The sequence below is a fragment of the Ranitomeya imitator genome, chromosome 7 (genome assembly GCF_032444005.1).
Source record: "Ranitomeya imitator isolate aRanImi1 chromosome 7, aRanImi1.pri, whole genome shotgun sequence".
NCBI lineage: Eukaryota > Metazoa > Chordata > Amphibia > Anura > Dendrobatidae > Ranitomeya > Ranitomeya imitator.
The window spans coordinates 42,225,192-42,361,925 of record NC_091288.1 but is presented as its reverse complement, the minus strand read 5'-3'; the positions used below and the strand labels follow the sequence as shown (position 1 = coordinate 42,361,925).

At 44.5% G+C, this 136,734-nt stretch overlaps 2 protein-coding genes across 2 annotated transcripts; both read right to left on the bottom strand.

Annotated features, from left to right (window-relative positions):
• Positions 1-45,253: 45,253 nt before the first annotated feature.
• Positions 45,254-65,091, bottom strand: CYBRD1 (cytochrome b reductase 1). Its single transcript, XM_069733131.1, has 4 exons — positions 64,858-65,091; positions 49,130-49,338; positions 46,599-46,753; positions 45,254-45,984 (listed from the first exon to the last, which is right to left on the bottom strand). Exons 1-4 carry the CDS (start codon positions 65,042-65,044, stop codon positions 45,702-45,704), a joined length of 834 nt encoding a protein of 277 aa, XP_069589232.1. The 5' UTR covers positions 65,045-65,091; the 3' UTR covers positions 45,254-45,701.
• An 18,076-nt stretch (positions 65,092-83,167) lies between these two features.
• Positions 83,168-135,988, bottom strand: DCAF17 (DDB1 and CUL4 associated factor 17). Its single transcript, XM_069733130.1, has 15 exons — positions 135,900-135,988; positions 133,460-133,653; positions 115,418-115,521; positions 114,919-115,009; positions 112,778-112,914; positions 112,496-112,574; positions 110,456-110,533; positions 94,663-94,770; positions 94,051-94,156; positions 91,716-91,858; positions 90,043-90,152; positions 89,641-89,728; positions 86,080-86,160; positions 85,802-85,957; positions 83,168-83,791 (listed from the first exon to the last, which is right to left on the bottom strand). Exons 1-15 carry the CDS (start codon positions 135,907-135,909, stop codon positions 83,678-83,680), a joined length of 1,599 nt encoding a protein of 532 aa, XP_069589231.1. The 5' UTR covers positions 135,910-135,988; the 3' UTR covers positions 83,168-83,677.
• Between the last annotated feature and the right edge of the window lie 746 nt (positions 135,989-136,734).

Sequence of the window (136,734 nt, the reverse complement as noted above, 5' to 3'; positions counted from 1 at the left end):
ATGGGCGTCGCGGTCCGGTCCGGAGCCTCCCATCTTCTTACGATGACGTCCTCTTCTTGCATTCATGCTGTGGCTTCCGCGCAGGCGTACTTTGTCTTTCCTGTTGAGGGCAGAGCAAAGTACTGCAGTGTGCAGGCGCCGGGCCTCTCTGACCTTTCCCGCCTTTTCTGGGGTGGCTGGGGAAAGATGTTTTTAGCCGGGGGGGCAGGGGCAATAACCATGGTCCCTCTCTAGGCTATTAATATCTGCCCTCAGTCTCTGGCCTTCCCTCTCTGGCGAAGAAAATTGCGCAGGAGCCAACGCCAGTTTTTCCCGTGAATTAACCCTTTAAATTAACACCTACAGTTCCCAAATTTTGCACACATACACACACACACTACTAACATTATTAATGAGGAATATGTAAAAACATAAGTGATATGAAATGGTTTACTGTATGTAAACCATGTCTCATATCCTGTCAGGTTCGGTAAGGACTTAGCAAAAGCCGGTAATTGAATTACTGGCTTTTCTACTATCTACACACCTTCTCATTTAAAGATTTTTCTGTATTTTCATGACTATAAAAATTGTAAATTCACACTGAAGGCATCAAAACTATGAATTAACACATGTGGAATTATATACTTAACAACCAAAGTGTGAAACAACTGAAATTATGTCTTATATTGTAGGTTCTTCAAAGTAGCCACCTTTTGCTTTGATGACTGCTTTGCACACTCTTGGCATTCTCTTGATGAGCTTCAAAAGGTAGTCACCGGGAATCGTTTTCACCTCACAGGTGTGCCCTGTCTGGTTTAATAAGTGGGATTCCTTGCCTTATAAATGGGGTTGGGACAATCAGTTGTGTTGTGCCGAAGTCTGGTGGATACACAGCTGATAGTCCTACTGAATACACTGTTAGAATTTGTATTGTGGCAAGAAAAAAGCAGTTCAGTAAAGAAAAACAAGTGGCCATCATTACTTTAAGAAATGAAGGTCAGTCAGTCCGAAAAATTGGGAAAACTTTGAAAGTGTCTTCAAGTGCAGTTGCAAAAACCATCAAGCGCTACAAAGAAACTGGCTCACATGAGGACCGCTGTTGTGAATTCTGTGGCTGAGTTCACTTCTGTGGTCACAAGTGGTATTGCAGTCTCTGGGCTTCCTCCCTCAGGTGTTTTGGTGAGCTCGTTGGCTGCCTTGCTATTTAGCTCCACCTGAGTCTGTCTTCCTTGCTCCTTGTCAATGTTCCAGTGTTGGATCTGAGCTACTGCATCTTTCCTTGGGCCTGCTGCTCTGCTAGATAAGTGCTTCTAGTTTGTTTTCTGTTTTTTCTGTCCAGCTTGCTATTAACTTTTGCTGGAAGCTCTGAGAAGCAAAGGGGTGCACCGCCGTGCTGTTAGTTCGGCACGGTGGGTCTTTTTGCCCCTTTGCGTGGTTTTCGTTTTAGGGTTTTTTGTAGACTGCATAGTTCTCTTTGCTATCCTCGCTCTGTCTAGAATATCGGGCCTCACTTTGCTGAATCTATTTCATTCCTACGTTTGTCTTTTCATCTTGCTAACAGTCATTATATGTGGGGGCTGCCTATTCCTTTGGGGTATTTCTCTGAGGTAAGTCAGGCTTGTATTTCTATCTTCAGGCTAGTCAGCTCCTCAGGCAGTGCCGAGTTGCATAGGTAGTTGATAGGCGCAATCCACTGCTGCTTACAGTTGTGTGAGGATAGATCAGGTACTGCAGTCTACAGAGATTCCACGTCTCAGAGCTCGTCCTATTGTTTTTGGTTATTGCCAGATCTCTGTATGTGCGCTGATTACTGCACGCTGTGTTGCCTGATTGCCAGCCATAACAGACCGCCCCAGGAAAGGAAGACCAAGAGTCACCTCTGCTTCTGAGGATAAGTTTATCCGAGTCACCAGCCTGAGAAATCGCAGGTTAACAGCAGCTCAGATTAGAGACCAGGTCAATGCCACACAGAGTTCTAGCAGCAGACACATCTCTACAGCAACTATTAAGAGGAGACTTTGTGCAGCAGGCCTTCATGGTAAAATAGCTGCTAGGAAACCACTGCTAAGGACAGGCAACAAGCAGAAGAGACTTTTTTGGGCTAAAGAACACAAGGAATGGACATTGGACAAGTGGAAATCTGTGATTTGGTCTGACGAGTCAAAATTTGAGATCTTTGGTTCCAACCACCGTGTCTTTGTGCGACGCAGAAAAGGTGAATGGATGGACTCTACATGCCTGGTTCCCACCGTGAAGCATGGAGGAGGAGGTGTGATGGTGTGGGGGTGCTTTGCTTGTGACACCAGCAAAATTGAAGGCAAAATTGAAGGCATACTGAACCAGCATGGCTACCACAGCATCTTGCAGCGGCATGCTATTCCATCCGGTTTGTGTTTAGTTGGACCATCATTTATTTTTCAACAGGAAAATGACCCTAAACATACCTCCAGGCTGTGTAAGAGCTATTTGACCAAGAAAGAGAGTGATGGGGTGCTACGCCAGATGACCTGGCCTCCACAGTCACCAGACTTGAACCCAATCGAGATGGTTTGGGGTGAGCTGGACCGCAGAGTGAAGGCAAAAGGGCCAATAAGTGCTAAGCACTTCAAAGATTGTTGGAAGACCATTACCAGTGACTACCTCTTGAAGCTCATCAAGAGAATGCCAAAAGTATGCAAAGCAGTCATCAAAGCAAAAGGTGGCTACTTTGAAGAACCTAGAATATAAGACATATGTTCAGTTGTTTCACACTTTTTTGTTAAGTATATACACTTGTGTTAATTCATAGTTTTGATGCTTTCAGTGTGAGTATACAATTTTTATAGTCATGAAAATACAGGAAAATCTTCAAATGAGAAGGTGTGTCCAAACTTTTGGTCTGTACTGTATATTTACCTATACTATGTGTAGACATTTATTTTATCTATTCTAATTTTAACCTGTCAGTGTGATTTTACTGTACACCGCACTGAATTATCAGCTTTTCTATAGGACACCGGTGCGTATTTCTCGCAAGTCAGATGTGTGGTTCTCGCCCCCGTATTTTTCTCGCCCCCATAGTATTGCATTGGCGTATTTTCGGAGGAATACGATGAGAATCGCAGCATGCTGCGATTTTCTCAGCCCGTAAAATACGGCCAAGAAATATACGGCTGATGGAAGCTGCCACATAGAGAAACATTGGTCTGAGTGCAATGCGTTGTTTTGCGCCTCTCACTCATCCATATTTCTCTCTAGTGTGACACCGGCCTAAGAGAGGATTGGCATTAGGTCCTGGCAACCAGAATCGCCTTATCGTGGCTGCTGGGTACACATGAATTGGCCAATTTATGCTCTAAACGTTCTCAGTTTTTCATATTTCTAGTGCAGTAATGCAATCCAATTTTCATATTTCATGTTTTAACATTACAGTGTGCTGCTCTTTGTTTGAATCATCCTTAACTTTAGGCCTTTTAGAGATCTTTTCATCTTCAACTTGCTTAACTGTTCACAATAACAGTAATTTTGACAAGGGGTGAACAAACTTTTACATGCCACTGTATGTATAATTCTTATATCTGGGTTAACATTACTGCTACAATTAAAGACTATATATTTCAAATCCCCTACATGTAGTATAAGATATATACCGTAGTAAAGACTGTTGCAAATTACTCTTTTTGACCTCTCCCCTCCTTAAGAATTCCCAAATTTGTCCAGCAGAGGGCAACTTATTTCCATTATTAGCTGCGCTGTGGCCAGCTCTCCATCATAGGAATCATAGAAAAGATGATGATATAATCTGGAAAATATACTGGTTTTTGCATGATCTCTTTCCTATGAAGACCAAGCAGTAGATATGGGGGCCTTCAGTAAGTCTTCTGCTGCCATTACAATGCAGGGCCCTGATATACGCGATTAAAGTCCGTCTTGACATTTGCCAATATCCATTTAAACATTTCAAAATGGATCTCGTTTCGCTGTTCATTCACCGTTTATAGCTGTAAGTGATGCCGCTAGAATAGAGTCTTAAAAGCCGCTGTTACCTTCATTGATATATCTTATGCCTTGTAATAAATGATTACCGTATTCCCACCCGTTTAAAACAAATCTGAAAGTTTGCTCATGCTGCCAGAACTAAGCAGCATATCCGGTAACACATACTCTGGCTCCAATTCATCAAGACTGGTAATGTTAGCATCACTATTGATGAGATGTCCTGAACTCAGACACTCCTCATTCATTAAAAAGCACAACTAGCCATGAATTAGACAAGCTGTGGCGCCTCACCCGAGATCCAGCCATTTTGGCATGCAAGGATAGATTTACTCCAGAATATTGGCATAATTGTGTTGATGAATTGGCACCTAAGTGTCTCATCGGACCAGTTGAAATTGCTCCCTACATGGTTCTCTCTTCCCAGGTCCTCTAGACCAGGGATGTCAAACTGCATTCCTCGAGGGCTGCAAACAGGTCATGTTTTCAGGATTTCCTTGTACTGCACAGGTGATAATTTAATCACCTACACAAATAATGAGTTGGTGATTAAATTATCACCTGTGCAGTACAAGGAAATCCTGAAAACATGACCTGTTTGCAGCCCTCGAGGAATGCAGTTTGACACCCCTGCTCTACACTGACTGCACTCTTTCTATTTTCATACTACGGGTGCAGTCAGACGACCGTATAACACGGACGATGATTGCATCTCAATGCTCGGACTGCCCGGCAGCTCTCTTGACCCAAGGCGTGAAAGCATGTATTTCTATGCAGCTGTCAGGCTCAGGTCTGGAGAGCCGCTGTCCAGTCCGTGCACTGTGATGCGATTGTTGCCCGTGTTATATGGGCGTCTGACTGTGCCCATAGGGTGAGTCCTATCAGTCATGGAAAACAGGATGGGAAGAGCCAGCAAAAATCTACCTCAGATTAGATACTAGATAAAAGGGTGGTGAAATAAGGAGGTGAATATAATTGCCCTAAGACAGACTGGACGTCTCCAGTACAAACCAGGGACATCAAATGGCACAATGAACATGCAATGAACATGCAATATTTCTATGTCATATTGATAATAATTAGTGATGAGCGAATATACTCGTTACTCGAGATTTCTCGAGCACGCTCAGGTGTCCTCTGAGTATTTTTTTAGTGCTCGGAGATTTAGTTTTCATCGACGCAGCTGAATGATTTGCATCTGATAGCCAGCATAAGTAAATGTGGAGATTCCCTAGCAACCAGGCAACCCCCACATGTACTCAGCCTGGCTAACAGATGTAAATCATTTAGCTGTGGCGATGAAAACTAAATCTCCGAGCACCAAAAAATAGTCGGAGGACACCCAAGCATGCTCGGGAAATCTCGAGTAACGAGTATATTCGCTCATCACTAATAATAATCTACTGTCAACACAATCCATGGATATATCTATGATCCGGGAACATGATCTCTTCTGTGGGTTCAAACGCCAGGATTTTCAACCTTGGGAAATCACAGAAATGTAACACCTACACGAATTATGGATATATCATAGTCATGTGTGTCTAAGATGGTGAATGAATGCTTGGAAATACAGTATGTTGGTCATATTATTCCACTAGGAGGTTCCTTTGGGAAAATATGACAAATTAGAACTATGTCTTGCGCCCATCTTTCCTTGCATCCGATTAGCCATACTCCTCTCTCACCTGATCACAAGGAGGGGTGAAGGGTGTGAATGAGACCCTTTATTATATCTCATCCTTAAAAACTCATTGTCTGATCCAAGGAGAACAACTAGGATTGTAGATCTGTCTAGACCCCTTTGCAAAGAATGGCTCATGGATCTAATTGTAAGAGTTTTCTTTAATTATACCTTTTAGTTTTATGCTGTTTTTGCCTCATGTGTATTTCTTTTTATTATTTCATCTTTTGTACCTTTGTGAGCACTGTACCATTTGTTGTATATTAAATCTGAAATCTAAAAAGTTATTTCTTTGCTGCTCTAAATGTACTCACAAACTCAAAGAAGGAAAGTTTGGCCGAGTTATTGTGTTACTCTATAGATGTCAGAATGCAAGCAGTGTACTTGTCTGGTGCTTGGGGAAGTTGTGTTTGTGTTTCTGCTGTTGTAAACCAAGGGGTAACGCTCCTCCTTGTTGAGAGTGATATGCTGAGATGATGAGACTTTTAAGCTGCAATGTTCCTCCTGGAAATATGCAAATTGTCTTGTCACAGAGGAAGAGGGCTAGAACTCTATTGCCACCTATAGGAAGCAGCAATCCTAAAAGTCAATATCGATTCTCTAACGAACCTTGTCCCATGACTTAAGATTAAAGCCAAGAGAGTTGATATTGACTATTAGGATTGCAACTTCCTATAGGTGGCACTAGAGTTCTAGCCCTCTTCCTCTCTGACGAGACAATTTGCATATTTCCTAGAGGAGCATTGCAGCTTAAAAGTCTCCTCACCTCGGTATGTTAAGCTTGATGAGTCGCTCTCCATAAGGAGGAGCATTACACCTTGGATCCCAGCCAGACGCCTCTCACCCAGCCAAACCAGATCTCACACTTTGCACTGACGAGGAGCAGTACCCCGAAACACAGTGTCTGCAAATTGAGATTTTGGTTTTAGCAGGGACAGCAGACACAGTGATCATCTTACTCCCTCTCCAGCCTGCAGGTTTCTTGGCCTCTGGAGTCCTGTTGGTGGAGTACTTGTCGGCAAGTGTCACTGTTGCAGAGGCCCCCTTTTGCTTCTGGTCATGGATATACTGCTGGAAATCCTCCGGGCAGTTCCACAAAAACTGCTTAGTTACTATGATCTCCTTCAGCTGCTGGACTTTAAGTCCATCTAGTTCAACCCATAGCCTAACCTAACATGCCCTAATATGTTGATCTAGAGGAAGGCAAAAAAAAAAAAACATGTGGCAAATAGTAAGCTCCACTTTGGGGAAAAAATTCCTTCACGACTCCACATACGGCAATCAGACTAGTTCCCTGGATCAACGCCTTATCAAGGAACCTAGAAAATATATCCTGCAACATTATACTTTTCAAGAAAGGAATCCAATCCCCTCTTAAATTTAAGTAATGAATCACTCATTACAACATCATACGGCAGAGAGTTCCATAGTCTCACTGCTCTTACAGTAAAGAATCCGCGTCTGTTATTATGCCTAAACCTTCTTTCCTCCAGATGTAGAGGATGCCCCCTTGCCCCTGTCTCAGGATTTAAAAGATCATCAGAAAGGTCTTTGTACTGTCCCCTCATATATTTACACATTAAAATAAGATCACCCCTTAGTCTTCGTTTTTCCAAACCAAATAGCCCCAAGTGTAATAACCTATCTTGGTATTGCAGACCCCCCCCCCCCCCCCCAGTCCTCTAATAACCTTGGTCGCTCTTCTCTGCACCCGCTCTAGTTCAGCTATGTCTTTCTTATACACCGGAGACCAGAACTGTGCACAGTATTCTAAGTGTGGTCCAACTAGTGATTTGTATAGAGGTAAAATTATGTTCTCCTCATGAGCATCTATGCCTCTTTTAATGCATCCCATTATTTTATTTGCCTTTGTGGCAGCTGCCTGACACTGGCCACTGAACATGAGTTTGTCATCCACCCATACACCCAGGTCTTTTTCATGACGGTTTTGCCCAGAGTTTTAGAATTAAGTGCATAGTTATACATCTTATTACTTCTCCCCAAGTGCATGACCTTACATTTATCCCCATTAAAGCTCATTTGCCATTTATCAGCCCAAGCTTCTAGTTTACATAAATTATCCTGTAATATAAATTTGTCCTCCTCTGTATTGATTACCCTGCAGAGTTTAGTGTCATCTGCAAATATTGATACATTTGTCGATTGCTCTCAGTTGGGCCCGCATGTGATTGACCCAGCTGTCTACAGGACCCCGCTGCATACTCCGGAGCTTCTTCTGGTTCATCTCAGGGGTCAAGTTATGCTGCCGTACCAGAGCCTGCCTGATAGCCTTATAACTTAGGATGATCACGCTGGGCAGGTACCCAAAGATTTCCAGGGCCTTACCCCTGAGGCGACGGGTTAAGAACTGGACCCACTGGTCTTCAGGCAGATGGAATGAATGGAATACAAATTTTTTCAAATTTCAGCAAGAATGTGTCCAAGTTCCCTCCTTTATCAAGCAGGTGGAAGTCCTCCGGCAGCTGGAGTTGGAGCTTGAAGAATTGTCACTGGCGCTCTCACTCAGCTTCCTCACAACATTCTGATGCTGCCATGAGGATCTCGTAGAAGGCCTTGTCTCCAGCCTTGAGACTGGCCAGGGCCGCTTGCAGGAGGGTATCTGAGCCTGACTGGCTGGGGAAAAGGGAAGGTAGTGAGCGACCCATTGTGGGACTGACTGTTGGCGACTGAGTCCTTGGGGAGCCTGGACTGGATTCTCTCTCTGCTTGGGCAAAATCATCTTCTACCTCCTCCTGACCATCTTTAGCATTTGCAACCTCCCTGGCTCCGCCCCTGGTGCCACCGGCCATCTTTGGTTTCTGACACAGAGCTGCAACCTGAGGCACCCACACACCTTACAGTATTTGCACTCGGATTGTCTAGTACAGAGTTGATCTTAAGACCCCAGTGGCAAAAGCTACTGCTGGTAATCTTTAGCCTCAGAAAAAATACATGCCTAGGAAAGGCAGCTTTTGTAATAGATAAATACATCCAAACAGAGAACAAGAGAAAGCTATAGCCTTAAAATGATATACATACTTTATTTCAATCAATTAAGAATAAACAAAAGAAAACAACATAATAACGGTAAAAAGGCTGTGTGGAAACAAAGTGCAACTGATGCAATCGTTCCAAGCTGGAAACAGGTAGTGTCATGGGTCATCAAATAAGGGTATATATAAAGTGCAAAATGCAGCCAAAAGCGTATAAGTGCCAATGTTAGTTAGTAAAAGTGCTAATGTGCTATAGTGCAAAGTACCTATGCGGCAGAGGGAGGCTGGTAGGGGAAGGACTATGGGGCTTCACATAAATGGAAGTTATCTGAGTAGGATATATGGCCTAAATAGGCTCCAAGAGAGTGAGCGAGTCCTAATGCAACAACCAAGGGTGATGACCCTGAAACAGTAACGCACAGTGGCAAAGACACATTTACCTGCTAGCAGTGGAGCGATTCCCCCATATATCCTACTCAGATAACTTCCATTTATGTGAAGCCCCATAGTCCTTCCCCTACCAGCCTCCCTCTGCCGCATAGGTACTTTGCACTATAGCACATTAGCACTTTTACTAACTAACATTGGCACTTATACGCTTTTGGCTGCATTTTGCACTTTATATATACCCTTATTTGATGACCCATGACACTGCCTGTTTCCAGCTTGGAACGATTGCATCAGTTGCACTTTGTTTCCACACAGCCTTTTTACCGTTATTATGTTGTTTTCTTTTGTTTATTCTTAATTGATTGAAATAAAGTATGTATATCATTTTAAGGCTATAGCTTTCTCTTGTTCTCTGTTTGGATGTATTTATGGTAATCTTTAGTGTCTGGGAGTATGGGTCTCACACTCACATACATTATTATTTCGAATCTACCGTGCTGCCACCACATGTGACTACCCCCGCACCTCGCCACCGCGCATGACATCACTATCACCCCTGACGAAGCCGTACGTGTTACGGCGATACGCGTTGGGTCGCACCCCGCTCTTATCTTCATCTGGGGACGCCCTCCTGGTTGGTATCTCCCTCTCTGTTGGCCTATTTTTGCCATTTTCATTTGGTCTTGGGCATCTGGCTCTGTGCCACCTCTAGTGCACTTATGATCGGGGCGCTATGATGTTTTCACCTGTGCTGGCCTGATTATTTGTGTTTTTTGGGCTATGGTGGCTCGCCTCTTGGATTATTGCAGAGTATGAATTTTTTTCTCTGTTATAGGTGCATATAGGTTGGAGCAGGTTGCACTTCAGCCATTTTACTAGTCGAGGCTGAGCGTTATGTTTGTTACATGGTTACTATAGGGGGTTTTTATATATTTGCCATTCCAGATGCATTTGTATTAGCCTATATGTTTTTGATAGCTACTGTATATTCATATTTATATTCTTACAATTTTGTATTTATTGTTATTACATCATTTATCTTGCATTTCATGGTTGTCATGCTTATAGGGGGTCCATGAGTGGGGTGCTATTTTGCTGGTTTTACTTATGTTTTAGATGTATTTTTTTGCTGTGTTTGTGTATCCAATAAAATATTTTCATATACTATTTGGTGTAGTGTGCGGGCTTTACGGTAGCTCTTTTTTCTTTCTTTTGTTCATGTGGTCTTTTACTACCGGCCTTTTGGCACCTCCCTGTTATCTTTTTTTATGGTTGTGTGCCCTGTTTCTTCTTTATTGACATCACTATTATGTCAGAGAGATCACGTTGTAAGGTTTCCCCACTTGCACCAATGTGACATTCTGTACCACTAGGGACACATAAGGTAAGCTTGCCACAGTTTTAAGCAGACACCCCCTGTCCACATGGGCCCAGAGAGGCACGTGGAGGAATGTGGCCAACGCAGCCGCTGCTGTGGCACGACACTCGCTCACAACCCTGACAGGCTGAGAGGCCCCTTTCGCTAGCACCAGTGAAACAGAGCCTTATCAGCCTGGTCGCATGGACTTACGGTGGAGGCCGCGTCCCTTCAGACCACACACACAGGCTCCAGATTCTCCCTAAGGGCACCTGCCGGATACTTATACAAGCCCTGAGACTCTGTCTGTGTCCACCATCCCCCATGAATCTACTGAGATCTCACAATCCTGGGGTCTGCCTGGTGTCAACCATATCTTATTACTGTGACTGAGGAAGGTCCGAATATTAGGACCGAAACGTTTCTGTTGTTTAACGTGGACACAATTAAACCACTGACTAAAAGCTAAGTTAGAGTGCTGGTTTTTTTTACTACTATTTATGTTATCAGCCTGGTAAGACTGTCCCCAGTTTCTCGATAGATATAAACCCTGCTGGTAATGTCATTACATTGCACCAGAAACCATCCCCGGTAGCATGTGAAGTTAAAACTGATAACACAGATGTGTGGATTTGTGGATCAAGACACAAGGGGAGCCAAAGGTTAAATTTTTTATTTAATCACCTTAAGGGCACACTAGACAAAACACTATATACACGATGGATATACATATACAATGGTCAGAAATGTAAATACAGTAGGTAGGACAACAGTGTAAGCAGGTGAAACATGTCAATTACCAGTTTAATATTTGACCATTTCCTGGGCTGCATGGGGGCCAACTGGTTCCAAGTCCTTGCAGAACATTACTCAATGTGGCCCCCTTTAGAAGTGAACAGCAAGCATGGCAAAGAGAGCGTGAGAGCACATGGCCTTGCACAAGCCTTTAACCCCTTGGTCAGTCAAACCATTTTCCACCCCCAGGATGGTCCTTATCACTGTCACCTGGGGTTTGTAGCTAAAATTCCCAAAACCTATGAAAGATCATAGGTCATAGGGTGGCATTTCTGAAGCCATCGGATCCGCCCCCCCCACCCCCCCTTATGCTTGGAGACCAAACACGGCTTTGCAGCCTGGCTTCTACTAGCTGTTTTGCGTATCTCCCCATCCTGGGGTGCTGGAACAGATCGAGACCCTAGAAGCGTTCTGCCTGTTCCAGAGATCTCGAAAAGATCTCTGTGGGAAGCAGTTACAGGCTGCCATCACACTAGCAGTATTTGGTCAGTATTTTACATCAGCATTTGTAAGCCAAAACCAGGAGTGGGTGATAAATGCAGAAGTTGTGTATATGCTTTTATTATACTTTTCCTCTATTTGTTCCACTCCTGGTTTTGGCTTACAAATACTGATGTAAAATACTGACCAAATACTGTTAGTGTGATGGCAGCCACACAGTGTGGACTCCACAGGGGGTAATCCTGCATGAGCTTGATACTAGCTGGGGTGGCTGAACCATCTGCTGAGTCAGGTGTCCTGTTACAGCTACACATGCTGAAGGAGAATTGTAAGCTACTGTTAAATCCCCAAATATTCTTCACATATATATTACCTATTAATGCTAAATATAAAAAAATTATAAAATTATAAGCTCTGTATTTCTGCTACTTTACAAGGACAGTAAAAAATAAAAAACACCGGTATTACTGATTGTGTGCCAGGCTGTTTGTCTTAGTCCAGTGGCTGTGTTTTTCTCCTTAGTAAAGGCAGTATGGTCAGCAATACTTGATTAAAATCTCCTGCTCAAATCATGTGCTGTAAGCTGTAACTGGGAATTTGCTTTACTACCAGAAGCAGGAGCAAAGGAATGTAAGAAGTCTTGTGAATATGACTCTTTGTTCACCAGGTATAAAAGCAGCATTGATGGGCAGGAAATAAGTTTCACCACCGATGTCCATAAATTCACTAAAGCTAGCTGGTAGCAACTAACGAAAATATTAAAAAGACATATTAATAAACCCTCTATAAATTATGCAATTTTTTATGTTTGAAAGATCATAATAAACAACCTGCAGCATTCAGAATCCCTTTTCATAAGCCCATTGGGAAGCTTCAGAGCTAGACGGAGCAGATCCAGTTGGTTTTTACATTGATTTCAAAGAAACTAGTTAAAGGGATTGCCGTATCAAGACAAGTTGAACCACCAGCAAATAAATACTCAGTGTTCTTGTTTCAAGATGTCTCCCCTCCATCCTGTAGAATGTAAGCCCCCAATGGCAGGGTCCTCGCCCCTCTGTATCAGTCTGTCATTGTTAGTTTCGCTAACTGTAAGTGATATCTGTAATTTGTATGTAACCCCTTCTCATGTACAGCACCGTGGAATCAATGGTGCAATATCAAATAATAATAATAATAATAATAAATAACACTAAAGGTGAAATCAGACTGGTGTTATGGGCAATTGCTAAAGTTTTGTTAATAGTTTTGGAAATGAGGTCTTTGTTCCTATGGTAAGAGTGTAATGCTGTAAAAAGGGGGAAGTGTTGTCATAGGGCCTAGAATTTAATTACGTTTGAGGTAAATTATTATAAAGTCCTTTATTTTTTTCAGACGCAATAAATGCTTTTTACTTTTGGGAACTTTTCCTCAATTGCCCAGCTCCCCCAGCCTTGATGGTAGCCAATGTGATCTGCCATATTATTACTACTTGTGGTCAATATTAATTAATATCTGTGGAGATTTCACTCATGGTCATATGTGACATCATCAAATACAGGCAGCCATTATTACCTCACAGCATGATGTCACAATGACTGTGGGTCTATACAAACAGGTGTTCTGGGGCAGAAGCTCATTTCAGAAGATGAAGACGAGGAGAGCGGAGGATCCAGGATCGAGGACACGGATTCTCATTTCAGGAGATGAAGACGAGGAGAGCGGAGGATCCAGGATCGAGGACACAGATTCTCATTTCAGGAGATGAAGATGAGGAGAGCGGAGGATCCAGGATTGAGGATACAGGTAAATAAGAAAACTTACAGGGATTTTAGTTAGTGAACTTAACGGCAACATGGACCCTCCAAGTCTACAGATTGTGGCTGTAAGGTTCTAGATTTCTTCAGTCCTTGCTGGTAGAATCTCTAGACTTGGGTGATGAAGGTTCTTTGTGAGGTCACACAGCGGAATGTTGGACACTGAGAGTGGTGGTTCTGTCATTTCAATTTAAGATTATTGGGGCAAAAAAGGTACCATCATTCCACCACATGGGAGAGAGGTTGGTGTGCATACATTGGGGGAAAATATATTTATTTGTTTACTTTACTTTCTTTTGATTTATTTAGTTTACCATTTTAATTTCCTATTTTATTTTATTTATTTTACTTATATATAACTGCATTTACAACATTAAAAAAAAAAAAACAAATTTAGTACACCATTTTTAAGAGTTTACATCAAAACTTAAAAATGCAGAGAAAAGGTGGCTTGTTTATCTGCATAAAGTGCAATATATTTATGACGCTTTCTACAGGTTTTATAATGATACTCCCCCTCATATTATTTTTTTTTTTCTTACCAGGGAGAGAATCTGGATCCTGGAAGGAAGATTGAAGAATCTAAAGAGAGCCACGCGATTATTTAGTGTTAATCATTTAATATGTCTGTACATTATATTTGTTGTCTTGTGATGTCATTATATGCTGATTATATGGATCTAATCCTGGAATCAGTGCATCATGACATCATATTGTTTAGGTGTCTGCTGTCTTATCCAACGGTATAAGGAGTAGAACATACATATTTACATGCTTTAGCACTACAGAGTGCAACTTTATTTGTTTGTCAACTGTATAATGGTCCTGATATGATGCAACAATCCTATGTCTGTATATTAAGGGGTAGCGTTTGTAGTGGGGTAGTGTTCTGTGTGGGGGGTATTGTTCTGTTTTTTTTTTTTTTCAGGGGAGATGAACATGGCCAAGCTATGAGCTTCAGGGTCTGATCTGATGAGGAAAGGTGAGGCGACTTACCAGGACAAAGAAGATCTGCTATCCAGAAACGAGTCTCCATATTTAATGTCATTGCTGTATATATATCAGTTAGTTAGTTGTAGTATGGCCTTGATCCAGGGTTCTCGAACTGATCGCCTTTTCCCGGGGTCAAGAAGGAATTTTTTCCCTGTAACACACATTGGCTGAACGTGTCCAGTTTTTTTGCCTTCTTTTGGATCATTGGCTTTAGGTACAGGTAAAGATTGTATTTAATAAAATATGTTTAAAATCAGTGATCGGTCTCATTATGTCTATATTTTTATACAGCACTCAGGTAGTTGTATATGTTATTTCTCATTTTTATGATCCATGGCTGCCACAAAATGAAGGCAAACAGAAATATAAGGGCGGTAATTATGTGTCTGCTAATGCAATGTCTGTATTTGCCCTTCCTAATACCACTACTAATGGCACATCCCTCCTAATAACATTCCTAGTGGCACATCCCTCCTAATAACACTCCTAGTGACACGTCCCCCCTAATAACACTTCTAGTGGCATGCCCCTATGCCCCTCCTAATTGGGTATAAATTGCTGACTGCCGGTGGTCTGACTGCTGAGACCACCAGTGATATCAAGACTGGAGCTTTGGAACCCCCAATATTGGGGCTCTGTAATCCTGTTCTGACTTGAGAGGAGGTTCATTTTCTATGGGACAGCCAAGTACAGCACTCTGCTATTTTCATCAGTCTTATAAACAATGAATGGAGTGAAGACCGAGCATGACCACTGTCACATACACACTTCTCAACACATGACGTGGGGTGCACCTGCAAGAGGTGACCCTGGTGCGTCCAGCCATGATAACCCCTGCCGATATCATACCAGGAAAGACTATGTCTATAACCGAGATTGGAGGGGTCAGCCCTGCCGTGCCCATGGCCCGTGTGTACCTGGACTGGGGAGCAGGGAAAGGACTGAGAGAAATGGGAGAATCAGAGGCTACTCCCACCAATGTGTTGCTAGGCACAGACCTGGGGAGGATGGTGTCCCATTATGTTCCTGCCTTGCAAGTAAATGCTATAGACAAGGTGGAAGCAAGTGACCCACCTGAGATCCCGTGCGAGGAGGGAAAATGTCCCAATGCACAGTACTGTAAATAAGTGGCAGCTGTGACCCGGAGTCGGGCTGCGGCTCAGACTCAGGCCCAGAGATTAGAGGGTGAGTCTCAGACAGAACTGCCAGAGCAGGAGGCCCATGCTGTGGTCCTGGAGCCTCCTCACATGGCAGACCCAACAAGGTCTCTGATAACAGACACTGAAGACTCAGCTTCAGACCAGGGCCTGGCAGTCACACTAGGCCTGGGCCTGCAGGCTTAGTCTACGTTCACATTGGCGTTCCGCCAATGTGCGTCGCTATTGCGCCGGCGACGCAGCGGCGACGAAGTGGCGACGCGCCCCTATGTTTAACATAGGGGACGCGTGCGTTTTTTGTGTGTCGTTTTTCGACACTTGCGTCGTTTCCGACGCTAGCGTCGGACGCAAGAAAATGCAACAAGTTGCATTTTCTGTGCGTCCGATTTTGGTCAAAAAACGACGCACGCGTCGCAAAACGCGCGCGTTTTTCCGTGCGTCGCGCGTTGCGTTGCCGACGCAGGGCGGCGCAACGCTAGTGTGAACGTAGCCTTACAGAGCTTCCAGGAGGCCTTGTGGACAGATGTCAGTCTGGAAGAGCTCAGATGTCTTGCAGACCAACTCCCTGCTGCTTCTGGCAAAGAGAGTATACTGGGACCAGGGCAGACTGTATAAAGAGACACTCCCCACGGATACTACAGAATCTTGGGACTATGAAAGGCGGCTGATCGTCCCTTATCCATTTAGGGAACAATTATTGAGAATTGCCCATGAAATTCCTTTGGCCGGACACCTTCTACTTCTACTGGCCCAATATGGGGACAGATTGTTGTGAGTTCTGTTTTTGGGCTCCCTCTGGTGGTTACTGATGGTACTGGGTGACTTGTCTTTCCTGGGTTTCTGGGTTCCACCTGTTCCATCAGCATATGGGAGTTTCCTATTTAACCTGGCCTTGCTGGCATTTCCTCGCCGGTTATCAATGTATCCAGTGTGTCTTGTTACCTCTGCTCCCTGCTCCTAGAACCTTCTGGTCAAGCTAAGTTTGGATTTTCCTGTTTTGGTGTTTTGCTTTATTTGGTTTTTAGTCCAGCCTGCAGATATGTGATTCTTGCTGCTGGTTGCTCTAGTGGGCTGAAATTGCTCCTCATGTACCATGAGTTGGCACATGAGTTCAAGTAATTTCAGGATGGGTTTTTGAAGGGTTTTTCGCTGACCGCGCAGTTCACTTTTGTATCCTCTGCTATCTAGCTTTAGCGGGCCTCATTTTGCTGAAACTGTTTTCATACTGCGTATGTGCTTTCCTCTCATTTCACCGTCATTATATGTGGGGGGCTGCTATTTCTGTGGGGGATTTCTCTGGAGGCAAGAGAGGTCTGTGTTTCTACTAATAGGGGAAGTTAGATCTTCGGCTGGAGCGAGACGTCTAGGATCATCGTAGGCACGTTCCCCGGCTACTTTTATTTGTGTGTTAGGTTCAGGGTCGCGGTCAGCTCAGGTTCCATCGCCCTAGAGCTTGTTTGTATCTGTGCTTGTCCTTTGGTGATCCCCTGCCATTGGGATCATGACAGTATAACCGGCCCACAAAGTGTTAATTGTATTGGCTGAAGTAGGAGGATAAGTAGTCTGAGGAAGTTTTTTTTTTTTTTTCCTTCTCTTTCCCTCAGAGTTTGCTGCCTAGCCTTATTGCAGCCTGGCTACTTCCTCCTCCTCTTAATCTTTGAATGGCTCTGATCCCAGCTGTTTATCATGGACGTCCAGAGTTTGGCTTCCAGCCTGAATAATCTTGCCACTAAGGTTCAAAATATACAGGATTTTGTTGTACATGCTCCTATGTCTGAACCTAGAATTCCTGTCCCAGAGTTTTTTTCTGGAGATAGATCTCGTTTTCTGAATTTTAGGAACAATTGCAAGTTGTTTCTTTCTCTGAAATCTCGCTCCTCTGGAGACCCTGCTCAGCAAGTCAAGATAATTATATCTTTCCTGCGGGGTGACCCTCAGGATTGGGCATTTGCATTGGCACCAGGGGACCCTGCGTTGCTTAATGCGGATGCGTTTTTTCTGGCATTGGGTTTGCTCTATGAGGAACCTAACCAAGAGATTCAGGCTGAAAAAGCTTTGTTGGCCCTCTCTCAGGGGCAAGATGAAGCAGAAATTTATTGTCAAAAATTTCGGAAGTGGTCGGTGCTTACTCAGTGGAATGAGTGCGCTCTGGCTGCAAAGTTCAGAGATGGCCTTTCTGAGGCCATTAAAGATGTTATGGTGGGGTTCCCTGCGCCTGCTGGTCTGAATGAGTCTATGACTATGGCTGTTCAGATTGATCGGCGTTTACGGGAGCGCAAACCTGTGCATCATTTGGCGGTGTCGTCTGAACCGTCACCTGAGATAATGCTATGTGATAGAATTCAGTCCAGAAGTGAACGGCAAAAGTATAGGCGGAAAAAAGGGTTGTGCTTTTATTGTGGTAATTCAGCTCATGTTATATCAGCATGCTCTAAACGCACAAAAAAGGTTGATAAGTCTGTTGCCATTAGTACTTTACAGTCTAAGTTCATTCTGTCTGTGACTCTGATTTGTTCATTATCATCCATTTCCGTCGATGCCTATGTGGATTCAGGCGCTGCCCTGAGTCTTATGGATTGGTCATTTGCCAATCGCTGTGGGTTTAGTCTGGAGCCTCTGGAAGTCCCTATTCCTTTGAAGGGAATTGACTCTACACCTTTGGCTATGAATAAACCTCAGTACTGGACACAAGTGACCATGCGTATGACTCCCGTTCATCAGGAGGTGATTCGCTTCCTGGTACTGTATAATTTGCATGATGTTCTAGTACTTGGTCTGCCATGGTTACAAACTCATAATCCAGTCCTTGACTGGAAAAAAATGTCTGTGTTAAGCTGGGGTTGTCAGGGGGTTCATGATGATGCACCTCCGATTTCTATCGCTTCATCTACTCCTTCTGAGATTCCTGTGTTTTTGTCTGACTATCGGGATGTTTTTGAGGAGCCTAAGCTCAGTTCGCTTCCTCCTCACAGGGATTGCGATTGTGCTATAAATTTAATTCCAGGCAGTAAATTTCCTAAAGGTCGTTTGTTCAATCTGTCAGTGCCAGAGCATACTGCTATGCGGGATTATGTTAAGGAGTCCTTGGAAAAGGGACATATTCGTCCATCTTTGTCCCCTTTGGGAGCAGGTTTTTTTTTCGTGGCCAAAAAAGATGGTTCCTTGAGGCCTTGTATAGATTATCGTCTTTTGAATAAGATTACCGTAAAATATCAGTATCCTTTGCCATTGTTGACTGATTTGTTTGCTCGCATTAAGGGGGCTAAATGGTTCACTAAGATTGATCTTCGGGGTGCGTATAATCTTATACGAATAAAGCAAGGTGATGAGTGGAAAACCGCATTTAATACGCCTGAGGGCCATTTTGAGTATTTGGTAATGCCTTTTGGACTTTCTAATGCTCCTTCAGTCTTCCAGTCCTTTATGCACGATATTTTCCGTGAATATCTGGATAAATTTATGATTGTGTATTTGGATGATATTTTGGTTTTTTCTGATGACTGGGAGTCTCATGTTCAGCAGGTCAGGAAGGTGTTTCAGGTCCTGCGGGCCAATTCCTTGTTTGTAAAAGGCTCAAAGTGTCTCTTTGGAGTCCAGAAGATTTCTTTCTTGGGGTATATTTTTTCCCCTTCTACTATTGAGATGGATCCCGTCAAGGTTCAGGCTATTTGTGACTGGACGCAGCCTACATCTCTTAAGAGTCTACAGAAGTTCTTGGGCTTTGCTAATTTCTATCGTCGTTTTATAACTAATTTTTCTAGTGTTGTTAAGCCTTTGACGGATTTGACTAAGAAGGGTGCTGATGTTGCTAATTGGTCTCCTGCGGCTGTGGAGGCCTTTCAGGAACTTAAGCGCCGGTTTTCTTCTGCTCCTGTGTTGCGTCAGCCAGATGTTTCGCTCCCTTTTCAGGTTGAGGTTGATGCTTCCGAGATTGGAGCGGGGGCGGTTTTGTCACAGAGAAGCTCCGATGGCTCAGTGATAAAGCCATGCGCGTTTTTTTCTAGAAAGTTTTCGTCGGCTGAGCGGAATTATGATGTTGGTAATCGGGAACTTTTGGCCATGAAGTGGGCATTTGAGGAGTGGCGTCATTGGCTAGAGGGTGCTAGACATCGTGTGGTGGTCTTGACTGATCACAAAAATTTGATTTACCTTGAGTCTCCCAGGCGTCTGAATCCTAGACAGGCTCGTTGGTCACTGTTTTTCTCTCGTTTCAATTTTGTGGTTTCATACCTGCCAGGTTCAAAGAATGTGAAGGCGGATGCTCTTTCTAGGAGTTTTGTGCCTAACTCCCTTGGAAATTCTGAGCCCTCTGGTATCCTTAGGGATGGGGTGATTTTGTCTGCTGTCTCCCCAGACTTGCGACGTGCTTTGCAGGAGTTTCAGGCGGGTAAACCTGATCGTTGTCCGCCTGAGAGACTGTTTGTTCCGGATAATTGGACCAGTAGAGTCATCTCCGAGGTCCATTCTTCTGCGTTGGCAGGTCATCCTGGAATATTTGGTACTAGAGACTTGGTGGCCAGGTCTTTTTGGTGGCCTTCCTTGTCGAGGGATGTGCGTTCTTTTGTGCAGTCTTGTGAGGTTTGTGCTCGGGCTAAGCCTTGCTGTTCTCGGGCCAGTGGATTGTTGTCACCTTTGCCTATCCCGAAGAGGCCTTGGACGCACATTTCCATGGACTTTATTTTGGATCTCCCTGTCTCTCAAAAAATGTCCGTCATCTGGGTTGTGTGTGATCGCTTTTCTAAAATGGTTCATCTGGTACCCTTGCCTAAGTTGCCTTCCTCCTCTGAGTTGGTTCCTCAGTTTTTTCAGAATGTGGTTCGCTTGCATGGGATTCCTGAGAACATCGTTTCTGACAGGGGATCCCAGTTTGTGTCTAGATTTTGGCGGACGTTCTGTGCTAAGATGGGCATTGATTTGTCCTTTTCGTCTGCATTCCATCCTCAGACGAATGGCCAGACTGAACGAACTAATCAGACCTTGGAAACTTATTTAAGGTGTTTTGTTTCTGCTGATCAGGATGACTGGGTTACCTTTTTGCCGCTGGCCGAGTTTGCCCTTAATAATCGGGCTAGTTCTGCTACCTTGGTTTCTCCTTTCTTTTGTAATTCGGGGTTTCATCCTCGTTTTTCCTCTGGTCAGGTGGAACCTTCTGATTGTCCTGGAGTGGACATGGTGGTGGATAGGTTGCACCGGATTTGGAGTCATGTGGTGGACAATTTGAAGTTGTCCCAGGAGAAGGCTCAGCAGTTTGCTAATCGCCGTCGCCGCGTGGGTCCTCGACTTCTTGTTGGTGACTTGGTGTGGTTGTCTTCTCGTTTTGTTCCTATGAAGGTCTCTTCTCCTAAGTTCAAGCCTCGGTTCATCGGTCCCTATAGGATCTTGGAAATTCTTAACCCTGTGTCGTTTCGTTTGGATCTCCCGGCATCGTTTGCTATTCATAATGTGTTCCATCAGTCGTTGTTGCGGAAGTATGAGGTACCTGTTGTTCCTTCGCTTGAGTCTCCTGCTCCAGTGCTGGTGGAGGGAGAATTGGAGTATGTTGTGGAGAAGATCTTGGATTCTCGTGATTCCAGACGGAAACTCCAGTATTTTGTCAAGTGGAAGGGTTATGGTCAGGAGGATAATTCTTGGGTGGTTGCCTCGGATGTTCATGCTGATGATTTGGTTCGCGCTTTTCATAGGGCTCATCCTGGTCGCCCTGGTGGTTCTCGTGAGGGTTCGGTGACCCCTCCTCAAGGGGGGGGTACTGTTGTGAGTTCTGTTTTTGGGCTCCCTCTGGTGGTTACTGATGGTACTGGGTGACTTGTCTTTCCTGGGTTTCTGGGTTCCACCTGTTCCATCAGCATATGGGAGTTTCCTATTTAACCTGGCCTTGCTGGCATTTCCTCGCCGGTTATCAATGTATCCAGTGTGTCTTGTTACCTCTGCTCCCTGCTCCTAGAACCTTCTGGTCAAGCTAAGTTTGGATTTTCCTGTTTTGGTGTTTTGCTTTATTTGGTTTTTAGTCCAGCCTGCAGATATGTGATTCTTGCTGCTGGTTGCTCTAGTGGGCTGAAATTGCTCCTCATGTACCATGAGTTGGCACATGAGTTCAAGTAATTTCAGGATGGGTTTTTGAAGGGTTTTTCGCTGACCGCGCAGTTCACTTTTGTATCCTCTGCTATCTAGCTTTAGCGGGCCTCATTTTGCTGAAACTGTTTTCATACTGCGTATGTGCTTTCCTCTCATTTCACCGTCATTATATGTGGGGGGCTGCTATTTCTGTGGGGGATTTCTCTGGAGGCAAGAGAGGTCTGTGTTTCTACTAATAGGGGAAGTTAGATCTTCGGCTGGAGCGAGACGTCTAGGATCATCGTAGGCACGTTCCCCGGCTACTTTTATTTGTGTGTTAGGTTCAGGGTCGCGGTCAGCTCAGGTTCCATCGCCCTAGAGCTTGTTTGTATCTGTGCTTGTCCTTTGGTGATCCCCTGCCATTGGGATCATGACAACAGATATTGCCAATTACTGTCAATCCTGCGTAGTTTGTCAGAAAGTTGGAAAGTCCAGGAATATACAGAAAGCTCCATTGATACCACTGCCTGTGATCGATGAGCCTTTCCAGCGAGTGGCTGTAGATATCATAGGGCCACTTGCAATCCCTAGCAGCTCTGGCAAAAAGTACATCCTCACAGTGGTGGACTATGCTACACGATACCCGGAAGCTGTGGCACTGTCCTCCATTCGAGCTGACAAAGTGGCGGATGCTATACTGACTGGTTATGGGGGACTTTAACTACCCGGATATTAACTGGGAAACAGAAACCTGTGAAACCCATAAAGGCAACAGGTTTCTGCTAATAACCAAGAAAAATTATCTTTCACAATTGGTGCAGAATCCAACCAGAGGAGCAGCACTTTTAGACCTAATACTATCTAATAGACCTGACAGAATAACAAATCTGCAGGTGGTTGGGCATTTAGGAAATAGCGACCACAATATTGTGCAGTTTCACCTGTCTTTCACTAGGGGGACTTGTCAGGGAGTCACAAAAACATTGAACTTTAGGAAGGCAAAGTTTGAACAGCTTAGAGATGCCCTTAATCTGGTAGACTGGGACAATATCCTCAGAAATGAGAATACAGATAATAAATGGGAAATGTTTAAGAACATCCTAAATAGGCAGTGTAAGCGGTTTATACCTTGTGGGAATAAAAGGACTAGAAATAGGAAAAACCCAATGTGGCTAAACAAAGAAGTAAGACAGGCAATTAACAGTAAAAAGAAAGCATTTGCACTACTAAAGCAGGATGGCACCATTGAAGCTCTAAAAAACTATAGGGAGAAAAATACTTTATCTAAAAAACTAATTAAAGCTGCCAAAAAGGAAACAGAGAAGCACATTGCTAAGGAGAGTAAAACTAATCCCAAACTGTTCTTCAACTATATCAATAGTAAAAGAATAAAAACTGAAAATGTAGGCCCCTTAAAAAATAGTGAGGAAAGAATGGTTGTAGATGACGAGGAAAAAGCTAACATATTAAATACCTTCTTCTCCACGGTATTCACGGTGGAAAATGAAATGCTAGGTGAAATCCCAAGAAACAATGAAAACCCTATATTAAGGGTCACCAATCTAACCCAAGAAGAGGTGCGAAACCAGCTAAATAAGATTAAAATAGATAAATCTCCGGGTCCGGATGGCATACACCCACGAGTACTAAGAGAACTAAGTAATGTAATAGATAAACCATTATTTCTTATTTTTAGTGACTCTATAGCGACAGGGTCTGTTCCGCAGGACTGGCGCATAGCAAATGTGGTGCCAATATTCAAAAAGGGCTCTAAAAGTGAACCTGGAAATTATAGGCCAGTAAGTCTAACCTCTATTGTTGGTAAAATATTTGAAGGGTTTCTGAGGGATGTTATTCTGGATTATCTCAATGAGAATAACTGTTTAACTCCATATCAGCATGGGTTTATGAGAAATCGCTCCTGTCAAACCAATCTAATCAGTTTTTATGAAGAGGTAAGCTATAGACTGGACCACGGTGAGTCATTGGACGTGGTATATCTCGATTTTTCCAAAGCGTTTGATACCGTGCCGCACAAGAGGTTGGTACACAAAATGAGAATGCTTGGTCTGGGGGAAAATGTGTGTAAATGGGTTAGTAACTGGCTTAGTGATAGAAAGCAGAGGGTGGTTATAAATGGTATAGTCTCTAACTGGGTCGCTGTGACCAGTGGGGTACCGCAGGGGTCAGTATTGGGACCTGTTCTCTTCAACATATTCATTAATGATCTGGTAGAAGGTTTACACAGTAAAATATCGATATTTGCAGATGATACAAAACTATGTAAAGCAGTTAATACAAGAGAAGATAGTATTCTGCTACAGATGGATCTGGATAAGTTGGAAACTTGGGCTGAAAGGTGGCAGATGAGGTTTAACAATGATAAATGTAAGGTTATACACATGGGAAGAGGGAATCAATATCACCATTACACACTGAACGGGAAACCACTGGGTAAATCTGACAGGGAGAAGGACTTGGGGATCCTAGTTAATGATAAACTTACCTGGAGCAGCCAGTGCCAGGCAGCAGCTGCCAAGGCAAACAGGATCATGGGGTGCATTAAAAGAGGTCTGGATACACATGATGAGAGCATTATACTGCCTCTGTACAAATCCCTAGTTAGACCGCACATGGAGTACTGTGTCCAGTTTTGGGCACCGGTGCTCAGGAAGGATATAATGGAACTAGAGAGAGTACAAAGGAGGGCAACAAAATTAATAAAGGGGATGGGAGAACTACAATACCCAGATAGATTAGCGAAATTAGGATTATTTAGTCTAGAAAAAAGACGACTGAGGGGCGATCTAATAACCATGTATAAGTATATAAGGGGACAATACAAATATCTCGCTGAGGATCTGTTTATACCAAGGAAGGTGACGGGCACAAGGGGGCATTCTTTGCGTCTGGAGGAGAGAAGGTTTTTCCACCAACATAGAAGAGGATTCTTTACTGTTAGGGCAGTGAGAATCTGGAATTGCTTACCTGAGGAGGTGGTGATGGCGAACTCAGTCGAGGGGTTCAAGAGAGGCCTGGATGTCTTCCTGGAGCAGAACAATATTGTATCATACAATTATTAGGTTCTGTAGAAGGACGTAGATCTGGGTATTTATTATGATGGAATATAGGCTGAACTGGATGGACAAATGTCTTTTTTCGGCCTTACTAACTATGTTACTATGTTACTATGACTGTGTTCTCTCGTGTGGGTTTCCCCAGGGAAATGTTAACCGATCAGGGAACCCAGTTCATCTCCTATCTGATGGAAAGCCTCTGCGAAAAAATACAAATACAGCATTTTGTGGTCAACGCCTATCATCCCCAAACCAACGGACTCTGCGAGCGTTTTAATGGAACATTAAAGCAAATTCTCAAAATGCTGGTGGAGAAGGGAGTGGATCAAGGCAATGCTGATGGCCTATCTCGCCAAGGTGGGGTGGAACCAGATACGTGCTCGGGAGCTGACCTGTAAGTCAACCCCCATGCACGTTCACAAGGAGGGTGGTGTGGTGAAATATGTGTGTGTGTGTATATATATATATACAGTGGGGCAAAAAAGTATTTAGTCAGTCAGCAATAGTGCAAGTTCCACCACTTAAAAAGATGAGAGGTGTCTGTAATTTACATCATAGGTAGACCTCAACTATGGGAGACAAACTGAGAAAAAAAAATCCAGAAAATCACATTGTCTGTTTTTTTAACATTTTATTTGCATATTATGGTGGAAAATAAGTATTTGGTCAGAAACAAAATTTCATCTCAATACTTTGTAATATATCCTTTGTTGGCAATGACAGAGGTCAAACGTTTTCTGTAAGTCTTCACAAGGTTGCCACACACTGTTGTTGGTATGTTGGCCCATTACTCCATGCAGATCTCCTCTAGAGCAGTGATGTTTTTGGCTTTTCGCTTGGCAACACGGACTTTCAACTCCCTCCAAAGGTTTTCTATAGGGTTGAGATCTGGAGACTGGCTAGGCCACTCCAGGACCTTGAAATGCTTCTTACGAAGCCACTCCTTCGTTGCCCTGGCGGTGTGCTTTGGATCATTGTCATGTTGAAAGACCCAGCCACGTTTCATCTTCAATGCCCTTGCTGATGGAAGGAGGTTTGCACTCAAAATCTCACGATACATGGCCCCATTCATTCTTTCATGTACCCGGATCAGTCGTCCTGGCCCCTTTGCAGAGAAACAGCCCCAAAGCATGATGTTTCCACCACCATGCTTTACAGTAGGTATGGTGTTTGATGGATGCAACTCAGTATTCTTTTTCCTCCAAACACGACAAGTTGTGTTTCTACCAAACAGTTCCAGTTTGGTTTCATCAGACCATAGGACATTCTCCCAAAACTCCTCTGGATCATCCAAATGCTCTCTAGCAAACTTCAGACGGGCCTGGACATGTACTGGCTTAAGCAGTGGGACACGTCTGGCACTGCAGGATCTGAGTCCATGGTGGCGTAGTGTGTTACTTATGGTAGGCCTTGTTACATTGGTCCCAGCTCTCTGCAGTTCATTCACTAGGTCCCCCCGCGTGGTTCTGGGATTTTTGCTCACCGTTCTTGTGATCATTCTGACCCCACGGGGTGGGATTTTGCAAGGAGCCCCAGATCGAGGGAGATTATCAGTGGTCTTGTATGTCTTCCATTTTCTAATTATTGCTCCCACTGTTGATTTCTTCACTCCAAGCTGGTTGGCTATTGCAGATTCAGTCTTCCCAGCCTGGTGCAGGGCTACAATTTTGTTTCTGGTGTCCTTTGACAGCTCTTTGGTCTTCACCATAGTGGAGTTTGGAGTCAGACTGTTTGAGGGTGTGCACAGGTGTCTTTTTATACTGATAACAAGTTTAAACAGGTGCCATTACTACAGGTAATGAGTGGAGGAAAGAGGAGACTCTTAAAGAAGAAGTTACAGGTCTGTGAGAGCCAGAAATCTTGATTGTTTGTTTCTGACCAAATACTTATTTTCCACCATAATATGCAAAAAAAATGATAAAAAAACAGACAATGTGATTTTCTGGATTTTTTTTTCTCAGTTTGTCTCCCATAGTTGAGGTCTACCTATGATGTAAATTACAGACGCCTCTCATCTTTTTATGTGGTGGAACTTGCACTATTGCTGACTGACTAAATACTTTTTTGCCCCACTGTATATATATATATATATATGTGCAGTGACCTATGTATAGGCATTGTGTGACTAGTAACATCTGTCCTGAAGGCTGCATGTCTCATCCAGGTGTTAATATGTATTTTCCTGAGACAAGCAGACATCTGTCTCCAAATCTCACCAGGGGGTCGAGCTAGGACCATGAAGAAAGGGTAACACTTGACACCTCCTAGCTCTTGGAAGAGAGATGTAAATTACAGCCTGATAGTATCTCTGTGAGAACGTTTACACTAAGGATCTGAAGAGAAAATAATATATTCATTGGTAGCGCGGCCATGGGCCAATCAAAAACAAGCAATTATGATATTAACCTGAGGGGCTGATCTAGAGATCTGACCTCGAGACCAAAGCTATAAATTAGACCTGTATACCTAGAATCGTGTTCACATGTGAGGGCAGCCGAAGCTGATGTGTTCCACCAACTCCATATTCACCTCCCCTAAGGGAGCAGAAGCAGACTACAAGTTAACTATTTCTGTAAGTTTTTCTCCTGTTATTTTGCACTGTTTTGCATAAGTTGTATGTCTTTTTATTATCATATTTTTATACCTTTTTTCTTACTGTAAGCACTGAGCCTTTTTGTATTATAGTATAAACTTTAACAAGTTGAACCTTGAATGTTCTAATGAATCCATAGCCTAAAGTATGTGCAGGGGCGGGCTGGGTCGGGTGGCAGGAATGCATATGTCCCCCGGGCCGGTGCCTGAGCAGCTGCACAGGGCCGCTGGAAGACCGGCAGCGATTTTACTTCATAGCGCACCTGTAGTGCGCGGTCGCGTCAACCCACCAGCCAGCGCTTTAAATGGTCCTGTATGCGTGCGTTTAGTTGCCCGCACTGACAAGGACCTCGGCGGTCAGCGTCAGTGTGGGAGCAATGAGCATGTCCCTTGTCCTCATTCCTGCCCTGCGTGTGGTGTGTTCGTCTGCTGCCCATGCCACACACACACGGAGATATTTGAAAAGGCCGCCTCCATCTGACTGTGTCTGATGCTGGCCATCCTGTACCAGCGTCTGAGAATACTGCTCTCCTCACCAATGCCTGGGATCCTCTGCTCATCACCGCCGACGCTGGGACCCGACCCACCTCAGCTTTTCATCCTCCCGACATTTCCCCCTTTCAGGGACCTGGGTGAGTCCCAAGATGATTTTTTAAAAATGTATAGACAGCAGTTGCACCTATATAATGTGTATAGACTGCTATATATACATTATATAGGTGCTACTGCTGTATAAAATCACTGTATCACCTATATAATGTATGTATAGCAGTCTATACACATTATATAGGGAATACTGCTACTGATGTATATACATTAGATATGTGACACTGCGGTGTGTGTATATATATATATATATATATATATATATATACACACATACATATATACAAAGCAGTATAACCTATATAATGCACATACACATCAGTAGCAGTATTCCCTTTATAATGTATATAGACTGCTATACATACATTATATAGGTGATACAGTGATTACATACAGCAGTATCACCTATATCATGTACATATAGCAGTCTATATACATTATATAGGCAATACTGCTACTGATGTGTATATTCGTTATATAGGCGATATTGGTGTGTGTATGTGTACAGTACAGACCAAAAGTTTGCATACACCTTCTCATTTAAAGATTTTTCTGTATTTTCTTGACTATGAAAATTGTAAATTAACACTGAAGGCATCAAAACTATGAATTAACACATGTGGAATTATATACTTAACAAAAAAGTGTGAAACAACTGAAAATATGTCTAATATTCTAGGTTCTTCAAAGTAGCCACCTTTTGCTTTGATGACTGCTTTGCACACTCTTGGCATTCTCTTGATGAGCTTCAAGAGGTAGTCACTGGGAATGGTCTTCCAACAATCTTGAAGGAGTTCCCCGAGATGCTTAGCACTTGTTGGCCCTTTTGCCTTTACTCTGCAGTCCAGCTCACCCCAAACCATCTCTATTGGGTTCAGGTCTGGTGACTGTGGAGGCCAGGTCATCTGGCGTAGCACCCAGGGGTGGATTAAGGGTAGCCAGGGCCCCGGGCTATTCAGACACTGCGGGCCCCCAGTTCATGTGATGGCGTCATGTGACAGGGTCATGCGACAGGGTCATGCGACGGGGTCATCATATACCTGAACCAGATTATTTCAGAAAAATAGTTGCTGTGTGAAACTATAACCTGTCAAACATGCATTGATCTAGTCAATTTACCATTCAGTTAGGAAGAAAAAAAATCCCACAATACTATCACCATAAGTGCCAGTATTCGCAGGAGATCTGTACTTAGCATGCAGTGTCTGTGTGGAGGTAATACAGTGATCACTGGTGACATTGCATGCAGGACCTCTGTATATAGTATACAGTGTATAGTGTCAGTGTATGGGTAACACTGACGCACCAGTGACGTCTCTAGGTGAAGTCTTTCATCCAGCACAGGCCGCTATCACTTCATCCAGCCAGATCTGTCTCCAATCCTGCCCCATGTCTTTCATTCTGCCCCGAGTTTCCAATCATGACACGTATCTATATTTTACCCATGTCTCCAGTCCTGCCCCCAGTGTGTCCAGCATCTCTGCCCCAGTGTGTCCAGCATCTCTGCCCCCAATGTGTCCAGCATCTCTGCCCCCAGTGTCCACCATCTCTGCCTCCAGTGTCCAGCATCTCTGCCCCCAGTGTCTAGCATCTCTACCCCCAGTGTCCAGCTTCTCTGCCCCATGTCCAGCATCTCTGCCCCAGTGTCCAGCATCTCTGCCCCCAGTGTCCAGCATCCTGCCCCCAGTGTGTCCAGCATCTCTGCCCCCAATGTCCAGCATTTCTGCCCCCAATGTCCAGCCTCTCTGCCCCCAATGTGTCCAGCATCCTGCCCCCAGTGTGTCCAGCATCCTGCCTCAGTGTGTCCAGCATATTGCCCCAGTGTGTCCAGCAATCTGCCCCAGTGTCTCCAGCATATTGCCCCCAGTGTGTCCAGCAATCTACCCCAGTGACTCCAGCACATTGCCCCCAGTGTGTCCAGCAATCTGCCCCTGTGTCTCCAGCATATTGCCCTCAGTGTGTCCAGCATTCTGCCGTAGTGTGTTCTGCATCCTGCCCCCAGTGTGTCCAGCATCCTGCCTGTTGTGAATTCCGCTCTTGGGCTCCCTCCGGTGGTTGTAAGTGGCACTTTTGTGAGTTCTGCTCTTGGGCTCCCTCTTCTGGTTTCTAGTGGTATGGCTGCTCCTTGGAGTTAGCTGTCATCAACTGCCTCCACTTATCGTCTCTTCTGCTCGGCTATATAGGTCTGGCTCTTTCTTCAGCCAGTGCCACTTGTAAATGGTTCCTGGTTGGATTCACATCTCTTTGCCTGTTATCCTGACCAGTTCAGCTAAGCTAAGTTTTTGCTTGCTCTTTTCTGTCCATAGATTGTGGACTTACCCATTCTGTGCTTTCTATGTTTGTCCAGCTTATCAGTGTGAATTAATTCTGTCTTGCTGGAAGCTCTGGGAGGCAGATTTGCCCTCCACACCTTTAGTCAGGTGTGGAGATTTTTTGTAAACTCTGCGTGGGTTTTTGTAGTGTTTTATACTGACCACACAGTATTCCATCCTGTCCTATCTATTTAGCTAGACTGGCCTCCTGTGCTCATCCTGGTTTCATTCTGTGTATGTCTTTTCCCTCTCCACTCACAGTCATTATTTGTGGGGGGCTAATCTATCCTTTGGGGATTTTCTCTGAGGCAAGATAGTTTTCCTGCTTCTTTCTTTAGGGGCAGTTAGCTCTTAGGCTGTAACGAGATGCCTAGGGAGAGTTAGGAGCATTCCACGGCTACTTCTAGTGTTGTGTTGAGCTTAGGGACTGCGGTCAGTACAGTTACCACTTCCTTCAGAGCTCGTTCCATGTTGCTCCTAGACCACCGTATCATAACACCTGCCCCCAGTATGTCCAGCTTATTGCCCCCCAGTGTGTCCAGCATATTGCCCCCCGGTGTGTCCAGCATATTGCCCCTAGTGTGTCCAGCAATCTGCCCCAGTGTCTCCGGCATATTGCCCCCAGTGTGTCCAGCATTCTGCCCCAGTGTGTCCAGAATATTTCCTCCAGTTTGTCCAGCATCCTGCCCCCAGTGTGTCCAGCATCCTGCCCCAGTGTGTCCAGCATTCTGCCCCCAGTGTGTCCAGCATTCAGCCCCCAGTGTGTCCAGCATATTGCCCCAGTGTCTCCAGCATATTGCCCCCAGTGTGTCCAGCATATTGCCCCCAGTGTGTCTAGCATTCTGCCCCAGTGTGTCCAGCATCCTGCCCCAGTGTGTCCAGCATCCTGCCCCCAGTGTGTCCAGCATTCTGCCCCCAGTGTGTCCAGCATTCAGCCCCCAGTGTGTCCAGCATTCTGCCCAAGTGTGTCCAGCATATTGCCCCCAGTGTGTCCAGCATATTGCCCCCAGTGTGTCTAGCATTCTGCCCCAGTGTGTCCAGCATCTCTGTCCCCAGTGTGTCCAGCATATTGCTCCCAGTGTGTCCAGCATTCTCCCCCAGTGTGTCCAGCATTCTGCCCCAGTGTGTCCAGCATCCTGTCCCCAGTGTGTCCAGCACATTGCCCCCAGTGTGTCCAGCAAATTGCCCCCAGTGTGTCCAGCAATCTGCCCCAGTGTCTCCAGCATATTGCTCACAGTGTGTCCAGCATTCTGCCCCAGTGTGTCCAGCATATTGCCCCCAGTTTGTCCTGCATCCTGCCCCAAGTGTGTCCAGCATTCAGCCCCCAGTGTGTCCAGCATATTGCCCCCAGTGTGTCCAGCATATTGCCCCCAGTGCCTCCAGCATATTACCCCCAGTGTGTCCAGTATTCTGCCCCAATGTGTCCAGCATATTGCCCCAGTGTGTCCAGCATTCTGCCCCAGTGTGTCCAGCATTCATCCCTCAGTGTGTCCAGCATATTGCCCCCAGTGTGTCCAGCATATTGCCCCCAGTGTGTCCAGCATATCTGCCCCAAGTGTGTCCAGCATCTCTGCTCCTAGTGTGCCCAGCATCTCTGCCCCTAGTGTGCCCAGCATATTGCCCCAGTGTGTCCAGCATCTCTGCCCCTAGTGTGCCCAGCATATTGCCCTCAGTGTGTCCAGCATCCTGCCCCCAGTGTGTCCAGCATATTGCCCTCAGTTTGTCCAGCATATTGCCCCCAGTGTGTCCAGCATCTCTGCCCCCAGTGTGTCCAGCATTCTGGCCCGGGCCCCCTGGATTGCCATTTGCAATTTAAAAAAAAAAAAAAACGAGTTCTCCTCACCTGTCCGTGCTCCTTCGGCGAAGCTCCCTCCAGCAGCGCGCACTCGCCAGCGACTGACAATGACATCATACGCCGGTGACGTGCGAGCTGCGGCTGACATCAGTTGCCAGCCTCCAATTGGCTGGCGGCTGTTAACTTCAATAGCGTTAAACTGCCGCAGCGCCGGTAGGGGCCCGAAGCGTGCCCCCTCTGCCCACCGGGCCCATACGCCAGTCAGGGCAGTAATGCCTTGATGGCGGTGGTCAATCTGGGCGGTAGCCCAGGGCCCAGTGGTGTGGGGGGGCCCTGGGCTACCTGGGCTCATTATAATCCGCCAGTGGTAGCACCCCATCACTCTCCTTCTTGGTCAAATAGCCCTTACACAGCCTGGAGGTGTGTTTGGGGTCATTGTCCTGTTGAAAAATAAATGATGGTCCAACTAAAAGCAAACCGGATGGAATAGCATGCCGCTGAAAGATGCTGTGGTAGCCATGCTGGTTCAGTATGCCTTCAGTTTTGAATAAATCCCCAACAGTGTCACCAGCAATGCACCCCCACACCATCACACCTCCTCCTCCATACTTCACGGTGGGAACCAGGCATGTAGAGTCCATCCGTTCAACTTTTCTGCGTCGTACAAAGACACGGTGGTTGGAACCAAAGATCTCAAATTTGGACTCATCAGACCAAAGCACAGATTCCCACTACTCTAATGTTTATTCCTTGTGTTCTTTAGCCCAAACAAGTCTCTTCTGCTTGTTGCCTGTCCTTAGCAGTGGTTTCCTAGCAGCTATTTTTACCATGAAGGCCTGCTGCACAAAGTCTCCTCTTAACAGAAGTTGTAGAGATGTGTCTGCTGCTAGAACTCTGTGTGGCATTGACCTGGTCTCTAATCTGAGCTGCTGTTAACCTGCGATTTCTGAGGCTGGTGACTTGGATAAACTTATCCTCAGAAGCAGAGGTGACTCTTGGTCTTCCTTTCCTTTCTCATGTGAGCCAGTTTCTTTGTAGCGCTTGATGGTTTTTGGAACTGCACTTGGGGACACTTTCAAAGTTTTCCCAATTTTTCGGACCGACTAACCTTCATTTCTTAAAGTAATGATAGCCACTCGTTTTTCTTTACTTAGCTGCATTTTTTCTTGCCATAATACAAATTCTAACATTCTATTTAGTAGGATTATCAGCTGTGCATCCACCAGACTTCTGCACAACACAACTGATGGGCCCCACCCCATTTATAAGGCAAGAAATCCCACTTATTAAACCTGACAGGGCACACCTGTGAAGTGAAAACCATTTCCGGTGACTACCTCTTGAAGCTCATCAAGAGAATGCCGAGAGTGTGCAAAGCAGTCATCAAAGCAAAAGGTGGCTACTTTGAAGAACCTAGAATATAAGACATAATTTCAGTTGTTTCACACTTTTTTGTTAAGTATATAATTCCACATGTGTTAATTCATAGTCTTGATGCCTTCAGTGTGAATGTACAATTTTCATAGTCAAGAAAAATCTTTAAATGAGAAAGTGTGTCCAAACGTTTAGTCTGTACTGTATATACACAGACACACACACACACCGGTATTACCTATATATAGCATGTATACACATCAGTAGCAGTATTGCCTATGTAATGTATATAGCCTGCTGTATATCCAATATATAAGTGATAGTGGCTGCTTCTGCTGTATATAATCACTATATCACATAAATATATATATACCGTATATCTTGTCCTGTATATATACACTGCACAGTACCACTCCTCCTGTATTTATGCACTGCACAGTACCACTCCTCCTGTATATATACACTGCACAGCATCACTCCTCCTGTCCTGTATATATACACTGCACAGTACCACTCTCCTGTCCTGTATATATACACTGCACAGTACCACTCCTGTCCTGTATATACACGCTGCACAGTACCGCTCCTCCTGTCCTGTATATATACACTTCACAGTAACACTCCTCCTATCCTGTATGTATACACTGCACAGTAACACTCCTCCTGTCTTGTATATATACACTGCACAGTACCGCTTCTCCTGTCCTGTATATATACACTGCACAGTACCGCTCCTCCTGTCCTGTATATATACACTGCACAGTACCGCTCCTCCTATCCTGTATATATACACTGCACATTACCACTCCTCCTGTCCTGTATGTATTCACTACACAGTACCACTCCTCGTGTCCTGTATATATACACTGCACAATACCCCTCCTCCTGTCCTGTATATATACACTGCACAGTACCACTTCTCCTGTCCTGTATATATACACTGCACAGTACCACTCCTCGTGTCCTGTATATATACACTGCACAATACCCCTCCTCCTGTCCTGTATATATACACTGCACAGTACCACTTCTCCTGTCCTGTATATATACACTGCACAGTACCACTCCTCGTGTCCTGTATATATACACTGCACAATACCCCTCCTCCTGTCCTGTATATATACACTGAACAGTACCACTCCTCCTATCCTGTATGTATACACTGCACAGTAACACTCCTCCTGTCTTGTATATATACACTGCACAGTACCAGTTCTCCTGTCCTGTATATATACACTGCACAATACCCCTCCTCCTGTCCTGTATATATACACTGAACAGTACCACTCCTCCTGTCCTGTATATATACACTGCACAGTACCGCTCCTCCTGTCCTGTATATATACACTGCACAGTACCACTGCTCCTGTCCTGTATATATACGTCCTGTATATATACAGTGCACAGTACCACTCCTCCTGTCCTGTATGTATACACTGCACAGTACCACTCCTCCTGTCCTGTATTTATACACTGCGCAGTACCACTCCTCCTGTTCTGTATATATACACTGCATAGTACCCCCCACCCCTCCTGTATTTATGCACTGCACAGTACCACTCCTCCTGTCCTGTATATATACACTGCACAGTACCACTCTCCTGTCCTGTATATATACACTGCACAGTAATAATAATAATAATAATAATCTTTATTTTTATATAGCGCTAACATATTCCGCAGCGCTTTACATTTTTTGCACACATTATCATCGCTGTCCCAGATGGGGCTCACAATCTAAATTCCCTATCAGTATGTCTTTGGAATGTGGGAGGAAACCGGAGTGCCCGGAGGAAACCCACGCAAACACGGAGAGAACATACAAACTCTTTGCAGATGTTGTCCTTGGTGGGGTTCGAACCCAGGACTCCAGCGCTGCAAGGCTGCTGTGCTAACCACTGCGCCAATCACTCCTGTCCTGTATATACACGCTGCACAGTACCGCTCCTCCTAGCCTGTATGTATACACTGCACAGTAACACTCCTCCTGTCTTGTATATATACACTGCACAGTACCATTCCTCCTGTCCTGTATATATACACTGCACAGTACCGCTCCTCCTGTCCTGTATGTATGCACTGCACAGTAACACTCCTCCTGTCTTGTATATATACACTGCACAGTACCGCTCCTCCTATCCTGTATGTATACACTGCAGCACACGTTCCGGATTTTTTGTGTTTTTTTCCACTATAAAAACGCAATAAAAACACTTAAAATACGCATACATATGCATCCCATCATTTAGAATGCATTCCGCAATTTTTGTGCATAGGTTGCGTTTTTTTCTACGAAAAAAACTCATCAAGGAAAAAGACACAGCATGTTCATTAATTTTGCGGATTTCCCACTATATTATTGCATCCCAGAATCTCTAGAAAAATACGCAAAAAAATCCTCAAAAAACTTGAGATATACGTGAAAAAAAAAAACGCGAAAAATCCGCATGTGGATTTCTTGCAGAAAATGTTCGGTTTTGTTAAGGAAATTTCTGCAAGAAGTCCTGACGTGTGCACAAAGCCTGTGGGCTGGTGGGGTTTATGTGGCAGGGCTGCTTTTTGTCCCAGTCCGTTTCTGTGTTTGTGTCATGAACAACCCCTGCCCTATGGGCATTATAAAGGGTGGTCTCAGCTTGGAATCTTCTATGAGATAGAACAGAAAGTTTTCCATATATTATTACATGGCCATTCATCTTTATGGCTGCCACACCTATGGGAGGTGGAGCCGCATATTCATCACTGTAATGTGCTGCACCACGTGACCGCTCATACAGAAAGAGCTGCGATGCTGAGAGGAAGCATTGGGGGAGCTGGGTAAGTATTTTAATGCCAGCGGGCGGGCGCAAAGGGGGAGGGAGGGGGTAGATTACCGGGAACTTTATTTGAACAACAACAAAAAACTTTAAAAAAATGATTTTCCATTCCTTCTCTCCAGCGAACGCTGCTGGAGAGAAGAAATGAATGGGGCTTCAGCACCACAAGCTGGGGGGACAGCGCTTACTGTAGCACTGTCTCCTCCACGGCATACGGACTGCACACGGACAGCATCCGTGTGCGGTACGTGTTTTACACGGACCCATTGACTTTAATGGGTCCGTGTGATCCGTGCGCTCCCACGAACACTGACATGTCTCCGTGTTTTTCAAACGGACACACGGTCCGTGAAAACACGCTGACATGTGCAGAGACACATTGATTTTAATGTGTCTACGTGTGTCAGTGTCTCCGGTACGTGAGGAAACTGACACCTCACGTACCGGAGCCACCGACGTGTGAAACCGGCCTTAGGATACATTTACACTGAGCAATAGTGAGGAATGAGCTTTCCTAGGAATAGGGATGGTGCCTGACCCAAACTTTAGTCCAAAGTTTGAATTGCGCACCAGAACTGTACCCGAACTTGAACCCCTTTGAAAACAATGGAGATCCGAACTTTGGATCTCAAAAAAAATTCTCTCTCTCTCAGACTTCCCCCCAATACTCCGAAACTCGAATCAGACATCCGTGATAACTCCATGTTTGGTATTTAGCACGGAACACTGTCTGGTACAAACCCCAAACTTTTAAGTTTGCTCATCTCTACCTAGGAACTTTTTTTCCCCCCCAATTATCGGCCTTACTAACCAGGGCCCCACTTACCTGACAAATGATCAAACTGATTATGCAACTGGTGAAATGATATTAAATTATTTTGAAGCTTGCTTACTTTGATTATCAATTACACAATTCTGTACAGTTTTATTGTTTGTTATAAATTGATACTGCAAAGAACATTATAAGGAAAACGTCATTATGGTAAACAACGAAGAGGCTTTATTTATAGTAAAATTAAAATATACTAGACACTGCTATCTACAACTCAACGTTGTCCAGTAGATCTTCCCAAGCAAATAAGCACACATCATTGAATCCAATGTTTGTATTATCATTCCAAGGTTATCAGTGTGTGCAGAGTTATGGCGGCATGCAGTGCAACAACATATAACCTTGGTCGAGGAAATCAGGTCATGCGAAAGATTACAAAGTAAAAAGCTGCACGGTATATGCAAGCAAAAAGTGGCAAAGATATACAAGTGCTTCTCACAAAATTAGAATATCATCAAAAAGTTTATTTCAGTTCTTCAATACAAAAAGTGAAACTCATTATATAGAGTCATTACAAACAGAGTGATCTATTTCAAGTGTTTATTTCTGTTAATGTTGATTATGGCTTACAGCCAATGAAAACCCAAAAGTCATTATCTCAGTAAATTAGAATACTTTATAAACAGCAGCTTGAAAAATGATATAAATGATGGAACACTTTGTTACTATTTGTATCAGATTATGACTTAAGGTAGGTGCAGACAACTGTATTTTCGGCCCCAGTGTGATCAGACAAAACATTGAATTTTACTCAGACTAATGTTATTCCATTGGGGTGTGCAAAAAAAAAAATTGCAGCATACAAGATTTTCATCCGATATTCGGATCACACTTGGCCATGCAAGTCAAAGATTCCATGGAAAAAAAAAAATCACATCTGAGTATGGACTGATTTTCATGGACTGACAGAATGGCCAAAAATATGGAATTTTTGTTTCCCCTCCATCTTCTCCTCATCCGAGAAAATCGGATCACACTGTGATCAAACTCCTATTATTACCACATGCATTTTTCTCGGATGACAGAAAATACAGTCATGTGACCCTAGACTTACTATTACTACTGCAGGCACTATGGATGGCAGTAATAAGGGCATTATCACTGCTATGGAGGCACATTTTGATTTATCTAAAAAGGATTCCATTATGTGACACATAATACTGTGTTTCCACATATTGGGGCACATTTATCAATGCTGTCTAACATTAGCGCTGCATCCAAAATGCTGCTATTCCTGATCATGGGCACGTAACCTTACTCAAAACGAGCATGAGAGTATTAGAAATTGCTTAGTTTAACCAACGAGCTCCTGAGCATTTTTAGTGCCCACTCATCTCTACTTAAAAAGGGACTGTCACCTGAATTTGGCGGGCTATGTAAATGCCCTGTGTCTGGTCCGATGGGCGATGTTTCCTCTTCTTTCATTCACCCCTTCCTTTCCCGCTGGCCGCAATATTTTCTTGAATTTGAGTAGGTTTCCTCCGTAGCTCTCGCGTGCGCAATGCAATCTTGCCTTGCGCACACGCAGTATGCTTTGCCCAACTGCGGGCAAAGCCGAAAAGCATTAGTGCGCATGCGCTGCTGCACTATGTCCCGGAACACAGCGAAATACTTTCGGGACATAGTGCGCCGCCGCATGCGCACTAATGCTTTTCGGCTTTGCCTGCAGTTGGGCAAAGCATGCTGCGCGTGCGCAAGGCAAGATTGCATTGCACAAGCGTGAACTACGGATGAAACCTACTCAAATTCAAGAAAATATTGCGGCCAGCAGGAAAGGAAGGGGTGAATGAAAGAAGAGGAAACATTGCCCATCGGACCGGACACAGGGCATTTACACCTGAATTTAGCGGGCTGAGTCCCTTTAACACTCATTTTCAATTAAGTCATATCTCGTTGTTGCACAAGGTGCTGAAAATGTCTAAAAAAATAAAATTTGTAAATCATATTATCTTCTATACTTTGAGGATTACAATACTAGTAAATTAAATGATAAGCGCTCACTTAGCAGACGTTTCATAACATGCATAATGAGTCATTAAAAATGTGCAATTTAATCATTTTCTGATATCAGCGGTAAACCAAGGTGTATAATCACAATAAGGCCTGGAAAATATTTTGTTCATGTCGTTAACTTATTTATTCTGATCCTAAATTCCTATAATTACTCTTTTTATAATACTAATGGTGCATTATGATAATGTGCACTGGATATGACTGGAGTCATTGTTCAGTAATTTTCTAAACCTCTTTATTCGGTGACACTCATATTTCTGCACAATTCAGATGACTTTTAAGGTTTGGTTTTCCTCTGTGGTCTGTTCTAAGAAGGCAAATCCTTGATCATTTATCTGTGCATATCAATTACACAACATTAACCCCTTAATGACCATTTCTTTCAGAACAATAATCGTTTATTAATTAAATACATGTCCCATAATTTGCACACACACTGTACTAATTGTATTTGTCATAGACATCTGTATATCTACCTATTCTATGTGTATTTACTGTATGCAGTCCATCTCTTCTATCCTCTCGGCTCCTGCAGTGATTTTACTCTACACAGCAGATGAATTACCGTCTTTTCTTCTATTTATTTATGTATATAATATGTGCTGTGTGTGTCACTGACATCCCTATATGTGTATTATATGTGTATATATTCTATTCTATATTTTCTATTCTAACCTGTCACACTGTGATTTCACTGAACGCGGCACATTAATTACCGGCTTTTATTCTATCTTTTACCAAATGTTACCGACTTTTTCTGATTTAAAAAAAATAAATAAAATGCTCGTGTTACAGATCACAAAACCGAATGTACCATACTCGTGCCGAATTTATGTTTGCCGATCATTTTCCGAACATATTCGCTCATCTGTAATCCTGAGATGAACGCCAGGGTTCACTGTCACTGGTATTTCCTCTATGAAGTTGTAGGGGAAATCTTGTATTACATGATGGCCAAATAAATGATCTGAGCCCTCCGGAGTGAGAGGTGCTATGTTTTAGCAGCTCACAGTGTGGGTTCCAAGCACCAGGTTCCTCATGTTTGGCTCTTGTATGCCCTAAAACGTTGTTCCCCAACTCCGGTCCTCAAGAGCCACAAACAAGTCATGTTTCCAGGATTTCCTTAGTATTAACACAGGTGATAATTGCATCACCTGAACAGACAATAATTCCATCACTTGGCCAATACTAAGAAAATCCTGAAAACATGACCTGTTGGTGGCTCTTTTCGGACCCCATAGGCTCCAGAGCACTGGTGCAATTGCAACCCCTGCACCCACTAGAGTTACACGCCTGAGCATCAGCCTTATCTATTGGCAGTGTAGCTTAAAGGGAATCTGTCACCTCAAAAAACAATATTTGTCTGCAGATATAGGGTTAATCTGCAGACAAACGGTGTTACAATGCTGCCTGGCCACCGTACTGGAAATACGTTTTTTAGTTTTGGCGGTGTGCACGGAGCGATTACAGTCACCGCTCACAGCACCACTCGTTATCCTGTGAATGGCGGATGTACGCACTCCCCGGCACTTGGATTGACAGCCAGCTCTGCAGCACATCAGTACAGAGTGAGCTGTTAATCATAGTGTCGGGGAGTGCGTATAGCGGCAGCTCATAGTATAGTGAGGTATGACTTAAGATGCTCTGTGTACACCGCCATGACCAAAAACCGGCAGCTCGTGGGTGGAAATATCTTCATTTTCTCCTGGTAGCCGCACTTTAAGTACAATGCTACCCAGCTATCTTAATGCTATTACCCTACAGATTAACTCTATATCCGCAGGTAAATAGTGTTTTTCCAAGGTTAAGCAAAATCACTTTGATGGAGCTGACTGTAATACCAGATATAGCTTTTTAAATCCAATTTTTTTTATTGAAAAAGGTTTTTTTTTTTTTCCTCAATTTTTTTTTATAACATATCACCAAAATCAAAACTTCTCTTTTTATAAGCAAGTATAAACAAAACACAACAAAAGAACCTTACATAGGGTTACAAACATGCATCATTCCAGAACATCGGTCAGGCTAGCTCTGTACCATCCAATAATTTGCAGGCATTGCATCATACAATCATAAATCTATGATCTTGACATCCCTTAGAGAACAATATTATAATAAACATTTTGATCCTATATATATATACAGGTCCTTCTCAAAAAATTAGCATATAGTGTTAAATTTCATTATTTACCATAATGTAATGATTACAATTAAACTTTCATATATTATAGATTCATTATCCACCAACTGAAATTTGTCAGGTCTTTTATTGTTTTAATACTGATGATTTTGGCATACAACTCCTGATAACCCAAAAAACCTGTCTCAATAAATTAGCATATTTCACCCATCCAATCAAATAAAAGTGTTTTTTAATAACAAACAAAAAAAACATCAAATAATAATGTTCAGTTATGCACTCAATACTTGGTCGGGAATCCTTTGGCAGAAATGACTGCTTCAATGCGGCGTGGCATGGAGGCAATCAGCCTGTGACACTGCTGAGATGTTATGGAGGCCCAGGATGCTTCAATAGCGGCCTTAAGCTCATCCAGAGTGTTGGGTCTTGCGTCTCTCAACTTTCTCTTCACAATATCCCACAGATTCTCTATGGGGTTCAGGTCAGGAGAGTTGGCAGGCCAATTGAGCACAGTAATACCATGGTCAGTAAACCATTTACCAGTGGTTTTGGCACTGTGAGCAGGTGCCAGGTCGTGCTGAAAAATGAAATCTTCATCTCCATAAAGCATTTCAGCCGATGGAAGCATGAAGTGCTCCAAAATCTCCTGATAGCTAGCTGCATTGACCCTGCCCTTGATGAAACACAGTGGACCAACACCAGCAGCTGACATGGCACCCCACACCATCACTGACTGTGGGTACTTGACACTGGACTTCAGGCATTTTGGCATTTCCTTCTCCCCAGTCTTCCTCCAGACTCTGGCACCTTGATTTCCGAATGACATGCAAAATTTGCTTTCATCAGAAAAAAGTACTTGGGACCACTTAGCAACAGTCCAGTGCTGCTTCTCTGTAGCTCAAAAGTGGCTTTACCTGGGGAATGCGGCACCTGTAGCCCATTTCCTGCACACGCCTGTGCACGGTGGCTCTGGATGTTTCCACACCAGACTCAGTCCACTGCTTCCTCAGGTTCCCCAAGGTCTGGAATCGGTCCTTCTCCACAATCTTCCTCAGGGTCCGGTCTCCTCTTCTCGTTGTACAGCGTTTTCTGCCACATTGTTTCCTTCCAACAGACTTACCATTGAGGTGCCTTGAAACAGCACTCTGGGAACAGCCTATTTGTTGAGAAATTTCTTTCTGGGTCTTACCCTCTTGCTTGAGGGTGTCAATGATGGCCTTCTTGACATCTGTCAGGTCGCTAGTCTTAAGGCCCCTTCACATTAAGCGACGCTGCAGCGATACCGACAACGATCCGGATCGCTGCAGCGTCGCTGTTTGGTCGCTGGAGAGCTGTCACACAGACCGCTCTCCAGCGACCAACGATGCCGGTAACCAGGGTAAACATCGGGTAACTAAGCGCAGGGCCGCGCTTAGTAACCCGATGTTTACCCTGGTTACCATGCTAAAAGTAAAAAAAAACAAACAGTACATACTTACCTACAGCCGTCCGTCCTCCAGCGCTGCGCTCTGCTTCTCTGCTCTCCTCCTGTACTGTCTGGGAGCCGGAAAGCAGAGCGGTGACGTCACCGCTCTGCTTTCCGGCTCACAGACAGTACAGGAGGAGTGCAGAGCGCAGCGCTGGAGGACGGACGGCTGTAGGTAAGTATGTACTGTTTGTTTTTTTTTACTTTTAGCATGGTAACCAGGGTAAACATCGGGTTACTAAGCGCGGCCCTGCGCTTAGTTACCCGATGTTTACCCTGGTTACCAGTGAAGACATCGCTGGATCGGTGTCACACACGCCGATCCAGCGATGTCCGCGGGAGATCCAGCGACGAAATAAAGTTCTGGACTTTCTTCAGCGACCAACGATCTCCCAGCAGGGGCCTGATCGTTGGTCGCTGTCACACATAACGATTTCATTAACGATATCGTTGCTACGTCACAAATAGCAACGATATCGTTAACAATATCGTTGTGTGTGAAGGTACCTTTACCCATGATGGGGGTTTTGAGTAATGAACCAGGCAGGGAGTTTATAAAAGCCTCAGGTATCTTTTGCATGTGTTTAAAGTTAATTAGTTGATTCAGAAGATTAGGGTAATAGGTCGTTTAGAGAACCTTTTCTTGATATGCTAATTTATTGAGACAGGTTTTTTGGGTTATCAGGAGTTGTATGCCAAAATCATCAGTATTAAAACAATAAAAGACCTGACAAATTTCAGTTGGTGGATAATGAATCTATAATATATGAAAGTTTAATTGTAATCATTACATTATGGTAAATAATGAAATTTAACACTATGTGCTAATTTTTTGAGAAGGACCTGTATATATATGTATATATATATATATGTATGTATATATGTATATATGTATATATGTATATATGTATATATATGTGTGTATATATATATATATATATATATATATATATATATGTGTGTGTGTGTGTGTATGTATATATGTATATATATATATGTATATATGTATATATATATATATGTGTATGTATGTGTGTATGTATGTGTGTGTGTGTGTGTGTGTGTGTGTGTGTGTGTGTGTGTGTGTGTGTGTGTGTATGTATGTATGTATGTATGTATGTATGTATGTATGTATGTGTGTATGTATGTGTGTATGTATGTGTGTATGTATATATATATATATATATATATATATATATATATATATATATATATATATATATATATATATATATATATATATATATATATATGTATATGTATTATAACACCCATAACAAATATTGAAGAATTCTATCCACATTACAGTGACCCCCATCCTCTGGAATTCTTTGCCCCAACATGTCTGACTATCAACCACATTGGGAACCTGAAAACCCATCTCTTCAGGAAAGCCTACAGCCTGCGCTGTCCCTGCTGCCTCCTCGCCACTACCGGAGCTACCGCCTCACCATCACCGGAGCTGCTGCAACCCTCAACCTATTGTCTCCATCCCCACCATCCTGTAGAATGTCAGCCCGCAAGGGCAGGGTCGTCACCCCTCTGTGCCAGTCTGTCATTGTTAGTTTGCTTACTGTAAGTGATATCTGTAATTTGTATGTAACCCCTTCTCATGTACAGCACCATGGAATCAATGGTGCTATATAAATAAATAATAATAAAATTGGCCTCAACATGGATCTCTCCCCTCCCTGTAACTCAAATTGCCTCTCCAGCAACAACCCTCTTTATGCCATTACTGGTGTATTCACCCATGGACCCCATATTATCTCAAATGTATTCATTGGGTTTTGCTTTTTGTATATACCCTTTTCCAATCTAATAATGTTATTTATTCTATTTTTCAATCACTAATTGATGGAGGTGAGGGATTAATTTGGATGCAATATGTTTCCTGGCTTGGAAAAAAATACGTTAAATCCCTATTGTAACAGGGTCAAATTCCATATCATCATCTAATATTCCCAGGAAGCATTTTTTTGCGATCTGGTTGTATATCAATTTTATATCCTTTTTTTTTTTTACGATAGCCCGCACTCCCTTCCAGTATTTTCCCAACTCTCTGCACTCCCATATCATATGTAGTAGACCTGAATCATCCATTTTACATCTTGGACACTTGGTATCAGCTCTATATCTTATATTACATAGGAACCTAGGAGTCTACTATTTCCTATGGATTAATATAATCTGGGAAAATCTCTGTGCCTCATTTAACGATAATTGGGGTTCTAACTCTAATACTGATTTCCATTGATTCCCTGTGATCGGCCCCACATCCTCCTCCCATTTTTGTTTGGCTGGCGAAGGGAATGTCGTTAAATAAGTATTGAGAATTAGTTTCCAAATACCAGAAATATGACCGTCGGTGTTCAGATACAGCTTTTAGACAAGAATGGAGCTTTTTCTAATAAAAACAGATGTTTCTCCAGACTCTTATTTTATCACAATTTTAATGCCAATTTGTTAATCTTTTTTTTCAGATTTGTGATGTCAAAAATTTGCAAACCAATTTGCGCCATGGATTCCAATGGTAGTTGGCTTGCAAATCAATTTTTGAACATTAAGTGGATGAATCTCTATTCTGTATACATCATGAAAACACTATACATCTTACCGTAGATAGTCATCAGGTATACATTTTATTCACAAAATACACTTACAGAAGAAATCCATCCAACACTATCTAGATATGCGTCAACGTTGTCCATGAGTTTAGTACCACAAAAAGAACAAAGGTACTGAATTTTAGCCTTTCGTTGACGGATTTCCAGGCTATATCTTCAATATGTAGAGAGGTAACAAGCTTCTGGAGTACACATTTGTGTTTTTATAGCTCCTCTATTTACCTGATGGAGGTCAAATGAGTTTCCTTCCGGCCTCCATCTGGCCAGTACGTGCCTGCAAACCATTTCTTCCCATGTGTAGAGCAACGTTTCTAAGGAAAGCGTATACAGTGCGGTATATTCTCTTACAAAGGAGCGATATGGTGGACGGATCTCACAAAAATTTGATGGGATCCAGTTGAAACTCATCCAGCAATTACATTACATATTTTCTCTTGACCGTCGTCACATGGTTGATCTTTGCCCGGCTTCATCTAATTTCAGGTTCCTCTTTCTGGCTTCACTATTTAAATCCTCATCAGATTTTTCTTTGCTGTAGTCAGCGGTGCTGGCTTCGTCAGCAGCACTTCCAAATGGATGTTGGTCTTTCAGGACGTGCTCAGGTGGCCTCTTCCAACCTGGTCGTGTGGTAATCCAAATAATTAATCCACCAAAAACAGTAATCATGAGCCCCAAAGTGTTCACGAAGACTCCATGTGGTGGCAAATTACTGTAGGGCGGATTTTTCCTTTAAACAGAGAATAATGTATTTGGTTACTACAGGAGTACTCTGATGGTAAGAGTTGACACCAATTTTTATTTCTCTATATAGGCAATAACTGGTAGATCGATACGGTTCTGACCTCTGGGATTTAAACCAGGCAATTGTATGCCACACTTTACTTTCTTCATTCACCTGTGAGGTGGGCTATTATCGTAGATGAGCCAACGATTTTGCTCTACCCTTGTTCGGCATCCACTTTGGTGCACCGTGGCAGCCGGATCAGGCCAGCAGCATAAGCTTCTTTGGCTAGCACTTGATTGTTGGCATACTGGGCGACTTTCTCCTTCCGATTACTAAACCACCCCCGCGACATCATGGCAGGACTCACATCATAACTTGAGTATTAGCAACTCACATGACATTGCGAGGACCTAGCAGTCAAGAGAGGAACCCAGGATGCCGACATTCAATTGCTGAGATAGGAAGTTTGACGTTCACCGGTCTGGCTGCCACTGTGGGGGTCCATAAGTGGATGCTGAACCAGGGTGGTCCAAATCCTTTTGCTCATCTCTATTTAATATAGATCCAAAACAAAAACTTGTTAATAGTAGAATCAATTTTGCTGTGATGACACTTACAATGAAAATATGAGTTTCTCCGTGATTCCCATAAGTGACGTCGCAATAATACCACCAAACAGAAGAAGACCAGAGTAGATGTGGATCGGCATAAGGGCAGCTCGCATTGAAACAGGGGCGAACGGAAGTAGGTAGACAAAAATACTGACAACGAGCTGAAAAGACAAAATTAAGAATGCATTGAGGATTTGGGGACATTGTTTAACATCAATAAATAACTATAATTTTTTATTAAATAAAACCACATACTGACGGTTTTTTTTCAGCCATCTTTTCTGAGCTACAGCCGCTAAATGGACCATAGAACACAATAGCCTGGAGATGTTCATTGACCTCTATGGGACAGTGTTCTAGGCATGAGCTTTGATCTGTGCAGAGGACATAGTGCAGGAAAGGAGAAGAGGTGTGCTGTGACCATCAAGTATTGGGAGTGGTGGACCGGATATTGACGGGGATGTATGTATGCAGGATTTCACCCCACAAAACTATTTCAATGTGTATGTAGCTCTGTCAAAGATTAAGTCCAGCAATACCTTTATATGGACAGATATCCGTGCTTGAATTAATACACAAATGAAGCTGAAAAGTTGCGTGTAGATGTGAAGCCTCTGTCACCCCAGCTCTATTCCCTACCCAATGCTGCCACCTCCTGCTTGATAGCCTCTATAATGTGGCAAAGGAGACATCACTCAAGCAGGAGGAGGGGGCACTGGGTGGGGAATAGAGCTGGAGTGGCAGAGGCTTCAGATCTACCATAGCTATTAAGCCTCGTTTGCATATAGTTTGGGGTGTGAAATCCTGCTGATAAATATAAATTCCATTTGAATAGAAATTTGCATACAGCATGTTAAAATTCTGAAAGATAAATAGATAAACCAGCGCTCAGAGGCAGAATAAACTATGGTGCCTAGAATATAGGTAATTTCAAGGGTGACTTACTCCACTGTAAGGGGTAGAAGAAACATTGATTTATTCTCTTCCTGGACTGTTTATCACACTCAGGGTAAAAAGTCTCATTGGAGGTGGGAACATCATGGTGTGGGGCTGTTATTTTAGCATTACGGCATTGGTAAACTTCATGTGATTGAAGGATGAATGGACAAATGTAACGAGACATTCTGATTAAAATCTGCCATCTACCAGGATGATGAAGAAGAAACGAGGGTGGACATTTCAGAAAGACAATGATCCCAAACACAGAGACAAGGAAACTCTTAATTGGTTTCAGAGAAAGAAAATAAAGCTGCTAGAATGGCCGAGCCAATCACCTGACCTGAATACAATAGAAAATTTATGGAAACAACTAAAGCTCAAAATTCATAGAAGGAGCCTACTGTAACTTCAGGATGTGAAGAAAGTGGAAGAATGTGCCAAAAATCACACTTGAGCAATGCCTGAGACTAGTTTCTCCATACAAGAGGAGTCTTGAAGCGGTCATCACCAACAAAGGCTTTTATACGAAGGATTAAATACATTTCAGTAAAAATGTTCAATACTTTTGTATAATTTCTCATTATTATTTCTAACAATTTATGGACAGCTATGGTTTATTTTATTTGCGTATGGGGATTGGATGGGTCGTTACCGGCATCTAGTGACAATTATGTCAATAGCACCTTCAGTAATATATTTACTTAGAAAATTGATGACGTGTTCAATACTTACGGTATTTTACCTGCTGTGGAGGAGACTATTTGACTTTGAGAGTGATAAACAAGATAAATCAATGTGTCTCTACTAACCCCTACAGTGGACCTAAGCCGGCCGTACACTTTACCACATTTGTACCAAAAGAGCAATTTTGACAGCATCGATTGTTCACTGTATGTTTTTTAATTGGCAAGCAACTAAATTTTGTGCAATCAACAATCGAACAAGTCGGCCTTGCATTTACTTATATTCTATGACACCTTAGTTGTATTCTCTGAGGGACGGATTATGTAATTTATTTATTTTCTCCCTTCACATATTTAAGTTGCTATTCACCCCCAAAAAGCATCTTTTGGGACTGCGCCGACACCGACGATCTCCAGTCCGGAAGTTTCGTGAACACAGACAGGTTGTGCCCAATTGGTTTAAAGCTACTATGGCCCCTTGGTGTTATGCCAGGCGGGTCTGTGATTTTACCTGTTTGGGTTAGGGTCTGGGCACGCGTTCTAATTTTGTCGCTTTTTATTCTGTGCAGATTCTCCTAGTTTTATTTGCAATTGTTTGAATGTGACTCCTGCAGTCAATCATTGGCCCTAGTCGCACCATGCTGTTACTTCTGCCATTACAGCCTGGCCATAGGACCCATGATATCTACACTACAGCACGTGCCCACCGAGGCCACTAATTGGCGGGCAGCAGACATGTGTCGGTCAGAGTATTAATCTATTTCTTCAGTACGGAAAAAACATGCACTCGGTTCAGTTTCTGCATCGATCTAGACAAGATGTAGGGCATAAGGCGAGTTCTTCATCCCTCCAAAATGGTGGGGACACATATAGATCAGTTATATACTCTATGTCGCAAACATTAAGAAGTCTCACCTGCAGAACAAAAAGTATGACCACAGTCAGCCCAACCCAGCTGTGCAGACTGTACATGTTGGGAATGCTTTTGGCATTGTGGAAATCGAATACGGCCACCAAAGCCACCACCGCGAGAACGGTTGCTGTAAGGTGGAGGCCGGCGTGTATGCACTTCATGAGCAGCTTGCTACATTTCCAGGTCCAAGGTAATCGGTAAACTATAATAGCTGGAAAAAGGAAAAGAAACATTCAGAAGGTTAATATTGTATAAAAGGTACTCAAGACACCCTCACATTTCTTAAAGGGATTTTCTACTGTAATGATATTTTGTCTGGTGATGATGAGTGAACGTGCTCGGATAAGGAGTTATCTGAGTACGCTCAGGTCTTATTCTAGTATCTTGGGCGCGCTCGGATAATATGTTCTAGTCCCTGCGACATGGATTGCCTGTTTGTTCTGCATGTGTCAGCTCTCGAACAGTCGCAAGATATGCAGCCGCAGGGACTCGAACATAATATACGAGCACACCCAAGATACTCGGATAACCCTTTATCCAAGCACGTTCACTCATCACTATTGAGGACCTATCTTCAGGAGGTGAGGGTCTTAAACAAGGCACCTAGCCATTACTGTATCTGCTCCACCAGCATGCAGGATGCAAACAATATGCACCTCCATAACAGAGTTTTGTGGCTGTCCCCCGGATACTGCATTTCTACTCCTATTCATTTTAATAGACGCTGATCTACATCTCCTTTTCCTATGCATCAGTAAAGCCAATGAGCCTAGTGATTAGCTGCAGCGGTTAGGTGCGCTGTATTGGTCACGTTAGTACTGCAGCCTGTAAACAATGATTAGGAGCAGCAACAAAGAGCCGGTGCTGGAGAAGGGATTGGTAAGTAAAGCTCTGATATTTTAAAAACAAGGCAAACCCCTTTCTAAACATATAAATCTTTGTAGTAATTTTTCTGTTCCCTAAAACACAGCTCCGAATCCCCTGCATGAAGATAAATTGTAAAATCCATACATCCTGCAGCCACCAGTAGGGGGAGCTTAAGCGCTTACTGCATACTGTTTGTAAGCGGAGCTCAATAATAAAACAATATTCAGTGAGCTTCACCCGAAGGTGACCAAGTCTATGTTTACATGCAGAGTTTTTGCAGCATTTGTTTTCTGCAGAAAAACCTCCTCCGACGGCAGTAAAAAAAAATCTGTGTTCAATACGCTATTCTGCGGCATTTATTAATGCAGGTTACAGGTGTGGTTTGTTAACAGTAAATGTTTAATAAAGTTAGTTTTGTTCACCAAAAAACGCAGTGATAAACATTTTTTTTCTCACTTTTTCCATTGCTTTCTATGGGAGAAAATACGCTGCAAAAGCACTAAAAGACTTGATATGGTGCAGATTTAAAAAAAGTTGTACTTCTGAAACTCAAGTCAGAATTTTATTTATTTTTTACTGACCGTCATTGGTTTTGATGGTACTGGCAAAAAGCAGATTTTTATTTTTAAAAATAATGTAGAAGAAAAAAAAAAATTAAAAAAAACAAAACACTACAAAACCGATGCATATGAATATAGGCTAAGGCTGTGTGCCCAAGTTGCAGAATAAAAGCAGATTTGTCCTCATCAAAACCGCACACCCTTGCCAGGGAATACGCATGCGGATTTTGATGCGTTTTTGACATGTTCTTTCTAGGTGTTTTTTTTTTTTTTTTTAAATAAAAATTTAAATTGGGAGAAAAAAAAAAAAAAAAAAAAAATCACACCAGTCCATACGAGCCATCATCCAGGAAGATGTGAATGAACTGCATTATGAGATGGCATGATGGGATGCCCATGATGCCACTTCATATTTGCTGTGGTTTTGATTTACAAAACCGCAGCAAATGCCCTAGCAATTCGCAAACATTTTTAATATTTGCGGATTTCAAGCGTTTCAATACAAGTCTATGGCGGCGGAATTGCCGCGATTCCGCAAAAAAAAAACAAAAACATACTGCGTATTTTACCGCGATGTGATTCCGCTGCGGAAAAATACGCAGCATGGGCACAGCAATTGCGGAATGCAATTAAAATTAATGGGGTGCGTTTGGTTAGCGTTTTTAAGCGTTTCAGGAGCGGAACACAGACTAAAAGCTGCCAGGAGTGTATCATCTCATCTCTGAGTATCTGCAGAGTATTTGCAGCTCTGTATCAGTAAAATTAGGCTTTGGTCTAAGATATTTTTTTTAGAAATTATCATAAAATAAATATTCTATTTAGATTAAAAAGAAGAAGAAGAAAAAAAAGTTAAAAGGTGGCTATTCATGAAGGCAAACATGTCCTGTATAGAGCTGTATGTATGTATGTATAGACATATGGGGTTTGTTGTTTTGGAAAGTAAACATAAGACAATTATACAAATATGTGTGCAAGTGATATTAACCTTATGTGCAAAGAAGCACAAAATTAAAGTGGCAAAAACACTAGAAATGCCGACACCTAATATAACGTCAAGAATTGGCGTTTAAAACCACAAAACAAACAATTTAATTTTATTAGCTATGCATTAAAAATATCAGAGACATAAAAAAAATTACATCTGTAAAAATATACTAGGGCCCAGTATGATGTACAGTATATACCTGAAATGTAGCATACAGAACAGACCAAAAGTTTGGACACACCTTCTCATTTAAAGATTTTTCTGTATTTTCATGACTATGAAAATTGTAAATTCACACTGAAGGCATCAAAACTATGAATTAACACATGTGGAATTATATACTTAACAAAAAAGTGTGAAACAACTGAAAATTTGTCTTATATTCTAGGTTCTTCAAAGTAACCACCTTTTGCTTTGATGACTGCTTTGATGACCGCGCATGCTTGTGTGCGAACAGAGTGTCTTCGGCATGCTCGGATACTACGTTCGAGTCCCACGGCTGCATATCTCGCGGCTGTTCGACAGCTGCAACACATGCAGGTCTGTTTGTTAGACAATCTCTTCATCTGTTGCATCTGCCGAACAGCCGCGAGATATGCAGCCGTGGGACTCGAACGTAGTATCCGAGCATGCCGAAGACACTCTGTTCGCACACAAGCATGCGCGGATAACACCTTATCCCAGCACATTCGCTAATCACTAATACTTAATTCTGAAAGCCATAAAAAGGCGTATTGATGTTCATTAAAGGGACACCGTCACCTGAATTTGGAGGGAACAATCTTCAGCCATGGAGGCGGGGTTTTTGGGTGTTTGATTCACCCTTTCCTTACCCGCTGGCTGCATGCTGGCTGCTATATTGGATTGAAGTTCATTTTCTGTCCTCCATAGTACACGCCTGCACAAGGCAATATTGCCTTGCGCAGGCGTGTACTATGGAGGACAGAGAATGAACTTCAATCCAATATAGCAGCCAGCATGCAGCCAGCGGGTAAGGAAAGGGTGAATCAAACACCCAAAAACCCCGCCTCCATGGCTGAAGATTGTTCCCTCCAAATTTAGGTGACAGTGTCCCTTTAAGGGTTTGTCAGAATAACACGCCTGCCTTCTACCTGAAGCGGCACCACTTGCCTATGAGTTGCATCTGGTACTTGCAAGTCATCTTCATTTTCATTTAAATAACTGCTGCAATACCACAAAATAAAAGTGGCCATGTGCAGCACTGTTATTTATTTATTTTCTAATCCTGGAAAACCCTTTTAGGGTACATTCCCACGATGAGCTTTTGATGTTGCAAATTTTCCGTTTAATCTCTGCACTTATTAAGAAATGTATGTTACTTGCGTTTTTTACCTGCATTTTTATTGAGTTTTTCACGCTGCGGTTTTGTCTCTTTTTGGTACATCATGTTTTAAATAAAGCTGCTTTGCTATTGATATTCGCTAGTATGTATTGATGCAGTTAAATGCAGACTACATTTGTTTTTTCTATGCGTTTCCACTGTGCAAATGGAGTAAAAAACACAGCTGCGGTGTTTACCTGCGGATTTTCCGCATCTAATGCAACTCTATGGGAAAAGTCTGTATGTAAGGCTGGGGTCACATTAGTGTATAGCATCAGATGCGATATGCTATATGCCAGTCTGAGCGAGCCCTAATTCTCAGGACGCCCGCAAGAGAAAGTGACATGTCACGGATTTCAAACCCGCACCGCAGGTCAATTTACACTGCGTAAAAGAAAGCAAAGAGGGCCGGAGATTTATATAAATCCCAGTCACTTTGCTGGAACTGTAAGACGCTGCGGTTTTTATGCAGCAAAATATCCAGTGCCAAAAGCTCATCGTGGGCACCGAGCCTTAAATAACATATATGTGAAGAATCTGTGTAATGTTAACATTTATATATTCCTTATCTGTAGCCAACACCCTCGGGATCTTCCATCCATAAATAACACAGGACAGGCGATTCTAAGAGCCTGTACTCACTGTAGGTACGATCCTCCCACTAGAGAGGCTCCCTCAGATTTTAGTGATGAAACATTTGTTCGTGCGGTCCCAGATTTTGCTATTGCACATGTTTTTCCATATCCTGTGCTCCAAGCATGAAACAATAAGATCATCACTTTTTTTTACCAAAACAACCAAAGAAACTAAATTAGAAGTGTCAGCGTCCTATTGCTTGGCCAAAACTAGGACACGATTTTTAAAAAGTGCAGGGATTTTAGCCAGCGTAATGGCAGCAATGTATGAAACAAGGCAAGTACTGAGATATTAAGGGGCTGTCCATTCCTCAGACAACCCTTTTTCAATATGTGTGTTTGTCCCAGTAAAATAATAACATACAGCGCCTACAAGTAGTATTCAATATTCAACCCCCTGCAGATTTAGCAGGTTTAATAAGATGCAAATAAGTTAGAGCCTTCAAACTTCAAACAAGAGCAGGATTTATTAACAGATGCATAAATCTTACAAACCAAAAAGTTTTGTTGCTCAGTTACATTTTTATAGATTGTAAACATAAAAGTGTGGGTCAATTATTATTCAACCCCTAGGTTTAATATTTTGTGGAATAACCTTTGTTTGCAATTTCAGCTAATAATCGTCTTTTATAAGACCTGATCAGGCCGGCACAGGTCTCTGGAGTTATCTTGGCCCACTCCTCCATGCAGATCTTCTCCAAGTTATCTAGGTTCTTTGGGTGTCTCATGTGGACTTTAATCTTGAGCTCCTTCCACAAGTTTTCAATTGGGTTAAGGTCAGGAGACTGACTAGGCCACTGCAACACCTTGATTTTTTGCCTCTTGAACCAGGCCTTGGTTTTCTTGGCTGTGTGCTTTGGGTCGTTGTCTTGTTGGAAGATGAAATGATGACCCATCTTAAGATCCTTGATGGAGGAGCGGAGGTTCTTGGCCAAAATCTCCAGGTAGGCCGTGCTATCCATCTTCCCATGGATGCGGACCAGATGGCCAGGCCCCTTGGCTGAGAAACAGCCCCACAGCATGATGCTGCCACCACCATGCTTGACTGTAGGGATGGTATTCTTGGGGTCGTATGCAGTGCCATCCAGTCTCCAAACGTCACGTGTGTGGTTGGCACCAAAGATCTCGATCTTGGTCTCATCAGACCAGAGAACCTTGAACCAGTCAGTCTCATAGTCCTCCAAGTGATCATGAGCAAACTGTAGACGAGCCTTGACATGACGCTTTGAAAGTAAAGGTACCTTACGGGCTCATCTGGAACGGAGAGCATTGCGGTGGAGTACGTTACTTATGGTATTGACTGAAACCAATGTCCCCACTGCCATGAGATCTTCCCGGAGCTCCTTCCTTGTTGTCCTTGGGTTAGCCTTGACTCTTCGGACAAGCCTGGCCTAGGCACGGGAGGAAACTTTCAAAGGCTGTCCAGGCCGTGGAAGGCTAACAGTAGTTCCATAACCCTTCCACTTCCGGATGATGCTCCCAACAGTGGAGACAGGTAGGCCCAACTCCTTGGAAAGGGTTTTGTACCCCTTGCCAGCCTTGTGACCCTCCACGATCTTGTCTCTGATGGCCTTGGAATGCTCCTTTGTCTTTCCCATGTTGACCATGTTTGAGTGCTGTTCACAAGTTTGGGGAGGGTCTGAAATAGTCAGAAAAGGCTGGAAAAAGAGATAATTAATCCAAACATGTGAAGCTCATTGTTCTTTGTGCCTGAACTACTTCTTAATACTTTAGGGGAACCAAACAGAATTCTGGTGGGTTGAGGGGTTGAATAATAAATGACCCTCTGAAAAGACTTTTCACAATTTAAAAAAAAACAAAGAAATAACTTTCTTTTTTGCTGCAGTGCATTTCACAATTCCAGGCTGATCTACAGTCCAAATGTCACAATGCCAAGTTAATTCCAAATGTGTAAACCTGCTAAATCTGCAGGGGGTTGAATACTACTTGTAGGCACTGTATACTCACCTCTGGGTTTATACTCACCTCTGGGCCCAGCGCAGTTCCGGTAGTGTAGGAGTCATCTCTCCCAGGACTGGCGTGACGTTGTTACGTCACACAATCCCTTCAGCCAGTCAGCGGCCACTTCACTCTCCCCACCCTCAAATAAATCACAACAGCCACTGCCCTCTAACTTCTTCTGGATCTGTCTGATTTGTCCGAAGGAGAGGAGAGTGATCGGCCACAGGGATCGCATGACGTAGCAACGTGACGCGAGCCCCGGGAGAGAGAACGCTGACACTGCTGTAACGGTGCTAGAATGGGAGGTGAGGATAAGGCCACGTTCACACGTTAAGTATTCGGTCAGTATTTTACATCAGTATTGGTAAGCCAAAATCAGGAGTGGAGAAACGCGTCACCACTTCGGCATTTTTCACCCACTATCTGTTTTGTTTTACAAAAACACTGATGTAAAATACTGTCCAAATCCCGAATGTATGAACGTGGCCTTAAGCTATGTGCACACGTACAGGTTTTTTCGCGTTTTTTCGCGCTAAAAACGCTATAAAAACTCATTAAAAATGCATACATTATGCATTCTATCATTTAGAATGCATTCCGCATGTTTTGTGCGCAGAAAAAAACGCATCGCGGTAAAAAAAATGAGCATGTTCATTATTTTTGCGGATTTTCTGCGTTTTTCCCGCAATTCTATGCATTTGGGAAAAAAAACGCACAAAAAACGCACCAAAACGCGTCAAAATCACGGTAAAAACGCATGCGGATTTCTGGCAGAAATGTCCGGATTTTGTCAGGAAAATTTCTGCAAGAAATCCTGACGTGTGCACATACCCTGAATGTTATTTTACTGGGGGCAAGCTTGCAGATTGAGAAGGCCTTTATCTTTGGCTGATGTCTCATGCAGACGTCCATGTTGCACATACGTTTTCTACTTGAATATAACAATTAGTAAGTGACAGGAGCCTTTTTTGAGCTTTGCCAAAAATGCTACTCCAGTCGGGGTCGGAGTAGCATTTCTGGTGTACACATTTTTTATGAATCTGAAGGACAGGCAGAGCCACGCCACCACTCTGTCCATTTAGGCAGAGTTAAGTCAAACTGGCGGGAAAAAAAAGGCAAAATGAGTGCAAAAATATTGTGACTTTACAAATCTTTTTTTTGCTAGTTTTCTGTTGTAAAAGCTTTGCTGAATTGGCCCCAATATCTCTCTCACAATTGATAGAGCGACAGGGAAGGGGCTGCCTTGGCTAATTATTGCCTGCACCCATCATTCACATCAGGTGCAAACAGAGAGGTATTCTCACTGTTCAAACTGTAAAGGTATGTAAGGAAGATATCAAAATTAAAGAAACTATCCAATTTATTTTATTTTTTAACATTTCAAATGTATTTTAAAAAACAAAGATAAAACTTCCTACTCACTATCTGTCACCCAGTAATTTACTGTTCACTTTGCAAAAATTGGCAAAAATGGTCACAGGGATTTTAAATAGTTCAGAAGACTATGAGCCAAAGAAGTCTCACATTAGCTTGGGTGCGTCCAGGCAGGCTTAACAAAAATACCTTCTAACTATTACATCACAACGAATCAGGAGGAACTATCATAGCCTGTAAAAAAGCCTAGGCAGGGAATGCAGCAGCCAATTTCTGGTGTAAGGAAACAGCAAAAGGATGTCATAGCTTACAGCTTAGACATAGAGATAGTGAGAGAAAGCTATAAATGCAAAAATGTTTTGCTGCGATTTCCAAAATGTCTGCGAAAATGTTGCATTTCTACAGTAATAGCAGGAAAAAAAATGCAACACAGTTCAGCTTTAAGGAACAAACAAATGGGTCCATTGCATAACTGATGGAAACAGAAGCAGAGAGTCCCCATTGATTCAATATTGTGGGGGTAGGTCTCATTTCCGTTATGTGTTCATTTTTAAACTGGAAAAAAAAGTTCTGCATTTTTCTTCTTATTCTTCTGTTCTAAACATGGACACCTAACAGAACCCAGACTTACCCGATAAAACAGTTTCCGTCAGTTATGCAATCCATTTTGTACATTTATTCCATTTGTCTGTTCCTCAAAACAGAATGTCTGGACGGAAGTGTGAATAAAGACTAAAATATGTTAATTAGTTTAAACAATTTGCATTTAGAAAACATTAAAACAATTTTTTTTATTTGGCGGGACTCTCTCTTTAATACATTGTATCTCTAATATTTTTAACAACTACTACAACATATCTAATCCAGGCAATCATCTGCGAAAATACATCAACAGCACAAATCTGGACTGCTCCCATATGGGATTAGACCGCTTTTCTTTGGTTGACTGAGCTCACATGTGACAAGCTCAGTGGCATCTTGGCTCTGGAAATGATTTCTGGTGTTTCACAACTATTTCAAAGTAACCCTTTCAGTCCTTGAGTTTTGAAGTGTTATTTTTGCAATATCATTGTGGATCAGCAGCAAAACTTGACGTATATCAGGAGCTAGTGAAGGAGTACTGGGCGTAATGGAGATCAGGTCAGCTGCTGTCTGCAGCTTGGACATGAGATCAAGTATTTAAGCGACTGCTTAGCAAACGACAAGTGTAAATAATTATGGAATCCAACAGACATTAAAAATTAAACCCTCAAGCTTATCCCTCTGTAAAGAGCTGTGGAAAAGGGGGAACCCCTGCGAAGAGCTGTGGAAAAGGGGGAACCCCTGCAAAGAGCTGTGGAAAAGGGGGAACCCCTGCAAAGAGCTGTGGAAAAGGGGGAACCCCTGCAAAGAGCTGTGGAAAAGGGGGAACCCCTGCAAAGAGCTGTGGAAAAGGGGGAACCCCTGCAAAGAGCTGTGGAAAAGGGGGAACCCCTGCAAAGAGCTGTGGAAAAGGGGGAACCCCTGCAAAGAGCTGTGGAAAAGGGGGAACCCCTGCAAAGAGCTGTGGAAAAGGGGGAACCCCTGCAAAGAGCTGTGGAAAAGGGGGAACCCCTGCAAAGAGCTGTGGAAAAGGGGGAACCCCTGCAAAGAGCTGTGGAAAAGGGGGAACCCCTGCAAAGAGCTGTGGAAAAGGGGGAACCCCTGCAAAGAGCTGTGGAAAAGGGGGAACCCCTGCAAAGAGCTGTGGAAAAGGGGGAACCCCTGCAAAGAGCTGTGGAAAAGGGGGAACCCCTGCAAAGAGCTGTGGAAAAGGGGGAACCCCTGCAAAGAGCTGGAATGGATCAGCGGTCAAGTCGCACATGAGCTCCATTCTAATGGGTATAAGAGTTCTACATTCTGCCGATTGGCAGGGATCTAACTGCTGGGAACTGCACCAATCAATAACTTGTCACTTATCCTTAGGTCACGTTCACACGTTCAGTATTTTACATCACTTATTTGTAAGCCAAAACCAGGAGTAGAACAATGAGAAGAAAGTATTTATCACCCACTCCTGGTTTTGGCTAACAAATACTGATCATGTGAGCGTGGCCTTATTATAGGCGATTACTTGTTTTCACTGGAGAACCTCTCCAAGTACATAATTGCTACTGTCTAAATAGTCACAGAACAGGGAGGGGTTAATTATGCTCTTTTGCAAGTAAATAATTTTCCCCTTATTGATATCAAAGGGAACAAGGGACCTCTATACACAGCACCATCCACTATACCAAGACCAATAATACCGCATACAAAAGAAATATCGCCACACCATGACCAGAGCACATATTACCACATAGAACCTAATAATACCACATAGTAACCTAATAATACCACATACAAGGGGTATACCGGTCACACATGGACCGTATGCTAGTGACACACAGACCCTACACTGATGGTAAAATCGGACTCACTGACGACACGGTACCATTTTCTTCACGTACTTGTTTAAACACGAACGTGTGAATGAGGCTTAACAGACAGATGCAACATAAATAGTCACCCTGTTCTGTCTTTTTTTTTTCCACCTCATAAACATGTTCATGTAAATCAAATTAAACATGGACAAGTCACTAACTCTTTGTTTTTTTTAAAGCATTGATTGTGTGTATGCAACCCTAAGCTATAATAAGTCCATGTGCCATCTGCTAAAAAACGGACAACACATGTACAAGAAAATGTGAATGGGGCCTGAGGTAAACAGAAGCATAAAACCAAACCTCCTACCCTCCAAAATTTTTTAGCAGATTGAAAAGCAAAAAAGCAACAAACTGATTAACCCCTTCACTCTGCTGCCAATTTTCATTTTAACATTTCCATTTTTTCCTCCTCTCCTTCCCAGAACCATAACTCTTATTTTTCTATTCACAAACATATGAGGGCTTGTTTTTTTTCAGGACAAGTTGGCACTTTTGAATGACGTCATTCATTTTACCACAAGTGCAATTTGTTGTAAAAACTACCTAGTAATAGGACTCTCCTCATCAATATGATTACGGTGATACCAAACATGTCCAGATTTTTTTTTTTAGATGTGAAAAAATTTTGTGTTCTTGATTTTTTTTTATGTTTACCGATTGTGTTAATTGTTTTTAGATTTTGTCGTAGATTGGACTTTTATGAATATGGAAATACCACATTTTATATACAGCTCTGGCAAAAATTAAGAGATGACCACATCAAAACCCTGTCATGGGCAGCCCAATCTCCAGACCTGAACCCCACTGAAAAGAGGATGATGGATAGTCACAAGCCGTCAAACAAAAAACTGCTTACATTTTTGCGCCAGAAGAAGTGTGAAACACTGGTGGGAAGCATGCCAAGACGCATGAAAGCGGTGATTAAAAATCATGGTTATTCCACAAAATATTGATTTCTGATCTCTTCCTGAGATAAAACATTAGTATTGTTGTTTCTAAATGATTATGAACTTGTTTTCTTTGCAAAATTTGAGGTCTGAAACACTGTTTTTGGTTTTTTTTATTTGACTTTTTTTTGTCAGAAAAAAAATACACAATTTATTGCTTGGAACTTTGGAGATATGTTGTCAGAAGTTTATAGAATAAAAGAACAATTTACATTTTACTCAAAATAACCTATAAAGAGAAAAAAATCAGACAAACTGAACATTTTGCAGTGGCCTCTTCATTTTAGCCAGCGCTGTATCTTTGTTTTCAATGTCGGTAAAGGGGGTCATTTGAACTTTTACGTTTATATTTTAATTTTTTTTTTTTTACTTTTTACTGTACTTCATAGTCCCTTTAGGAGTTTGAAGATGCGATTGTCCGATTGCTTGTGATATATACAGCAATGCCACTCGTATATAGCAGAAATCACAGTCTCATTTGATTCCCGGCCACAAGCAGGGTTTAAAAGGAATTTCGTAATGACAAGCATGGGGGTCATCAGCTGACCCCCGGCTGTCATAGCAACCAATCACCAACCCGTGATGACTTCACGGGCGCACTGATGGGCCCATGGCGGCGCATGTTAAATGCCGCTGTCCGAGATGGACAGTGGCATTTGACAGGTTAACATTCATGACAGGTAGTGACTGTAATACACAGCCATGACGTGCTGGGTATGGGACAGACTCTCTGATTTTACCCTATTTGCCCTCCGTGGTGTATAACCGTGTACACACAATCAGTTCTGTGCATGGAGTAGATGACAGTCATCTTCTGTTCATAACTGGCTATGGACCATCATACTTCCACCTTCCATCTTTTTTCTTTCTGTGTGACAATCGCTTTCAGTACAGTATAGGTTTTTGTTTTTTACTTGTGTAGGAAGGTCAACAATGTGGCGTTACCGAGTTTGGAAGCTATTCCTTAATCATTGCTGGGGGTCCGACTGCTTGGACCCTCATAGTTTCCAAGAACCCCATGAGAATAGAGGACGGCGCGGCAATAATGCTCACCTTTGCTCATTTGATGCGTATACAAATGCTCATTATAGACTACTGCTCCATTCACACTGAGGACCCTCTGTTCTCGGGATTGGTGGGGGTTCCCAGCTAAAAGAAAGTTATCCTCCATCTCATTGACAGTGGATAACGTGCAAACTTGAGAACTCTCCTTTAAGGCCGTGTTGACGTGTCCATTTGTTTAAAACAAACAGAACCAACACATGGAATTCAGATCATGTTCATTCCCGCTTTGAAATGAAGAAAATGGACCCTATTGATCTATATGGGGGTCTGTATGGTTTCCGTTTGGTGGGAGATTTTATTTAGAATGCAAGAAAAATGTCCTGCATGAAGATGGAAACCAGACAGACTCCAGATTAATCAACGGCTCCCGTCTGCTTCCATTAGTGATAGGAATGAATAGGATCCAAATTATGTTTATCTGTTCCATTTTTATTTTTTTATTTTTTTTTCGGGGGGGGGGGAGGGGGAGGATCATACTGTGTATGGGTACTGTGTGGGGCATCATACTGTGCGTGTGTGGAGGGGCTATAAGATACAGGTGAATATAATGGTGAAGCAGAGAAGTTAGCTCCCTCTTCCAACTTTGAGCCTGTGCATCTGAGGACTGCTGTATAGACCTTCAATATGCAGTGCAGACCGGAGTAGTGGGGTTAGGCAGGTAGTTTTATTTATTTACTAGCTGAAGAGCCCGGCGTTGCCTGGGCATAGTAAATATCTGTGGTTAGTTATAGCACCTCACTCCTCTCACTTTCCCCCCTCACTCCTCTCATTTTCCCCCCTCACACTTGTCATTGCAACCTCACATCTGTCATTTTCCGATCACTCCACTATTTTCCCTCACTCCTCTCATTTTGCACTCACACCTTTTCATTTTCACCTCACACCTCTCATTTTCCCCTCAGTATATACATGTGTTTGTCATCTCCCTTATATATAGTATACACCTGTATGTCATCTCCTGTATATAGTATATAACTGTATGTCATCTCCCCTGTAAATAGTATATACCTGCTGTATGTCATCTCCTCCTGTATATTGTATATACCTATGTGTCATCTCCTCCTGTATATTGTATATACCTATGTGTCATCTCCCCTGTATATAGTATATACCTCTGTGTCATCTCCCCTGTATATAGTATGTACCTGTATGTCATCTCCCCTGTATATAGTATATACCAGTGTGTCATCTCCTCCTGTATATACCTGTGTTTCACCTCCACTGTATATAGTATGTACCTGTATGTCATCTCCCCTGTATATAGTATATATGTGTGTCATTTCTCCTGTATATAGTATATATGTGTGTCATCTCCCCTGTACATAGTATATATCTGTATGTCATCTCCTCCTGTATTAGACCTCGTTAACACGTTATTTGCTCAGTATTTTTACCTCAGTATTTGTAAGATAAATTGGCAGCCTGATAAATCCCCAGCCAACAGGAAGCCCTCCCCCTGGCAGTATATATTAGCTCACACATACACATAATAGACAGGTCATGTGACTGACAGCTGGCGTATTTCCTATATGGTACAGTTGTTGCTCTTGTAGTTTGTCTGCTTATTAATCAGATTTTTAATTTTTGAAGGATAATACCCGACTTGTGTGTGTTTTAGGGCGAGTTTCGTGTGTCAAGTTGTGTGTGTTGAGTTGTGTGTGGCTACATGCATGTAGCGACTTTTGTGAGATGAGTTTTGTGTGGCGACATGCATGTAGCAACTTTTTGTGTGTCGGGTTGCATGTGACAGGTTAGTGTAGCAAGTTGTGTGTAGCAAGTTTTGCGCATGGTGAGTTTTGCGCGTGGCGAGTTTTATGTGTGGTGCGTTTTGAGTATGTGCAAGTTTTGTGTGAGGCAACTTTTGCATGTGTTGCAACTTTTGTGCATGTGGCAATTTTTCCGCGTGTGCAAGTTTTGCGTGTGGCGAGTTTTCCATGTGGTGAGTTTTGCACGTGTGGCGAGTTTTGCGTGAGCCTAGTTTTGCATGTGGCGAGTTTTGCGCTTGGCGAGTTTTGAGCGGCGACTTTTGTGTTTCGACTTTTATGTGGCGAGGTTGGTGTATGCGTGGTGAAATGTGTGCTGAGGGTGGTATATGTGTTCAAGCATGTGGTAGTGTGTGGCACATTTTCTGTATGTGTTCATATACACGTGTGTGGTGAGTAACCCATGTCGGGGCCCCACCTTAGCAACTGTACGGTATATACTCTTTGGCGCCATCGCTCTCACTCTTTAAGTCCCCCTTGTTCACATCTGGCAGCTGTCAATTTGCCTCCAACACTTTTCCTTTCACTTTTTCCCCATTATGTAGATAGGGGCAAAATTGTTTGGTGAATTGGAATGCGCGGGGTTAAAATTTCGCCTCACAACATAGCCTATGACGCTCTCGGGGTCCAGACGTGTGACTGTGCAAAATTTTGTGGCTGTAGCTGCGACGGTGCAGATGCCAATCCCGGAAATACACACATACATACATACACACACATTCAGCTTTATATATTAGATTTTAAATGTCCGTACTTGTGGGTAAATTATACTGTGTGAGGAGACTTTATGGCAACATCACGCTGTGTAGCTGGACTGTGGGGGCATCATATTGTGTTGGAGCGGTTTATGAAGGTACAACGACTGAACAACAGGAGCATTAGGATTTACTATTTTGTTTTGTTTTTTTTTATAATAAACTCTAGTAAAAGACGTAAGACGTATGGGTTTGATTGGCTAAGAATACAGATTACAATAAGCCCTGTTGTAACATTTCATAGCAGCAGCAGCAGCAGCAGCAGCGAGTCACCAGACTTAATTCTGCTCAATGTTAAATGTTAAAATATTACAAAACAATAGTAATAATGAGCAAAATTAAATTCAGCCCTCCCCCACAGTCAGTCTCTCATGTGGCTCCTTGGAAAAATTAAATTACCCACCCCTGCCATAGTGTGTGTACTGTTGCTACATACTAGAAAGGATAACAGTGCTCCATTCTGGCACTGAGATAATTTATTTTGACTGAACAACCCCTTTAAAAAAGGAGATAAAGCCATTAGCTTCACAGTAGTCAAGCCTAACTTAAATTTGGAATTTAAAATTTTGCATGAAATCATGTTATTTATTATTATGGAAAATAAAATATTTAAACAATCACACACACACCATTACATATCCAAAATCAAACATTTCAGCATACGCTTATGTAAGGATACCTGACTCTGCTGGACTCCCTGGGGTGCGGGTTTCCTGCCAGATGTTGCATGTGGCGAGTAATTACAAAATGTTATTAGTTTACAATTACCGACTTCATCATTTTTTAGCATTCCGCATCACGTGCCATTAGTTTTTGTGGAATACATGTTGCATCCTATTTTATACACAGCGATAAACTCCAAGCAACTTTTAAAGTACAAAAAGTAAAAAAAAAAATAAAGTTGTGGCAGAGCATCTGTAGTAGTCTAAAACATCAAGATGTCAAATGTAAAACTCAGCCTGCATCAATACTCATAAAGGTCTTCTAAACAGATCATATGAGATAAGTAATAACCGCAACCAAACACATACCAATCCCTTCGATGAAGATGAAGCCTGTGATGATCAATACCGGATGCCAGTTAAATTCTGCACTGCCCCCATCCCATGCCAGTCCGTCACTGTAGTGTAAAACCCAGATCAAAACAAAAATGACCAACGTGAATCCTAAAATAAGAGATGACGCAAGGAAAAACAGAAAACTTTTGTAACCTTCCATCTTCAGCAGCTCATACTCTGCTACTGAACTGACTTTGTGGAATGGATAGAATGAGCCAGTGAAAGGGCCCACCCCGAAATGATGGAAGGAAGGAGGAGAGAGGATGGAGGAGGGTCACTCCCAGGGAGAGTTTACTCAGTACTAGGTTTCTGGTGACATAACAGAGCTTTAAGATTTTGTTTGGCAACTTTATTTTCTGGCTGTAATCACAAGATGCATGCTGGTTTCAGTGTGAGTGCCAGCTACCTTGTACGTAAAGTGCAGGAGAAACGAGAGATCAAGTCAGTCAATATATGATCAGTGGAGAGATATTATTATTATCATTGTATATAGTAATTCTGCCTCCTACTAGAGAATTAACGATCACCAAAACAAAAGAACAGCTAAGATATCGTTTTCATTTGTTCCTATAAGGCTTTGTGCACACAGAATTCTTTGGGTGTTTTCGAAGTAGAAACTGACCAGAGTTTCCGCTTAGTTTCTGGTCCAAAAAACTTAGCAACAAACTCTGTGCGTACATACCCTAAAGCCATGTGCACACGTCTTTAAGATGCCAAGTTTTACAAGGTTTTGCCATCATTTTTGCGGTGGCTCCACTGTCGGTGTCTTTACTGCGTACTTTCAGGTATATAGACTGGGTGGCTTCCAAGCAAAGCTGCCCAAAGAATTAACGTTACTTCTTTCAAGGTTTCATCAAGGTTTCCGAACTGAAGACATGCACAGAAATGTCATTCTCACATTGCTGTGCATCATGTTTATTTTTTTGCGGACTCCGGGCAGAATGTGCCAAAAAAAATACATGATGTGTACATTCCCTAAAGATGCTTAAAAAACTCTTCCTATTCATTTCTGTTGTAAAACCAATTAGCGATTCATATTTTCAGTGCTTGGAGAGGTTTTTGGTTTTTTTCACTTCAGGTTTTGAAAGAAGTCTGATGGAAAAATTTTAAAGTCAGTGGCAGATTCCACCTGAAAAAGCTCTGCAAAATCACTGCAAGAAATGAGCATAGTGCACAGCATTGTCAAGGCAATTTGCTGTGCACAAATTTGTAAACATTTCTGTTTGTAGAGCATAAGAAAACCTGTTAGGCTACTTTCACACTAGCGTTAACTGCAATCCGTCACAATGCGTCGTTTTGTAGAAAAAACGCATCCTGCAAAAGTGCTTGCAGGATGCGTTTTTTCCCCACAGACTTGTATTGACGACGCATTGCGACGGATTGCCACACGTCGCATCCGTCATGCGACGGATGCGTCGTGCTTTGGCGGACCGTCGGGAGCAAAAAACGCTACATGTAACGTTTTTTGCTCCTGACAGACTGCTTTTTCCGACCGCGCATGCGCGGCTGGAACTCCGCCCCCACCTCCCCGCACCTCACAATGGGGCAGCGGATGCGCCGGAGAAATGCATCCGCTGTCTCCGTTGTGCAGTGCGTTAAACGCTAGCGTCGGAATCTCTGCCCGACGCATTGCGACGGGGAGATTCCGACGCTAGTGTGAAAGTAGCCTAAGTCCTCCTGCCATACCCATTTTTTAGTAGAGACTTGTATTCCCCAGTAACCCTCCGTCAGGGGCAATATGTTTCATAATAACGAGTTTAGGGGCAATGCGCATGTCCGGCACAGGCTAGAAAATTGTCTATATTTTCCTTTTTTCAAAATTTCAATGCTCTAAAAGTGATCAGTTACCTTAACAGGAATGTAATAAATGAGAATACACATAATCAGGTGTAAAAAAAAAAATGTTTAATAACCAGAAAAGTAATATGTTTCTATGTCTTGAGCATCCTCCTCACTCTCTCCATCTTGATCTGTATCAGACACATCTGGACATTCTTCCACATCATCTTCTGAATCAATGTCACTTTCTTCCCCTAAATCTTCTAGCTGTAAGGGGTCTGTCTCATCATCAAGCAGTATATTTTGCACTTGCTCAACATGAAGGGCATTGGACAAGTCAAATATTCTCCTCGCCATTTCAGGAGAAAAGCAGAAGCAAGAGAGAGAATATGTGTTAGGGCGCAATGTGCCTGAGAAGCACACTCTTATTTCTAACAAAACCTATGACAAATCCACAAATTTAGCACTAGCTATTCATAAAACAAGCTAAAAAAACAATTGGGATGAATAAAAACAGCAAATTCTAATCGTCAAAGGTGTGACGCATTCAGGGGCAATGAGCCTGAGAAGCCAAAACACTGATATCTGATCTCCTGCGGCTCTGCAGCACAAGAGGCTTCTCAGGTTTCACACAAGGTACTGGGAGGATGGTGTTTCCCAGACAAACCACTGAAAATAGAGAAAAGAAACTACGGTAAGTGAGCTGCGCTTGTCAGATCAGTTGCCCCTGACGGAGGCTTAAAACAACATGTCCAATTCTGGAGCATCTTTTCTTAAAACTCTGTTTTAGTCATTGTTCACATGATCAGTATTTGTAAGCCAAAACCAGGAATGGGAGAAAACTGCAGAAATGGTGACGTGTTTCTAGTTTCTATTATACTTTTCCTCTGATTGTTCCACTCCTGGTTTTTGCCTTAGGCTAGGTTCAGATTGCGTTAGTGCAATCCGTTTAGCGCCTAGCGCTAGCGGATTGCGCTAACGCAATGTGTTGTAAAGGGGTCGCGTTAAACGTCGGACCGCGGCGCGCCACAAAACACCGGCACATCGCTAGCGCGTGCCGAAAATGGCACGCGCTAGTGATGCGCGTCCCCATTGCTGTTAATGGGCGCGCTAACGTTAATTTCGCCGTGCAACGCTGTCCGTTAGCGCGGTCCCATTAACGCAATGAGAACCTAGCCTTACAAATACTGATGTAAAATACTGACCAAATACTGAACGTGTGAACGTGGCCTAAGTGTCGCTCTGTTATTCCTTCTAAAAACGCTTACATAAAATGACAACTGGGTTGTTACCGTGTGCTTTCTGTCCAATGGGATGACCATTTTTAATAGTAGAGATCTCTTCATAGTGGCTAAGGAAACCTTTTGGTTGTTCTAGACTTTAGTACTGGGGTGAAAACACTTGTCACCTGCTCAGGGCGCTACCTTCTGCTTTCTCGATGGGTTTTTTTTTTTGGGGTGGTGGAACCTGTCACTGCTGTATGCCTCTGGCCGCAGGCATACAGCATATTGACTGCTGGGACACAGGCACACAGGTCAGTCACTGACACCGCCCGGTCACTCCTCTCTCTGCATGCACCCGGCCATCGCTCACTCCCTTTATTCGATTGTACTCACGTCTGTCAGATGCGAATACAATTGATAGTAGCGCCGCCCGGGACAGGAGCACAGGAGATTAATCGTCTCTCTGCTCCCCCGGGAATTCCAGAAGATCACAGACTATTTCCAGCCAACGACCTGATGGAGATGGTGTAGTGCAGTGATAACAAAGAGGATAGGGAGCCTGGATTAGGCGAGTATAATTTTTTTCTCTTGATTTACTTAATAAATGGTGGGTATAAGAAAAGGGGCTGATTGTGGCGAGAGTATCGGGAAAAGGGGTGTAACTACAACAGGTGTGGGGGTTGCAATCGCACCCGGGCCCTGGAGCCTAGAGGGCCCCAAAAGTCCCTTTGGCCTATAGAAAAAGACTATTTCTATTGAAGATTTAAAATATTTGGGGGCCCCGTTTTGAGCTTTCGCATCGGGGCCCATGAGTTTCAAGTTACACCACTGATCAGGAAGATGACTGTGGGGACATTGAGGGGCTGGAAGTCGGACAATTATGGGAGAGCTGGAGGTGGGGACATTGAGGGGCTGAATGTGGGTGCATTTAGGCACTTGTTGTGGGGACAATATGAAGGACAGGCTGTGGGAACCTTGAGGAACTGAATGTGAGGACAATATGGGGGAGCTGGCTGTGTGGTCATTGAGGGGCTGACTGTGGGGACAATATGGGGAAGCTGGCTATGAGAACATTGAGGGGACATTAAGGGGCTTAATGTGGGGATAATATGGGGGAGCTGGCTGTCGGGACATTGAGGAGCTGAATCTGGGGACAATATATGGGAGCCAGCTGTATATAGAGGACTGTGGTGGACATTAAGGGGCTGTGGTGGTGACCATACTATATAATGGGGGCAGTGGTGGACTTCATACTGCATAAGGGGCTATAGTAGACATTGTAGTGTATATTTGGGGGCTGTTGTGGATACACTGTTTGGGCAGCTGTGGTGACAATCGTACCATGTAGGGGACAGTGTGAAGAAGGGGTTCAATTTGGAGAATACAACATGGTGGGTAGTGTAAGGCCATAGTGTGAAGAAGCTCAGAATGGATTTGGGGAGGGGGCAGCTTGCAATGTGGGCACTGTATGGAGAGATGTTAGCATGGCAGGAGACAGTGTGGAGATATAGAGAATTCAAGGGAAAACAATGTAGAGGGGACAGCCATGGTATAGGTGGTAGTTCATAAGGGCAGATGGTGTAGTGGTTATAGATCAATAAACGGACAGTGTGAAGGTCATTTCATGGCTTATTTAGGGCATGATATGGACAAATATTTTATGAAGAGGGCAGTTTAATAGCACTTATTTTTAAGGGCACCATTTTGGGATTTACTGCAGAAGAGCAAAGAAGTCTGCGGAGTAGAGCTGTGGATGTGAAACGGCATCAGGGCATCAGGACCAGATGGAGACAAAAAGAAACAACTCAATCAGAAAAGATGTCTCATGTAAAGGTTCTTGGAGGTAAAGGTTTTTGTTGATACTGACCACATTTCATCAGTACTATGGTTACTGTATAATCCGCAGTCTGATAATGGCTGATGACATCAACTCTCAGCATCTCGTTCATATTGTTAAGGACATACTGGACGTTGTTTCATGAGATACAAATGTATATGGGACGGACATTACAACTGCTGAACTAAGCTTGGTGATGTCATCATGTAATTATTGTGGTTCTGGTGACAAACATATACTGGTTATAGTTCTGGTAATGTATTAATGCACTGATGGTGGTTCCAGTGCTGTATTCGTGTACTGATGGTGATTTCTAGTTACCTATTTATTTACTGATGATGGTTTTGGTCCAGGATTTATATATTAATGATCACTATGGAGTACCACTTATGTACTCATCATAATTTTGGTGTTCTATTCATGTACTTATAATTTCTGTGATGAATACATCACCCGAACAACCATCACTATATGAATACATCAACAGAACCACCATCCAGACATGAATAAGTCACCAGGACCACTATTCGTGCAGGAATATAGCACCAGAACTAGTTTTGTTGCATGATGTCCTTTATTCAAAAAGTTCGGCTGAAGGATGGTTGTGCAAACTAATGTAGTTTAAGTACAGTATAATTAGTGCTGTTTGGTATCAATTAAGGTATCCAGCATTTGGTGTATATCGTAATGGAAACTAAACAGACCCCATTATAGACAAAGGGATACGTCTGATGGTTTTATGTCTGTCAGGGATATCTCTACAGTATACAGTCCCTCATATTGTGTAAATCAGGGGTCTCAAGCTGCATTCCTCGAGGGCTGCAAACAGGTCATGTTTTCCGGATTTCCTTGTATTGCACAGGTGATAATGTAATCACCTGCAGAGAATGATTCCAGCACCTTGTGCAATGCTAAGGAAATCTTGAAAACACGCACGTTTTGCGGCCCTCGAGGAATGCAGTTTGAGGCCCCTGGTGTAAATGGTCCTCAAACAATGAGTAATTCTATACCGAACTTTGAAAAACAGCCCCTTTTGAGCTTCACCCCTAAAATACACTCTTTTTTTTTCACATTTACTGGTATTTTTGTGAGAAAAAGGTAACAATTCTAGTGAAAGTGGTCGTCGGAGCAGGAGGATGGAGGCCTTAGGGAACCTGTTACTTTAGTCTCTGACCCATTCCTTTACTTGAGGGCTGAGGATTCATCGGTGGGGAGGCACCATCGGCTTGATCAGCCTATGCCACCAAAATACCTTGTCCAGGCCCAGGCTACATCCCTGTTTAAACAGATGCTCTACAGTGGATTTAGAATGCTTTATATAAAAATGACTTTTTAATTGAATTTTATGTCAAATGTTTGAAATAAAAAAAATGTTCTGTCATATGTCACCCAGATGTTTGTAACAAAAACTGATTTTTGCTTTTTGCCTTGTTTTCTAACCTCAGTATTACAATATTTAGAAACGTGCAATGATAGGAGTTCGTCATGGCAGACAGATGCAGCGCTGGCATAAACTTCAAGAAAACTTTGTCTGACGCTGTCTCCCCATTGATGCTTTTGCCATCTTCATCACAATTCCCTGGTTTTATTTTCTTTTTTTTGTTGTGTGTTTGAGCGGGTGGGGGGAGGCAAAACAAAAAAAAATTGTTATCCTAAATAGTGGGGCATAAATTATATGTATTTAAAATCTTGAAGACCGTTTCATTATACAGTGGTCAAAGAGGAACTTGCAGCAAATTTTTTACATTTCAGCCAAGTCCCTCCTCTAATTGATGATTCTGGAACACTTAATTCTTATGACTTTTTGTTCTAAAGCTATGTGCCCCGTTAATGCTATTTTTCCCCTTCAACCAACGTCGCTGTCATAAATGTTGAGTGATAATATAATATGTATTTTAATATTTTGAATCTAACCCAGTTCGAGACAACACACGGCAACATCCAGTTTTGAGTTTATTTATGCATTTTCAGGAGGAATAACAGAGGAAGCGTTCTAAGAAAAGATGCTCCAGAATTGGAAATGTATTGATGTCGGTAGGTGATATTGTATATTATAGTCCTCTTTCGAAGTTGCACTAGTGCTAGTTGAAAATCATGCAAAGAATACAGGCAGAGTAGAGGCTGGCAGACCTGGCACGGAGACCGGGCAGGAAGTCCAGCTCACTGCGTGCATATTGAACACACAGAGGACTCGGCCAATTTCCACAATAAATGCATTTACCACAAATTCCAAGTGAAGCTGACAGCACGAGACTGAGTTTAGTCATAAAAGAATAAATATCTGATTTTGCAACATATATATGTTATAGTAGAAATAATATGTCACAATTTAGGCAAGAAACAATGTAAAAATAACCATGGCACTACTGTTTAGTGGTGCACAAGTATGATCCACTCCCTTTAGAATCAAAAAAATTTGGCACTCAGTAAGAAGATGATGCCTATAATCCAATGTATGAAAAAAAAAAAAAATCGTTGGATTGCGATTATCATCCCTGTCCGAGTTATACGGCCGTCTGACTCTTCCCTTTCACATTGCGTTTTGCACCCGTTCAATCGGTCCCGTCGGGCTTATGTCTGAGTCCCCCACAAAACAAGACTTGGGCGTTTGCGCCATAGACTGTAGTGTTGCCGACAAAGCCGACGTGTGCTCTGCCGTGCATTATTTTAAAGTGTGTATGCCTACTGGAGGCGCACACTCAGATGGAGTAGACTGCAGCTGTGTGTCAGCCTCCAGTAGACGTACATGCTCGAATATGACGCACACCTTCGCTTTATCGGCACCATTATAGTCTATGGCCCCCTCGGCGCATACACCCGAATCCCGCTTTGTGGGGGATTCGGATGTAAGCCCAAACAAAACCAATGAACGGGTGCCTAAACGCAGTGTAATAGATCCCTTCAACAGTGCCATTATCTCTTTTCTTGTCTAAAATGTATTCTCTTCCTCAGTAGCTTAATTAATTAAAAAATTTATAGCATAAAAGGAAAGCCGAGATTCAGCTTCTACATTATTTTTTTAATTCGTTTTTTTGTCTCGTGCAAGTGAACACATAAAGTGTAAATCGAAATATGGCAAAAAATGGTGCAAAATACTGAAAACTTACTAAAAAAAAAAATAATCTCCCAACCACAGCAATGCTTTTTTGGCCCTACTCCAAGTCTGGTCCCAGTGCTGACCAGAAACAACTGGTCCCAAACCTGTACTATCGGCTGTGTGTGAGAAAATCACTGGGGGTTCCGCAGCTACTTTGCTGCTCAGTAACTAATCAGCGCTTTCCTTCTTTGCAAAGGAAAGCTTTCATTGGTTATTATAGGCTCCTCAGGGGCAGAGAATGTGTGACGGGCCTGAATTAACCAATCAGGGTTCTCCCTGGTACGAACGCAAAGCACTTATTGGATACAGAGAGGCTCCCATCAGTCACATCACTGTTCTGTGTGACAGGAGCTTCTGTAGTTTCCATCCATTGCAGGCGCTCACCTGCTGCTGTAGAGGAAGGATGTTCTTTATCATCTTGGGCACAATGACTTTTCTTTTTGTGCCTCACCACGGTTCTGAAAAGGTGCTGACTATAAGGAACAATGGGGTGGAACTTAGCGATTATATGGACTTACAACTACACAAGGGAAGATGTATGTGCCCGACCTGCAAGACAAAGCAGGTAAGTACTACATAGTGACCGTGGCTGCTAAAGGACCACCAATTGGCTTTCATTTATTGGTCTGTTTGACCCCTTCTTGACCAGGTGTGTTTCTTTGTGTTTGAGCAATATTAAACACTAGCTGTTTCCAGCCAACGCTCGGCACTCTCATTGCTATCTAATTAACGTTGCTGGTGATTAAACTAAAGTAAATAATGACAACATTTAATAGCGCTCATGCAGGTGGTAAACTAACTTAAAATGAAGTTAATAACAATACTCATTAACAATCTGAATAATACTAATACATTTTATTCACAGTGTAAACTCAAACAAACTGGATTCAGTAAGATGTGCATTTTTTTTTTCATTCTAGCATCTAACAAATTTCATAACAAAAACAGGATTTTTGGTTGCTTACCGTAAAATCTGTTTCTTGGAGCCTCCATTGGGGGACACAGGAACCATGGGTGTATGCTGCTGCCACTAGGAGGCTGACACTATGCAAATAAAAAGTTAGCTCCTCCTCTGCAGTGTACACCCCACCGACTGGCATTATACTCTTCAGTTAGTGAGAAAGCAGTAGGAGATAAATAACAAGGTTGAAAACCATAACCACAAACTTGAGAACTGTAAACGTGAGAACAGTCATAGAACATAAAATAGAGAACTGAGAAACATTGGGAGGGTGCTGTGTCCCCCAATGGAGGCTCCAAGAAACAGATTTTACGGTAAGCAACCAAAAATCCTGTTTTCTTTATCGCCTCTCATTGGGGGACACAGGAACCATGGGACATCCCAAAGCAGTCCCTAGGGCGGGAAAAACAGACTTCCATCAGGTCCGAGGACTCACCACTGCCGCCTGCCAGATCCTTCTGCCTAGGCTGGCATCCGCCAAAGCGTAGATATGGACCTTGTAAAATTTGGCGAACGTGTGGATGGAAGACCAAGTTGCCGCTTTGCAAAGCTGTAGGGCGGAAGCCATGTGGTGCACCGCCCAGGAGGCGCCGACTGCCCGAGTAGAGTGAGCCTTGATCCCAGGAGGGGGCACTCTGTTCTTGACCCGGTAAGCCTCCAGAATTGCCGTTCTGATCCAGCGAGCAATAGTCGCCTAAGAAGCCTGTTGGTCTCTGCGCGGGCCATCAGGAATGACAAAAGGAGAATCAGTCTCCCGGAAAGCGGACGTTCTATCCAGGTAGATCCTCACTGCCTTGACGAGGTCCAGCTTGTTCAACGATCGCTCCAAAGGATGAGTCGGAGCTGGACAAAAGGAAGGAAGAACGATGACCTCGTTGAGGTGGAAACCACCTTGGGAAGAAAGGAAGGCGGAGGCCTGAAGAGCACCTTGTCCTGGTGGATGACCAAGAACGGCAAGACAGGGCCGCCAACTCGGAAACGCGGCGGATAGAAGTGATGGCCACAAGAAGGGCCACCTTCCAAGATAGGACTGACAGGGGAATCTCCCTGAGGGGCTCAAAGGGGGAAACTCTCAGAACGTCCAGTACCAGGTTTAAATCCCATGAATCCACAGGGGCCCTGTACGGAGGAACAGTGTGGGCCCCTCCTGAAGAGAGGTCTTAACCTGTGGTCGGGAAGCTAAAGTCTTCTGAAAAAGGATGGAAAGCGCAGAGACCTGGCCCTTCAGGGAACTAAGAGCCAGGCCCGAATCCAGTCCTGCCTGAAGGAAGTCCAAAATGGAAGGCAGGGAAAAGGACATAGATGCCTTCCAGGTACGATAGTAGATCCTGGAAGACGAAGGCTTCCGAGCCTGAATCATTGTGTGAATAACCCGGTCCGAAAGGCCGGACGCTCTTATAACTGCGGTCTCAACAGCCACCGATTGGAATGACCGGCACCCCTTCCGCTTTGATCTTCTTTAACAGTTTGGGAAGTAATGGAAGGGGTGGGAACAGGTAGGGCAGCACGAACTGTGACCAAGGAATGGCCAGAGCATCGACACCCACTGCGAGAGGATCGCGAGACCTGGAGATGAACTGTGGAACCTTCCTGTTCATTCGAGACGCCGTGAGATCCACATCCGGAGTCCCCCATCGAAGACAAAACTGATGGAAGGCCTCCAGATGCAAGGACCATTCCCCTGCCGCGAGGCCCTCGCGTTTGAGGAAGTCAGCGGCCCAACTGCCCACGCTGGGGATATGCACCGCGGATATCACTGTAACCGTTGCCTCTGCCCAATGGAGGATCTTGGATACCTCGGCCAAGGAGCTCCGAGTCCCCCCTTGATGGTTGACATATGCCACCGCCGTGGCATTGTCCGTCTGGATTCGGATTGGAAGACCCCTGAAAATCCTTTCCCAGAGACGAAGGGACACAAAATGGCCCGGATCACGAGGACATTGATCGACAAGGTTGCCTCCTGCGTCGACCAGCGGCTCTGTACAGTCAGGTGGCGAAACACCGCACCCCAGTCGAGCAGGCTGGCGTCCGTCATCACCACCTGCCAGGGAACTGGAAGGAAGGACCGGCCCTGGGAGACGAGAGGTGACGTGAGCCACCAGTTGAGAGACTGTTTGGCCTGGGGAGAGAGTCGGATCGGGCGGTCCAGGGAGAAGATGGACCTGTTCCACTGAGACAGGATGGCTTGCTGAAGAGGTCGCGAGTGAAATTGGGCGAATGGGATCGCTTCCAATGTTGCTAGCATCTTCCCCAAAACCTTCATGGCCGACCGGAAGGAGGGATACCGAGGGCCCTGGAGTACGCGTATGTCCCGACGATGGATGGATCTAGTCTTCGGGAAGATCTTCGTCTGACGAGTGTCGAAGCGCATGCCCAGAAAGATGATGCGCCGAGAAGGAATAAGGCAGGACTTCTTCCGGTTGACCCGCCACCCGAAACGGACTAGGGTGTCGAGAACGATGGACAGGCTTTCGTGGGCCTGAGAAAAGCAGGGAGCCTTGATGAGGAGGTCGTCGAGGTATGGAAACAGAACCAGGCTTCTGACCCTCAAGATGGCCATCAGCGCAGCCATGATCTTCGTGAAAACTCTTGGGGCGGTTGCAAGACCGAATGGCAGGGCGACGAACTGAAAATGTTCCTGAAGCACTGCAAAGCACAGGGATCGGTGATGTCCCGGGAATATCGGAACGTGGAGGTAGGCGTTCCTGAAAATCTATGGAACACAGAAATTCCTGAGCCTCCATGGAAGCAATTACTGAACGAAGGGATTCCATCCTGAAGTGTTTCAGATGAACTCTCCTGCTCAGCAATTTGAGGAGAGAAGTGATGGCTGCGAAGAAACCCGGAACTAGGAGCGGGATCTCTTGGAGGTCGGGATTCGAAAAAAACGATCCCGGGGCCGTGAAACGAACTCTAGTTTGTATCCCGAGGATACAACATCCCTGACCCATGCGTCCTCTACTGAGGAGATCCAGACGTCCCTGAAGAAGAGGAGACGGCCGCCCAGTCGGGGAGGTGGGTTGTCGACTGGCCGAGAGTCTGGCCGAGGTGGTTCTTCCAGTCCTGGAGGACCTACCCTGGGAGTGGCGAGGACGCCAGGAAGGAGTGGGCCTAAAGGATACCGCCTTCTTCTCTTGACGTGCCTGTGGCCTCTGTTGCTGCTGGGAGAAGGAGATTGATGCCGTGAAGCAACAAAAAGGCCGAAAAGACCAAAATTGACGTCTAGGAGGGGGGCGACGAAGCTTGGTCTGGGAAAGAAGGGAGCTTGTGCCCCCAGTAGCGTCCTTAATGAATTGGTCCAGCTTAGAACCAAAAGGACGAGACCCCTGAAAAAGGCAGGCTGGTAAGGGACTTTTTAGAGGACAAGTCCGCCTGCCAGGCCTTAAGCCAAACGGACCGGCGGATGGCAATCGCGTTGCTGGACGCCTGAGCCGCACAAGACGCGGCGTCCAGGGAGGCTGAGACCAGATATTCCCCGCATGAGAAATCTGGTTGGCAAGTTCCGCCAGCTGTCCGGAAGGAACCCCGTCCAGAATGCCCTGACGGAGCTGATTGGCCCATTTGGATATGGATTTTGAAACCCCAGTGGAAGCAAAGACTGGGCAAAGACTGGCTGAGGCCACTTCAAAGGCTGACTTTGCGAAGGATTCTATGACTATCGTTAGAATCCTTCAGAGATGCACATCCGGACAGTGGGAGGACCGTGTTGGCGAATAGTCTGGAAACCGGAGAATCCACCGACGGAGAAGCCGTCCAATTAGCGATGAGCTGCGGAGAAAATTGATATAAAACGCCAAGTCGCTTTCCTCTCAAAGCGTCTGGTCAGGTTCTCTCTTTCTCTGGTCATAATCTCCTCGAATTCCGGGTGAGGAGCAAAAAATTTTGAAGGTGGTTTAGCCCGTCTAAACGAAACCGCCTGATCTGCGGGTTCCGTAGAGGACTCCGTGATGCCACAGGTTAGATTTATCGCTCCAATGAGATTCTGAACCATATCCCTCCTGGTAGCGATTTGGTTCGAATCCAGCTCCGAAACATCCTCCGAAGGCGCATCAGAGAACGCCTCGCCTGACTCAGGGGAGGAGGACCGGGGGAAAGTCAACCGCAGAGAAGGACCGTGTGGTGAGATGGAGCGAAAAGAGGACTCAGACCGGCGTTCCTGTCTGGACCTTTTGCGGCCTATAATGGAAGGCTCCGACGGAGGTTCCTGCGACCGCTGGCTACTGCGGGGGCCTGCAGGGGTAATCGGTCCAGCACGGACACAAGAGTTAGCGACACCCGTGTTAGATCTGCCACCGATTGTGACAGAGAGGAAACCCAGCCTGGGGTGGGGGTATCACTCTCGAGTGGAGCGGCCGGGGGATCCTGGGCGGTGGGAACAATCGAATTGCTGCAGGCCTGACAGAGGACGAGAGTGGCCTCCCTTAGAGGTAGCCATTTTTTTTTATTTTTTTTTTTAAAGAAAAGACCCTGAAGAAAAGCCAGAAGGTTAGGGGACAGGGGAGGCAGAGGGGAGTGTCAGTCTGCAGTGCAGCTACTCACGCAGACGAAGCAGTTCCAGACGCAGGACACAGCTTGAAGATGGTCCCCCAGGGAAGAAATCCTCTTAGAATATAATGCGGATCCTGCAGTGGTGCAGCCGAAGGGATCTGATACCCGTAGTAGTCCACTGCAGCGCACAGAGAGGCGTGCGTGGGCTAAGGCACTTGTCCACTGGGTGTAGTAAGATGGCGCCGGTGGGCGGAGCAACACCGAGGGCTGATGGCCGGGCGGGAGAAAAGCCCGCCGAGTAGTGGGGAAGTGGGCGGAGAGGAGCCGCCGGAAGTAGGCCCCGGGAGAAGCCGGGACCTAGATTAAAGCTCGGCGACCGCCTGAGGGGGGGGGGGGCCGCGGCGCCGGCGCTGCCCGGCTGGAGGATGCGGCCTCTGGAGAGCGGCGCAGCAGCGAAGTCGCCTCTGCAAGGGGGAAGCGCTGCCGCTGGAGGTAGGCCCAGGGGAAGCCGGGGCCTAGATTAGGAGCCGACGACCGCCGGGGTAAAGCCGCGGCGACGGCGCTGCCCGGCAGGAGGATGAGGCCTCTAGTGAACGGCGCGGCGACCTGCTTAGTCGCCTCAGCAAGGGGGAAAAGCACTGCCGCCGGAGCCGACAACCGCCGGGTTAAAGCCGCGGTGACGGCGCTGCTCGGCTGGGAGGTGCAGAGTGGCGTGGCAGCCAGCAAAGTCGCCGCATAGCAGGGAGAAGCGCTGCCGCCGGAGCCCTAAATTAGGAAGGTGGCGACCACCGGAGCGGGACGCGGCGAAGCCCCATGCGGTCGCAGGAAAATATCAGCTTTAAAGCCAGCCGCGCTGGAAAGAACCCCGGAAAGTGCTGCGAAAGCGGCAATCTGCGATTCCCAGGACCCCTTTAGGACAGCAGGCCAGGGAAAAAGATGGCCTGGAAATGCCAAGAAAAAGGGAAAACCAAGGGACCCCGGGGCTAGGAATACTCACCTAAAACATCCCACGCCGTCCTTACTAACCTCAATCCGGGGAAGATATCAGACGTCCAGGGAGCTGATGGACGTCCTCGTCTCCTCCAACCGACAGGCTCTGGTGGGCGAGTGGGTGGGGGACGGAGCCAGGACCGGACTTCTAAGCACGCTTGTGTGCTAGGCTCTTGGTCCTGCTGTGGGATCTACGAGGATACGGGGTGGCAGTACACGCCGTACTCATAGTCCACCTTGTGGGACTACAGGTGTGACTGTTCACCCTGTATCCCTCCAGAAAAACCTGAAAAGAAACGACGCACATTGAGGTAGATAAGGGTCTAATGAAAGACCCGTGTCCACCTCCTACTGACACTAAGCTAAACTGAAGAGTATAATGCCAGTCGGTGGGGTGTACACTGCAGAGGAGGAGCTAACTTTTTATTTGCATAGTGTCAGCCTCCTAGTGGCAGCAGCATACACCCATGGTTCCTGTGTCCCCCAATGAGAGGCGATAAAGAAACATAAATTAAGTTAAAATTTCTCTGTAAACACAATTAAATGTATAGTCATTTTCAAAAGTCTTTCCTTGACTTCTACCAGGTACAATTTAATGTGTGGGGACAGGATTATGTGTGGTAATGTGGTGACGGGGATCGGGATTATGTGTGGTAATGTGGTGGTGGGGGGCGGGATTATGTGTGGTAATGTGGTGGGGGGCGGGATTATGTGTGGTAATGTGGTGACGGGGATCGGGATTATGTGTGGTAATGTGGTGGTGGGGGGCGGGATTATGTGTGGTAATGTGGTGGGGGGCGGGATTATGTGTGGTAATGTGGTGACGGGGATCGGGATTATGTGTGGTAATGTGGTGGTGGGGGGCGGGATTATGTGTGGTAATGTGGTGGGGGGCGGGATTATGTGATGATGTGGTGGGGGGGCGGGATTATGTGTGGTAATGTGGTGGGGGGCGGGATTATGTGTGGTAATGTGGTGGGGGGGCGGGATTTTGTGATGTGGTAGGGCGGGATTATCTGTGGTAATATGGTGGGGGGGCAGGATCTGGTGGGGGGCGGGATTGTGTGGGGTAATATGGTGGGGGGCGGGATTATGTGTGGTAATGTGGTGGGGGGGCGGGATTATCTGTGGTCATGTGATGGTGAGATTATGCGTGGTGATGTGATGGGGCGGGATTGTGTGGTAATGGGGTGGGGGGGTGGAATTATGTGTGGTGATGTGTTGGAGGCGGGATTGTGTGGTGATGGGGGGCAGAATTGTGTGTGGTGATGGGGGGGCGGAATTATGTGTGGTGATGGGGGGGCGGGATTATGTGTGGTGATGTGGTGGGCGGAGCTACTGTGCAGGGGGTGGGATTAGCGAGTGTGATGTGGGGGTGGGACTATGTGTGGTGATGTGGTAGGGGCAGGATCATGTGTGGTGATGGTGGGGGCGGAGCTACTGTGCAGGGGGCGGGATTAGCAAGTGTGATGTGGGGGGCGAGATTATGTGTGGTGATGTGGTGGGAGCGGGATTATCTGTGGTAATGTGTATGAAGGCGAGAATGTGTGGTAATGTGGTGGGGGGTGGGATTATCTGTGGTAATGGGGTGGGGGGGTGGGATTATGTGTGGTGATGTGTTGGAGGCGGGATTGTGTGGTGATGGGGGGCAGAATTGTGTGTGGTGATGGGGGGGCGGAATTATGTGTGGTGATGGGGGGGCGGGATTATGTGTGGTGATGTGGTGGGCGGAGCTACTGTGCAGGGGGTGGGATTAGCGAGTGTGATGTGGGGGTGGGACTATGTGTGGTGATGTGGTAGGGGCAGGATCATGTGTGGTGATGGTGGGGGCGGAGCTACTTTGCAGGGGTGGGATCAGCGAGTGTGATGTGGTGGGGGGGTGGGATTATGTGTGGTAATGGGGTGGTGGGGCGGGAATGTGTGGTGATGGGGGGGTGGAATTGTGTGATGGGCGGGATTATGTGTGGTGATGTGATGGGGCGGAGCTACTGTGCAGGGGCGGGATTAGCAAGTGTGATGTGGGGGCGGGATTATGTGTGGTGATGTGGTGGGGGGGCGGGATTGTGTGGTAATGTGGTGGGGGCGGGATTATCTGTGGTAATGGGGTGGGGGGGCGAGATTATCTGTGGTGATGGGGTGGGGGGCAGGATTATGTGGTGTAGGGGGGCAGGATTATGTGTGATGATGGGGTGGGGGGCGTGATTATGCGTGGTGATGTGGTGGGGGCGGAGCTACTGTGCAGGGGGCGGGATTAGCAAGTGTGATGTGGGGGGCGAGATTATGTGTGGTGATGTGGTGGGAGCGGGATTATCTGTGGTAATGTGTATGAAGGCGAGAATGTGTGGTAATGTGGTGGGGGGTGGGATTATCTGTGGTAATGGGGTGGGGGGGTGGGATTATGTGTGGTAATGGGGTGGGGGGGCCGGATTATGTGTGGTAATGGGGTGGGGGGGGCGGGATTAAGTGTAGTAATGGGGTGGGGGGGATTTTGTGGTAATATGGTGGGGGTGGCGGGATTATGTGGTAATATGGTGGGGGTGGCGGGATTATCTGTGGTAATGTGGTGGGGGGCGGGATTGTGTGTGGTAATGGGGTGGGGGGTGGGACTATGTGTGGTGATGTGGTGGGAGGCGGGATTGTGTGGTGATAAGCGGGACTATGTGGTGGGAGGCGGAGCTACTGTGCAGGGGGGCGGGATTAGCAAGTAATCACGATGCCTCATATATATATAGATGATTATATAGGAGGATTTAATTATTTAGCCACCACTTGAGGACACTTGGGTATCCTATTAATACAACACAAAGCAACTTAAGTTTTTCTGAGGCCTCTTAAAATAGAAAATGATACTGTGTCCCTCAAACTAAAAAATAAATAAATAAAAAGTTTTGCACCCCTGCTTTGCTTTTAGTTAGAGTCTGAAAGATCAGGCACATGTCAGTTTTTCACATTACCCTAAAACACAGTATTCCAGACAATGGAATAATACCAATATTTACCTCCCATCTCCACCCAAATCAATACTGCCCCTTAAAGCAAATCAAGGCAGATAGTGCTCCCCCAAAATAAACTTAAAATGTGGCATGCTACAGTGATAATGCCTCGCAATGTAATGGAGCCAGCTTGTGTGTCCCACATACTAATATTGGTTTTCTTCGTGTCTCACATAATAATAATAATAATAATAATAAAGCACAATTTTGTCCCCCTACATAAATCATACTCACTGTAGTGCTGTAATAATGCGACCTTTGGAGAATTGAGCAAAAATATTTGCAGGACACTGTTCCGTTTATACAGCACAATGTGCTGCTGAGAACGATGATCGTTTGTGTAGCATTTTGTCCATTCATTGGGTGATCGGCACCCTGTTTACACTGCAAGATTATCGCAAAACGGGCGTTCCTAGAAACACTTGTGCACGATAATCGTCCAGTGTGAATGGTCCTCTAGCTGGATGACAGCACAGACTGGCTAATGCAGGGTGGAAGCATAGGTTAGAAGGTAGGAGTTACAGAAATCGGCTGCCTGTAGGCGAGGAGGAACAGCTCAGCCAGGCTGATGGAGGAAGACCCGTGACACGAAGCAGGGGGCCCATTATTGAGTTAGGGAAATAAGCTGGGAAAAGCTCACAACACATGAAAAAAAAGGATATGCCCAAAGCCCAAAAGTAACACTGGTCATCCATAGACTAGAATGGTAATCGTTCACCCCACTTCATGGAAATGGTATTCACTCCAGGATGATAATTCTCCTGCAAAAATTGTTTAAAATGGTAAGGAACAGGATAGATGTAAATATATAGATCACAATCCGATCTAGCGTTTATAGGATGTGCTGGAAGTCTCACTCATGGAGGTTGAACCTCACAACTCACACGGAACAAGAAAAAAGTGCAGGACAAGATAAAATCAAAAATAGAAAAGGCACTTTTATTCAATACAAGTTTAAACAAAAACACAAAAAAACAATAACATGTAAATTAAACAAACATTATAAACAAAAAAAAAAAAGAAAAAAAAAAAAAAAAAAGAGTGAGCCGGAAAAAAATCCTCTATAAAAAAAGCAGTCCACCTGAGAAAAGCACCTAGGGGAGAAGAAGTACAAAAGTCCCCAGTAATGTAGGAAATGTATATAAACTGCCTAGATAAATGGTACTCCAGACTGTAATGCTCCAAGTATAGAACATATTAGCAAGTTACTGGCCCTGCAAATTACAAATGGTCTGAGATGACAAGTCTGAAGGCAATTGTTGGGGGATAATAAAAAATATACAGTATGTAGCGCAATATGAAATAAGTAGTCTTGCTGCAGAAATACATATTTACAGTATCCCCTTTAAAACAAGGTTTCAAGGCAAATAGAGATTCTGCAGAATGATCATTTTCTCATTGTCCATAAGAGATTTGCAGGCACCGTCAGTCCTCGGAGCTGCAGTGCATTTTATACACCTGACAGGAGAAGTTACGGTTTGGTCTCTCTTCTATATGGATCACAGTGTCCAGATCTAACACCAAGGAATGACTGTCGGTCTGGAAAAAAAAAAAACAAAAAAAAATAAATTAGAAAACGACTGCAGATTAGGCTTCCGATTATGTATTAGTAAACTAATGCACGGAAGCAATTAATTTCCATTATTATATATGAACACATTACAAATATTAGTTACTGTAATGGTCTCAGCGTCTGGCCCAAGAGGCATGAATGATCTCAGTATCAGCATTCCACTCATTCTGGTCGGAATAGTTGCATAAAATATATATTTTTTTGCTGAGAAACAGTGCCACCCTTGTTTAAAGGCTGAGTCTAGTATTGTAGCTCACTAACCTTTAAGAACAGTGGACATGTGAGCATTCTTTGGTGCAGATGGCGAGGCCGAGCAGTCGTGGGACCAACAGTGTGTGATATGTATATATTCCGCCACATTCCGACTAGACGTGTGCTGCTTCGCTCAATTCAAGTGAACAGAGTGACTACAGACTTATGATAAGCCTGGACAAATCTTTACAGACCCGGCTATTTAGTTGTTTTTTTTTTATTCCTGCATTGACATCCGTATGAGGGTTTCTTTTGTTTCATTTTTTTGCAGGACGAGTTGTAGTTTTGAATGACATTTCATTTTACCACAAAAAAAAGGTGAGGAGAAATGGTGATAAATAGGGTTGAGCGAAACGGGTCGGTCATTTTCAAAAGTCGCCGACTTTTGGCAAAGTCGGGTTTCATGAAACCCGACCCCTGTGTGGGGTCGGCCATGCGGTACGCGACTTTGGCGCCAAAGTCGCGTTTCGTATGATGCGCTTGGCGCCATTTTTTCAGCCAATGAAGGAGCGTGGGCAGAGTGATGACATAGGTCTTAGGGGCGTGGACGCCTATCGTCATCTTGTCGCTTGTGCACAGCAACACGGCTCGACTAAAAAGGTCAAGGTCGCTCAACCCTAGTGATAAATACTAAAGCAATGTCCCGTTTTTGGAGTTTAATTTTTTATGGTCTTCATGTTACAGTAAAAATGACCCGATTCTCCAGATCAGTATGATTTTTTTTTTCTCCATTGTTAATAATCAAGGCAATTCTCTTGTTTTGATTTTGTTTTTTTTTGTGTTTTTTTTTTTAAGTGTTTACTCTACGGGTTAAAGGAATTGTCCACCATTTGGACAACTTCTTCTCATACCCCTCTCTTGGTCACCATAAAATAATAAAGCTAATACTTCCCTTCCATGCTGGCGCCATTCCCGCGGTGTCGGCACTAGTTCTCTCCGGGGCTCCCTTGCTGTTGTTGTGACATGTGACGCCACCGTGATGGAGTCACTGTCCCCGCCCCCTGTCGAATTGAGCAGGAAGAGGAAGTCTGAGGTCAGCTGCAGCCCGGACTTCATCTTCATGTTCGATTTGCTCGAAGGTGGAGACAGTGATGACAGCGCTGATTGGGCGCCGGAGTCAGGCGTCATAACTACACGAGAGCCCCGGAACTGCGAGTGCCAACACCGTGAGAATAGCGCTGGTACAGGAGGAGAGTATAAGCTTTATGCTACTGGGCGAAACATTTTAAGTAGTAGTGGACAACCCCATTAAGGAATTTTACAGACCGTACCACATGCGCTTATTCCCTTCCTCCTCCCCCCCCCCCCCCCCATCTCTGTAATGACTGTTTTTGGAATGGGGAAAAGGGATGATGTAATATAATATTTTTTTTTTCCTATAGGAGATTTTTTCCCCCTATAGGAGACTTGAACCTGGTACTTCAGTATTGCAGTATACAGTAAACAAAATCACGATCTATGAAGCCCAAAATCACAGGAGAACCAATAAAGAAGTAACGGGGCCTTCACAACCCTCCAGCACCCTGGGATTTCATCATGGAGTTTAGGACTATTGGATTCCTCATCATGGCAGGGCATGTGGTTGGGTCCTGGGTGGCAGTAGAGGCATCATTCTGCATTGACCGGGGTATGTAGTTACAGAGCTTTGGGTGACAGAAGGTCCATCTATGATTTGTAGTCATCTGACTAAGCAGTGACATAAATCTGATGTATGTAGTGCCTACCATATCCCAAAAATCCGCCAACTTGATCTTCTTCAGGAGCCTCCCTGTCTCGTTACAATGCAGATTTAGATGCGCTACGCCGTCTTCATTTCTATTTGTCACAGCCACCACCGTCAGCAGATCCAGATCATCTTCATATATCACGTCAGAGAACACCTGAAGAGCACAGGGGCATTTACACAAGATCTGTGCAGATAGACGACAATCTACATTTTGATTGTAAATCATTAAACATTTTGCCATTAGGGAGAATGAACTATAGATGTTTCACCACTTACCTCTTCATGATCGTCATCTAGCTTCTTATAACGCTTTTTTACCATCCTTCCAGATGAAGTGAAAGTTACCAGATTATCAACCTCAAGAAATAAAAACAATTAAAGGGTATTTTTTCGACCACAGGAAAACAATGAAAGTTATTAAGACAGTGTGTGAACACCATGTTATGGTAGAAGTACGGGTAACAGAGTCTGGTTATCTGTGGTTAGAACTGTCACCACAAAGCATCAGATTTACAAGTGTGCCACATCTCACCCTCTGACAGACTGCCTAAGGGATGGAAACGGTGGCCCACAGGTCGCACCATGCGGCCGTCCTCCCCAGCCTGACATCCCTATTTCGCGGCTACACACATCAACAGGATGCTGATAGCGGTGAATACAATGGTGAAGGATGGAGCCAGTGGCTTCTTCTTCCACCAATCAGGGTGTGCGACTGAGACAGCAAATGCCATGGCATCACTATATCGCGTCTGGTGGGATTAAGTATTGTACATGTTACCAATTTTCTAACTAAATATATTTCTAAAGGTGCTATAGACATGAAATTCTCACCAGATGTCGGTAATAACCCACACAATCCATGATAATGACATGAATTTCATGTCATTACCACCTTTATAAATCTACTTATTTCACCCTTTCTATGCATATATGGGGGCTCATACTGTAAATAGAGGGGGCATGTGGTATATACAGTACAGACCAAAAGTTTGGACACACCTCATTTAAAGATTTTTCTGTATTTTCATGACTATGAAAATTGTAAATTCACACTGAAGGCATCAAAACTATGAATTAACACATGTGGAATTATATACTTAACAAAAAAGTGTGAAACAACTGAAAATATGTCTTATATTCTAGGTTCTTCAAAGTAGCCACCTTTTGCTATGATGACTGCTTTGCACACTCTTGGCATTCTCTTGATGAGCTTCAAGAGGTAGTCACCGGGAATGGTTTTCCAATAATCTTGAAGGAGTTCCCAGAGATGCTTAGCACTTGTTGGCCCTTTTACCTTCACTCTGCGGTCCAGCTCACCCCAAACCATCTCGATTGGGTTCAGGTCTGGTAACTGGAGGCCAGGTCATCAGGCGTAGCACCCCATCACTCTCCTTCTTGGTCAAATAGCCCTTACACAGCCTGGAGGTGTGTTTGGGGTCATTGTCCTGTTGAAAAATAAATGATGGTCCAACTAAAAGCAAACCGGATGGAATAGCATGCCGCTGCAAGATGCTGTGGTAGCCATGCTGGTTCAGTATGCCTTCAATTTTGAATAAATCCCCAACAGTTTCACCAGCAAAGCACCCCCACACCATCACACCTCCTCCTCCATGCTTCACGGTGGGAACCAGGCATGTAGAGTACATCCGTTCACCTATTCTGCATTGCACAAAGACACGGTGGTTGGAACCAAAGATCTCAAATTTGGACTCATCAGACCAAAGCACAGATTTCCACTGGTCTAATGTCCATTCCTTGTGTTCTTTAGCCCAAACAAGTCTCTTCTGCTTGTTGCCTGTCCTTAGCAGTGGTTTCCTGGCAGCTATTTTACCATGAAGGCCTGCTGCACAAAGTCTCCTCTTAACAGATGTTGTAGAGATGTGTCTGCTGCTAGAACTCTGTGTGACATTGACCTGGTCTCTAATCTGAGCGGCTGTTAACCTGCGATTTCTGAGGCTGGTGACTCGGATAAACTTATCCTCAGAAGCAGAGGTGACTCTTGGTCTTCCTTTCCTGGGGTGGTCCTCATGTGAGCCAGTTTCTTTGTAGCGCTTGATGGTTTTTGCCACTGCACTTGGGGATACTTTCAAAGTTTTCCCAATTTTTCGGACTGACTGACCTTTATTTCTTAAAGTAATGATGGCCACTCATTTTTCTTTACTTAGCTGCTTTTTTCTTGCCATAATACAAATTTTAACAGTCTATTCAGTAGGACTATCAGCTGTGTATCCACCAGACTTCTGCACAACACAACTGATGGTCCCAACCCCATTTACTGTATAAGGCAAGAAATCCCACTTATTAAACCTGACAGGGCACACCTGTGAATTGAAAACCATTCCCGGTGACTACCTCTTGAAGCTCATCAAGAGAATGCCGAGAGTGTGCAAAGCAGTCATCAAAGCAAAGAGTGGCTACTTTGAAGAACCTAGAATATAAGACATAATTTCAGTTGTTTCACACTTTTTTTGTTAAGTATATAATTCCACATGTGTTAATTCACAGTTTTGATGCCTTCAGTGTGAATGTACAATTTTCATAGTCATGAAAATACAGAAAAATCTTTCAATGAAAAGGTGTCCCCAAACTTTTGGTCTGTACTGTATATGGGGCTAAGCAATTAACCCAGGCTTTTTTTTACCATGTTCACTAAAAGCGGAAATTGACCTGCCATTACGATTCTGTATGTGTAGTGGAAATGCTCATAGCAGATTGCAATGACAAGCACGAGGGTCACTACGACCATGACTTCTCATACCCCTCGCTTGGCGACCATAATATAATAAAGCTTATAGTCGCCTCCTGTGCCGATGCCGTTCACGCAGGTGTCGGCACTCACTCTCCCCGATGTTCCCATGCTGTTGTGATTCGTGACACCGGCGCCCAATCAGCACTGGCATCACTGTTCCCGCCTCCTGTCGAATTTAGCATGAAGAGGAAGTGAGAGAGAAGCCTCTTCCTGTTCAATTTGTCCGAAGGCGGGGCCAGTAACGCCAGTGCTGATTGGGCACTGGTGTCACATGTCACAACAACCAAACGAGAGGCCCGGGACAGTGAGTACCATCACCGTGGGAAAGGAGTCAGCCCACAAGGTGAGTATTTATCTTTATCTTTTTATGGGGGGCCAAACATTTTGATCAAGAAGAGGTTGTCCTAGTAGTGGCCAATGCCTTTAAGTTCCTCCATGCTGCTGACCTTTATAAAGAGTGCGTGTGTTACCAGGGAAGGTACTCCTAGAGAAGGCCACCTAGCGAAACGTGCGTTGGGAGTTCCTGGGTGTTCATATCCGGTAACATACTCTCGCTTTTTATAGATGTATATGCTTATATTGATATTTTTATGGTGATATCTGTATATGATTAGCTATTTATCAATCCACTTAGACCTACTATTGCATATACACTTATACATGGACTTCACCCATAATACTAATCTGGTCATATGATGCCGGGATAATACCATTTGTTTGTTATACCCACTTCCCATACGTTTTACTGTGATTTCCCTATATAGGACTGTAACCTCTCTATATGTCTTTTATCCCGTCTGTCTCAAACAGTTTTATTTTCATGTTGCAATAAAAAAAAAAAATGTATTTACTATTTTTGGGCGTTTCTTCACATTACTTGGTAGGCTTGTTCAATGAATATTCACATACTATATATGTATAAATAAGTTATTCTGTTGGTGTTGTTGATAAAGTGGGTATGTGCTCCATCAGTAAGAATCACAGATAGGACGCGTACGTGAAAAATGAAAGTCTGAATGAGACCTTAAGTGGTAATTTGTAATTATGCATCTGCAAGATAATGTATATGCATACAATTTTCTACTTACCTTAGGCTCTTTGTCTGCAAGAATGGCGAAATCCTCGGTGATCTCATATTTACATGTACTATCTTTAATTTCCTTTATCCTTAAAACACTGCAGAAAAAAAAACCACTACATAAAAAATAGTTTGTAAAATGACATTGCACTGTACATGAAAGAATTATTCTTAATGCGTGTGCCCTGAGAGTTCTGAAAAATGCCATATGATAAAAATTACAAACCAATAATCAGAATAAAGAAATTAAAGTGCAAAAGTCTATGCGGCATCTAGAAGGAATGACACACTCGCTCAGTGACCAGACAATTTCAAGCCCTTGTTCACGGATCACAATGTGAAGTTGAGAAAATGTCGTCACAAATGGTTTGCAATTGCATAAATCGTTTTTTTTTTTTTAAGTTCTACTCACCTGATGTTATCGGGTCCAACATGGATGATTCGCTCAGAGCAATCGGGATGAAAGAAAATCGAGTCTGGTTCTATAGAGCTGAATTTCATATCACGTATTCCGTTCTTCGCCTGAAATAATGGCATTAAAAAAAAACAAAAAAACACAAGATGTGATTGCTAATAATGCAAAACATAAAGCAGCAAATTGTTAGCGTTCGCCTTTCTATGGCCATATGATATACATCTCCCAAGTTCTCAGTCTGCACATGTGCCACCTCCAGCGGCCATCTTCCCGAAGTTCACTACAGTAAAAAAGATGGGAAGTGCGGGGACTCTACATTTTCTGAAAGCCTGGGTCCCGCCGCAGCCTTCCACCGGCGAACAACCCCTCCCCCCCCAGCCTGGGGCCCGCAGCATCGCCCCACTCCTGCCTCCGCCGCCAGTAAGCTACCGTAAAAGCAGACTAGAAGACGCATCACCATTTTATTAAAGTGAAGAACAAGACGTGCACTCTCGCTAATAGTGGTGCAGACTGAACATGGAGGGATACTCCAGAATATAGTCCTGTACAACAACAGTCGCACTCAAAAAAGAGGTTTTCAGAATTTTTGTTTGAACAAAAAAACGTGGTTTTCTTTATTATTGTGAACAAACACCAAAGTAAAGGTATCACCGCAGTGTTTCAAGGTAACGTTTCGACCCACAGGGTCTTTCTCAAACCTTACTTCTAATAGTAGAAACCGAGCGGAGGGCACAAATCCCTGGAGGGGTGCACGAGTCCCGTTAGGGGCTATAATTGGAGAGTCACTAGTGTCTGCGGTGACTCTCCAATTATAGCCCCTAACCTAACAGATTTGATCCAAGACGATATATATAAAAAAAAAAAAAAAAAAAAGGTCATGTGAACATTCCCATAACACCGGTCCGAGCGCTGTCTGTTTTTTTTTTCCCCAAGAACGGCACTTGGATCAAAAATGTGGTGTGCCCTTCCTGTAAGGCTATGTGCACACGTTCAGGATTTCTCACAGAAAATTCCTGAGAAAAACCGGACATTTTCTGCAAGAAATCTGCATGCGGTTTTGCCGCGTTTTTCCCCCCGGACATTTCCCAATGCATTTTGTAGTGGGAAATCCACAAAGAAAAAAAACAAACGCAAAATTAATGAACATGCTGCGGATTTTAGCGTGATGCGTTTTTTTTCCTGGAAAAAAACGCATCATGTGCACAAAACATGCGGAATTCATTCTAAATGATGGGATGCTTATTGTATGCAGTTTTTTTTTGCGGTTTTATAGCGTTTTTATCAGGGAAAAACAGCAACGTGTGCACACAGCCTAAACGCAGCAGTACTGCACCTTAAGGCATCATTCACACTTCTGTGTTTAAACATTTACATGAAAGAATGGTAGCAGTGTCATCAGTGTGTCCGTTCTTACCATCAGGGTTTTTTTACTGATGGATATGTAAAAGAAAAAAAAAAAAAAAAAGGAATTACAAAGCTTCTCCTATAGTTTTCAATGTTCCAAACAGACGGCGCATGGACATGTCTCCATGAGAAAGACAGGGACATGTGAAGAGCAGTATGGATTATAATGGGTACGTGTTCTGCCCCGATTTCGCCCATATGTGCAGCACGGACATCTGAATGAGGCCTTACTGACATTGGAGTATAAACACATGTGGGTCATTTACCAGGCTGTGGTCGTCCATAGAGCAGATGTGATGCGTTCCTTTATCTTTTTTCTTATGGGGTGTATAGATATAATGCCAGGGAAAGCCACCAACTTGGAAAATATTTTGAAGACAATGCACTTCAAATAGAACTGGAGGTCTTTCTAAAAAGTCAAAATGGCACCAGAAGGGTTATTGTGACATGTACAATCGTAATTACACTTATAATATTTAGAAAGTTATTGGGTTCAAACAAAACACAAACAACTGACATTAATTTAAAGGAAAAATTTCAGTAGGATCAACCCTTCTAAGCAGACTGAATAAAATGATACCTCGATGAATAAGACCTCAGATCGCAGTTAAGAGAAAACAACATTTTTCTTATATGTAAATGAGCTGTTAAGATCTATGGGAGGGACAAAGATCTCCACGAGAAACGGCTTCTTTTAAATAAAAGGCGGCGTTACCAATGTGAGACATGTAATGACTGACACTCTGCTCTCCTGATCTTCATGTCGCACACTGATAACACCCTTTTCATCGATAAGCAGCTCTGGAGGCAGATTCTCATGGAGATCAGTGTCACTTCTTAAAGATCTTGGCAACAGCTTACGATAAGCCAAACCAGAAACTACATTTGTTAACACTTCGTTCAGGGTGTTTGCCCCTCATCAGTGCAAATCATGAGTATACGTTGACTGGGTGAGAGGCATCTGACAGGTGCCGTAAGGCATAAAAAGCAGCAAGATGGTGTAAGAACACTTGTAGGCCAGGCAATGCTCTTATGCCAAGGTCCGTTAAAAGGGTAGATATTGATTTTTAGGACTATAAAGGGGCTATTTGTATAAAGAAATTCCTGAGGAAGCATTGCATGGCTTATAAGTCTCCCTAAGCCATCCATCTTCTATCCAGAAGGAAACACTTTACCCTTGAGGCTATGTTCACACTTTGCGGATTTTGCTGCGGATCCGCAGCGGATTTCCCATGAGTTTACAGTGCAATGTAAACCTATGGGAAACAAAAAACGCTGTGCACATGCTGCGGAAAAAACCGCGCGGAAACGCAGTGGATTACATTCCGCAGCATGTCACTTCTTTTCTGCGGATTTTCACCTGCTCCAATAGGAAACTGCAGATGAAAATCCGCAGAACCGCAGTAAAAACCGCGATAAATCCGCAGTAAAAACCGCAACGGGTTTTCACTGCGGATTTTGGAATTTGCTGCGGAAAAATCCGCAGTGGAATCCGCAAAGTGTGAACATAGCCTGAGACCTCCTATACTGAAGCAGAATCTCTAACACAGATCATGATATAATTTTGCCCCCTATAACCTTACATATATGTGCGACCTGTTACAGGCAGTACTCTTACACAATACGTGTGGTAAAGCTATGCGACATACGGCATTTATGTATGTTGTAACCGCTATCAATTGATCAGGTGCCAGCACTCCTTGTATAAACTAAAGCAATGAATGTGATTTATGGCACATGGTGCATTACGCCAGGTCAGTAAGGAAACTACAATGCGCGGCTAATTACATAGCGATCTAACTTAGCAACTCAAACTGGGAGTTTTCCAATTTAAAACAATCCCATGGACATCGATTTGGCAAGAATAAACGCTGCAAAATCCAGACTAGAACAGCTGCCACTTACTTGGATAACAAAAGGGAAAATGTCATCAGAAAATAAACTAATTGTCCAAGTCAGGTTTTTATAACTAAATGTATTTTTGCTTTATTTTACATTGTGTTTTCAGTTTTCCATGTTATTCTAAAAAAAAAAAAAATATATATATATCTACATTTTTGTAAAAGAACCAGCGCCACTCTTGGTCGTGACTGGTATTGAGGCATAGTCCTAGTCACTTCATTTGGAATGGGATGAGAGTCAATCCTGCACGTGAGTCCAATAGAGCCCATTTGTTCCCCGCTCACAAGTACAAAATAAATTAACCAAACACAGCACCTATTTAATCAGTGGGCTCTACCTGGTATTGCAAATCGGTCTTATTCCAATAAATGAAGCCAAACCGCAACCTTTTTTTTTTTTGCAAAAAACTAAACTACCTGGCTGTGCAATATACTACGTGGCTCTGCTATATACTACGTGGCTGACCAATATAATACATACCTGTGGCCTGTGTTATATACTACGTGGCTGTGTTATATACTACGTAGCTCTGCTATATACTACGTACGCTGTGTTATATACTACGTCGATTGTGTTATATACTACGTCACTGTGCAATATAGTACGTAGCCTGTGCTATATACTACCTACATATTCTAGAATACCCGATACGTTAGAATCGGGTCACCATCTAGTAACTAAACATAAAAAAGTCTGTACCTGTCAAAGTGATGTTACACGGAATTCCAAATGGAAAGTCTCCGACTGTGCCGGTTTCACCTTTCCAATTGCACGTCTCCCCTATGACACATTCTTGTTGCATACACTGAAAAGACAAAATGAGGTATATGTACCCCTCCGTGAATGACAACACTGGAAACCAGAATACTATCATTTACACTACTGGATAAGCTGGTACAATACAAAAACAAACAAAAAAAAAAAAAAAAACGCATTCCATCTATGTATTGGTTCAGATTTTTCATCAATCCGGGTGTTAATCTTTGCATCTCAGCATTTTAACATTTTTTTTCCATGTAAAAAAAATTATTAAATAGTGATTTTTCAGAAATAAGTGAAAAATGGACGCATCTCAGAAACAGTAATGGCAGCTACAATAACTCCTAGCATATATGGAATGGTAGAATAGGAGAGTAATTAGCGTGTGCGGCAACTATATTATTCATAGGTATATGTAGATTATATTTCTTACCAGATATACTGCCAAACGCTGACCACAGAAAAATTAAATCAAATTGCACAGAGTGTAGAAAAAATAGCCAAACATTGACGTTTAGCATGGAATCAGTAGCGCACCGGCAGCTCGCTCACCTCCTTGAGAATTCTTTCAAAACTGTAGAGACGAACCAGACCAGGACTGTGCATTACAGTCAACACGCCATTACTGATCACTGCCGATGTCACATTAGCTCCAAACACCTGTTTAAGCCCAAAAAGAAAGAAGGTTTAAAAAAAAATAATCTATATATTGCTCCAGTGACCGAATCTTCGGGATTTCAGCTCTACAGGCCAATAAAATGCAAATCAAAGTGGAGAATTTCAGGTTTAATTAAAGGGGTGAACGAAAATATCCTGTGAAATGTTTAGGAAACGCAACAATTTTTCTACAAAGCCTCCTCATTTCAGGGGCTCCAAAGAAATTGGACCAATTAACTTTACCATAAAGTAAAATGCTCATTTTTAATAATTTGTAGAGAATCCTTTGCAGACAATGACGGCCTGAAGTTTGGGAGCCATGGACGTCACCGAACACTGGGTTTCCTCCTCTGTGATGCTTTGTCGGCCTTTACCGCAACTGACTTCAGTTGTTGCTTGTTTGTGGGTCTTTGTGCCTTATGTTTTGTCTTAAGCATGTGAAATGCCTTGCTGCACTTAGTTGAATCTGAGCACAAAGCATCGCCCTGTGCAATTCAGAATTCATCCGGCTGCTTCTGTCTTTAATCATATATCATCAATAAACACTAGTGACCCAGCGCCACTGGAAGCCATGCATGCCCGCGCCATCTCACTACCTCCGCCATGTGTTACAGAAAATTTAATATGCTTCAGATCATGAGTCGTTCCAAGCCTTCCCAATATTTTCTTATTCCTATAATTCTGGTACAGGTTGATCTTCGTTTTGCTTTTCCAGAACTGGATGGCTTCTTTTGATTTTTTTTGGGCAAAGTCTAATCTGTCCTCGTGGTGAACCCTCTGTATTTGCTCTCATGAAGTCTTCTCTTTATGGTAGACTTAGATATTGAAACACCGACTTCCTGGAGAGAGTTCTTCACTTGAGTGGATGTGTAAGGAGTTTTTTCTTCATCATGGAAAGGATTCTGTGATCATCCACCACTGTTGTCTTATGTGGACATCAAGGCCTTTTTGAGTTCCCCAACTCACCAGTGCTTTGTTTTTTTTGCAGCATGCACCTGTCGATTTGGCCACTTTTGAGATTTCTGCTCTCTGATGGATATCTATGGATATCTTTTTTTTTCCAGCCCAATGATGGTATGTTACTCTTCTATTGAGAGCTCTTCTGACTGCATGTTGTGGGTTCACAGCAACAATTTTCAAATGCAAATGCCATACCTGGAATCAGTTTCAGATGTTTTAACTGCCTAATTGGTGATGGATTAACAAGGGAATAGCCCATTAAAGAGCTTTTTAGATAATAGTTCAATTATTTATGGTTCATTTAAAAAAAAAAAAAAAAGTGGCAGCTACATATTATAGAGCTGTAATTCCTAAACCCTTACTCCAATTAGGATGTGAATACCCTCAAATTAAAACTAAGAGTCTGTACTTTAAGACCATATTGAATATATAACCGTCATGAATATGTTTTGGTAAGCCGTTAAAATGTCAAAGCTTGTGTCACTGTCCAAATATTTCTGGACCTAACTGTACACACATTTCTCTCTCTTGGTTCCAGAACAAACATCTGAACTATCCTGTATCTGAACGCTAAGATTACAAGAGGCAAGTAACCATGATTTACCAGATGGGTAATTCTGCTTTATGAAAACTTCTGAAGCTTTGGCAAAAAACAAACAACGGATATCTGCCCTTCATACTATTGCAAACTAGGCCAGAAATAAGAACATTGGGCCCGATTCATTATTTGTGTTTTGTTTGTTTTCTTTTTTGACTTGTGGTTTTTGCTGACTTTTTTTGTGGTAAAGTCATAAAATGTTTTTAAAAAAGTGACACACAATTCATGATTATTGTGCAAAATCCCAAATTGGCTTTTCTCACAACCTGATTTTCAACTTTTTAGCAGAAAAAAAAAAAAGTTGCACAATTTGCAAAATGCCAAAATAACTTCCATTTATAGAATCATTCCAGGAGGAAGGAGTCTGGAGCAGAGTTGCACTATATTTTGTGACTTTTTTTTTTTTTTTTTATAAACTTGCATTTCATGAATCTGTTTAGAATATCGGGAAACGCCACTATGAAAGAAAAAAAAAAAATATCAAAAAAATAAAATCACAAAAGACAATTTGGGGAAAAAAAGCGCACATCATTTGACAAATTTGTCGCAAATCAAACATTTCTAAACAAATAATCTGATCCACAGCATAAATTGAACAACGTACAGACGTGCGCCCTCTTGTGGCCATTTAATGATTCAGCATAGCACTACCACATAATGCTGGGGAAACATGGCGACGTGCTGCATGACAGACATCGCATCTCATCATTTTCGATGGCGTCGCATTGCAGTCGGTGACCCGGAGTTGCAAATGTTTTCGACTTTCACACTGGTCACAAGCTGCACTTCCCATAGACTTAGCTCCCGAGTGAACAAGATTTGGCAATTTCTCTTTTTATAGCACAATCTTAGCTGATCTTCATATCTTGATTGGCAACACTGAACTCAAATCAGCGGCTCTAAACCCCTCCACACTGACAATGCTGCAGCACTCACATAAGAGCCAGCGTTGTGAGCCGCCACTGACACCGCAGCTCGGTACTGTACTGCAGACAGGGACCTGGTAATGACACGGAGTGTGGCTGCAGTGTCCGCACATAGCTGATAATGGAGTTCGGGCAGCGCTCGTTAAGAGAAAAAAAATTGGTCAATATGCAAATTAAGGGGGTGTAAAGCTGCATTGACTCTTTGGTCACGCTAAAAGTACACCGAAGGCCATTCATTTACATGCATTTTTTTTTTATTGCAACTTAACTGAAATCTATGCAATAAGTATAACTTTTATGTACCTCCAAGTCTCCTACATATACAGGGCCTTAAAAATAGGAATTTTTGTGTACTCACCGTTAGATCCTTTTCTCCGAGCCACTAATTGGGGGACACAGGACTGTGGGTGTATGTTGCTGTCACTAGGAGGCTGACACTAAGTAAATACAAAAAAGGGTTAGCTCCTCCTCTGCAGTATACACCGCCCACTGGCTCCGGATAATACCAGTTCGTAGCAAAGCAGGAGGAGATTAACAAAAAAAAAAACCTCTTAACCATAGAAACAATATGTCAGAGACTAGAACATTTATTATAGGCAACAAGCCAAACAAGGGTGGGTGCTGTGTCCCCCAATGAGTGGCTCGGAGAAAAGGATTTTACGGTGAGTACACAAAAATCCCTATTTCTCCATCGCCACATTAGGGGACACAGGACCGTGGGATGTCCAAAAGCAGTCACTGGGTGGGGAATAACAACCCAACAGTGTAAACTTATGGCACCTGCTGACTACAGGTGCGCTACCGCTGCCTGCAGAATATGCCTACCCAGGCTTGCATCTGAAGATGCCTGAGTATGGACATTGTAATGCTTTGAAAAGGTGTGCAGGCTAGACCAGGTCGCAGCTTTGCAAACCTGCTCTACAGACGCTTGATTCCGAATGGCCCAGGAAGCACCCACCGACCGAGTGGAGTGTGCCCTGAGGCCCTCAGGGATAGGCTTGCCTCTGACGCGGTAAGCCTCCTGAATAGTCGACCGAATCCATCTGGCGATTGTCGACTTAGAAGCAGCCAGTCCCTTCCGGTGTCCCGCCGGGAGCACGAACAGAGCATCCGTCTGTCGAAAAGACGCCGTCCTGGACACATACTTCCTGAGGGCTCTGACAAGATCCAAGGAGTGAAGAGCCTTCTCCACGCGGTGCGTTGGAGCAGGGCAAAGAGACAGAAGGACGATGTCTGTTGTGAATTCTGTGGCTGAATTCACTCCTGTGGTCACAAGTGGTACTGCAGCTTCTGAGCTTCCTCCCTCAGGTGTTCTGGTAAGCTCGTTAACTGCTTCATTACTTAACTCCGCCTGATGCTGCTATCCTTGCTCCTTGTCAAATGTTTCAGTGTTGGATCTGAGCTTCTCCTGATTGTTCCTGTGACCTGCTGCTCTGTATAGCTAAGTGCCTTTTGCTTTTTTGTTGCTTTTTTTCTGTCCAGCTTGTCTTTTGTTTTGCTGGATGCTCTGAGACGCAAAGGGTGTACCGCCGTGCCGTTAGTTCGGCACGGTGGTTTTTTTTTTGCCCCCTTTGCGTGGTTTTGCTTAGGGGTTTTTGTAGACTGCAAAGTTCGCTTTACTGTCCTCGCTCTGTCCTAGAATATCGGGCCCCACTTTGCTGAATCTATTTCATCCCTACGTTTTGTCTTTTCATCTTACTCACAGTCATATGTGGGGGGCTGCCTTTTCCTTTGGGGAATTTCTCTGGGGCAAGTCAGGCCTATTTTTCTATCTTCAGGCTAGCTAGTTTCTTAGGCTGTGCCGAGTTGCCTAGGTAGTTGTTAGGCGCAATCCACAGCCGCTTTTAGTTGTGTTTAGGATAGGATCAGGTGTGCAGTCTACAGAGTTTCCACGTCTCAGAGCTCGTTCTTGTATTTTTGGGTATTTGTCAGATCACTGTATGCGCTCTGATCGCTAAGCACACGGTGTTTCTGGATTGCCTTCATAACACCTGTCATTAGCAAACATAACAGTACAAGGAGCGAAACTAATGATTCTCAATAGAGGGAAAGAAAAAGTTCTGACATCATTTTTTTTTTTTTTTTCTGCTCTGTGTTCATTTTTTTTTTCCCCTAGACATTTGGGTGATTCTGGACACAGGTGTGGACATGGATATTCAGGGTCTGTGCTCTTCAATGGATAATCTCGTTATAAATGTACAAAAAATTCAAGATACTATTGATCAGAAATCTATGTTAGAACCAAGAATTCCTATTCCTGATTTGTTTTTTGGAGATAGAACTAAGTTTCTAAGTTTCAAAAATAATTGTAAGCTATTTCTGGCCTTGAAACCTCATTCTTCTGGTAATCCTATTCAACAGGTTTTGATTATTATTTCTTTTTTGCGCGGCGACCCTCAAGACTGGGCATTTTCTCTTGCGCCAGGAGACCCTGCATTGAGTAGTGTCGATGCGTTTTTCCTGGCGCTCGGATTGCTGTACGATGAGCCTAATTCAGTGGATCAGGCTGAGAAAAATTTGCTGGCTTTGTGCCAGGGTCAGGATGATATAGAAGTATATTGTCAGAAATTTAGGAAATGGTCAGTACTCACTCAGTGGAATGAATCTGCGCTGGCAGCTTTGTTCAGAAAGGGTCTCTCTGAGGCTCTTAAGGATGTCATGGTGGGATTTCCTATGCCTGCTGGTTTGAATGAGTCTTTGTCTTTGGCCATTCAGATCGGTCGACGCTTGCTCGAGCGTAAATCTGTGCACCATTTGGCGGTACTGCCTGAGGTTAAACCTGAGCCTATGCAGTGCGATAGGACTATGACTAGAGTTGAACGGCAGGAATACAGACGTCTGAATGGTCTGTGTTTCTACTGTGGTGATTCCACTCATGCTATTTCTGATTGTCCTAAGCGCACTAAGCGGTCCGCTAGGTCTGCCGTCATTGGTACTGTACAGTCCAAATTCCTTCTGTCCATTACCTTGATATGCTCTTTGTCGTCGTTTTCTGTCATGGCGTTTGTGGATTCGGGCGCTGCCCTGAATCTGATGGATTTGGATTATGCTAAACGTTGTGGGTTTTTCTTGGAGCCTTTGCGGTGTCCTATTCCATTGAGAGGAATTGATGCTACACCTTTGGCCAAGAATAAACCTCAATACTGGGCCCAGCTGACCATGTGCATGGCTCCTGCACATCAGGAAGTTATTCGCTTTCTGGTGTTGCATAATCTGCATGATGTGGTCGTGTTGGGGTTGCCATGGCTACAAACCCATAATCCAGTATTGGATTGGAATTCCATGTCGGTATCCAGCTGGGGTTGTCAGGGGGTACATGGTGATGTTCCATTTTTGTCGATTTCGTCATCCACCCCTTCTGAGGTCCCAGAGTTCTTGTCTGATTATCAGGATGTATTTGAAGAGCCCAAGTCCGATGCTCTACCTCCGCATAGGGATTGTGATTGTGCTATCAATTTGATTCCTGGTAGTAAATTCCCTAAAGGTCGATTATTTAATTTATCCGTGCCCGAACACGCCGCTATGCGCAGTTATGTGAAGGAATCCCTGGAGAAGGGACATATTCGCCCATCGTCATCACCACTGGGAGCAGGGTTCTTCTTTGTAGCCAAGAAGGATGGTTCGCTGAGACCGTGTATTGATTACCGCCTTCTTAATAAGATCACTGTTAAATTTCAGTATCCCTTGCCATTGTTATCTGACTTGTTTGCTCGGATTAAGGGGGCTAGTTGGTTCACTAAGATAGATCTTCGTGGTGCGTATAATCTGGTGAGAATCAGGCAAGGAGATGAATGGAAAACTGCATTCAATACGCCCGAGGGTCATTTTGAGTATCTAGTGATGCCGTTCGGACTTGCCAATGCTCCATCTGTGTTTCAGTCTTTTATGCATGACATCTTCCGTGAGTATCTGGATAAATTCCTGATTGTTTACTTGGATGACATTTTGATCTTCTCAGATGATTAGGAGTCTCATGTGAAGCAGGTCAGAATGGTTTTTCAGGTCCTGCGTGCTAACTCTTTGTTTGTGAAGGGATCAAAGTGTCTCTTCGGTGTGCAGAAAGTTTCATTTTTGGGGTTCATCTTTACCCCTTCTACTATCGAGATGGATCCAGTTAAGGTCCAAGCCATCCAGGATTGGATTCAGCCGACATCTCTGAAAAGTCTGCAAAAGTTCCTGGGCTTTGCTAATTTTTATCGTCGCTTCATCTGTAATTTTTCTAGCATTGCCAAACCATTGACCGATTTGACCAAGAAGGGTGCTGATTTGGTTAATTGGTCTTCTGCTGCTGTGGAAGCTTTTCAGGAGTTGAAGCGTCGTTTTTGTTCTGCCCCTGTGTTGTGTCAGCCAGATGTTTCTCTTCCGTTCCAGGTCGAGGTTGATGCTTCTGAGATTGGAGCAGGGGCGGTTTTGTCACAGAGAGGTTCTGATTGCTCAGTGATGAAACCATGTGCTTTCTTTTCCAGGAAGTTTTCGCCCGCTGAGCGTAATTATGATGTGGGCAATCGAGAGTTGCTGGCCATGAAGTGGGCATTCGAGGAGTGGCGTCATTGGCTTGAAGGAGCTAAGCATCGCGTGGTGGTATTGACTGATCATAAGAACTTGACTTATCTCGAGTCTGCCAAGCGCTTGAATCCTAGACAGGCCCGTTGGTCGTTATTTTTTGCCCGCTTCGACTTTGTGATTTCGTACCTTCCGGGCTCTAAAAATGTGAAGGCGGATGCTCTGTCTAGGAGTTTTGTGCCCGACTCTCCGGGTTTATCTGAGCCAGCGGGTATCCTCAAGGAAGGAGTCATTGTGTCTGCCATCTCCCCTGATTTGCGGCGGGTGCTGCAAAAATTTCAGGCGAATAAACCTGATCGTTGTCCAGCAGAGAAACTGTTCGTCCCTGATAGGTGGACTAATAAACTTATCTCTGAACTTCATTGTTCGGTGTTGGCTGGTCATCCTGGAATCTTTGGTACCAGAGAGTTAGTGGCTAGATCCTTCTGGTGGCCATCTCTGTCACGGGATGTACGTACTTTTGTGCAGTCCTGTGGGATTTGTGCTAGGGCTAAGCCCTGCTGTTCTCGTGCCAGTGGCTTGCTTTTGCCCTTGCCGGTCCCAAAGAGGCCTTGGACACATATTTCGATGGATTTAATTTCTGACCTTCCCGTTTCTCAAAAGATGTCAGTCATTTGGGTGGTCTGTGATCGCTTTTCTAAAATGGTCCATCTGGTGCCCTTGGCTAAATTGCCTTCCTCCTCTGATTTGGTACCTTTGTTCTTTCAGCATGTGGTTCGGTTGCATGGCATTCCTGAGAATATTGTTTCTGACAGAGGTTCCCAGTTTGTTTCAAGGTTTTGGCGAGCCTTTTGTGGTAGGATGGGCATTGACCTATCCTTTTCCTCGGCTTTCCATCCTCAGACTAATGGCCAGACCGAACGAACCAATCAGACCTTGGAAACATATCTGAGATGTTTTGTTTCTGCAGACCAGGATGATTGGGTGTCCTTTTTGCCGTTGGCTGAGTTCGCCCTTAATAATCGGGCCAGCTCGGCTACCTTGGTTTCTCCATTTTTTTGCAAATCTGGGTTCCATCCTCGTTTCTCTTCAGGACAGGTTGAGTCTTCGGACTGTCCTGGTGTGGATTCTGTGGTGGATAGGTTGCAGCAGATCTGGACTCAGGTAGTGGACAATTTGATCTTGTCCCAGGAGAAAGCTCAACTTTTCGCTAATCGCAGACGCCGTGTGGGTCCCCGACTTCGTGTTGGGGATCTGGTTTGGTTATCTTCTCGTCATATTCCTATGAAGGTTTCCTCTCCTAAATTTAAACCTCGTTTTATTGGTCCGTATAGGATTTCTGAGGTTCTCAATCCTGTGTCTTTTCGTTTGACCCTCCCAGACTCCTTTTCCATACATAATGTATTCCATAGGTCGTTGTTGCGGAGATACGTGGCACCTATGGTTCCATCTGTTGAGCCTCCTGCCCCGGTTTTGGTGGAGGGGGAATTGGAGTATATTGTGGAGAAGATTTTGGATTCTCGTGTTTCTAGACGGAAACTCCAGTATCTGGTTAAATGGAAGGGTTATGCTCAGGAAGATAATTCCTGGGTTTTTGCCTCTGATGTTCATGCTTCCGATCTTGTTCGTGCCTTTCATGCGGCTCATCCTGGTCGGCCTGGGGGCTCTGGTGAGGGTTCGGTGACCCCTCCTCAAGGGGGGGGTACTGTTGTGAATTCTGTGGCTGAATTCACTCCTGTGGTCACAAGTGGTACTGCAGCTTCTGAGCTTCCTCCCTCAGGTGTTCTGGTAAGCTCGTTAACTGCTTCATTACTTAACTCCGCCTGATGCTGCTATCCTTGCTCCTTGTCAATGTTTCAGTGTTGGATCTGAGCTTCTCCTGATTGTTCCTGTGACCTGCTGCTCTGTATAACTAAGTGCCTTTTGCTTTTTTGTTGCTTTTTTTCTGTCCAGCTTGTCTTTTGTTTTGCTGGAAGCTCTGAGACGCAAAGGGTGTACCGCCGTGCCGTTAGTTCGGCACGGTGGGGTTTTTTTGCCCCCTTTGCGTGGTTTTGCTTTAGGGTTTTTTGTAGACTGCAAAGTTCGCTTTACTATCCTCGCTCTGTCCTAGAATATCGGGCCCCACTTTGCTGAATCTATTTCATCCCTACGTTTTGTCTTTTCATCTTACTCACAGTCATTATATGTGGGGGGCTGCCTTTTCCTTTGGGGAATTTCTCTGGGGCAAGTCAGGCCTATTTTTCTATCTTCAGGCTAGCTAGTTTCTTAGGCTGTGCCGAGTTGCCTAGGTAGTTGTTAGGCGCAATCCACAGCCGCTTTTAGTTGTGTTTAGGATAGGATCAGGTGTGCAGTCTACAGAGTTTCCACGTCTCAGAGCTCGTTCTTGTATTTTTGGGTATTTGTCAGATCACTGTGTGCGCTCTGATCGCTAAGCACACTGTGTTTCTGGATTGCCTTCATAACACCTGTCATTAGCAAACATAACAGATGTCCTCATTGAGGTGGAAGGAAGACACCACCTTCGGGAGGAAAGTAGGGGACGGTCGGAGAACTACCTTGTCCCAGTGGAACGTAAGGAACGGCGTCCTACAGGAAAGAGCCGCCAACTCCGAGACTCGTCTGATCGAGGTAATAGCGACGAGAAAAGCCACTTTTCATGAAAGGAGATGCAGAGAGATGTCCTGCAACGGCTCGATGGGAGATTCCTGTATGACACCTAGGACCAGATTAAGGTCCCAAGCCTCTAGCGGAGCCTTGTAGGGAGGCACCACGTGAGAGACTCCCTAAAAACGTACTGACCCGAGGTTTGGAAGCGATTTTGCGTTGAAAAAGGACTGACAAGGCCGAGACCTGCCCTTTAAGGGAACTCGGCGAAAGCCCTAAGTCCAGACCGGATTGGAGGAAATCCAGGATGGTAGGGATGTTGAAGACCATCAGAGGGCAACCTCTGCTTCTGCACCAATCAAAGAAGATCTTCCAGGTCCGATGGTAGATGTGTGAGGACACCGGCTTTTGGGCACTGATCAAGGTGGAAACTACCTCGCGGGAAAAACCCCTTGAGTCAGAACCCAGGATTCAACGGCCAAGCCGTCAAACACAGGGCCCCTGAGTTCTGGTGGTAGATCGGGCCCTGAGAAAGTAGATCTGGGCGATCTGGTAGGCGCCAAGGAACGTATGCGATGAGGTGGACCAGCTCTGCTTACCATGCCTGGCGAGGCCAATCCGGGGCGATGAGAATTACCTGGACAACCTCTGCCCTGATCTTCCTGATGACTCTGGGGAGCAGGGGCAGGGGGTGAAAGAGGTAAAGGAGGTGAAAAAGACTCCAGGGAAGGACTAGCGCGTCCGCTCCATTTGCTCTGGGATCCCGGGATCGGGCCACAAACTGAGGTACCTTGGCACTGAACCAGGAAGCCATCAGGTCTACGTCCATAGTACCCCAACGAAGACACCTTAAGGGGAGGGGGGGAAAAAAAAAAAAAAAAATAAAAAAAAAAATCGATTTTGTAACCGGAGGACACCAGTTCTCTGACCCACTCATCGTGAACGAAGGTGAGCCAGGCATGACGGAACAAGAGAAGGCGTCCGCCAACTTTGCTGGTGTCGTCCGGACGGAGTTGCGAGTCATTTGGAAGAAGATGATTGGGGTCTGGATCCCCTGGACCTAGATTGTGTGGAGCGGCCCCTCCAGGAATGGTTGGGCCTGTATGAAGCCTGAGGGCTCTTGTCTCTGGCGGCACGGTGCCCCGAACCAGGGGAACTGGCCGATGAATGCCATGAGTAGGTTCCATGAAAGGGACGAAACCGGGCCTGTGGCTGTCGTCGGGACGTTAGTCTGAATCTCTGTGGGGAAGGGAAGTACTTTTACCTCCCGTAGCGTCGGAAATCAGTTTGTCCAGTTTTTCACCAAAAAGACTGCCACTGAGATATGGCAGAGATGTGAGCGACTTTTTAGATACGGAGTCCGCTCGCCAGTTCCTCAGGCATAGCGCTCTCCTAATCGCCACAGCGTTAGCAGCCGTAAGTGCAGAGCAGTTAGCCGCGTCCATGGAAGCATTAACTAAGTAATCGCCAGCCAAGGAGATTTGATTTGCAAGCTCCGCTATGTCAGGAGAAAGGTCGCTGTTCTGTAAGGTCTTATGCAGAGAGTCTGCCCAAAAGGCCACGACTTTGGCTACCCAGGTAGCAGCGAAGGAGGGGAAGAGTGCCGAGCTTGAAGCCTCAAAGACTGAACGGGCGAGGCTGTCAACTAGGCGGTCCGTGGGTGTTATGAAATGCAATTCAGTACCACAATGGACAAAGGGGTCAGTGCACATACAGTGACCTGGCAATAACCCAAAAAATAAGAACGAGCTCTGAGACGTGGGAACTCTGTTGACCGCAATCCCTAATCCTCTACAACACAACTAGAGGCAGCCGTGGATTGCGCCTAACGCTGCCTATGCAACTCGGCACGGCCTGAGAAACTAGCTAGCCTGAAGATAGAAAATAAGCCTACCTTGCCTCAGAGAAATACCCCAAAGGAAAAGGCAGCCCCCACATATAATGACTGTGAGTTAAGATGAAAAGACAAACGTAGAGATGAAATAGATTTAGCAAAGTGAGGCCCAGCTTTCTGAACAGAGCGAGGATAGAAAAGGCAACTTTGCGGTCAACACAAAACCCTACAAAAACCACGCAAAGGGGGCAAAAAGACCCTCCGTACCGAACTAACAGCACGGAGGTACACCCTCTGCGTCCCAGAGCTTCCAGCAAGCAGAAAAAACAAATTGACAAGCTGGACAGGAAAAAAAACGCAAACAAATAGCAAAGAGGAACTTAGCTATGCAGAGCAGCAGGCCACAGGAACGATCCAGGAGGAAACAGGTCCAATACTAGAACATTGACTGGAAGCCAGGATCAAAGCACTAGGTGGAGTTAAATAGGGTAGCACCTAACGACTTCCCCATATCACCTGAGGAAGGAAACTCAGAAGCCGCAGTACCACTTTCCTCCACCAACGGAAGCTCACAGAGAGAATCAGCCGAAGTACCACTTGTGACCACAAGAGGGAGCTCTGCCACAGAATTCACAACACGTGGGATCTTTGATAGAAGATCCGTCCGGCACAGATAGGATACTTTTAGAGGACAAACGTGAGACAGGAGGATCCACAGGAGGGGATTCTGTCCATTGTTTTCGGAGATCAGGAGAAAAGGGATATTTGGACTGAAGAGATCTCTGGCCCTGAAAACATTTGTCTGGACGCTCCCTATGTCGCTGGACTATGGCTTGGAACTCCGGGTGATTGGCAAACACCCTGTGAGTACATTTAGTCCTTTTGAAGGACACTGAATTATCTGTACTGGAAGTCGCCGGTTCCTCGTCGACCTGAAGGGACTAGTTGACGGCCTCAATGATACTATCTATAGTGCTCGGATAACCTGGCGACTCCAGATCTAGAGGCACATCGGACTCAGGATCAGAGTCCTGGTCGGAAGAGGTGCCTGGGGAGCGAGAGCGGGAAGCGGAGCTACCAGACGCCGAGGCATCAGAGGGCCTGGGGGACGAGCTACGGATGCGCTTCCTAGATGGCCGCTTGTGCTTAGAATGAGAGCGGCCTCTGCAGGCTGAAGATTCCGCAGCCGTAGGGGGATGCTCCTAAATAGGCGGATCAGTGGTCCTGCTCCTGGTTGGATCCTGGAGGGACTCAATAGCCTTAGTCAAAAAAGCCATAGACTGCGAAAGTGACAAAGCCCACTCAGGGGGACTGGTCACCGCGGGCTCGTTTGCGGCGGGGGGCTCCTGAGCGCTTTTAGGGTCACAAGCATTACAGAGCGGGGCAGTATGCCCGCTTGGTAGCGCAGCCTGACAGGAGGTGCAAGAAGTAAAGAACACTATGCCTTTTTGCAGACTTTTTGTGTTTAGGCAGAGACATGTTGTCTGCTAATCTCCATGCAGGCTGTGCAGCCAGTAAAAACGGAGCACTGTGCAGCCACTAAAGCGGAGCACTGTGCAGCTATTAAAAACGGAGCACTTTGCAGAGCGGAGCCTGCAGAAGGATGGGAGCAGTCAGCGCGCAGCGCACATAACCAGGTCCTGTGTCCAGATGCCACACTGGTGAGGACAAGTGGCGTTGAGGTCCCCCTGTTATGGCAAGATAGCCGCCAAGAGCTTGGAGGGCGCTTCTCGCAGTGTGTGAGAAGCGCTGAAGAGGTGGGCGGGGCCTCACGCGTGACGCGCGCTGTGGGCGGACCGCGGCCTAGCAGAGTCAGAAGCCGGGGACTAAATTAGCAGTGCCCGGCCGCAAGATGCAACCGAGCCCACGGTGCACTCGGGAACCCCCCTTACCCCAGAAGACTCACCGCTTGAGATCCTCTTCAGGCGAGGTATGAGGGGCGATGCAGTCCACCTCGATCCAGCGCCCTCTTGATGAGGAGCTGGAGAGGGACTGGGAAGCTCCTTGCAGCACCGCTATTCTTTTAGTGGTGGAGCAGAGGGAGGGCGGCCGGACAATACTCTGGGAAGATGGCCTCTGTGTATCCTAAGGGTTTGCTCCCCTAGGATTTCACAGGGCATGTTCACGGCCGAGCATCCCACGTCACAGGAAAGGGTATGGGGAGTAAACTCGCCGTGCTCACCTGTTGGTGTTTCGCGGGATCTCAGATCCCTTAAAAGGGTCCGTCGCCCCCTTCATTCTCTTGCACAAATTGAGAAAAAAATTAAAAATAAAATAAAATAAAAACGTCTGGAAAGAAACAGATGCAGTGTGCCTCCTACGGACACTAAGCAAGAACTGGTATTATCCGAAGCGAGTCGGCAGTGTATACTGCAGAGGAGGAGCTAACCCTTTTTTGTATTTACAGCAGCATACACCCACGGTCCTGTGTCCCACAATGTGGCGATGGAGAAAAGCACCATACCCCATTTTTCCCTTTACACAACCAATCTTAAATCTATTTTATTGGGATTTTGTGTGAAATACCAACACAAAAGTAGTAAGAATTTGTGATGTGTAAAAGAAATGATACATGGATTTCTAATAATTTAAAAGTTGCGACTTGCATTTGTATTCACCCCCTGTAGTCTGACACCCCTAAATAAAATCAGGAGTGACAATTGCCTCCAGAAGAGTCCACCTGTGTGTAATTTATTCTCAGTATAAAAGGTTTTCTTGAGAAGATGAGGGATCAAACAGTATCATGAAAATCAAGGAACACCCCAGACAGGTCAGGGATAAAGTTGTGAAGAAGAGTAAAGCAGGGTTAGGTTATAAAAAAAAAAAATAGCCCAAGCTAAGAACATCACTCAGAGTACTGTTCAATCCAGCATCCAAAAATGGAAGGAGTATGGCACAGCCACAAACCTACCATGACATGGCCGTCCACCTAAACTGACATTCCAAGCAAAGAGAGCACTAAACAGAGAAGCAGCAGAGGAGGAGCTGCAAAGATCCACAACTCAGGGGAGAGAATCTGTCCACTGGAAAACTATTAGTTCCCTGCTCCAGAAATGTGGCATTTATGGAAGAGTGTCATGAAGAAGAAAGACATTTTTGAAAGTAAGAAATAAGAAGACCAGTTTGCAGTTGGCAAAAAGCCGTGATGGCTGCCCAGCTGGCATGTAGAAGGTGGTGTTCTGGTCAGATGAGACCAAAGGAGAACTTTTTGGTCTAAATGTAAATCACTATATGTGGTGGAAAACTATCACTGCATATCAGCCTGAAAACAACATCCCCACCGTCAAACATGGTGGTGGCAGCATCATGCTGTGGGGAGGCTTTTCTTCAGCAAGAACAGGGAAGCTGGTCAGAGGTGATGCAAAGATGGATGCAGCTAAATACAGGGCAGTCCTGGAGGAAAATGAGTTAGAGGCGGCAAAAGAGGTTCACCATCCAGCAGGACAACAACCCTTAACATACTGTCAGAGCTACAATGTACGGTTTAGATTAAAGCACATTCATTTGTGTGAATGGCCCAGTCACAGTCCAGACCTTAATCTCATAGAGAATCTGTGGTAAGACTTGAAAATTGCTGTCCACAGACACCTCCATCCAATCTCATCAAACTAAATAACTAAATCTAGTTTGGAAGGAAGAATGGGCAAAAATGTGACCTCTAGATGTGGAAAGCTGATCGAGACAGATCCCAAAAGACTTGCAGCAGTAATTACGCAAAAGGTGGTCCTACAAAGTATTGACTCAGAGGGGCAGAATATAAATGCACGTCACAATTTTTTTTTTTTTACAGAATTAGAAAACCATGTATCATTTCCCTTACACTTCACAAATACTGGCTATTCTATGTTGGTAAATCACAACAAATCCCAATAAAATACATTAAAGTTTGTGTCACGTGAAAAACAAAAATAACAGGGTATGAATATTTTTGTAGAACCCCTTTGTGTCACTCAGATACGGGCAGCCATAACGCTCATCAGCAAACACAATGGTCAGCTATACCATTTCTCATATTATTTTTCAGGAACTATGATGAAAACAAGAAACTAAAGTACCAAAAATAATCTTATAATATGCAAGAAGTTAGCGTATCCCACAAGCGTGCAAAATGCAAACCCTTGCCAGCGACTGGTTTCCGTTACGCAGCCACTTACTGCCTTCTTCCCAATGTAGCAACGTGCACTTATGGATCAGTCATACAATTGTGCAGCCAACAGCTACTGTAGGAAAGTGATAAAATATTGTATTTAGAGCCAATCTTACATTTTTACTAATTTCCAAAACTCCGACCAGTGAGAGCGGGAATACGTTGAATACCGCCATGTGACATACCACATTACTCTGGAAGAAAAAAAAAGTAATTTCAGAAAACAATATACCGTATTTCCGTTTTAATATAGATTGGGGTCTACAGCTCCTAAGCATCTTCATGGCAATGGTAAAAATTGTTAAACAGACACTAACGAAAATTTGCAATATTCTTTTGCAGCCAGTAAGTGATCCCACATACTTATTTAATTTTTTTCTGTCTTAGGTTTTGTCTCTTTAACCCCTTAGTGACCGAGCCAAATTTTTGAAATTTGACCAGTGACCAGTGTCACTTTATGTGGTAATAACTCTGCAACGCTTCAACAAATCCCAGTGATTTTGAGATTGTTTTTTCGTGACACATTATACTTTATGATAATGGTAAATTTTGTTCAACATTTTTTGTGTTTATTTATAAAAAATATCAAAAATTTGAGAAAAATGTTAAAAAATTAGCAATTTTCTAAATTTGAATGATTATCCCTTTAATCCAGATAGTCATACAACAGCAAACCATTAATAAATAACATTTCCCACATGTCTGCTTTACATCAGCACCATTTGTAAAATGTTATTTTATTTTGTTAGCATTTTAGGAGGTTTAAAAATGTAGCAGCAATTTTTCATTTTTTCAAAGAAATTTACAAAATTTATTTTTTTAGGGACTTATCCATGTTTGAAGTGACTTTAGGGGTCCCATATATTGGGAAACCCACAAACATGATACCATTTTAAAAACAGCACCCCCTGACATATTGAAAACTGCTGTCAGGTAGTTTATTAACCCTTCAGGTGCTTTACAGGAATTAATGCAAAGTGGTATGACAGAAATGAAAATGTGTATTTTTACCACCTAAATGCCGCTAACTTCTAAACAGATTACTGCAGCCGTCAGACTCTAAGGCCACTATTTGGTCATGAATTGCCATGGCAAACATCAGGACCACAAAATCATGATCTGAGGGCACCAATTGTGACAAAGAAGAAGCCCCCACACTCTGTTAACCATTTATAATGATGTAGTCACTATTGACAGCAGCATCTAAGGGGTTAAACAGATTTAGATGGTGCAAATACTGATCGTGGCTGGTACAGCAAGTTGTCAGCTATAGTGGACAGCCGACAGATGCTGGATTGTCATCTGTATGGGGAGGCTATTCTCTTATATCTCAAGTCAGTTAAAAGACGTATTGGCGGTCATTAAGGGGTTAATGGACAGTGTGAACATGCTTCCATTTTGTATGCATACCAACTGGTACTCCAGTTCATTTTTTTCAGACAAATATTATTATGCCAGCTTATAATATAGTGAATCTCCTGCATTTATCGCTGTAACAAACTAGAAAAATGTGATAATGTGCATTAAAAGGGAAATGGTTTGTTTTTTCAATGTAATCTGAGAGCAGCAGGATGTAGGGGCCCAGACCCAATTTCCAGTATTGTTTCACTTACTGGGCTGGGTGTTACCATTTCAAACAAATCGGTATTTTATCAGAAGGAGATTATCACTAAAGGACTAGGTGTCACATGCCTCCTAGTCCAGCCCCACCCACCTCACTGATTAGAAGCTTTCTGTCAATGTACAGTGTGTGGGCCAATCAGTGGTGTGGGCGGGGTTATACAGGGCTTAGCATTCAGAGAACTGCTAGATCTGCAGCAGAGAAAACAGGGATTGTATCAAAAAAGACTGCAAGCAACCCAGTGAGCGACACATTTCTGGTATCATGGTATCTGTCCTTACAATACACTGCCGTCAGATTACATGGCAAAATCCTGGTGACAGATTCCCTTTAACACTTTTCATTTGCTTTCAGATGGGTTGCAAGACTCAACCAACATGACCCATACTGGTGTCCTATCAGAATAAAACATGCAGGAGAAAAGAGGGATGAGGCTGGCACCTACATTACATATCGTGACACTTTGCCCAGATTACAAGTACACAATAAAAACAAAAAAAAAATCCCACAATTTTGTTGCCAATCCTGTTCATACCTGCTGACTGGGGTAAACACAAGTCTTCTGAATAGACCTTACTACTAAAGTCTCTTGGATTTCATCCCATGAAACATACCTATTTTTAAACAAATCCAGAATAGAATATTGGTTACCTGAAAATTAAATAAATGTTTTCCAAGACATAAACACAATGAACAAACAGCTTCAAGCATGCCTGTGGTCAATGGTAACTTTTCCGGATATGCACAACAGACGCAGTTTTTTTTTTTGTTTTTTTTTTAAATATATACATCATCAAGTCACTGGCATTTCACTCACCTGAACTTTCTGTGTAATCCCAGGTAGACCTTCTGCAGAACTTCGCCGGTATCAGCGGCAATACGAAGCAGCCAATCGTGGCCAGTTACAGCGATGATAGAGGGGGTATAGTCTGATGCCCGAGCGAGAGGCTCTCCCTACAGAGGGACATTGATAGTCAGAAAATACAGAGCAGAATATCCACAAATAAGCTTCAGAACATAATAGAAGAATCCTGACTCCTGGGGACGAGCTCAACGTCTTACGCACTTATACGGCAAACACAGCACGAAACTAGCCTGCAACAAAACGGGGGCGCTGACACCGATAGCCAAGCACGTTAGGATTTCAATCCCCCTGATTATAGAAGGGGTCTTCACTCCAAATGTACACTTTATAAAGAATATTTACAGGGGCGAGGCTGAGAGGCGAATGCGGGCAGACGTGCTTCTTCTGAGCTCCCGCTGTACTCATCATGATCGGTCTATTTGGCACTGCAGAACTGACCGGCGCGATCCCCGCTGACAACTCTCCTCGACTTAGGAAAATGTTTCTCGGGAAGCGGCACTAAAAAGTCTTGACGGGAGGACAATGTGTAGCCGGACAGTATCCAAGATGGCAGCTGGAGGCAGAAGGACATGAGTGGGAAAGTGGCTGTGCGGCTGGAACAGTATGCCCACAAGCCACCTTCTTCAGGTCCCCTGAACCAGAGGTCAGAGGCTGAGGGGATCGTTTGCAAAAGGGTTGCGCTTTATGGCACTTGCTCAGAAGGAGGAGGAAGAGTCCTCTGTTATGGATTATTTCTTTCAAAGCCAAGGCATCGCTGACGAGGCACCCAAGAGAAATATGTGCAACCCTGGAGAAATTTCCTAAAGGAGCCCCGTTGTGAATGTGGAGTGAATAAATGAAACTCCACATTCTTTACACTGACGATATCCTGGACGCTATTTCTATAATTCAAGCGCAAAAAGCGGCAGATCACATGACGGCTGTGGAGGGCAGATTCAGTAAGAAGGAAGATGCAGGAACATCCAAAGTCATAAGCAAGCTGTCGCAGCATTACTAGCTAAGGCAGACAATTTGGAAAACCACCAGAGATGCAACTGTATCAGGCTTTTTAGAGTTCCTGAAAAGGAGGAAGGGGGAGACTCTGGTGGCATTTTTGAAAAATGGCTACTGGAAACCTTTGGTAAAGATGTCCTCACTCACTCCTCACACAGACCTCCTCAGGTCCCCACAAGACCAGGTTTGGTGAGCAGACCCCTCAGATCCCCAAGAGACCAGATCTCGTCAGCAGACCCCTACGAGACCAGACCTGGTGAGTAGACTCCCTCGGGTCCCCACGAGACCAGACCTGGTGAGTAGATTCCCTCGGGTCCCCACGAGACCAGATCTGGTGAGTAGACTCCCTCGGGTCCCCACGAGACCAGACCAGGTGAGTAGACTCCCTCGGGTCCCCACGAGACCAGATCTGGTGAGCAGACCCCCTCATGTCTCCTCGAGACCAGAAATGGTGAACAGGCCCCCTCAGGTTTCCTCGAGATCAGACCTGGTGAGCAGACCCTCTCAGGTTTCCTCGAGACCAGACCTGGTGGGGAGAACCCCTCATGTCTCGAGACCAGACCTGGTGAGCAGATCCCCTCAGGTCTCCTCGAGACAGGACCTGGTGAGCAGACCCCCGGCCTCAGGTCTCCTTGAGACAGGACCTGGTGAGCAGACTTCTTCAGGTCTCCACGAGACAGGACCTGGTGAGCAGATTTCTTCAGGTCTCCTCGAGACAGGACCTGGTGAGCAGACCCCCCTCGAGACAGGACCTAGTGAGCAGACCCCCTCAGGTCTCCTCGAGAAAGAACCTGGTGGGCAGACCCCCTCATGTCCGCACGAGATCAAACCTGGTGGGCAGACCCCCTCAGCCTATTCTGATCAAAATCTAGCACTGCTAAGATAAAAAAATCTGTTCTGGGTGTTCTGAGTGTTCTGGGATCCTTTAAGAAAGTGCCAGGGATATTTCCTTACATTTTTGCTCTAAGAAGATGGGTGTAAGTTAACTTTATCCATGGAGTGTATGCGGATGAGCAATTCTGGAGTATGGTAGAAAGGCTAACCTCGCAATAACAGCGGCACAGCTAACAAATTAATTTGCTACATAAAATAATATTTACCAATGCGCATTCACACAGGATTGCGTCTTCAATTTTCTCCGACTTTAAACACTTCGGCATTTCATACAACTTTTGCGGTACACATGAAAAACTAATGGAAACAAGATTAATTAATGCACTTTATGATTTCCCATTTATCAGAAGCGAATATGAACGTGTGCAACATCCCAAACCTAATTATCTCATCTCCATTTCTTGTGCTGGTTGTATTGCCATCTGTTGTTCCCTGTTATATGATCCCATTTAGAGACCCCCATACATATTAGACAAATGTTGGCATCGGTGGGCTCGGCCAACAGTCTGATGTGTAAGGTGGCCACCGACTCCTCAGAAAAACAGGATTTTTGGTTGCTTACCGTAAAATCTGTTTCTCGGAGCCTTCACTGGGGGACACAGCACCCATGGTTCCTGTGTCCGCCAATGAGGCGATAGAGAAATATTAAATATAAGCTGCATGTACCAAGAAAACCTGCGATACAGACAAGACTGCTGTCATTACCTGCTGTAACAACACAGAAAGTTATCAAAATAGATTCTTCCATTTACATAGTTGATGGAAGACTTTGATTGCTTGGTCCAAACTTTCTTAAATTTGGTCTTTTTCTGAAAAAAAAAAGTTAAGATTATAAAAAAAAAAAAACATTTAAAGCAGAAATTCGCTTTTTATTGTAATTATTTTTTAGGGCAGCTTTGGTAACAAAAAAACAATGCTGGCATTTCTAGTTATTTATGGCATTTACCGTACAGGATAATTTTTATATTTTAAACATTTACAGATGCAATAATCCCAAACATGATTTTTTGTATTTTTTTTATTTATGGGGTGGAAGGGGGATTAGAATTTTTATATTGTTTTTTTAATATTTGAAGAGGTTTTTTTATTTTATTTAGTTCCTTTATGGGACACAAACCTGCGATTGATCGCTTACACTATATACTGTAATTACACAATGTTGCAGTATATAGAGAAAATCCTGGTCTCACATGAAGCTCGACTCAGTCGCCACAAAACACTCGTTCATCAGATGCAATGATTTTTATATCGGATAAAAAAAAAAATCCTCGATATTGGCAGCACATTGTCCAGTGTAAACAGGTCAAGTGTTGCCGATAAATGTGAAACTATACAAGGTGGCAAAACAATGGTGTCAGCGATCGTTCTGTCCCCCTCATCACTTTACCAAATGAGTACAGATAGGTGATTATTTATCAAAATTGATCGGCCAATCCAAAGGCCATTAGAAACATTTTGTCACGTTCTGCCTTGGGAGGGAGAATGCGAGAGTGGGTGTTGGCAAGTGTTGAGAAGTTTTTTGAGAGTAGCATAATATAGGGCAAGAAAGCCTGATTTCAACGATGTATCACTTACCAGACTGCTTGGTGTTGTGTAGTTAGAATCTTTGTTTGTCCTATGTAGATGTAGCAGAGCCAAAACTTCAGTTCTGAGTATAGCCCCGCCCACACACTTGATTGTTAGTTTACTGCCAGTTTAGAGAAAGCTGCCAATCAGTGGTGGGGGCGAGGTTACACAGTTTAGGATGACTGCTGTGCACATGATACCAAGTCCGGCAGTGATCATCTCCTGCTGATAAATAGGGATTTTTGTGTACTCACCGTAAAATCCTTTTCTCAGAGCCACTCATTGGGGACACAGGACCGTGTGTGTGTGTGCTGCTGCCACTAGGAGGCGGACACTAAGCAAATACAAAAAAGGTTAGCTCCTCCTCTGCAGTATACACCGCCCACTGGCTCCGGATAATACCAGTTCGTAGCAAAGCAGTAGGAGATTAACAAGATTTAACCGTAGGAACAATATATCAGAGACTAAAAACACTCATCATAGGCAACAAGCCAAAACAGGGGTGGGTGCTGTGTCCCCCAATGAGTGGCTCGGAGAAAAGGATTTTACGGTGAGTACACAAAAATCCCTATTTCTTCATTGCCCCATTGGGGGACACAAAACTGTGGGACGTCCAAACGCAGTCCCTGGGCGGGAAATAACCCAACAGTGTAAACTTATGGCACCTGTCTACAGGTGTGCTACCGCTGCCTGCAGAATACGCCTACCCAGGCTTGCATCTGAAGATGCCTGAGTTCGGACATTGTAATGCTTTGAAAAGGTGTGCAGACTAGACCAGGTCACAGCTTTGCAAACCAGCTCTGCGGACGCTTGATTCCGAATGGCCCAGGAAGCACACACCGACCGAGTGGCGTGTGCCCTGAGACCCACAGGGATAGGTTTGCCTCTGATGCGGTAAGCCTCTTGAATAGTCGACCAAATCTATCTGGCGATTGTCAACTTAGAAGCAGCCAGTCCTTTCCGGTGTCCCGCTGGGAGCACGAACTGAGCATCCGTCTGTCGAAAAGGTGCCACATACTTCCTGAGAGGTCTGACAAGATCCAGGTAGTGAAGAGCCATCTCCATGTGGTGCATTGGAGCAGGACAAAACAACGGAAGTACGATATCCTCGTTGAGGTGGAAGGAAGACACCACCTTTGGAAGGAAAGTAGGAGATGGTCTGAGGACCACCTTGTCCCGGTGGAACGTAAGGAACAATGTCTGACAAGAAAGAGCAGCCAACTCCGAGACTCGTCTGATCGAGGTAATAGCGACGAATAAAGCCACCTTCCATGAAAGTAGAGGTAGAGAGATGTCCTGCAACGGCTCGAAGGGAGATTCCTGCAGGACACCTAGGACCAGATTAAGGTCCCAGTCCTCTAGAGGCACCTTGTAGGGAGGAACCATGTGAGAGACTCCCTGAAAGAACGTTCTGACCTTAGGTTTAAAAGCAATTTTCCGTTGAAAAAGGACTGACAAGGCCGAGACCTGCCCTTTAAGGGAACTCGGCGAAAGCCCCGAGTCCAGACCGGATTGGAGGAAATCCAGGATGGTAGGGATGTTGAAAACCATCAGAGGGCGACCTCTGCTTCTGCACCAATCAAAGAAGATCCTCTGGGCCGATGGTAGATGCGCGATGACACTGGCTTTCGGGCATTGATCGAGGTGGAAACTACCTCACGGGAAAAACCTGCTTGAGTCAGAACCCAGGATTCAACAGCCAAGCCGTCAAACACAGGGCCCTTGAGTTCTGGTGGTAGATCGGGCCCTTGAGTTCTGGTGGTAGATCGGGCCCTGAGAAAGTAGATCTGGACGATCTGGTAGGCGCCAAGGAACATATGCAATGAGGTGGACCAGCTCTGCATACCACGCCCGGCAAGGCCAATCCGGGGCAATGAGAATTACCGGGACACCCTCTGCCCTGATCTTCCGGATGACTCTGGGGAGCAGGGGTAGGGGGGTAAACGGGTAAGGAAGGCGAAACTGACTCCAAAGAAGGACTAGCGCGTCCTGTTATGGCTGGCAATCAGGCAACACAGCGTGCAGTAATCAGCGCACATACAGAGATCTGGCAATAACCAAAAACAATAGGACGAGCTCTGAGACGTGGAATCTCTGTAGACTGCAGTACCTGATCTATCCTCACACAACTATAAGCAGCAGTGGATTGCGCCTATCAACTACCTATGCAACTCGGCACTGCTTGAGGAGCTGACTAGCCTGAAGATAGAAATACAAGCCTGACTTACCTCAGAGAAATACCCCAAAGGAATAGGCAGCCCCCCACATATAATGACTGTTAGCAAGATGAAAAGACAAACGTAGGAATGAAATAGATTCAGCAAAGTGAGGCCCGATATTCTAGACAGAGCGAGGATAGCAAAGAGAACTATGCAGTCTACAAAAAACCCTAAAACGAAAACCACGCAAAGGGGCAAAAAGACCCACCGTGCCGAACTAACAGCACGGCGGTGCACCCCTTTGCTTCTCAGAGCTTCCAGCAAAAGTTAATAGCAAGCTGGACAGAAAAAACAGAAAACAAACTAGAAGCACTTATCTAGCAGAGCAGCAGGCCCAAGGAAAGATGCAGTAGCTCAGATCCAACACTGGAACATTGACAAGGAGCAAGGAAGACAGACTCAGGTGGAGCTAAATAGCAAGGCAGCCAACGAGCTCACCAAAACACCTGAGGGAGGAAGCCCAGAGACTGCAATACCACTTGTGACCACAGAAGTGAACTCAGCCACAGAATTCACAACAGTACCCCCCCCTTGAGGAACCCTCACCAGAACCCCCAGGCCGACCAGGATGAGCCACATGAAAGGCACGAACAAGATCTGGGGCATGGACATCAGAGGCAAAAACCCAGGAATTATCTTCCTGAGCATAACCCTTCCATTTGACCAGATACTGGAGTTTCCGTCTAGAGACACGAGAATCCAAAATCTTCTCCACAATATACTCCAATTCCCCCTCCACCAAAACAGGGGCAGGAGGCTCCACAGATGGAACCATAGGTGCCACGTATCTCCTCAACAACGACCTATGGAATACATTATGTATGGAAAAGGAGTCTGGGAGGGTCAGACGAAAAGACACCGGATTGAGAATCTCAGAAATCCTATACGGACCAATAAAACGAGGTTTAAATTTAGGAGAGGAAACCTTCATAGGTATATGACGAGAAGATAACCAAACCAGATCCCCAACACGAAGTCGGGGTCCCACACGGCGTCTGCGATTAGCGAAAAGCTGAGCCTTCTCCTGGGACAAGGTCAAATTGTCCACTACCTGAGTCCAGATCTGCTGCAACCTGTCCACCACATAATCCACACCAGGACAGTCCGAAGACTCAACCTGTCCTGAAGAGAAACGAGGATGGAACCCAGAATTGCAGAAAAATGGAGAGACCAAGGTAGCCGAGCTGGCCCGATTATTAAGGGCGAACTCAGCCAACGGCAAAAATGACACCCAATCATCCTGGTCAGCGGAAACAAAACATCTCAGATATGTTTCCAAGGTCTGATTGGTTCGTTCGGTCTGGCCATTAGTCTGGGGATGGAAGGCCGAGGAAAAAGATAGGTCAATGCCCATCCTACCACAAAAGGCTCGCCAGAACCTCGAGACAAACTGGGAACCTCTGTCAGAAACAATATTCTCAGGAATGCCATGTAAACGAACCACATGCTGGAAGAACAAAGGCACCAAATCAGAGGAGGAAGGCAATTTAACCAAGGGCACCAGATGGACCATTTTAGAAAAGCGATCACAGACCACCCAAATGACCGACATTTTTTGAGAAACGGGAAGGTCAGAAATGAAATCCATCGAAATATGTGTCCAAGGCCTCTTCGGGACCGGCAAGGGCAAAAGCAACCCACTGGCACGTGAACAGCAGGGCTTAGCCCTAGCACAAATTCCACAGGACTGCACAAAAGCACGCACATCCCGTGACAGAGATGGCCACCAGAAGGATCTAGCAACCAACTCCCTGGTACCAAAGATTCCTGGATGACCGGCCAGCACCGAACAATGAAGTTCAGAGATAACTTTACTAGTCCACCTATCAGGGACGAACAGTTTCTCGGCCGGACAACGATCAGGTTTATTAGCCTGAAATTTCTGCAACACTCTCCGCAAATCAGGGGAGATGGCAGACACAATGACTCCTTCCTTGAGGATACTCGCCGGCTCAGATAACCCCGGAGAGTCGGGCACAAAACTCCTAGACAGAGCATCCGCCTTCACATTTTTAGAGCCCGGAAGGTATGAAATCACAAAATCAAAACGAGCAAAAAATAACGACCAACGGGCCTGTCTAGGATTCAAGCGCTTGGCAGACTCAAGATAAGTAAGGTTCTTATGATCAGTCAAAACCACCACGCGATGCTTAGCACCCTCAAGCCAATGACGCCACTCCTCGAATGCCCACTTCATGGCCAGCAACTCTCGGTTGCCCACATCATAATTACGCTCAGCAGCAGAAAATTTCCTGGAAAAGAAAGCACATGGTTTGAACACTGAGCAACCAGAACCTCTCTGTGACAAAACCGCCCCTGCACCAATCTCAGAAGCATCAACCTCGACCTGGAACGGAAGAGAAACATCAGGTTGACACAAAAACAACGCTTCAACTCCTGAAAAGCTTCCACGGCAGCAGAAGACCAATTAACCAAATCAGCACCCTTCTTGGTCAAATCGGTCAATGGTCTGGCAATGCTAGAAAAATTACAGATGAAGCGACGATAAAAATTAGCAAAGCCCAGGAATTTCTGCAGACTTTTTAGAGATGTCGGCTGAGTCCAATCCTGGATGGCCTGAACCTTAACCGGATCCATCTCGATAGTAGAAGGGGAAAAGATGAACCCCAAAAATGAAACTTTCTGCACACCGAAGAGACACTTTGATCCCTTCACGAACAAGGAATTAGCACGCAGTACCTGGAAAACCATTCTGACTTGCTTCACATGAGACTCCCAATCATCTGAGAAGATCAAAATGTCATCCAAGTAAACAATCAAGAATTTATCCAGATACTCACGGAAAATGTCATGCATAAAAGACTGAAAAACAGATGGAGCATTGGCAAGTCCGAACGGCATCACCAGATACTCAAAATGACCCTCGGGCGTATTAAATGCCGTTTTCCATTCATCTCCCTGCCTGATTCTCACCAGATTATACGCACCACGAAGATCAATCTTAGTAAACCAACTAGCCCCCTTAATCCGAGCAAACAAGTCAGAAATCAATGGCAAGGGATACTGAAACTTAACAGTGATCTTATTAAGAAGGCGGTAATCAATACACGGTCTTAGCGAACCATCCTTCTTGGCTACAAAAAAGAACCCTGCTCCCAATGGTGACGACGATGGGCGAATATGTCCCTTCTCCAGGGACTCCTTCACATAACTGCGCATAGCGGTGTGTTCAGGTACGGACAAATTAAATAAACGACCCTTAGGGAATTTACTACCAGGAATCAAATCGATAGCACAATCACAATTCCTATGCGGAGGTAGGGCATCAGACTTGGACTCTTCAAATACATCCTGAAAGTCCGACAAGAACTCTGGGATGTCAGAAGGAATGGATGACGAAATAGACAAAAATGGAACATCACCATGTACTCCCTGACAACCCCAGCTGGTTACCGACATAGAGTTCCAATCCAATACTGGATTATGGGTTTGTAGCCATGGCAACCCCAACACGACCACATCATGCAAATTATGCAGTACCAAAAAGCGAATAACTTCCTGATGTGCAGGAGCCATGCACATGGTCAGCTGGGCCCAGTACTGAGGCTTATTCTTGGCCAAAGGTGTAGCATCAATTCCTCTCAACGGAATAGGACACCGCCCACTTCAAATGACTGTTAGCAAGATGAAAAGACAAACGTAGGAATGAAATAGATTCAGCAAAGTGAGGCCCGATATTCTAGACAGAGCGAGGATAGCAAAGAGAACTATGCAGTCTACAAAAAACCCTAAAACGAAAACCACGCAAAGGGGCAAAAAGACCCACCGTGCCGAACTAACAGCACGGCGGTGCACCCCTTTGCTTCTCAGAGCTTCCAGCAAAAGTTAATAGCAAGCTGGACAGAAAAAACAGAAAACAAACTAGAAGCACTTATCTAGCAGAGCAGCAGGCCCAAGGAAAGATGCAGTAGCTCAGATCCAACACTGGAACATTGACAAGGAGCAAGGAAGACAGACTCAGGTGGAGCTAAATAGCAAGGCAGCCAACGAGCTCACCAAAACACCTGAGGGAGGAAGCCCAGAGACTGCAATACCACTTGTGACCACAGAAGTGAACTCAGCCACAGAATTCACAACAGCGTCCGCCCCGATTGATCTGGGGTCCCGGGACCGGGCCACAAACTGAGGCACCTTGGCATTGAACCAGGAAGCCAATCAAGTCTACGTCTGGAGTACCCCAACTAAGGCAGATTTGTTTGAATATGTCCTGATGGAGACACCACTCTCCTGAGGCAAGACCTTGCCAGCTGAGGTAGTCCACGGCCCAATTCTCCACTCCTGGAATGTGAACGGCCGATATGACCGAGAGGTTGTTTTCGGCCCAGCGAAGGATGTGCTCTACCTCGCGCATTGCAGCTCTGCTGCGGGTGCCCCCCTGATGATTTATATAAGCCACAGCCGTGGCATTGTCCGACTGGATACGGATGGGGCGGCCTGCTAGGAGATGATGGAACCGCTTTAGGGACAGCCGAATCGCACGTATCTCCAGGATGTTGATTGGAAGGCAAGACTCGTGATGAGTTCAGGTTCCCTGCGCAGAGTGATGGCAAAAGACCGCTCCCCAGCTGAGGAGGCTGGCGTCGGTGGTGACTACCAACCAATGGACTGGGAGGAAGGACCTCCCTTGGAGAAGAGAGGATTGGAGCATCCACCATTGGAGTGTCTGCTTGACCCGAGGAGAGAGAGAGGACACAGTCGGTTGAGGGAAAAAGGACTCCCTTCCCATGCGTCCAGCAGAGCGTGCTGGAGGGGACAGGTTTAGTTGTGGAAATGGAATCGCCTTCTACCCGAGAATCCTCATGCCGAAACGGATGGAACAGGGAAGGGGGGCTGAAGAAGCTTCCAGACACCCTGTTGAAGAGCCAGGACCTTGTCCCGAGGAAGAAGCACCAACCCTAGGGAGTCGTCCAGGGTCATGCCCAGGAAGGAGATCCGTTGAGCCGGAAAAGTTGATGACTTTTTAAAAATTGATCAACCTGCCCAGCTGAGAAAAAGTATCTAAGGAAATGTGGACGCACTCCTCGCAGGCTCAGAAGGATGGGCCTTTGACCAGTAGGTTGTCTAGCTGGGAAGCACGACTAGACCCCGAGAATGCAGAATGGCCATGACGGCCGCCATGACCTTTGTGAAAACTCTGGGGGCGGTGGCGAGGCCGAAAGACAAGGCTCTGAACTGAAAATGTTCCTGTCCGACGGCGAAGCGAAGAAACCTTTGGTGAGGTGGGAAGACTGGTATGTGGAGGTACGCATCCCGGATGTCGATGGATGCTAAAAATTTGCCTTGTTCCATCGAGGCAATGACGGAACGGAGGGATTCCATCCTGAAATGACGGACTTTGACAAATCTGTTCAAGAACTTTAGGTCCAGGATTGGCCTGACTGTTCCATCCTTTTTGGGGACCATAAACAGATTTTAATAAAACACGCGGAACCTTTCGTCCTCTGGGACAGGGACAATCACTCCGTCATGGCAAAGCGACTCGATGGCTTGGGAGAAAGCCCCAGCGCGCATTCCCGGTTCGGGAGGGCGAGTAGGGATGGAAGGAAGAAAAAAAAAAAAGATTTTGTAACCAGAGGACACCAGATCCCTGACCCACGCGTCGTGAACGACTGCGAGCTAGACATGACGAAACAAAAGAAGGCGTCCGCCTACTTTGCCGGTGTCGTCCGGACGAGGTTGCGCGTCATTTAGAATAAGATGGTTGGGGTCTAGATCCCCTGGACCTAGACTGTGTGGAGCGGCCCCTCCAGGAATGGTTAGGCCTGTATGAAGTCTGAGGGCTTTTGTCTCTGCCAGCGCGACGTCCCGACCCAGGGGAACTGGCCGAGGAATGTCATGTGTAAGTTCCACGAAAGGACCGAAAACGAGCCTGCGGCTGTCGTCGGAACGGTTGTCTGAATCTCTGTTGGGGAAGGGAAGTACTTTTTTCCCCCTGTAGCATTTGAAATCAGCTTGTCCAGCATTTCACCAAATAGACAGCCACTGAGATATGGCAGAGACGTGAGGGACTTTTTAGATGCGGAGTCCGCACGCTAGTCCCTCAAGCACAGTGCTCTCCTAATCGCCACAACGTTTGAAGCCGTAAGTGCAGAGCAGTTCGCCGCATCCAGGGAAGCGTTAACCAAGTAATCGCCAGTTAAGGAAATTTTATTTGCTAGCTCTGCTATGTCAGAAGGAAGATCACTGTTCTGTAAGGCCTTATGCAGAGAGTCTGCCCAATAAGTCACGGCTTTAGCTACCCAGATAGCCGCGAAGGAGGGAAAGAGTGCCAAGCCTGAAGCCTCAAAAACTGAACGGGCGAGACTGTCAACGAGGCGATCTGTGGGATTTTTTTTTTTTTTAAATTCGTTTATTGATTTCAGGAAAGATCATACACATTTTGCTCGTATTCATCATTTTCCATTAATTACAGGAAATTACCATACATAGCCATGTATAAGATATTATAAAAATAATAAATTGTGCATGTTGATCATTAATGCCTTATTTTAAACTTTAACTGTAACTACATTAACTTCTAATAAAGTCTTTAATACAAACGTAGTGCCGCTTACAAAGAATATTTCTAAATACATCCCGCTCTGTTGGTAAATAATGTCTAGAGAGTCATACACCCTTTTCTTATGCGTATACTGAGTCCTTTTAACTTATACAGTGTGATAGGATGAATTCCATCTTCCCCATATCTTCTCAAATTTAGTTGGACAACCCCTATTCTGATAAAGCGTCCGCTCATACGGAATAATTGAATTTATTAAGTCAACCCATGCTCTAAGAGATGGACCAGAGCCTCCCATCCAACGCAGCGCCAACACCTTTCGTGCCATGAACAGTGACTCCCTCAGGAATATTCCTGTGTGGTGATCCCAAGCCTCCGCCTCCCATACTCCAAACAAACATACCAGTGGCTCAAGTGGAACAGGGATCGACACTAAAGATGTCAATAGTGCTGTCACTTCTCTCCAATATTGAAAAATAACAGGACACTTCCATATCATATGGATAAAATCTGCGTCACTAGAGTGACATCTCAAGCAGTCTGATGAATGAAGACGGCCCATTTTAAAAAGACGAGTCGGGGTCAAATAAGATTGATAGATTATATATAATTGGATCATCTTATTATTGATTGATGGGGAGACCTTAGTTGGAGATTCCAAGATTTCATCCCATTCTTCTCCTAGTGTATCCGGAAGAAGTCTCCCCCACTTTCCCTTAATTGAATCTGTAACAGATACTTCGCCTATGGATATTAGGTAGGTGTATAAAGAGGAAATGAGTCCCTGAGGGCCCTGTGAATTAAGAATTCCTATTAACGGCAGAGTTGAAATAGCTCGACCCGCACCCGTATTTCGTACATGTGATTGGAAGGCAGATCTTAGTTGCAGGTAGCGGAAAAATTGAGACTTCGGTATATTATGAGTATTTTGTAATTGTTCAAAAGAAACAAAAACCCCCTGGCTATGTATATCGCTCACCGTAAGGACACCACACGATATCCAAAATTCAGTAGATGGGTGGCCCAATAATCCCGGAAAGTAACCATTATTCCATAACGGCATTTCGGCTGCTATATCTACATATTGTGTCACTTTTTTAATTTGTCTCCATACTGATCGTGCCAGGCGAAGCAAAGGAAGCAAACGAGGGACAGCAATTTTCTCCATCTCTAGAAAACCCAGCGGGCAATCAACTTTAGCTGAATGTAATATATGACTTTCAGAGTTGGGGAGAGACCTCCCGGGCATCCACTCACTTATCATTTTGGCCTGTCCAGCAAGGTAATACAGATAGAAGTCCGGCAAAGCCGCCCCGCCCCCCCGCTTAGGTCTCTGCAGGGTGGATAATTTAAGTTTAGGCCTAGCCTTCCCCCATATGAAGGATGTAGTAAGGGAGTTTAGGGTTGCAAAGAAAGATTTAGGTATTGAAACGGCACTATGTTGAAAACAATAGCTCAATTTTGGGAGTAAAATCATTTTGATCAGATTAATACGACCAGCCACCGATAGCGGGAGCTTATCCCAGGTAGCATATTTAAATTTAACCACGTCAATTAGTGGATATATATTGAGATGTAGATCAAGGTGACTGCGCTGAGTCATATGCATCCCGAGATACTTAAAATTGGAGACAATGGGCAATAGCGAGAGGGTTTCAAGGTTTGGCATTGGGGTATGGGAGAGAGGCATCAAAGCAGACTTATCCCAGTTTATATATAGGCCAGAAAACTTGCTAAATTTATCAATCATCGTTATTACTTTTGGTAATGTATCCTCCGTCTGGTCCATAAACACCACCATATCATCAGCATATAGACCTATAGTGTCCACCCGATCAGCAATATGTATCCCTTTAATATCTACAGAAGACCTCATCCGTATTGCCAAGGCTTCTATTGCCAAGGCAAATAAGGCTGGGGAGAGAGGGCATCCCTGGCGAGTTCCCCTATGCAAAGAAAATGGCGCAGACACAGAGCCGTTTACCACCATTCGCGCCCCCGGTTTCGCATATAGTGTACCTATCCCTCTCAGAAATTTATTCCCAAACCCATATTTCCGTAGACATGCAATTAAAAAAGACCACTCAAGGGAATCAAAAGCCTTGGCTGCGTCCAGCGAAGCCAATGCCCACTTATTGTCTGGTTCTAGTGTACTATATTGAATAACCGATTGCACCCGTCTGATATTAATAGAGGTGTTTTTCCCAGGCATAAAACCAGTTTGATCTGGGTGTATGAGATCCAATATGATCGTATTCAGTCTGGTAGCTAGAATTTTCGTAAAAATCTTATAGTCAACATTCACCAAAGAAATTGGTCTATATGATCCACAATCTAGAGGATCCTTCCCTTCCTTCCTGAGCACGACAATACTAGCATCATAAAATGTTTCAGGTACAGATTCACCCTCCCATATTCCCCTAAGTACCTTTAGCAATATAGGTGCCAATTTATCACGGTATTTCCTGTAAAATTCAATGGGGAACCCATCAGGTCCCGGGGCCTTCCCAGTAGCCATATCCGCTATTGCATGTTCTACCTCTTCCAGGGTGAATTCAGCCTCCATAAGGGCTCGTTGAGATGGGCTTAGTAAGGGGAATGTTATATCTGATAGATAATCCAAACATTCATCAATATCAAAACCACTTTTAGATTTGTATAATGAAATGTAGTAATCGTAAAAGCTCTGAAGTATTTTATCAGTAGAGGATACCAACGAGCCATCAGACGCTCGGATCTGCAATATTGTGTTGGAGGTGTTATGTTGGCGCACCAAAAAGGCCAGGAGTGTACTGGCTTGATTGCCTAGCTCAAAATAGGACTGCCGAGTGAAAAATAGTTTGCGTTTTGACTTAGCGTCTGCATGTTGGGTATATAGTCTCTGGGAAGTAAGCCATTCAATTCTATTGCTGCTGGACTGATTAGCTATATAAGTGGCCTCTGAGTCTTTTAATCTTTGCTCTATCTCCTCATCCTCCCTCGCCGTTACCCTCTTGATGTAGGAAATAGTTGAGGACAAGCACCCTCTCAGGTATGCCTTCAGGGTATCCCAAAATAGACCAGAGTTTTGGAGTTCCGAATGTGTTAGAGTAAAATCATTCAACTGATCAACCGTCCTATCACTAGAGTCTATCAATTTCAACCAGAAGGGATTCAGTTTCCAGAACCCACCACTATTATCGGATTTCTCATATTTAAGTTTAAGAATAATTGGACTATGGTCTGAGATCCCCCGATTACCATGTTCAATGCTATCCACCCGTAATGCCAACTCACCCGACCCAAATATATAGTCTATTCTAGATAGAGATTGTCTAGTTGACGAGTGGCAGGTGTACCCTCTAACTTCCGGATGATTTATTCTCCATAAATCTAACCACCCGCTCCCGTTCATAAACAATGCTAATTGAGAGGGTTGTTGAGGTAAAGCGTCCCCTGATGTTACGTCATCCAGTCTCAATCTATCCATGGATTGATTCATAACTAAGTTAAAGTCCCCCATACAAATAACTTTGGCTTCCGGATATTTTAAGGAAAAGCCTAGAGCCATACGGAGGATTGACACATTGGCAGGAGGAGGATTATAGATGCACAACAACACATACTCTCGTGAATTAATAAATGCATGCACAAAAACGAAGCGGCCCTCTGGATCACGTCTCGCCTCCCTGGCCTCCCACCTGACCTCCTTGTGTATCAGTAGAGAAACCCCTCTAGAGTAGCTAGTGTGGAATGTGTGCAAGGACCATTGTACCCACGGTTTCTGCATACATCGAACTGTGTCCCTTGTTAAATGTGTCTCTATTAGTGCCACAACATGAGGGTGATATTTTTTTATCTGCGAGAATACCTTAATTTTCTTTCGTGGGGTCTTTATACCTCGTATGTTCCAGGTCATACATATAATTTCAGCCCCCATGTTCACTCTTAAAGGGAAAGTGAATGCATATCATTACTATTCGGGTGTAGTTCAGCGGCATCGCACAGAGCAAAGAGTCAGCATTAGCGGCAACCATACCTAGTAAACAATCTAATCTAATACATAAAACCAAACTGAACAAAACTTGAACAATAGGGGAGTATATTTCCATACTCCCACAGTCAAATTGAAAAAGGGATACCCTCACTGGATTCAGTGTCCGGTATTGTTGACATTCCCTGCACCCAAACAAAGAGCTCTATCTATACTGCCATTAGTCAGGGAGTCCAGGTTAGGAGTTTTCCGCATTTGACCCCACACGGGACCGCAGCCACTCGATCGCCTCCGCTGGGTCTGTGAAAAATAAGGAGGAGCCCTTATAAGCAATACGGAGCCGGGCCGGATAAAGCATAGAGTAGACGATGTTCCTCTTTCTAAGTTGCTTCTTGACATCCATAAATCGTGCCCGCTGCTTTTGAAGCTCCATGGAAAAATCTGGAAAGATCGAAATGGTAGCATTATCGAATTTAATGAGGCCCTTCTGTCGCGCCAAGCGGAGGATGGCGTCTCTGTCTCTACAATTAAGGAGACGCGCCAGAAAGGGTCGCGGAGGGGCTCCAGGAGGGAGAGGTCTCGTCGGGACCCTGTGGGCCCTCTCCACCGAAAATGTCGAGGAGAATCCATCTCCCAATGTAGACTTAAGCCATTCCTCCAGAAATTGCTCAGGCTGCTGGCCCTCTGACCGCTCCGGGAGACCTATGATACGGATATTATTGCGGCGCAGTCTATTTTCTAAGTCGTCTGCCTTTTGCTTCCAGGCATTCACGGATCCAGCAGCTTTATTCAGTTTAGCTTCCATAGGGGTGATAGTGTCCTCTATATGAGACACCCTCGTTTCAACCTCTGAGATGCGCCCTCTCATAGCCTGCATGTCATGTCTCAGGCGCCCCACCTCGGTATGTACATCCTCTATTTTCTCCGTGAGAGATGATCTAGTGAGAGATATAGCTTGCATCAACTGCTCTGATGCCTGTTTAAGAGTCAGTTCATCCTCTCCTCTCTCCTCATTACCATCAGAGGGGCGACCTTTACGCTGAGATGGTGCGGGGTTATTTCTAAGACTGCGCACATTATCAGGGGGATCATCCTTGGCATATTTTTTTAATTTTTCAGCAGCTGCAGCTCCTCTAGGGTGCTGCATGGTGAGTGTTTACAAGAAGATTATGCAAAGCGACCTCAGGTGCAATTATGGGGAAGCTCAAAGTCACTTGTAGCACGCAGGCCGTGTAATTTCACAGTTACCCCCGGGGAAGCAGCTAAAAAGGGGTTAATCCCTGTAGTATTATGTCACTGGTGGGGAAAATGTCCACCCGACAGGGGGGCACAGGTCCCGCTTTTTCAGGGCACACACTGTACCACCCCTACTTCTTCAGGCGCCCATTCACCGCCCAGCGCCGCTGATGTGGTTAAAAGCGCAACTCCCTATCTGCCAGGGTGTGCGCTATATTAATGGCCGCTGCCCCAGGCACTTTCCAGCACCTATCAGTCCTCACCGCTTCTGCCTGCAAGCTTCCCGCCTCTCTCTCCAGCACCATCCACCGCCGTTACTTCTGAGGTGAGAGGAACCCAACAGAGAGCAGCGCTGTGATTCATGCGCCCTCCCTGCTCACACATGTAGGTGTCCCGCCGCTCTCACCAGCGCGGTCAGCCGCCGCCGCCTCCGGGATAACAGGGGGGTTCAGCTCCAGTAGTTGGCAGCACCGCGTCCTGTGCTCCCTGGCGCGTGCTCAGAAAATGGCCGCCGTCACCTGCGGGGATCTCCTGCCCGCTCCGGTTCCCGCGGCTCCCGACTCCACGGAGCTCTGCAGCGGTCTCCCAGAAGATCCAGGGGACTCTCTGGTATGTAGGGCTCAGGTTTGGGTTGGTACCGCTAGGTCCCGCTCAGTATTTATGGCAGATATGCCTCAGGATGTACGGAGCTCTCCTAAGATGCTTCCGTCTTCTTCGGCTACATAGCCACGCCCCCGATCTGTGGGATTTTTGATAGAAGATCCGTCCGGCATGGATAGAAGGGTTTTAGAGGACAAACGTGAAACAGGAGGATCCACAGGAGGGGATTCTGTCCATTGTTTGCGGAGATCAGGAGAAAAATGATATTTGGACTCCAGAAATCTCTGGCCCTGAAAGAGTTTGTCTGGACGCTCCCTATGTCGCTGGACTATGTCCTGGAACTCCGGATGATTGGCAAACACTCTATGAGTACGTTTGGTCCTTTTGAAGAACACCGAATTATCCTTACTGGAGGTCGCCGGTTTCTCATCAACCTGAAGGGACTGGTTGACGGCCTCAATGGGTCTATCTATAGAGCTCTGAAAACCTGGCGACTCCAGATCTAGAGGGTCATCAGACTCGGGTTCAGAGTCCTGGTCGGAAGAGGTGCCTGGGGAGCGAGAGCGGGAATCGGAGCTAACGGACGCCGAGGCACCAGAGAGCCTGGGGGCAAGCTACGGACGCGCTTCCTAGATGGCCGCCTGTGCTTAGAATGAGAGCGGCCCCTGCAGGCTGAAGATTCCGCAGCTGTAAGGGAACTTTCCTGAATAGGCGGTTAGTGGTCCTGCTCATGGTTGGATCCTGGAGGGACTCGATAGCTTTAGTCAAAGAAGCCATAGACTGCAAAAGTGACAGAGCCCACTCAGGGGGACTGGTCACCGTGGGCTCATAGTAACATAGTTAATAAGGCCGAAAAAAGACATTTGTCCATCCAGTTCAGCCTATATTCCATCATAATAAATCCCCAGATCTACGTCCTTCTACAGAACCTAATAATTGTATATAGTAACATAGTGAAAAATTAACTTTCATTGCTGGGGTTCGAACTCACAGCTCTCTGTTTGCAAGCCTGCACACCTTACCACTGTACTATACACTGTTGTCTCGTTTGCGGTGGGGGGCTCCTGAGCGCATTTAGGGTCACAAGCATTACAGAGCGGAGCAGTATGCCCGCTTGGTAGCGCAGCCTGACAGGAGATGCAAGAAGTGAAGAACACCGTATGTGTTTTTGCAGACTTTTTGGAGGGTTTAGGGACAGACATGTTGTACTGCTAACCTCCGTGCAGGGCTGACGTGGGGCATTTATATGCAGCTAAAAAAGCGGAGCACTCTGTGTGCAGGAGGAGGAGGGCCTGTGTTAGTGTGCAGCGCACCTACCCAGGTCCTGTCGCAGAGCTGTGACTGGGGAGAAGGTGCAGCCGGAGTCCAGAAGGTTTCCTCGCGTCAAAGATGGCCGCCGAGAGTGTGCGAGAAGCGGTAAAGCGGTGGGCGGGGCCCCGCGTGTGACGCATGCTGTGGGTGTAGACGCGGCCTAGGTGGAACAGAAGCCGGGGACTAAATTAGCGGTGCCTGGCCGCAAGATGCGCCGGGCCCACGGTACGCTTTGGAGCCCCCCACCCCTACTAGACTCACCGCTTATGGTCCTTTCAGGCGAGGTATGAGGGGAGGTGCAGTCATCCTCGATCCGCTGCCCTTTTGATGAGGAGGTGGAGAGGGACTGAGGAGCTCCATGCAGCACCGCTGTTCTTCAGTGGTGGTGCAGAGGGAGGGCGGCCGGACTGTGCTCATGGGAAGGTGGCCTCTGTGTATCCTAAGGGTTCGCTCCCCTAGGATTTCACAGGGCTAGTCCACGGCCGAACATCCCACGTCGCAGGAGAGGGTACGGGAAGTAAACTCGCCGGTTGATGTTTGGGTGAGATCGGCCCCCTTAAAAGGGTCCGTCGCCCCATCATCCTCTTGCGCAAAGTTAAAAACAAAGTTAAAAATGGAGAAAAACAGATGCAGTGTGCCTCCTACGGACACTAAGCAAGAACTGCCATTAGCCGGAGCCAGTGGGGGGTGTATACTGCAGGGGAGGAGCTAACCTTTTTTTTTGTATTTACTTAGCGTCAGCCTCCTAGGGGCAGCAGCATACACCCACGGTCCTGTGTCCCTCAATATGGTGATGGAGAAAACACGGATTGCAATGAAACTGAGGCACACAGCCGAGTAAATGACACATCCTTGGTATCGAGGTCTCTTGCCTTATATAATTCTGCTCTTAGATTAAATAGCAAAAATCTGCTGACAGATTCTCTTTAAAGGGACACTGTCACCTGGATTTGGAGGGAACAATCTTCAGCCATGGAGGCGGGGTTTTGATTCACCCTTTCCTTACCCGCTGGCTGCATGCTGGCTGCAATATTGGATTGAAGTTCATTCTCTGTCCCCCACAGTACACGCCTGCACAAGGTAAGATTGCCTTGTGCAGGCGTGTACTACGGAGGACAGAGAATGAACTTCAATCCAATATTGCAGCCAGCGGGTAAGGAAAGGGTGAATCAAAACCCCCAAAACCCCGCCTCCATGGCTGAAGATTGTTCCCTCCAAAATCAGGTGACAGTGTCCCTTTAATCATAGACCCAAATTAAAATCATTCCCTAAATTACACTCTAAACAAAATGTTTACAGAGTCCAACACAAGCAATCATTACCTGACACAAAATTGTCCTTAAAATATTCAAGGTGATCCTGTGATTATTGTAGGTGGCTTTTGGGAAGGATCCCAGGGACCTTCTACTGATGAGGATACAGACATTTTCCACCGTCCCCGACCTGGAGTATAACGTTCCGCGCGTCCTTTGTGGCCCTGCGCTGGGGATGACGCTGCAGTCCGGGCTCAATATGTCTAAGTAAATTGTATTAATAAAGTTATATAATAGCAACAAAAGGTCAAGGAGACGGCTAAGGACACAAAGTATCAGGTTAGCAAGAATGTGACAAGTGATTATAGAATGACACATCACTGCTACAAAACTGCTGTACGATCCCCATCCCTTTAAAGGGAACCTGTCACCCCGAAAATCGCGGGTGAGGTAAGCCCACCGGCATCAGGGGCTTATCTGCAGCATTCTGTAAGAGGGCAGAGCAAAGTACGCCTGCGCCAGAGCCATGGCTGAAGATCAGAAGAGGACGTCTTGTAAAGAAGATGGGAGGCGCCGCAGCGGACCGGAGACGCCCATCTGACCTGACCAGCAGCGGGACCGCCCCTGGGTGAGTATAATCTAACGTCTTTTTCTCCTCTTTCAGGTAACATCAGGGGCTTATCTACAGCATTACAGAATGCTGTAGATAAGCCCCTGATGCCGGTGGGCTTACCTCACCTGCGATTTTCGGGGTGACAGGTTCCCTTTAAATCAATTATTTTGTCTTGGCTTTGTTTTTGCTTGATTTCTAAGATGCTTTATTTTTTTCTGTAGCTTGCTGTAGCACAATTTTCTTCAACTGGGCTAAAATAAAAAAAAAAGTTTTGATTCATTAAACAATTTTCAACTTTTTTTTTTTTTTTTTACTGGCGTAAAACAGCCTGAAATGTTGCAACATAGTTTCACAGGAAGAAAAGACAGAACGAAAAGGTTTACATTTCCTAATGATTTCAGTCCCGATTCATCACTTGTGTTCTATAAGTCTCTCTTTTTTTTTTTTAACACCAAATTCTTCAGAATGGCGCGAATGGTTCATACATGTAAGCCCGCAAGGGCAGGGTCCTCGCCCCTCTGTATCAGTCCGTCATTGTTAGTTTGTTTACTGTATGTGATATTTGTAACTTGTATGTAACCCCTTCTCATGTACAGCACCATGGAATCAATGGTGCTATATAAATAAATAATAATAATAACAATAATAATAATAATAAATACATTTTGTGCAAAGTAAAAAAAAAAAAACACTTTATTATTGCATTTTCCCCATTTTTTCTCTTTCAATTAGTTACTCTTTGATTTGCAAGCAATTCACAACCAATTTTTGCCTTTTTAAAACTTTTCTTCTTTAGATTTCTGATTTTTACATCAATGAGTTTTTTTTTTTTCAAGAAGGCAACGAGCGATTCTTCAAATTTACTTATGTCTCTGCTCGGAGGTTTTTGATTTTTGGAGGCATCATTTTTTGCAACATTTAGGATATGTGCACATGATGCGGATCCGCAGCAGTTTCCCATGCGTTTACAGTTCAATGTAAACCTATGGGAAACCAAAAACGCTGTGCACATGCTGCGGAATAAACCTCGCGAACATGCAGCGGTTTACATTCCGCAGCATGTCACTTCTTTCGGCAGATTCCGCAGCGGTTTTACAACTGCCCCTATGGAAAACCGCAGTGAAAACCGCAGAAAAAAACGCGGTAAATCCGCAGCGGTTTTCCACTGCGGATTTATCAAATCTGCTGCAGAAAAATCCGCAGGGTACCATTATATGTGTGCACATAGCCTTAGTAAAATGTGGGTCAAAGACTAAAATAAGGAGCAGATTTTATATTGCACAGAATTCATGAACCGTTTTCAAGAATTTGGCTCAAAAGACATCAACAAAAGCCACAAGACAAAAAAAAAAAAAAGAGATACAAATAAAGACAGCAATAATGAGTTGGGGCCTCAGCAATGGTCGTTCACCGATTTTGCGCCTTGTTGGGACTTAAAGTTACAACTTTTCCAAAATTTCAGATGTGCATGAAATCACTCCGGAGGGGGAACTGAGGCAGATTTGTGACTTTTAGAAAAGTAGAAGCAGAAATCAAGGGAAAACATCTGGAAAAATACCTAAACTCTGCAGACAATGGCGAGAAAAAAAAGATAAAATTTTACACATAATGGACCTTAAAAAAATGGCAAAAATGGAAAGATGAACATAGTGCAATAAAGGCAGAAAATACAAAAAAAAAAAAATGGTGCAAATGCAAGAATGAATGGGGCCCTTAGTATTAGTATTTTACAGGTTAACTCCATTTTCCTACGTCGTATGCTTGCACCATAAAGTGCACCAGATAGCAGTAACAATAGCTCACACACTCACTCGCGTATCCTTCCACTAATTAACTCATTAATACACAGAAACTGCACATAACAGGGAGTCATTACTGACAGGCAGGGTTACTCACTTCTTGCCATCCCCACACACCATTTAAATGGTTGCAGCAAAACGAACAGAAAGCAGCGACAGGCTGTTAATCATGGTTTCCTGGTGTTCAGTCGGTTCTGGGTTTTGTAGTCTTTTCTGCCGTGTTGCCCGTAGAACAAATAAGACAATAAACTACACTGTCCAGCATGCACTGCAGCGTGCTGTAGCTGCGGAGAGATTTGAGGGACGGACACTTCCGCAGAGTATATAAGGAGATGGCAGCAGCTAGAAGCTGCCGGGTTCAGGGCTGCTCTGCTGCAGATGGCTGAGGTGACTAGAAATCACGGTTTTTGTGGTTGTCAGCCTGCAGTGGATTGTGAATGTATAACAGTTAAATATTATATGAAATAAAATGTAGAAAATTTTACTGAGGAAATTAAAAATCCCCGGTATCCTATATTTACACACATGTAGGGATATAGTCATTATCTATCGATCTATGTGTGTGTGTGTATATATATATATATATATATATGTATACTACATAGCTATAAGTGTGTGTGTATACTGTATATATGTATACTACATAGCCATATGTGTGTGTATATATATATATGTATACTACATAGCTATATGTGTGTGTGTATACTGTATATATGTATACTACATAGCCATGTGTGTGTATATATATGTATATCACATAGCTATATGTGTGTGTATATATATGTATATCACATAGCTATATGTGTGTGTGTATACTGTATATATGTATACTACATAGCTATATGTGTGTGTGTATATATATATGTATATCACATAGCTATATGTGTGTGTGTATATATATATGTATATCACATAGCTATATGTGTGTGTAT

What these genes read in the sequence shown, in the direction of transcription:
- CYBRD1 (XM_069733131.1), bottom strand. Translation starts at nt 65,044, where the DNA reads ATGGAAGGTTACAAAAGTTTTCTGTTTTTCCTTGCGTCATCTCTTATT. An exon ending in TCATACTTTTTGTTCTGCAG is followed by an intron (nt 46,754 to 49,129) that starts GTGAGACTTCTT and finishes TTGTCTTTTCAG; the next exon opens with CTCGTTGTCAGTATTTTTGT. An exon ending in GAGAAACTCATATTTTCATT is followed by an intron (nt 45,985 to 46,598) that starts GTAAGTGTCATC and finishes CTCTGTTTAAAG; the next exon opens with GAAAAATCCGCCCTACAGTA.
- DCAF17 (XM_069733130.1), bottom strand. An exon ending in TTGAAAGAATTCTCAAGGAG is followed by an intron (nt 94,157 to 94,662) that starts GTGAGCGAGCTG and finishes TTGTCTTTTCAG; the next exon opens with TGTATGCAACAAGAATGTGT. An exon ending in CTATGGACGACCACAGCCTG is followed by an intron (nt 90,153 to 91,715) that starts GTAAATGACCCA and finishes CCATTATTTCAG; the next exon opens with GCGAAGAACGGAATACGTGA.